The sequence below is a fragment of the Sprattus sprattus genome (assembly GCF_963457725.1).
Source record: "Sprattus sprattus genome assembly, chromosome: 1".
Taxonomy (NCBI): Eukaryota; Metazoa; Chordata; class Actinopteri; order Clupeiformes; family Clupeidae; genus Sprattus; species Sprattus sprattus.
Window position 1 is genome coordinate 70,079,873 of NC_137920.1, and position 127,445 is coordinate 70,207,317.

Genomic DNA, 127,445 nt, shown 5'->3' on the forward strand with positions numbered 1-127,445 from the left:
ATCTCGCCTGAAAACTTGATCAAGAGAATCGTGTCTTTCTCTTTGCACTGCTCGCGGCTATGGCTCTCTCTCTCTTCCTCGCTGAAGGAGAAAGTGGATAGAACGATAGATAGATTTTTTATTAATCCTGAGGGATTTTTTTTTTTCTTTAAAGACCCGGGCCCCCAGCATGTAGGCCTGATATTCACACACACACACACACAGACACACACACACTCCCCTACACATGTTCGAGCAGAATCACACATCATCTGTTACACACATCTTGTTTTAAATTTATTCTGTTTATTATTGACATTTTTTTCTCCCTTAAAGTTAGCCATCACTTTGTATTAACAGGACACATTATGTCCAGTAACAGCATAAAAAAAGGGCCAACATATACTGTAAATCAAACCAACAATATTTATTGATTGATCTTGAAAGTATTTGCCTACAAAAGCGAAATAAGTCATATAGAAAAGGTTTATAGTTTTATTTTTAAACCTGAAAAAAAGTCAGTCAGACAAACCTCTAGCAGCATCGCAGCATCTATTCATACATTTCATAATATGTTTTCTCAAAAATAAATACAGGCAATGCACTATGTCTATAACTCCCATGCCATCAAGAATACCAGGTTCAATGATTTTAAGTGAACTTCATATAAAAAAATTATGTGATAATTGTACACAAAATGGAATTTCACACGCTTGCACAATAGTTAGCCAACCTTACCTAATGGCTTCGGTAAGTAAACAGACCACTCCCTGCAGATTAGCCTATGAAATACTAGACCATTAAATCATTTTCATGATCAGTACCTGAAGGAGTAAGAGGCTTTACTTCCCCATCAAATTTTGCTTTCTATAATGTAAGTAATATAAAAGATGTGTCCTTGATCTAGCAAATGGTTGTTGATATTTGAGCTCAACAGCTAATCACATACTTTCCATTCTCCTGAGACAACTGAGAGAAAACACAGTTATTGCTATTCAGTTAACTTCCGAAGAGGAAATACCAGCTAGTTGAGTAAATTGTTAAGTTAACTTGGACCACAAACATTTACATTTACAGCAGTAGAGAATTTATTTAAGATCATGTTATTGCCATAGCTTAGTTTTGGTTGACAGCTGTGAAGCTTTGCAATATGCAGCACTGACCTGTTCGTGGTAGTTGGTCAGACAGAACAAGGTAAGTAAAACATACTAGACGGATGACACTTACTTTCACTGACAAAAGGCAAGGCCAACTATATAGGAAGAAGAGGGGCAATGAGGCCCACTCTCCGAGGGTAAAGACGTGTTCGATGAGAAACCATGGTTAGCACTGGGCTTCTTAGATTGTCCTGGGGTTCTACAACAGGCTGATGCTCCTTTGGGTCATCCCCTGGAAGGTCTGCTGGCTCCACAAAACGGCCATTTAAAAAGCACAGGTTGTGCAGGAAGATGCATCAGGACGTAACCAATGGGGCAAAGGTACGTGTCTGTACAGACACAATCATTCTTGATAGCAGTTACTATTCCGCATACCTACTCAGAAAGCCCCACAGGTCTCTTGGGTAGTACACTTGGGTAGTCATTTTATGCATATTTCCTTTTCATAAGCATATACACCTTGTCACAGATATATAATGTTATATTTTAGTTACCTCAAGGGCCTTAAAAAGAGCTTCCACTACCTCATCCCAAAGGCCGTATCTATTACACATCGTGCTTTTGCCAGGTGTCTGTCGTATCTGGCCTAAGCATGCTTGCGATAAGGGGGTCATCAAACTGATGGGGGTTAGCAAGGCAAGGAGAGCCCCATCACCAATCGGGCTCTGCCCCACCCATGATCATGCTCCCTCACTACGGTTTCTATAAGGGCAGACACAGTTTTGCATGGCAGATCTCCCAAAAAGAGCCAAACAACAGGAGTATTCAGTCATTTGGCTGCAAATATGCCCCCCTAGTGTCACTCTGAACAAAGGGGACATACTAATTAATATGTACAATACACTAATAAACACATAATCTGAAACACTATTGCATTTCTGCCATCTAAATCCTACACACTGCGCCTTTAAGTCTCCTTCATGTCATGACTATGAAGTAGATCTAAAATTCTTGTTCCACTTGAAAATGTCCACAGAGTCTGGTTTTACAGGTTGTGTTGCATTGCATTCGCCCCTTCATCCAGTCTCTTATGGTTTTGTAAAAGGACAAGCTGTTTTGGTTTTGTTAAAGGACAAGCTCTTGTAATTTGCAATGGTGACTTGAACATTTTATCTTAAAATGTACTCAACATATACTGTGGTTATAAATATGATGTCTGCACTATATTGATGGTTCGATCCTGGCCAATTTGATTTATTTGATTATGGTCAGTTAATGCTTGTAGTCCATGGAATGGAAAAATGTGTCCATGGCATTGCGTATATTGTTAATTATCCCATCTACAGTAGCAGTGCTTTGAATAGCTGGCTTAAACTTGTACAGTGGTGACAACTTCCTGCAAGGCAGTATGTCCAAACTGAGATGGCATCTCACACAAATGATGCGAAATACCTAAATGATGACTGGACCGAGCAGACAATAAGCCATGTGTCTCCCACTGTGTTGGTGTACAGACCGTGTCAGTCATGTGGCAGGCATAGCTCCAGTGAATGGCTCTTATTTTGGTGCCCTGGAACTGAGTGCTCCTGAAGTGAAGATTACGATGTCCTGTTTGTGTTCTTCTGAGGCTGAACGCACTGAATCTATAACTTGGTATAGTACTTATTCATCATCTGCTCCAAGTGTGTGTACCAGCTCTTTAATGGAAACATTACTCAGGCAATACATCCAATGAAATCAGAACAAAGTAATAACTGCAAGCAGCTAACACTTGAAAAACAAAAACAAAATGACAGCAACCACCAGAAGAACCCCAAACATAACCCCCTCCCATTTGGTAACATAGCCCTATTCTGCTGCAACAGTGATATCCGATTATCATATATAATATGTGTCAGCCTTCGTAACTGAAAGCCACAAAAGAGTCCTAACCGAAGGCCTATGTGTTTACGTCAATGTCATTATGGTCAGCAGTGCTTGACTGTAGCATGGACACTCTGACATCACACTCCTCGTTCTCCTCACTGACAGCCACAGCAGCCTTGTGGGTGCTAACGGGGTGCACAATAACCTTTATGTCCATGCTATTCACCGCTGGGGTGTCTTCCCTTTCTTCCTCAGGATTCCCGTGACTGAGCTGTCCATCTGTTGGAGGGACACTTCTGGTCACCTCCCCACTGTTGCCATCACAGGCAGCACCTAATGCCTGTGGTGACTTGTACCCCGACCTTGTTGAAATGTCATCAACAAAGGACTTGCAGTTCAGAATAAGTGGAGGCAGTGGGACACTACGGGCCAGTTCTTCCATGTGCCGGGCAAATTCCTTCGTCTTGAACTGTGTGACCTTGGCCAGCTCTAAGGTCTTGGCTGAGGTGATGATGGGAATCCGTTTGGCGATTTCAAAGGCCTTCTGCAGTTTTTCAGCCCCCTCTGTGCGGAAGAACTCATTGATGGCACGTTCTGTCTTCCTCAGGTGGGAGCTGACCATGCAGAGGCGTATGATGTTCAGTATCGTGATGATTGTGAAGGCGATGAGGCAGACAATTACATAGTACAGTCCTAGGCCACCGTCTGTGTAAGCCACCCGTAATGTGATGGTGTAGTTTGATGTTCCATTTGAGCTTGAAGGCATACATGTGTACCTGCCCCTGTCCTCAAATGTTACTGTGGTAATGTTCAGTATTCCCTGGTCCAATATCAGCCATTTGCCACCTAAATGAATCACACATTTAAATAGTAATATATAAATAGTTATCCATATTAATTACTTTTAAAAATAATTTAAAAAGGTCAGCCAATACCTATAGGCCTACTTACCCCCTTCTTTTTCATCCAGTATATGCCCTTTTGAATTGTACCACAGAATATCGTCGTGGCTTCCAGTTACATTGCATTCAATAAGTGTGCTGCTTCCCTCTTTCACGACTATGTCCCTTAAGGCTGGTAAATCAGCCAGGCCTTTAATGATATGTGGATCTCCTTTTCCTACCATGACAAGAATTACTATGACACAGGTGAAAATGTGCCTGCTGTTACTGTTCAGTTTTGCCATCTCGGTCAAGAGGGGATCTAATCTGTTTCAGGGTGTAAAAAAGTAATGACATTACTTAATGGCAATTCAGTGACTGTAACAAAACACGACAGGTAGTAGCCTAAATGTAAATAAGTCTATTAAGTTCATTTTAAATTCGTACTCACCGAAGTTGTGATTGAAGCCTGCGCGTTGAAAATATAGTGTCCAAGATTAAGATGCAACAGGTGGACTATGTTAATCGCCTAATCATGAATTGCTGTGCAATGAGTGTTTAGCGTAAATATTTACAGACGTATCGTTAGTCTACTAGGATTCGATGCCGATTAATTAAAAAGACATATAAAAATAGTAATTTGTCGTAGTTTGTTCACCTCGCCACAACTGGAAACAGTTTCCTTGTTCAATAGATAGGGGCGGGCTTAGTTGTTGATCCAGTTTATGCGTTATCACGTCCACCCACTGACTGAATGCGTGTCAGGTATCAGACGTCGTTGATCCAGCCCCTAACATAGCCTATTACCTTACCATTACCAGCCTAATGCAGTGGCAAGTGCGGAAGGGAAAGCATTTCAAAGCAGATGTTATGATGAATGTTCAACTCCCTCCTGGAAACGTAAAGTAGGCTATGATTTTAATTGTAAAAGGGCCTAAATGTGTGTCATTTTGCTTGGAGATAAAAATCAAATCCTATTTTTGTCATTTTATTTTCTCTATTATGTCTTCATAGAACTGCCATAACTGAAATGAAATGTCCAACTTGCTCAGGAGATGGCGCCAATGTATCACTGTCTTAGTCTTTTCAATTCAATGTTAAATTTGTATTTATTAGATAAATACATGAAACTGTAATACATAATTTTAGACATTTTGACTCACTTAGTGCAATGATTTGTAGAAGAATATATTTAGAAGAAGTTTGAAATGTGCTGAAAAGTATATCTTAACATGGACTCGTGTCCACTAAATCTTCTGCAAGCAAGTCTTGTTAACTGGCTTGGCAGCATTGCATTCATTTTACTTTCTAAGGTTGCTCAGCCTGTCTCGCCTGTTACCTAATCAGGAGCTAGGAAAAGGAAAATGATTGGGTCTCAACCCAGTGCACCTGGAGTTGTTTGTGGAAAAGATTTGCCTGGGAGGACTTGAGGACTCTTCTTGCTTTGAACTCCCATAACATTTCTGAAGGCCATGAAATAAGTTATCGGTAATAAAGTTAATTAAATAATTTGAAAAAAATCAGGAAAACAGTGTAAACATCTGAAATACCTACACAGCGGAATTGTGTTTTTAAAATACATACCTTCTTTGGCAACACAATTTGGCCTGGGTGATTTTTCACACGAATGCCTGGCACCTATGAACTTTAAAGACACGCCCCCATTTAATGCTTCCATTCCCAAGTTATTTAAGGAATACGTAAGCTCCAGACGTCATACCACCTGACAGAAATCATTCTGAAAATCCTGAGAAGTGATTCTTGACTGTGTTGTAGTACAGCGGTGACAAAATGGCAGAGGCAACGGCTCAGTTTGCTCAGATCACAACATCAGGGCTGAATTCAATCGCATCACTTAGAGATTCTTTAACAGGTGAGTTGTAAAGTAACTCTTATAATTAATGTAGATTTCCTCATTATGGATTTTACTGATCAATGCTCTCTGTTTCACATCAAATGGTAGAGTACCAGTTACGACATTGGAGGTAATTGGAATTGGGAGTTTGATATGCTGACTACTAATTTATGTGTGAACTTTTTTACCAAAGAATAGGAAGCACATATTCTTTTATCAAAACAGATCAGTTAAGGAAAACAACAGTAATCTCTGCAGTCGAGAATTTTTTTGTAATATTTCTGAGATTCTTTTTGTGAAAATGTATTATTATTACACAACCCACTAAGGTTTGAATTGACATGTTTACCAACTGAACATGATAAAATAACTTTACAAGGTTTGAATCTTGCAATGAAACATTTTAATTAACACAAATACCTATTGAGTGAATGATGAAATGTAATGCTTCCTACAAACGCTTCAACTACTATGAACATTTCCATGTTGCCTGTGTAATAAAAAGAATATCACCAAAGTATTTTAATCACTTTTGATGTAGCTGGTTGGAAATGGAACCAGATGAATAAAGAGCTTAAAGTTTCTTTCTTTGTTTCAAACTGACCTAGTTTCTCCATCATTGTAAGGCCTAGCACATGACTTTCATTCCAATGCCTTTGTTGTGTTGGTTGCTTGTATAATTCTGCGACCTGAAACAGGGATTATCCTCACATAGGTTAGCTCTCACATGCAAAACTAGAAACTAGGACTAAAATGGCCTTTTTGGTTACTATGGTCACTGTTGAGTGGCAACAGACATATTTGCACAGATTATTTTATCACACTCCTAATTTCGTTGTATGTAAAGCTATACAACGACAATAAAGACTTTCGATTCAATTAAATGATGTTACTGCAACAGTGAGAACCATAACTACAGAGGACCCTTTCAGTGTAAAGGGCATGTCAGTTTCAACAACACAGGTGCCACAGACTGTAGGCTAAACTTTGGCTCAGAGTCTATAAGCCATGCACTGGTTACCATGTCACTGTCCTGAATCAGCATATCCTGTTTAAGGCAATATCATGATAGTTTACATTCAAAAAAGAGCTGGATTTGATTGGCCATCTGGAAACTGCATACAACCAGTGGAGCCATCACATACGTAAACCTATTAAATGAACCAATGGCCTTCTCTTGTCTTCACAGATGGACCGGACTCTGTGGAAGAGCTAGTCTCCCTTCCATTCCCCATTCAACCTCCATCTCTCTCTGCAGTGCAGGAGCTGGTGTACTGGCGGGAACCCAAGAAGTCGGGCCTAGTGTTTGGTGGCTCTCTGTTTGTGCTTTTTGCTCTGGCCACATGCAGCGCCATCAGTGTCGTGTCCTACGTGCTCCTGGCCATGCTCTGTGTCACTATCACCTTCCGTGTGTATAAGTCCATCATACAGGCTATACAGAAGTCTGATGAGGGTCACCCGTTCAAGTAAGTCAGGAGGAGGATTATCGAAGAACTCAAAGAAGCGGGATGTGACTTGAGCCATGACTTGAGTGCTCTGAATTGTATTAGGCGAGAGTACTGGGCTTATTGACACACACGCACACACACACACACACACACACACACACACACACACACACACACACACACACACATCATATCAGGTTGTGGTCCCTGTAGCATGTGGTCCCCATAGTTGTGTACTTGTAATTCCTATTTGTGTGTAATTCTGTTTTTTTTTTTTATAGAAAACTGATGGCAAGAGACATCACTATTTCACCACAGAAGTTTCGGAAGCATGTGGACTATGCTCTGATCCATGTTAATCGAGGCCTCTTGGAGGCCAGAAGATTGATCCTGGTGGATGATGTGGTGGATTCGATGAAAGTGAGTTTCTCTTGACTATACTATTGTGTTCTTTCTGAAAAAAATTTGAAGGGTGGTGGAAGGAGTTGGAGATTCTTAATATTTAATAGTCAACAAATACGATATACAGGAAGCACATTAAGGACTCACCACGCCACACCACAGTTTATCAATCAAAAATGGATACAGTGACTTGATGAATCTTTCTTGTAAATAGAGAGGCCAAGTTTACTTTATCTTGTGGTGTAGTTGTAAAATCTATTATGCATTGTAACAGAGACTTTCAGGCCACAGTGTGATTATGACTGGGAGAGCAAAAATGCCTGGCAGATGAACAGATGGATTAAAAGAACGGAGCTATAGAAATTACACAAGCTTAGTGATTAGTCCGCTATGTGGGTCGTTCCATTGTGGATTCACTTTCCACACGTGTGTAGGTTTGGCAGTATTTTCCAGGTTTACATGTCATATACTCACTAAAGAACAATGCAAGGACATATTAGCAACCAATTGACTGAATGCATCTAAAAAGGCATTAGATAGTTGCCCACAAACTTGGCTTACAGATGCCAAAATACAGCACAACTGGCACTGATAAAGCTTGCTACCTGATGTATATTGGTGTGATATTTGTGTTTTAAAAACAGTTTGTACATATTTCCTTGGTTTTTGACCCAGGGCACAAAACGGTACATACAAAAACATACCTTTTAACTAGAAAGGCGCAAATACGAGAAGGCCAAATGCCCGTTTCGTATTGCTTAATAAAGTAAAAATAAAATTGTCATGTTACATCCCTTCTCCATGTCTCTTGGAAATCGGCGTGGTAGTTTTTGCATAATCCTGCTAGACAAACAAACAAACAAACCAACAGACGTTAATGAAAACATCACCTCTGAAGCGGAGGTAAAAACAGTAAAAACCTGCATAACATTTAATTTCACCTTAACTTTTTCAGTTGGCTGGTGTTATGTGGCTGTTGACATTTGTGGGAGCTGTCTTCAATGGTATCACTATCTTAATTCTAGGTAAGATGGTAAATGGTAGGCTAAACTCATTTCTTGTTAACTAGTGTTTATGTTCATACAAGTTAATTTCATATTTTACTTTTCCAACAGTGGACATCATTTTCTTCAGCACACCTCTGGTGTACGAGAAATATAAAGTAAGTGTTTGTGTGAATATTACTGCAATACTATGTCATCCTTCAGTCCATTTTCAGTATAGTTTTACCTCATACTCAGTGTATGGTAATTGTTTATTTTTCCCAAACTAGACTCAAATTGATCGTTACATCGAAATTGTTCGTTCTCAAGTTGAAACCAAGCTGGCAAAGTAAGTCTTTCTTTCTTCTTATGTAATTCATCATCCCTTCAGGTGTTATTTTGTAGCTTCACTGTGCAATACAAGAATGTTAGTATATTTTCTAACATACATTGTAAGGCTTAGAAAATACGGTGAACTACTAGCACGAAATGAGAAATTCTTACTGACATTTCCCCCTTATGTCTAAGGTTACAAGATAAACTCCCAGGAGCGGTTAAGCGCAGCAAAGCAGAGTGATCCTCGATTATATCCCAAAGGGCCGATGCTCCTATTGCCAGCTACAAATGCCAGTTTTAGCCCTACTCTGATAGGACCAAAATGTTTTTTAAACTTCTCCTCTACTGCTGTATGTCTTTGCAAATATTGGCAAGGTTGTTGTGCTGTTTTATTTAAACCATATATTTGTCAAACCTTTTGAATCATTACCATTTGGGTTAAATAAATGGGGCACTTTAATGTACACTATGCCTGGTGAGAGTCATATGTATTGTAATGACATTTCATATTTCATTTCACGTTACATTTAACAAGGTATTTCCTGTTTATCAAACCAGTTTCAGGCGAATGCAACCACCTCTCAAAAATCTAATGTTGATATCAAGAATGAAAAAGTCCCCATTGTGCTGTTGCTTGAAAAAGCATCCTCATCATGTTATGTGTTCTCTTACTGCCTTATTGGCCTCATGTCTATGTTAAGGTCTAGCATAAAGCCGTATAGGGAGATGGTATCTATAATTTGCAGTTGCCAACACATTTTTCACTTCCAAACTTGTTTGACTTTGACATCATGAGAAGAAACACACAAATCCAGCTTATAGTGTTCATCTATGCCCAACCGACGTAACAAAATAAATTACCTTGGACTTGAACCTGTGCTGTTCAGGGCAGCCTATATGGCTCGAGGCTGAAGTCTGAAGCCCCTTGCCTTCAAGGGTTTGGAGATGAACAACTATAGTTGCTGGTTAAAAATGATGAACAGGGACAGGTTAAAAATGTGCAAGTTTATGTGTTAAATGTGCCTAATGATAAGTGACTGCTCTTTCTGCCATAAATGTGCACATTTTTTCCATTTTCATCATTTTGAACACAGAAAGTACCCCTACGGGAAGTTTGTGGCAAATTCATAGGATGAATTAGAACTGCAAACAATCACACATCACTTTTTCATGCCATCACCTCAGGGCATAACATCATAGCTGGAGCAGGTAAGGTCATCTAGGTGCAGTAAATGCATGAGTGCAGTTTTTAAGACTACGGGTGCGGTTGTATGGTATGGTGCATGCATATCAAAACAAGGGGCAAGCATTGCTACAAAAATGATATTTATGTTAAAGGCACCCAGTGCAACTTTATGTAAACATTCAATGAAAAATAAACATTCCATTTCTAGTCTTTTTTACACGTAGTAAGTTTCAATAACTCCATACCATTACATATCGACATTCAAGGAGCAAAGATGAGACGTCGTTGTGTGGTGAGAACTGATAGAAAATCGTAAACAACAACAATCGCCGGTGGGGAGAATCCATTTTTCCATTGACTGGAAGCCTGCTTTATTTATTGTAGGTTACAAAAAATAAAGAAAATGGCGGCGATTGTTGTTGTTATCGATTTTCTATCAGTTCTCACCACACAACGACGTCTCATCTTTGCTGCTTGAATGTCGGTATGTAATGGTATGGAGTTATTGAAACTTACTACGTGTAAAAAAGACTAGAAATTGAATGTTTATTTTTAAGCCTCGAAAGTTGCACTGGGTGCCTTTAATGTGTTCAAATTATTTATGTAAATCTGTTCAAATGTATATTCTGTACATTAATCATTTCTAGTGACTGTGCCGAATTAGAATGTCGATTCAGGCACATAAATGTTGGTTGTCTCGTTTATTTTTCCTAAACTAGACACAAATTGATCGTTACATCGAAATTGTTCGTTCTCAAGTATGCTTGTACAAATGGTCTGTTTTATGGTGATTTGGATCAATTAAATGAGGCGAAGAGTTAGAAATGTTTTTTTGCAACAAAATTGTGCACTGATAAAGTCTTCTTTACATCAAGGGCGGAAGATTTTAGTAATTCCGATTCCATTTCGATTCCTTATCGATTCTTATTGGGCAAGGAAAATATGGGTGTACATTGACATGTTTTAAATAACCAAAAAAAACTAAGAATAGGTCAACAAACTCTCAAAGTGGGGTCCAGAGACCCTTTCCTTGAGGGGATAACAAGGGGTCCCAACAAAGAAATCATTAGTTACAGAATGTAGCCTATGCGTGATTTGGTAATGGGTTTCATCATTTTTTTTTTGTAATAAAACATCTAAACTCAAAAATCTCATCAGATGAGGGAGCCTGGAAAAGAATCTTATCAAATAGAGATTCCTCCCTGGTCTAATTTGTGGCAGTTCAGAGGTCCTTGATATATACAAGTTTGAAAACTGCTGTGCTAAATAATATTTGAACATGCCAATTACAGTGCTGTCTTTTGTGTGTAGGCTATTCACCTTGAACTAAAAATAAAACTGGCATAAACAAATAGTGAAAGCTTGTTTACACAATTAAACAAATGGCACTAACACAATAGACTGTTAGAGTTTACCTTCAAATAACAGATGAAGCGCTAACGTTAGCCGCGCTGCTGTTATTTGGAAGAGATTCATTGACGTTATCGTCACTCCGTAGTGCTCAAAAAAAGTGACATTCCTGCAAAGTCATTGCATGCTGTAAGGACAAATGTTTTTGCATAATGGTAGTATTTCCCCCCCTTTGACGAAATAGACACATAAACAAAACAAAGCTGCGCGCGCGTGGTGTCATTGGGCATGCGCAAACAGCACTGACATCGATAGCGGAATCGTAAAGGACTTTGCAGACATTGCAAGTGGCCCTGTGGTCATGTTTTTGCGTGAAATATAACCATAGACATGTATAGGAATCTATACATGTCTATGAATATAACCACACCTTTGAACGCCCCTGCCTAGACACCATGTTGGCTTAAGATTTTTTTTTTACCACAATAATAACATGATTACCAATTTTGAATTACAGAGGAAGTGCAGAGAAAAACTTTAGGCCTACCAGATATCCATATCAAATTTAGCGTACTGTAACGAATACATATGTTTCTCTGTGGCAGAACCTTCAGAAAATGTTGTGGACTTTAATTTCAGCTGGACGAACAAAGATCCAGTTAGGCATGTTTCTTCAAGAAGGGTCCTAAGTCTCCGTCGAGAAAGTCAGGCAATGTATCTTAAAGGCGGACCATGACCCTATACTATGTTGCACTTCTTACAACCATTAACTATTTACTCGACCATTTGCAGTGATGGAATCATTGTACAGCTTCGAGGTGTGATAACTCCATTATAAAAACTGGAGTCCATACAATTCGACTAAATTAAAGGATATTCACCCAGTAAGCTAATAATTTCAAGGGAGTGCATAATGTTCTAGAGGACAATTATAATTATTGAAAACAATAATTGCAAATATACCACTTCAATTGTGCATTAAAATAACTTTGATGAAACTAGTTTAAAACTGCTGAAGAGACCTTCAAAATGGGATTTTCGGACATTTTGGACGAGATTGGTGGGTTTGGACGGTTCCAGTGGATCCACATCACACTATTGTCCATTCCTGGTCTACTTATGGCAAGCCAAAATCAGCTTAACAACTTCGCAGCTGGGATTCCAGGACACCACTGCACAATACCAAACATCTACAACCGCACAAATGATCAGAATATCACTGCGGAAAAACTCAGTACAGATCAACTTCTCCGCGCATTTATTCCAGTCGACAAGAGGTCGTCCAAGTTAACAGAATGCACACGATATGTAGAACCGCAGTGGCATCTAGCAGGTGTGAACATCACTGGAACAAATTTTACTGAGCCTGAGACTGAGACTTGCCAAGATGGATGGACTTACCAAAAGACTGAATTTATCTCCACAATAGTATCAGAGGTAAGTTACTGACACTTGTTGGAAATAGCACATTATCTATTATCATAGTAGTGCTGACTTCATTTGGCTAATTTGGCTTGTTACGATGCGCTGTAACCTACATGATTACATAGTTTAAAGGACGCATATTAACGGCGATTACGATGTATGGACGTAGTGCACTTTCTTCTTCTTCAGTGGGATCTCGTTTGCACCCTCCGCCCTCTGAAGCAGATGACTCAGACCATTTTTATGGGTGGGGTGCTTTTAGGGGCGATAATATTCGGTGGCCTTTCAGACAAGTAAGTCTCCAAAAGCTCTTAAAATTATATAATGAGATTATACAACCCTTAATGTAGCAAGCACTTGGAAGATCATCAAACCAATCTCTACGGTGGGGGTCAGGTTCATTGTTGTGCCCTAAGGTATCCCCAAGGTATTTCCCTGCATTTAGGCTACTGAAGGCTGCTTTCCAGCACTCTTATAACATGCCTTAAACAAATCTGGCATCACACTAACTACCTCTGTTCTTTAACATAACTGTTTTCATCTCTTGCCACCAGGAGCTGTAATTGACACATCACACACCCACCTGCTGAAATGAAAGGCTGAACTGTGACTGATTAACTCTTAGTCACAGGCATTTAAACAAACTATTTAACAACCTCTTAATTTTATGATACTATATCTACTGGCTATATAATTAATAATAATACTGTCCCTTCTGTCCTTCAAAGGTTTGGTCGAAGGGCCTTGCTCATTTGGTCTTATTTCCAGCTGGCAGTGCTGGGAACATTTACAACCTTCGCAACCTCCTATGTGGCCTACTGTGTGTTACGGTTCTTGTCAGGCATGGCAGTGTCTGGGATCATCATCAACGCCGTCTCCCTCAGTAAGTGCCCTGCATCGGTTTAATAGTATGTGCAGACTTCACTTTGCCTGGGAAAGAAATGCAGTGTGTAACAGGTAAAGTTGGTGTGCAGGCTGAGTGGATAAAGTCAGCTAACATGCTAGTGCAACTTAGCTCTGCTACTTCACATTCTTTGTTTGTCAAATAAAAACTTCACGATCACTGAACTACCAAACTTGTGCCAACAGAGGTGGAGTGGGTTCCCATTAAGACACGCACTCTGGTGGGGACATTGTCTTCCTTTTCCTCAACCTTTGGCCAATTGGTCCTGGCAGGCATAGCGAACAGTCTGAAGGACTGGCGAAAGCTGCATGTGGCTGTCTGCTCCCCCTACTTCGTCTTTGCCCTCTACAGCTGGTAAGGCCACAAGGAGTTATTGATCTTTCACTGTTAGTAATCCAGAACAAGGATTGGAAGCTGTTTGAGCACAAATTACTGCATTGGTTTAGGAATAATGAATATTGTATTCACACAGGAAATAGTTTAACTTGCATGAAAAGTGTAGCTGTATTTTAGTAATCCAGTTACTGCAGGATACCAATGTTCCTGTGTGTGTTTATTGTGTTGGTGGAACCCGGAGTCTGCTCGCTGGTTGGTGCTGAATGGCAGATCTGAGGATGCCATCAAACAACTTCACAGAGTGGCAAGAATTAACGGCAAGCCAGAAATGGTGGAAAAGATCAATATGGAGGTTAGTGATTAGATGAATGGAAATTCACGAGAGGATGTATGAACATACGTTTATATAAGTGTGTGTGTCCATGTACAGGATACATACTCAGTTTGTTTAAATGTATATATGCTTGTATGTTGTTAAAAATAGAAAAGTAGATTCAGATAGGTGTATCATTCCACATTGTGTGTGTGTGTGTGTGTGTGTGTGTTCAGTATTTGAAATCCCACATGCACAAAGAGATGGAGTCCAGTAAGACGACCCACACTGCATATGACTTACTACGCACCCCTGTGATGAGAAGAATATCAATATGCCTTGTGGCTGCCTGGTGAGGACTGTGACCGTATTTGCACAGATATAAATGACCTTATCATATGAAAAATGTCATAGAAACCTCTGACCCCTCTTTATCAGGTTTTCAACAAGTTTTGCCTATTATGGGTTGGCCCTGGATTTGCAAAAGTTTGGAAACATCTACGTAATGCAGCTGGTTTTTGGAGTTGTGGATATCCCTGCCAAGCTGATGGCTCTGACGATGCTGAGCTACCTTGGACGGCGTATCACCCAGGCCTCTTGCCTCCTCTTGTCTGCTGTACTCATCTTTGCCAACATTTTCATCTCTAAAGGTTGAAACATAATGGAACGTTTGTCTCTAAAGATGAACCCCTTCAAAACAATGTTAGGTTTGTCAAGAGGTTAATGTGCATTAGAAATTCGTTGACTTATTGCAGTGATACAACGTTTAAACGTAACCTCGTCTTTAGACCTTTTTTAAACATGAAAACTGCAGGAAATATATTCTTAAATCGTCACAGTTTTTTTTAAACAATTTTTCTTGTGACTTTCATGTAGATTCTATGTAATGACTGTATGCATCCTATCAATCTGATTGAAAATGTGTGTTCCGCTACAGAATTCCAGACGGCTCGGACGGTGTTGGCCGTTCTTGGGAAAGGTTTCACCGCTTCCTCTTTCACCTGTGTCTACCTGTTCACTGGGGAACTGTACCCCACTGTCATCAGGTACCATGGCTATCTTTCGTCAGTCTGCTGTGATCACTGTCAGTAGTGACACAGTAATGGGCCTTAGATATAACTGCTGAATATTAAACTTAGTCTTACACGATGAGTGCAGATAATAGCACACGCTTACCTTATGTAGCCTATTTCACACAGCAAGGTTGAAATATTAACTCAAAGGTGAGTCTGTAATTCTAATCCATTACGCTTTTTGTTAGCCCTCTAGCTGTCTGTTCTGTGTATGCGTCCAAAACAACTCTGGTGTCCAATCACAGTCCTTGCTCTATGAATGAGAAACAAACAAAGTGTCTTAGACCAAGCCAATGACTATTCCAGTCAATCAACACAATCAGTTTAGGAGCACAGAATATGTTTTCTCTTATTCTCATTGGCAAGGCAAGTTTATTTATGCAGCACAATTCATACACATTGGTTATTCAAAGTGCTTTACAAATGAGCAGATAAAAGAACATAGAACAGATAATTAAATAAAAAAAAAATACAAATAGAGTGCATTTGATTAGTTCACAAAAAGCATCTGAGAACAGTGGGGGTTTGAGTCTAGATTGTAATCTATTCCTACAGACAGACAGGCATGGGGTTCACCTCCACCATGTCCAGGATAGGTTCCATGGCGGCCCCTGCTGTTCTCATTCTGGATGAGGTGCTGCCTGCCCTGCCCAGCATCGTCTACGGAGGGGCTGCTGTGATTGCTGGAGTTTTTGCCCTCTTCCTACCTGAGACACTCAATCTTCCTCTACCTGAAACTGTAGACGACGTAGAAGAAAAATGGTATTTCCACGTGATGACCATTTTAATCTCTTAATCCAGGGGTTTTCAACTGGTTTTGACCCAAGGACCACCATTCTGACTAGAAAGTAATTTGCGGCATTTTCCGCCTGTAGCGGAAAATTAAAAAATTCAATGGTGAACTGATCAACATAGACTCATGTCACAGACCCCCTTCAATGCCGTCACGGACCACCAGGGGTCCATGGACCCCCTGTTGAAAACCCCTGTCTTAATCTACGGCCTTGTTTATCGACTAAATTGATGTAGACTTAATATCAAACATATTGATAACTACTTGATGACTGACTTTTACATAGATAACATATCTCTATACATCATAAATGAAAGGTATAATTACAATACATATAACTCCATAAAAATAAGCAGAATAAACTGATCCTTTTCTCTACATTTTGATGTAGGTCAAAAAAGCTGCACCTACAGAAACAGATTGAAAAGGAGAGTGTGGCCCTACAAGACATGAAAGAGGGAGGAGAAGAATGTGAAGACGGGAAAACTTCTGGACTTAATGCTTTATGAATTCTGGCATATGTACATTAACATATTGACTGATATAAGTTTAATGGAAAGGAATCAGTGCATATGCTTGCAGGTGTCCTTCACCCATAGGGTAATGTATAAACATACCATTGCCTCTGGAAAAGATAGAAAGAAAGCAATTGTTCTTGGATTAAAATGTTGCATGGGCTTTACTGATAATCTACTCTGCCTTCCAAAGCCTGAACTACAAGGAAGTAATTTATTGGAACTGAACTCACCATTCCTTTTTTAACGTTGGCTTAGATGAAATAACTGACTGACAGGGTAGATCACCACTGACATTTCTCATCAACCTTTTGTAAACAGTGATTTTATGATTTTTGAATCCAGTATATTATTATATATGTCATTAGTAACTAGATTTGAGTAAATGTTGTTACAGGTTTAATAATAATAAGTCAAAAGTCATGTAGGTCTGTATCGTATCCTGTTGCTGGAATAAAAATGTATGTTCTTCCAGTTTACATACTTTCTTTTAATGTTCTTAAACTATCAGAATGTGATATTAACACACCCTGGCTTTCTATCTTTCACAGAACCAAAATTGCATCAGTTATTTAATGGTTTCTTTAATGACCAATGGGCAGCAATCGTAGTAGTTCGATAGATATGCTATGACCTGCAGTGTTTCCAACCTTTACAAGAGTTTACAAAGCACTTATAGTCTACAGTTTTCTATAACAGGAATACGTTCCAGTGTGCCTGCTGGGAGACTAACACCATTGTATGTTTTGTTTTGAACACATTGAAACTGGACAAGTGCAAGTGTTTTTCCGAACTAGCAAGTGTTTTTCCGAACATTTTTTACGAAAGCCTCCATTGTCGTAATGTCATCAGACTGTCGCAGATGGCGCTGTGTTGCTTAGTCACTTCATATCTGCTTGCAGCATGTATTTATACTGTCGCTATTGTAACTTACTTTTACTGTTCCCAAATTGACACTTCTATCAGTTTTTGTGACTTGAACAAGACCAAGCATGAAGTAAGTAGAAACTTAAATACAAGCCCAGCTTCAGAAACAGAAAATACCACGTGAGTTTTGTGTAGATAACACAATGCACAGGATTTCCTGTTTATCAAACCAGTTTCAGGCAAATGCAACCACCTCTCACAACCCAATGTTGATATCTATTATGATATTTATTATGAAAAAGTACCTGTTGTGCTGTTGCTTGAAAAGCATCCTCATGTTATGTGTTCTATTACTGCCATATTGGCCTCATGTCAATGTAAGGGTCTAGCATAAAGCCGCAAAGGGAGATGGTATGAATCATCACTTGCAGTTGCCAATCATTTTTTCACTGCCAAACTTGTTTGACTTTGACATCATGAGGAACACACTTATCCAGCTAATAGTGTTCATCCATGCCCAACTGACTAACTAAATAAAAGACCTTGGACTTAAACCTGTGCTCTTCAGGACAGCCTATGGCTCGAGGCTGAAGTCTGAAGCCCCTTGCCTTCAAGGGTTTGGAGATGAAAAACTATAAGTCCCGGTTAAAAATAATGAGCAGGGGCAGGTACAAAATGTGCAAGTTAATGTGTCGCCTAATGATAGGTAACTGCTCTGTCTGCCATAAATGCTTTTTTCCCCATTTTGAACATTTTGAACACAGAAACTACTCCTTCAGGAAGTTTGTGGCAAATTGATAAGATGAATGCAAACAATCACTTTTTCATGCCATCACCTTTTTACCTCAGGTCACAAAATCATAACTGCAGCAGGTTAGGTAATTTAGGTGCAGTAAGTGCAGGACCTGTTAAGTTATTAAGCCTGCACTGTGTTGTATGGTGCATGCATCTTAAAACCAAGGAGCAAGCATTGCTACAAAAATTATATAAATGTAAATCTGTTTAAATATTAAGTTAATTGGGCTCAAAGTCTGGCAAGGTTGTTTATGCAATAGACTACTGATAGGACATTGGGGGGAGGTGTTTGTGTCCATGTCTGTGGTCTGTGTGTGTGTGGCTTCCCATGGAGACACCTTTGAGCTTCCCCTCGCCTCCCTCTGGCTAGTTGTCCTGCATTCTACACTTTTAACATTCACACTCACATTCACCAAGACACTTTTACATCGAGTCTCAAAGAGGGTTCATTGATCAGTTATGACATTGCACCACCGTTCTGTCAGCTGCCTTGATTCTGCCATCTCTGTAGGTGCTTTTATGGACACACGCTGCAGCAGCATACACAGTGTTATGCTGTCTAAGAGGAACATAATCTAAGGGCTCAGTTTTTCTCAAATAAATGTGTGAGGAGTTTCCACTAAATAAAAAAGGCACACTAAGAGGGCCTGCTTTCAACACTCCTGGTAAGAACACCCTTGATATCTGCATTTAAGGGTGACATTTTGGGGGAAAAGTTAAGAGGTCAAAGCTTCAGTGGTTTCAAAAGCAAAACAATGGTGCCCAGAAATCTTGCACCGACAGGCATTCACATGTTAAACAGAAGAAAAGTAACAGCAAAAAACATCTAATGGCACACATATTCACATGAAGGTGATCTGGACACTGATCTTTGACTGTGCCCGTACTTTCACACTAGACATAATGAGAGTGCTGACAGTTACATGGCACAACATCAGTTTCCATATTCATCTTGTTATTAACATTAACATCCAAACATCCAGATATTATTATTCTAGACGTGGCTGAAGTCTGTGCTGTACAAATAATAAATGATCAGACATACAAGAATGATGTGGTATAAACAACAATATTACATTTTCCATCTCATTGTTGTACAACCCATTTGTTTTAACCTATAGTCATGTTGAGCATCAGTGGAGCAGAACTTTGTCATTGTTTAAGCCATGACAAGTATTTTTCAGGATTGTTTAACAAATGTTTAACTTGAGCGTGCAAAAGATCCACTAATGTTTTTTGTAATGGTGACTTCCCATGGTGTAGGATGAGATTCCTTGCTCTGTGTGTGTGTGTGTGTCTGTCAGACTGCATGTACAAAAAAATGATTGTATGGCTATGATGCTCATATAATCAATTATGTTTTGCCAATTATTTAGATCCCACTTTAATATTGATAAATGGCATTAATAAATTAATATTGATAAAAATCAATAATAACCTGTTGATCTTCAAGGAGTCTCATTTTGTATTTTGCTTTATTTTGCTTCAGCCATTTAAAAGGAATTATGAGGGTTTTCTTGGAGCAAGTGGCATGACTGTTATTATGACTGATTCTCTTATATTTTTGCAGTGTGCTTAATGCTTACAATGCCTTATAACTATCCATAACATAAGTCTCAGTGCATTTTTAAGTTAGAAACATTCACTCAGACAGATTACGCTTTTGCCAGGATAAGAACTCATTTGGACACTATTTACCTGACAGTCCTTTGTCATTTACTCATGCCTCATAATGGCCTTTCCCGATTTTGTGTTGTGGACCTCTGAAGGAAATATGTTCCTACGAACCTTAAATATGCTGACTTGAAATACGTACAAAAATGAATAGTAGTTTGAAAGGGTATCAGCACAGTGATATCCTGGGCTCAGGGCTTTGTTGCCAGAAGATGGCAGCAAAAGTCTGTCACGGAGGGCAAACAACAGGTAGTCGAGTCAGCAAGTTCGTCAACAGTAATGGGGTATGATGGAGAATAAAGACGGGTTAAAAGTCACTCCTTACTAATAAAATGGTCATGAAAATGTTAAACATGTGAGGTGATGAGTTCGCTTGTACAAATGGTCTGTTTCATGGTGATTTGGATGAATCAATTAAATGAGGTGAAGAGTTAGAAATGTTTTTGGCAACAAAATTGTGCACTGATAAAGTCAGGGGTGAGAAATGTAATAAGACTAAGGAAATGAAAACTGACAAAAAAGGTGAAACATACACACACAAGACCAACGGATAGGACACACACACACACACACACACACACACACACACACACACACACACACACACACACACACACACACACACACAAACACACACACACACACACACACACACACACACACACACACACACACACACACAAACACACACACACACACACACACACACACACACACACACACTCACACACACACACACACACACAGGGACAAAATAAGCCAGTAGACAATGACATCAAAAGATACACTGAGAAAGAGTCAAAATCTCGTAGGCCCACCATTAAAGATTTCTTCACTAAAATATATGAACAGCATAGACTAATTTGTAGACTACAGTCAAAGCCCCGAAGTCGGTTTGTCGGTGGATTATTATGTCAGTGGGTTCTGAGCGCTTATTTGTCCAGCACAAGCGCTTTATAGAAATTCCACTGAGGGATTTAAGTTTTTTTTTTTTTTACCACAATAATAACATGATTACCGATTTTTAATTACAGAGGAAGTGCAGAGAAAAAACTTAAGGCCTACCAGATATCCATAAAAAATGAATAAATACGTTTCTCTGTGGAACAACCTTCAGAAAATGTTGTGGACTTTAATAACAGCTGGACGTAAAAAGATCCAGTTAGGCATGTTTCTTCAAGAAGGGAATACTGAGTCCTAAATCTCCGCCGAGAAAGCTAGGCAATGCATCCTCAAAGTCGACCATGACCCTATACTGTGTTGCGCTTCTAACAACCATTAACCCTTGCAATGATCATTTGCAGTGATGGAATCATTGATCAGCTTCCAGGTGTGACAACCCCATTATAAAAACTGGAGTCCATACAATACGACTTAATTAAAGGATCTTCGCCCAATAAGCAAATCATTTCAAGGGAGTGCATAATGTTCTGCAGGACGAATTGAATTATTGAAAACAATAATTCCAAGTACACCGCTTTAATGGTGTATTACTGTAATTACTAGTGTTTACTTTGATGAAACAAGTTTCCAATTGCTGCAGAGACCTTCAAAATGGGATTTTCGGATATTTTGGACGAGATTGGTGGGTTTGGACTGTTCCAGTGGCTTCACGTCATATTATTGTCCATTCCTGGTCTTATGACAAGCCACAATCTGTTTAACAACTTCGCAGGCGGGATTCCAGGACACCACTGCACAATACCAAACATCTACAACCGCACAAATTATCTGAATATCACTGCGGAAAAACTCAGTACAGATCAACTTCTTCGCGCATTTATTCCAGTCGACAAGAGGTCGTCCAAGTTTACAAAATGCACAAGATATGTAGAACCGCATAGGCCGTAAGGTGAACACGGTTTTCGTTTCAGCCCGTTCCACTCACTGGCATCTACACAATCTTTAGCTTATAAAAAAGAACGAGTCGTGGTTAGTTACCAAAAAAAAGTTCGTCGCTGATTTTCCAGTCGATTGTCTATATGGCTTTGTTTTATGCAGAACTAGAGACTTCAGAGCGTAATAAGATTTTTGTCGGGAGCCGTGCCACGGTTCGACACGTGATCATGCTACACCAATGAGAAGGCTGCATTTGTCAACAGAATGGAAAAATGGCGGCTCCCGTGTGGTTAGAAACATCGTTAAAGATAGAGGAAAACATCCGAACATCCTCAAAAGTGGGCTAAATTAATTCTAATTAGTGCTGTATAGATAGCCGCGTCCAAGAATAACAATGAGGCAAATATACGATAATGTTATTTTTATGTTAAGTTATTTACATCAAGTTTGACATACGTGGGAATACCCATTACTGAAGATCTTACATGGACTGTGAACACCCACCGAAGAAATCAAGGCAAAGACTGTACTTCCTACATCAGCTGAGGAAGTTCAGCACCATCAGCTGTGTGTCCTGACAGCATCACTTGGTATGGGAACTGTACAGCCTGTGACTGCAGCACCGAATCATCAGAGCATCTCTCCATATTCTGCAGGAGACCTGCAAGAGAAGACCTACCTACCAGCGCCCAAGGTATTGTAAAGGATTCCTAACATCCTGACCATGGACTTTTCAAAACACTGAGGTCAGGCAAACGTCTCTGCTGCTACAAGACCAGAACAGAGAGACTGAGGAGCAGCTTCTTTCCTCAAGCATTCCTTATCCTAAACACACACAATGACTATAAAACATCAATTACACCTTTTTTCACACACTGCTCTTTAAACTCCCTCTTGCTATTTATGAAAAATATTTCTTGATCTTTCTTTCTCCACACTTGCACAGAAAAAAACAGTAGTATTTTTATGTATGTGACAAATAAACCTCCATGTATCAATAAAAGGCAGTAATTGTAAATACCAATGACCATCTGTTTGTTCATTCATTAATTCATTCATTCTTCCACAAATGAAAACAACACTAATGAACCATAAAAACACTCTTCATGAAACATGAAATATGATAAATAAAACTGTACAAAACTGAATAAGAAATAACAGATTAGGGACACTCAGTCCTCACTGTTAGTGTCAGTGTCAGGACAGTTATCTTCCAGTTCCTACAGCAACGACATAGGTCAACTACATGCAACACAATCCTGCAGAAAAACATCTGTCTGTCTCACAGGCACCTTTGCAGCCACAGTGTATCACATGCAAAACAGTGTCAGGGGCTGGATTTCTAGTCATCCAGGTGACGTGAAGTTCCCATCCTCTATTTGCCAACCATATCCAGCAGTTGATGGAGCACTTATATTATGTTTGAGACAGGACCTCATTATTGCAGCCTGGTAGTTTGCCCTTTTGCAGTGCTGATGGAGGGCATCAGTGGTAGGGGGAATGGATAATTCTGGCAAGGCTGATGATGTCATACAGAAAGCCTTGAACCTAGCTTTATTTACATTATCAGCAGCCGACTGATCATATAAGTGGCATACATACTGGCAAAGAAATGCAAATGTTGACTGCTCCAAGTTTAAGTTAGTACCTAAACTTTTAAAAGCCTTTAGGTACTCATCTTTCTTACATGCAACAGAAAATGTCTTTCTTTTTCCTTTGCCATAAAAGGCACTTGTGGAGTCACACCCATAGAATGTTTGAATTCCGATCAAGGCTGAACACACACTGGTTCCAAGAGCTGATGACACCTTGGTAATGTCAATGATACATGTCCTGTTGCCAGTCCCTGTGAAAACATATAAAGTGCATGGCAAATCTGTCTGCACACTTACAGCAATGACTGCCACATCTGTAGATGCCAGACAGTGTAGCGGGTTAAAACGGAAACAGGGTTCACCTTACAGCCTATATGAGGATGTGCATGTGTGTGAGTGTGAGTGTGCACACACTGGGCACCTTCACGAGGCTTCTCTCCAGTCTTCTCTTCCACACACACACACACACAAACAGAGTTGAAGACCTTGTAAATGTTTTCCCACATAGTATGTTTTTGCATATGAAAATGCCAGTGAAAATGCCTTTACATATTGTAAACATATAAAAGGTCAGGCACATTTATGTGGACCTTCCCTGCCATGTACTATCAGGTGACGTTTTAAAGACCCAGCTTGTTTAGAAGTTTTTCCACATGGCATGAGTATCAACATATGTATTTGAGAAGGGCAAACTTCACACATCAGAATTCAAGCATTTAAGTGGCTTTTCTTCACTGTGCAACCGCTGATGGCATTTCAGACTTGATGTCCTAGTGCAGTGTTTCTCAACCACTGGGCCGTTGCACTTATCATCCTTATTACTACTGTATTTTGTTCTGTGTCTTATTGATATAATGTATTTAACCCTTATTTAATGTTAATCACAATTACAAACGAGGGTCTGTCAGGGCTTACAATTAGGTGTGAGTGCTCCAGATCAATGAGGAAAAGTCAACCCCCTCGCTGGATTTCTAAAGTTGGGATGATTATTGTATTTCTGTAAGTGTGTGTGTGGGAGAGAGAGAATCTGGGAGTGGAGCTGTAATGTTATAGGGGAATGAGGGTTTATTGTTGTGAATGAAATCTCACCTGTGAGTGTGTGTGTGCGTGTGTAGGCTATGTGTCGATGTGGAGTGAAATGTGTGTGTAGCCTACTGTATGTGGGGTGTGTGTGTTTGTATGTGGAGTGTGTGTGTGGTTGTTGCCACCTTAAGTTTTTGCCCATTTTCTTAAATCCATAGTGTCAAAGTTAGTTAAACTCGCAGGCAAACATAGTTTTTGCAGGGGCAGTGAACCAGCTCAAGGATCACCTTTGGAGCTGGTGGAAGTGACATCCAGAGTCATAATTCTTGTCTTTGTTCATCTGTCAGACGATGTCATCATTTCTTTGTGATTTCTAAGAAATGCTCATGAGTTCTTACAATGTTGCATGGAATTGCTTGTGTATCATCTAAGCCTATGATTTCTCATAGTTAAGATCACCTCAGCTGACGTAGGAAGTACAGTCTTTGCCTTGATTTCTTCGGTGGGTATTCCCATGTATGTCAAACTTGATGTAAATGACTTAACATAAAAATAACATCATCGTATATTTGCCTCATTGTTATTCTTGGACGCGGCTATCTATACAGCACTAATTAGAATTAATTTAGCCCACTTTTGAGGATGTTCGGATGTTTTCCTCTATCTTTAACGATGTTTCTAACCACACGGGAGCCGCCATTTTTCCATTCTGTTGACAAATGCAGCCTTCTCATTGGTGTAGCATGATCACGTGTCGAACCGTGGCACGGCTCCCGACAAAAATCTTATTACGCTCTGAAGTCTCTAGTTCTGCATAAAACAAAGCCATATAGACAATCGACTGGAAAATCAGCGACGAACTTTTTTTTGGTAACTAACCACGACTCGTTCTTTTTTATAAGCTAAAGATTGTGTAGATGCCAGTGAGTGGAACGGGCTGAAACGAAAACCGTGTTCACCTTACGGCCTATTACGACCGATTTCAAGTCCTTTTTAGCGTTCGGGAAACGCCATGAACAGCATAGACTAATTTGTAGACTACAGTCAAAGCCCTGAAGTCGGTTTGTTGGTGGATTATTGTGACACATTATAATTATTATGACTATTTTACCACAATAATGACATGATTACCGATTTTTAATTACAGAGGAAGTGCAGAGAAAAACTTTAGGCCTATATCCATAAAAAAATAATAAATAAGTTTCTCTGTGGCACAACCTTCAGAAAATGTTGTGGACTTTAATAACAGCTGGACGTAAAAAGATCCAGTTAGGCATGTTTCTTCAAGAAGGGAATACTGAGTCCTAAATCTCCGCCGAGAAAGGTGTGCAATGCATCCTCAAAGTTGTCTGGGAATTCCCCGCCCCTTCACTGCATTTCATTTGCTCAGTTAAATCAAATTGGCCGGAGAAGAGGGACGGGACTTCCCAGACTATCCTCAAAGCGGACCATGACCCTATACTGTGTTGCGCTTCTAACAACCATTAACCCTTGCATTGATCATTTGCAGTGATGGAATCATTGTTCAGCTTCGAGGTGTGACAACCCTATTATAAAAACTGGAGTCCATACAATACGACTAAATTAAAGGATCTTCGCCCAATAAGCAAATCATTTCAAGGGAGTGCATAATGTTCTGCAGGACGAATTGAATTATTGAAAACAATAATTCCAAGTACACCGCTTTAATGGTGTATTACTGTAATTACTAGTATTTACTTTGATGAAACAAGTTTCCAATTGCTGCAGAGACCTTCAAAATGGGATTTTCGGATATTTTGGACGAGATTGGTGGGTTTGGACTGTTCCAGTGGCTTCACGTCACATTATTGTCCTTTCCTGCTCTTATGGCAAGCCAAAATCTATTTAACAACTTCGCAGGCGGGATTCCAGGACACCACTGCACAATACCAAACATCTACAACCGCACAAATGATCTGAATATCACTGCGGAAAAACTCAGTACAGACCAACTTCTTCGCGCATTTATTCCAGTCGACAAGAGGTCGTCCAAGTTTACAAAATGCACAAGATATGTAGAACCGCAGTGGCATCTAGCAGGTGTGAACATCACTGGAACAAATTTAACTGAGCCTGAGACGGAGACTTGCCAAGATGGATGGACTTACCAAAAGACTGAATTTGTCTCCACAATCGTATCAGAGGTAAGTTACTGACACTTGTTGGAAATAGCACATTAGCAATTATCATAGTAGTGCTGACTTTATTTGGCTTATTAGGCCTGTTACGATGCGCTGTAACCTACATGATTACATAGTTTAAAGGAAGCACATTAACGGAGATTACCATGTATAGACGTAGTGCACTTGTTTTCTTCTTCAGTGGGATCTGGTTTGCACCCTGCAACCTCTGAAGCAGATGACTCAGACCATTTATATGGGTGGGGTGCTTTCAGGTGCAATCATATTCGGGGGCCTATCAGACAAGTAAGTCTCCAAAAGCTCTTAAAATTATATAATGAGATTTAACTCAATACTAGAATTAGTGTAGCAAGCACTTTGAAAGATCATCAAACCAATCTCTTCGGTGGGGGTCAGGTTCATTGTTGTGCCCTAAGGTATTTCTCTGCATTTAGGCTACTGAAGGCTGCTTTCCACCGCTCTTATAAAATACTTTATAAGAAAAAATCTGACATCACACTAACCACCTCTGTTCTCCCTTAACATAACTGTTTTCATCTCTTGCCACCAGGAGCTGTAATTGACACATCACACACACACCTGCTGAAAAAAGGCTGAACTGTGACTGATTAACTCTTACTCACAGGCATTTAAACAAATAATTTAACAACCTCTTAATTATATGATACTATATTTAATGGCTATATAATTAATATAATTATAAATGATATCATAATACTGTCTCTTCTGTCCTTCAAAGGTTTGGTCGAAGGGCCTTGCTCATTTGGTCTTATTTCCAGCTTGCAGTGCTAGGAACATTTACAACCTTCGCAACCTCCTATGTGGCCTACTGTGTGTTACGGTTCTTGTCAGGCATGGCAGTGTCTGGGATCATGCTCAACGCAGTCTCCCTCCGTAAGTGTCCTGCATCGGTTTTATACCAGTATGTGCAGACTTCACTTTGCCTGGGAAAGAAATGCAGTGTGTAACAGGTAAAGCCGGTGTGCAGGCTGAGTGGGTGAAGTCAGCTAACATGCCAGTGCAACCTAACTCTGCTACTTCACATTCTTTGTCTGTCAAATAAAAACTTCACTGATCACTGAACTACCAAACTTGTGCCAACAGAGATGGAGTGGATTCCCACTAAGGCACGTACTCTGGTGGGGACACTTTATTCCTTTTGCTCTTCCTTTGGCCAAATGGTACTGGCAGGCGTAGCGTACAGTCTGAAGGACTGGCGAAAGCTGCATGTGGCTGTCTGCTCCCCCTACTTCATCTTTGCCCTCTACAGCTGGTAAGGCCACAAGGAGTTATTGATCTTTCGCTGTAAGCATTCCACAACAAGGATTGGAGGCTGTTTGAGCAAAAATGACTGCATCGGTTTATAAATAATGAATATTATATTCAAACAGGAAATAGTTTAACTTGCATGAAAAGTGTAGCTGTATTTTAGTAATCCAGCTACTGCAGGATACCAATGTTCCTGTGTGTGTTTATTGTGTTGGTGGATACCGGAGTCTGCTCGCTGGTTGGTGCTGAATGGCAGATCTGAGGATGCCATCAAACAAATTCACAGAGTGGCAAGAATTAACGGCAAGCCAGAAATGGTGGAAAAGATCAATATGGAGGTTAGTGATTAGATGAATGGAAATTCACGAGAGGATGTATGAACATACGTTTATATAAGTGTGTGTGTCCATGTACAGGATACATACTCAGTATGTATGTATGTATGTATGTATGTATGTATGTATGTATGTATGTATGTATGTATGTATGTATGTATGTATGTATGTATGTATGTATGTATGTATGTATGTATGTATGTATGTATGTATGTATGTATGTATGTATGTATGTATGTATGTATGTATGTATGTATGTATTTATGTATGTATGTATGTATGTATGTATGTATGTATGTATGTATGTATGTATGTATGTATGTATGTATGTATGTATGTAAATATGTATGTATGTAATAGAAAAGTAGATTCAGACAGGTATCATTCCACATTGTGTGTTTGTGTGTGTGTGTGTGTTTAGTATTTGGAATCCCACATGCACAAAGACATGGAGTCCAGTAAGACGACCCACACTGCATATGACTTACTACGCACCCCTGTGATGAGAAGAATATCAATATGCCTTGTGGCTGTCTGGTGAGGACTGTGACCATATTTTTACAGATATTAATGACCTTATTATAAGAAAAATGTCACAGAATACTCTGACACATCTTTGTCAGGTTTTCAACAAGTTTTGCCTATTATGGGTTGGCCCTGGATTTGCAAAAGTTTGGAAACATCTACGTAATGCAGTTGATATTTGGAGTTGTGGATATCCCTGCCAAGCTGATGGCTCTGACGATGCTGAGCTACCTTGGACGGCGTATCACCCAGGCCTCTTGCCTCCTCATCTCTGCTGTACTCATCTTTGCCAACATTTTCATCTCTAAAGGTTGAAACATAATGGAACATTTGTCTCTAAAGATGAACCCCTTCAAAACAATATTAGTTTTGTCAAGAGGTTAATGTACATTAGAAATCAGTTGACTTATTGCATTGATACAACGTATAATTGTAACCTAGTCTTTAGACCTTTTTTAAACATGAAAACCGCAGGAAATATATTCTTAAATCGTCACTTTTTTTGTTTGTTTTTTTTTTTACAATTTTTGTTGTGACTATCATGTAGATTCTATGTAATGACTGTATGCATCCTATCAATCTTATTGAAAATGTGTGGTCCACCACAGAATTCCAGACGGCTCGGACAGTGTTGGCCGTTCTTGGGAAAGGTTTCGCCTCTTCCTCTTTCACCTGTGTCTACCTGTTCACTGGGGAACTATACCCCACTGTCCTCAGGTACCATGGCTATCTTACATCAGTCTGCTGTGATCACTGTCAGTAGTTACACATTAATGGGCCTTAGATATAACAACTGAATATAAAACTTAGTGTTACATGATGAGGTCAGATAATTGCTTACTTTATACAGCCTATTTCACACAGCAAGGTTGAAATATTAACTCAAAGGTGAGTCTGTAATTCTAAACCTGTATGCTTCTTGTCAAATTCAGCAAATTGCTCCTTGCAGCCCTCTAGCTGTCTGTTCTGTGTATGCGTCCAAAACAACTCTGGTGTCCAAACACAGTCCTTGCTCTATGAATGGGAAACAATCAAAGTGGCTCAGACCAAGCCAGTGACTATTCCAGTCAATCAACACAATCAGTTTAGGAGCACAGAATATGTTTTCTCTTATTCTCATTGGCAAGGCAAGTTTATTTATGCAGCACAATTCATACACATTGGTTATTCAAAGTGCTTTACAAATAAGCAGATAAAAGAACATAGAACAGATAATTGAATACAAAAATAAATACAAATAGAGTGCATTTGATTAGTTAACAAAAAGCATCTGAGAACAGTGGGGTTTTAAGTCTAGATTGTAATCTATTCTTACAGACAGACAGGCATGGGGTTCACCTCCACCATGACCAGGATAGGTTCCATGGCGGCCCCTGCTGTTCTCATTCTGGATGAGGTGCTGCCTGCCCTGCCCAGCATCGTCTACGGAGGGGCTGCTGTGATTGCTGGAGTTTTTGCCCTCTTCCTACCTGAGACACTCAATGTTCCTCTACCTGAAACTGTAGACGACGTAGAAGAAAAATGGTATTTCCACGTGATGACCACTTTAATCTCTTAATCCAGGGGTTTTCAACTGGTTTTGACCCAGGGACCACCATTCTGACTAGAAAGTAATTTGCGGCTTATTCCGCCTGTAGCACTCAGTGTAATCTAGAAATGTGTTGAAATTACAAAGCAAATTTATAAAAATTTAAAAATTCAATGGTGAACTGATCAACATAGACTCATGTCACAGACCCCCTCCAATGCCGTCACGGACCACCAGGGGTCCATGGACCCCCTGTTGAAAACCCCTGTCTTAATCTACGGCCTTGTTAATCAACTAAATTGATGTAGACTTAATATCAATAATGATGACTGACTTTTACATAGATAACGTATCTCTATACATCATAAATGAAAAGAATAATTAGAATACATATAACTCCATAAAAATAAGCAGAATGAACTGATCCTTTTCTCTACATTTTGATGTAGGTCAAAAAAGCCGCACCTACAGAAACAGATTGAAAAGGAGAGTGTGGCCCTACAAGACATGAAAGAGGGAGGAGAAGAATGTGAAGACGGGAAAACCTCTGGACTTAATGCTTTATGAATTCTGGCATATGTACATTAACATATTGACTGATATATGTTTAATGGAAAGGAATCAGTGCATATGCTTGCAGGTGTCCTTCACCCATAGGCTAATGTATAAACATACCATTGCCTCTGGAAAAAGATAGAAAGAAAGCAATTGTTCTTGGATTAAAATGTTGCATGGGCTTTACTGATAATCTACTCCCCCTTCCAAAGCCTGAACTACAAGGAAGTCATTTCATTGAACTAAACTCACCATTCCTTTTTTAACGTTGGCTTGGATGAAATAACTTTAACAGACTGACAGCGTAGATCACCACTGACATTTCTCATCAACCTTTTGTAAACATTGATTTTATGATTTTTGAATCCAGTTTATTATTATCCATGTCATTTGCATGCCTTAGTAACTGGATTTGAGTTAATGTTCTTACAGGTTTAATAATAATAAGTCAAAAGTCATGTAGGTCTGTATCGTATCCTGTTGCTGGAATAAAAATGTGTGTTCTTCTAGTTTACATACTTTCTTTTAATGTTCTTAAACTATCAGAATGTGATATTAACACACCATGGCTTTCTATCTTTCACAGAACCAAAATTGCATCAGTTATTTAATGGTTTCTTTAATGAACAGTGAGCAGCAATCGTAGTAGTTCGATAGATATGCTATGACCTCAGGGGCGGTTCTAGCAAATTGGAGGCCCTGGGCAAAGAACAATGTTGAGGGCCCCCCCCCCCCCCCCCAAAAAAAAAAAATAGTTTTAATGTTATGTGGAACTGACATTTATTGTGAGTATATGACTTTAACAATTAAACCGTTGTAAATTACTTTAATTATGAGGTTTTGAGTGCAGTGTTTAAGTAGTGTAACTTTTTTTATTTCTTAATCAAAACAATGTTACTTGTTACATTTGATTAATGCTTTATAGTTCTGTTTCTGAATGTTTTCAACTGAAACTTCCAAATTTGTAGAGGTCCTGTTTTAACCATTTCAATTCTCTCTCTCTATCTGTTAATTTGTCACGCCATAGGGGTCTTCACTAATCACTGTATGTCCACCATTGATGTAGGCTACTCACATTGTTGACATCACCGCTGTCGTTATCAGCCAGCTGTGCTTGAGCTGTGTTCATGACCATGGCAGTATCATGCGTGTCGTCGTCAGTGCGGGTGTGACAGTGTCTCAGATATGGGCAGCTGTGGTACATGATGGCTCACCGTTTGTAGAAGCAAAGCAGGCAGAGCTAGTTGGTGTCGCTACAAGCTGTCTGCTGCTGCTGCTAGCAATCGCTAAACTTGGCTTAGCCGCACTTGAAACATCAGATGAACTCGACACATTATCAGATATTTCTTCCACTTCCACGGACGAATTCCTTGATAGGAAATTGTGTGTTACCTTAGGTAATTTCTCCCTGAACTTCTCATCCTGCCCTTTCCTCTTTCTTTTCTCGCTGCCACTTAAAAGACGTTTCACGCTTAACTTTGCGACCATACACGTCACCACACGAAAAATTGTTAATGACAGAAAAGACACGTGACCTGGAATAATTTGTTCCATGAGGGAATTAAGATACATTTTAAGCTGATACTGAAAAGAAAATAATCGTTTTTCATGCTTATTATGAATTGTCATTATTTTGCAATGCCAAGTGATTTATTTTAATTAGCAAAAAAAATTAAAAATCGGAAATACGACGAGGCCCCCCTGGTGGCCGAGGCCCTGGGCAACTGCCCGGTTTGCCCGTTCGTCCGGTCCGCCCCTGTATGACCTGCAGTGTTTCCAACCTTTACAAGAGTTTACAAAGCCCTTATAGTCTACAGTATTCTATAACAGGAATACGTTCCATTGTGCCTGCTGGGAGACTTACACCATTGTATGTTGTGTTTTGAACACATTGAAACTGGACAAGTGCACGTGTTTTTCCGAACTAGCAAGTGTTTTTCCGAACACGTTTTTCGCCCACTGCCCAGCAAAAACAAATATACTTCCTGCGATGGCCTAATGATGACGAAAGCCTCCATTTTCGGAATGTCATCAGACTGTCGCATATGGCATTGTGTTGCTTAGTCACTTCTTATCAGCTTGCAGCATGTATGTGTTTACTGTCGCTATTCTAAGTTACTGTTCCCAAATTGACACTTTTATCTCATGTTTCATCTCAGGCCTCATGTCAATGTAAGGGTCTAGCATAAAGCCGCAAAGGGAGATGGTATGAATCATCACTTGCAGTTGCCAATCATTTTTTCACTGCCAAACTTGTTTGACTTTGACATCATAAGGAACACACTTATCCAGCTAATAGTGTTCATCCATGCCCAACTGACTAACTAAATAAAAGACCTTGGACTTGAACCTGTGCTCTTCAGGACAGCCTATGGCTCGAGGCTGAAGTCTGAAGCCCCTTGCCTTCAAGGGTTTGGAGATGAACAACTATAAGTCCTGGTTAAAAATAATGAGCAGGGGCAGGTACAAAATGTGCAAGTTAATGTGTCGCCTAATGATAGGTAACTGCTCTGTCTGCCATAAATGCTTTTTTTCCCCCATTTTGAACATTTCGAACACAGAAAGTAATCCTTTGGGAAGTTTGTGGCAAATTGATAAGATGAATTGGAACTGCAAACAATCACTTTTTCATGCCCTCACCTTTTTACCTCAGGCCACAAAATTATAACTGCAGTAGGTAAGGTCATTTAGGTGCAGTAAGTGCAGGACCTGTTAAGTTATTAAGCCTGCACTGTATTGTATGGAGCATGCATCTTAAAACCAAGGAGCAAGCATTGCTACAAAAATGTAAATATAAATGTAAATCTGTTTAAATATTTAGTTAATTTGGCTCAAAGTCTGGCAAGGTTGTTTATGCAGTAGACTGCTGATGGGATATTGGGGGGAGGTGTGTGTGTGTGTGTGTGTGTGTGTGTGTGTGTGTGTGTGTGTGTGTGTGTGTGTGTGTGTGTGTGTGTGTGTGTGTGTGTGTGTGTGTGTGTGTGTGTGTGTGTGTGTGTGTGTGTGGCATCCCATGGAGACACCTTTGAGCTTCCCCTCGCCTCCCTCTGGCTAGTTGTCCTGCATTTTACACTTTGAACATTCACACTCACATTCACCAAGACACTTTTACATCGAGTCTCAAAGACGGGTTCATTGATCAGTTATGACATTGCACCACCGTTCTGTCAGCTGCCTTGATTCTGCCATCTCTGTAGGTGCTTTTATGGACACACACTGCAGCAGCATACACAGTGTTATGCTGTCTAAGAGGGATATAATTTAAGGGCTCATTTTTTCTCAAATAAATGTGTGAGGAGGATCTCCACTAAATAAAAAAGTCACACTCAGAGGGCCTGCTTTCAACACTCCTGGTAAGAAAACCCTTGATATCTTCATTTAAGGGTGACATTTTGGGGGGAAAGTTAGAGGTCACAGCTACAGTGGTTTCAAAAGCAAAACAATGGTGCCCAGAAATCTTGCACTGACAGGCATGCACATGATAAACAGAAGAAGAGTAACACCACTCTCAGAAAAACATCTAATGGCACACATATTCACATGAAGGTGATCTGGACACTGATCTTTGACTGCCAGTACTTTCACACTAGACATAATGAAAGTGCTGACAGCTGTTAGCTGGCACAACATCAGTTTCCATATTCATCTTGGTATTAACATTAACATCCAAACATTGTTTAACCAGATATTATTATTCTTTGCGTGTGTCTTGATTTATTTGAATGGTCTTACACAACAGCAAGCACATACATAACATTATTACAGAACCCTGCGGCTGAAAATTAATTTTAAAGGTGGAATTTTCTATTCTTGTGCATTCATGAAAACAAATAAACAGAAACCTGTCTACTGTTCTCACAGTATTAAAATAATGAGCTGTGGCTTTTATCTTTCTTGGGATACACAAATAAATCAGTTGTCATGACGTGTAACAATGATTTTAGACGTGGCTGAAGTCTGTGCTGTACAAATAATAAATGATCAGACATACAAGAATGATGTCGTATAAACAACAATATTACATTTTCCATCTCATTGTTGTACAACCCATTTGTTTTAACCTATAGTCATGTTGAGCATCAGTGGAGCAGAACTTTGTCATTGTTTAAGCCATGACAAGTATTTTTCAGGATTGTTTAACAAATGTTTAACTTGAGCGTGCAAAAGATCCACTAATGTTTTTTGTAATGGCGACATCCCTTGGTGTAGGATGAGATTCCTCGCTCTGTGTGTGTGTGTGTGTCTGTCAGACTGCATGTACAAAAAAATGATTGTATGGCTATGATGCTCATATAATCAATTATGTTTTGCCAATTATTTGGATCCCACTTTAATATTGATAAATGGCATTAATAAATGAATATTGATAATAATCAATAATAACCTGTTGATCTTCAAGGAGTCTCATTTTGTGTTTTGCTTTCTCACCTAACAATTTACATTTTTAGTCAATTAGGTAAAGGAATTAGGAGGGTTTTCTTGGAGCAAGTGGCATGACTGTTATTATGACTGATTCTCTTATATTTTTGCAGTGTGCATAATGCTTACGATGCCTTATAACTATCCATAACATAAGTCTCAGTGCATTTTTAAGTCAGAAACAGATCACTCAGACAGAATACGCTTTTGCCAGGAAAAGAACTCATTTGGACACTATTTACCTGACAGTCCTTTGTCATTTATTCATGCCTCATAATGGCCATTTCCAATGTTGTGTTGTGGACCTCTAAAGAAAATATGTTCATACAAACCTTAAATATGCTAACCTGAAATACGTACAAAAATGAATAGTTGTTTGAAAGGGTATCAGCACAGTGATCTCCTGGGCTCAGGGCTTCGTTGCCAGAAGATGGCAGCAAAAGTCTGTCACGGAGGGCAAACAACAGGCAGTCGACTTTGAGAGTCAGCGAGTTCGTCAACAGCAACGGGGTAAGATGGAGAATAAAGATGGGTTAAAAGTCACTCCTTATGAAATTTTGATTTTATTTTATTCGGATCCCCATTAGCTGATACCGAAGACACCAGCTACTCTTCCTGGGGTCCACACAAGAAAACAACGTACCAAACAACAGATAAAAAAAGGAAAAGCATATAACAAAGAAGAAATCAACATACAAACACCAGATTAAAATAGGAAAAAAGGATAAATGAGTAGATAAATAAAAAATGGTCATGAAGATGTTAAACATGTGAAGTGATGAGTATGCTTGTACAAATGGTCTGTTTTATGGTGATTTGGATGAATCAATGAAATGAGGTGAAGAGTTAGAATTTTTTTTTGGCAACAAAATTGTGCACTGATAAAGTCAGGGGTGAAAATGTAATAAGACTAAGGAAATGAAAACTGACAAAAAAGGTGAAACATACACACACAAGACCACGGATAGGACACACAAACACACACACACACACGCGCGCGCGCGCAAACACACACACACACACACACACACACACACACACACACACACACACACACACGGACAAAATAAGTAAGTAGACAAAGACATCAAAGGATACACTGAGAAAGAGTCAAAATCTCGTAGGCCCACCATTTAAGATTTCTTCCCCAAAATATATGAACAGCATAGACTCATTTGTAGACTACAGTCAAAGCCCCGAAGTCGGTTTGTCGGTGGATTATTATGTCAGTGGGTTCTGAGCGCTTATTTGTCCAGCACAAGCGCTTTATAGAAATTCCACTGAGGGATTTAAGTTTTTCTTTTTTTTTTGACCACAATAATAACATGATTACCGATTTTTAATTACAGAGGAAGTGCAGAGAAAAACTTTAGGCCTACCAGATATCCATAAAAAATGAACAAATAAGTTTCTCTGTGGCACAACCTTCAGAAAATGTTGTGGACTTTAATAACAGCTGGACGTAAAAAGATCCAGTTAGGCATGTTTCTTCAAGAAGGGAATACTGAGTCCTAAATCTCCGCCGAGAAGGTAGGCAATGCATCCTCAAAGCGGACCATGACCCTATACTGTGTTGCGCTTCTAACAACCATTAACCCTTGCATTGATCATTTGCAGTGATGGAATCATTGTTCAGCTTCGAGGTGTGACAACCCCATTATAAAAACTGGAGTCCATACAATACGACTTAATTAAAGGATCTTCGCCCAATAAGCAAATCATTTCAAGGGAGTGCATTATGTTCTGCAGGACACATTGAATAATTGAAGACAATAATTCAAAGTACACCGCTTTAATGGTGTATTAATTACTAGTAATTACTTTGATGAAACAAGTTTCCAATTGCTGCAGAGACCTTCAAAATGGGATTTTCGGATATTTTGGACGAGATTGGTGGGTTTGGACGGTTCCAGTGGCTTCACGTCACATTATTGTCCATTCCTGGTCTACTTATGGCAAGCCAAAATCTGCTTAACAACTTCGCTGGCGGGATTCCAGGACACCACTGCACAATACCAAACATCTACAACCGCACAAATGATCTGAATATCACTGCGGAAAAACTCAGTACAGATCAACTTCTTCGCGCATTTATTCCAGTCGACAAGAGGTCGTCCAAGTTTACAAAATGCACAAGATATGTAGAACCGCAGTGGCATCTAGCAGGTGTGAACATCACTGGAACAAATTTAACTGAGCCTGAGACGGAGACTTGCCAAGATGGATGGACTTACCAAAAGACTGAATTTGTCTCCACAATCGTATCAGAGGTAAGTTACTGACACTTGTTGGAAATAGCACATTAGCAATTATCATAGTAGTGCTGACTTAATTTGGCTAATTAGGCTTGTTACGATGCGCTGTAACCCACATGATTACATAGTTTAAAGGAAGCACATTAACGGAGATTACCATGTATTGACGTAGTGCACTTTCTTCTTCTTCAGTGGGATCTGGTTTGCACCCTGCAACCTCTGAAGCAGATGACTCAGACCATTTATATGGGTGGGGTGCTTTCAGGTGCAATCATATTCGGGGGCCTATCAGACAAGTAAGTCTCCAAAAGCTCTTAAAATTATATAATGAGATTTTACTCATTACTAGAATTAGTGTAGCAAGCACTTTGAAAGATCATCAAACCAATCTCTTCGGTGGGGGTCAGGTTCATTGTTGTCCCCCTGAGGTAATCCCTAAGGTATTTCACTGCATTTAGGCTACTGAAGGCTTCTTTCCACCGCTCTTATAAAATACTTTTTAAGAAAAAATCTGGCATCACACTAACCACCTCTGTTCTCCCTTAACATAACTGTTTTCATCTCTTGCCACCAGGAGCTGTAATTGACACATCACACACACACCTGCTGAAATGAAAGGCTGAACTGTGACTGATTAACTCTTAGTCACAGGCATTTAAACAAACTATTTAACAACCTCTTAGTTATATGATACTATATCTAATGGCTATATAATTAATATAATTATAAATAATATCATAATACTGTCTCTTCTGTCCTTCAAAGGTTTGGTCGAAGGGCCTTGCTCATTTGGTCTTATTTCCAGCTTGCAGTGCTGGGAACATTTACAACCTTCGCAACCTCCTATGTGGCCTACTGTGTGTTACGGTTCTTGTCAGGCATGGCAGTGTCTGGCATCATCCTCAACGCAGTCTCCCTCAGTAAGTGACTTGCTTCGGTTTTATACCAGTATGTGCAGACTTCACTTTGCCTGGGAAAGAAATGCAGTGTGTAACGGATAAAGCCGGTGTGCAGGCTGAGTGAGTGAAGTCTGCTAACATGCCAGAGCAACCTAGCTCTGCTACTTCACATCATTTGTCTGTCAAATAAAAACTTCACTGAACACTGAACTATCAAACATGTGCCAACAGAGGTGGAGTGGATTCCCACTAAGACACGCACTCTGGTGGGGACACTGTCTTCCTTTTTCTTTACCTTTGGCCAAATGATCCTGGCAGGCGTAGCGTACAGTCTGAAGGACTGGCGAAAGCTGCATGTGGCTGTCTGCTCCCCCTACTTCATCTTTGCCCTCTACAGCTGGTAAGGCCACAAGGAGTTATTGATCTTTCGCTGTAAGCATTCCACAACAAGGATTGGAAGCTGTTTGAGCTAAAATGACTGCATCAGTTTATAAATAATTAATATTATATTCACACAGGAAATGGTTTACTAGCATGAAAAGTGCAGCTGTATTTAAGTAATCCAGTTACTGCAGGATGCCAATATTCCCTTGGTCTGTTTGTTGTGTTGGTGGTACTCGGAGTCTGCTCGCTGGTTGGTGCTGAATGGCAGATCTGAGGATGCCATCAAACAAATTCACAGAGTGGCAAGAATTAACGGCAAGCCAGAAATGGTGGAAAAGATCAATATGGAGGTTAGTGATTAGATGAATGGAAATTCACGAGAGGATGTATGAACATACGTTTATATAAGTGTGTGTGTCCATGTACAGGATAAATACTCAGTATGTTTATATGTGTATGTATAGTTAAAAATAGAAAAGTAGATTCAGACAGGTGTATCATTCCACATTGTGTGTGTGTGTGTGTGTGTGTGTGTGTGTGTGTGTGTGTGTTCAGTATTTGAAATCCCACATGCACAAAGAGATGGAGTCCAGTAAGTCCACCCACACTGCATATGACTTACTACGCACCCCTGTGATGAGAAGAATATCATTATGCCTTGTGGCTGTCTGGTGAGAACTGTGACCATATTTGCATATTTGCTATAAATTACCTTATCATAAGAAAAATGTCACAGAATACTCTGACCCCTCTTTGTCAGGTTTTCAACAAGTTTTGCCTATTATGGGTTGGCCATGGATTTGCAAAAGTTTGGAAACATCTACGTGATGCAGTTGATATTTGGAGCAGTGGACTTCCCTGCCAAGCTTATGGCTCTGGCGATGCTGAGCTACCTTGGACGGCGTATCACCCAGGCCTCTTGCCTCCTCATCTCTGCTGTACTCATCTTTGCCAACATTTTCATCTCTAAAGGTTGAAACATAATGTTACTTTTGTCTCTCAAGATGATCCCCTGCAAACCAATATTAGTTTTGTCAAGAGGTTAATGTGCATTAGAAATCAGTTGAGTTATTTTAGTGATACAACATATAGTCATAAGCTAGTCTTTATGCATTCTTAAACATGAAAACAACAGGAAATATATTGTTGTGACTTTCATGTAGATTCTTTGTAATGACTGTTTGCATCCAATCAAGATTGAAAATGTGTGTTCCACTACAGAATTCCAGACGGCTCGGACAGTGTTGGCCGTTCTTGGGAAAGGTTTCACCTCTTCCTCTTTCACCTGTGTCTACCTGTTCACTGGGGAACTGTACCCCACTGTCCTCAGGTACCATGGCTATCTTTCGTCAGTCTGCTGTGATCACTGTCAGTAGTGACACAGTAATGGGCCTTAGATATAACAACTGAATATAAAACTTAGTGTTACATGATGAGTTCAGATAATTGCTTACTTTATACAGCCTATTTCACACAGCAAGGTTGAAATAGTTACTCAAAGGTGAGTCTGTAATTCTAATCCATTATGCTTCTTGTCAAATTCAGCAAATTGCTCCTTGCAGCCCTCTAGCTGTCAGTTCTGTGTATGCGTCCAAAACAACTCTGGTGTCCATTCACAGTCCTTGCTCTATGAATGGGAAACAAACAAAGTGGCTCAGACCAAGCCAATGACTATTCCAGTCAATCAACACAATCAGTTTAGGAGCACAGAATGCCACAGAGTGTACTCTCTTATTCTCATTGGCAAGGCTAGTTTATTTATGCAGCACTATTCATACACATTGGTTTTTCAAAGTGCTTTACAATGAGCAGATAACAGAACATAGAGGAATTAATTAAGTAAATAAAAATAGAGTGCATTTGATTAGTTAACAAAAAGCATCTGAGAACAGTAGGGTTTTAAGTCTAGATTGTAATCTATTCCTACAGACAGACAGGCATGGGGTTCACCTCCACCATGTCCAGGATAGGTTCCATGGCGGCCCCTGCTGTTCTCATTCTGGATGAGGTGCTGCCTGCCCTGCCCAGCATCGTCTACGGAGGGGCTGCTGTGATTGCTGGAGTTTTTGCCCTCTTCCTACCTGAGACACTCAATGTTCCTCTACCTGAAACTGTAGACGACGTAGAAGAAAAATGGTAATTTCTAATTACTGTATTTCCATGTGATGACCACTTTAATCTCGTAATCTAGGGCCTTGTTAATGGACCAAATTGATGTAGACTTAATATCAAATATATTGATAACTACTTGATGACTGACTTTTACATAGATAACGTATCTCTGTACATCATAAATGAAAAGTATAAATAGAAAACATATAACCCCATCAAAATAAACAGAATAAACAGATCATTTTCTCTACACTTTGATGTAGGTCAAAAAAGCCGCACCTACAGAAACAGATTGAAAAGGAGAGTGTGGCCCTACAAGACATGAAAGAGGGAGGAGAAGATTGTGAAGACGGGAAAACCTCTGGACTTAATGCTTTATGAATTCTGGCATATGTTCATTAACATATTGACTGATATAAGTTTAATGGAAAGGAATCAGTGCATATGCTTGCAGGTGTCCTTCACCCATAGGCTAATGTATAAACATACCATTGCCTCTGGAAAAGATAGAAAGAAAGCAATTGTTCTTGGATTAAAATGTTACATGGGCTTTACTGATAATCTAATATGCCTTCCAAAGCCTGAACTACAAGGAAGTTGTTTAATGGGACTAAACTCACCATTCCTTTTATAACGTTGGCTTGGATGAAATAACTTTAACAGACTGACAGCGTAGATCACCACTGACATTTCTCATCAACCTTTTGTAAACAGTGATTTTATGATTTTTGAATCCAGTTTATTATTATCTATGTCATTTGCATGCCTTAGTAACTGGATTTGAGTAAATGTTGTTACAGGTTTAATAATAAGTCAAAAGTCATGTAGGCCTGTATCGTATCCTGTTGCTGGAATAAAAATGTATGTTCTTCCAGTTTACATACTTTCTTTTAATGTTCTTAAACAATCAGAATGTATTATCCTGAGTGACATCACACTTTGGCTTTCTATATTTCACAGAACAAAAATTGCACCAGTAATTGAATGGTTTCTTTAATGACCAGTTGGCAGCAATCTTTACAGATTCGATAGTTTGATAGAAATGTTATGACTTGCGGAGTTGAGGTGTCCCAACCTTTACATATTTTTGTAAGAGTTTACAAAGCTCTTATAGTCTATTCTATCACAGGAATACAACAGGCCTTTTAATTTCTCCTGCGTTCCATTGCTCATGCTGGGAGACTAACACCATTGTTTGTTGTGTTTTGAACACATTGAAACTGGACAAGTGCAAGTGTTTTTCCGATAGCAAGTGTTTTTCCGAACATATTTTTATTTTCGCCCACTGCCCAGCAAAAACAAATATACCTCCTGCGATGGCCTAATGATGATGAAAGCCTCCATTGTCGAAATGTCATCAGACTGTCGCAGATGGCGCTGTGTTGCTTAGTCACTTCTTATGTGCTTGCAGCATGTGTTTACTGTCGCTATTGTAACTTACTGTTACTGGCAAATTGACACCTTTTTCAGTTTTTGTGACTTGAACAAGATGCCGATTAGGTCAATGGCATAAAATGTGTGCAAAATGTAAAAGTCGTTTGATTGGCTAATCAAAATGATTAGAAGGTGTAACTATGATCCGTTTTCCATTAGATGAAAGAGCAGAGGCTACAGATTCTAGCCCTTCCCCTGTGGGAAGCCGCTGAACAGGTAAGACTGGTGAAAGGTTTTTTAACTCAAAACATCACCGCAATTTTCATATTCAAGCTGAAGTTGCCCTGTAACTCGCATCGTCCAGAATATTGAAAGGTAAGTAGCCTAGCCTATAACATTTCCGCGTTCAAAACTATATTTAATTTGGAATGAGCTAGGTCAAAGAGACAGTTGTCAGTAGCCTATGTATTCACCAACTCATTGACAGCCTCTCAAGTTCAAACGTTAAATCACTGCATATTCAGGGTTGTTTTTGTTAAGAAGAAAAGAAAAAAACGATGTAATTCGCCGAATAACACAGACCTTGTATTAATAGATTCTAGGATTAGATGTGAATGGTTCCCTACTTGTGTTTAATGTTTGATAAGGCGCTTTCCTCACCTTTGGACGCAAGGTGAGGCTTATGTCTCTTGTTAAGTACTTTGTGTCCAACATGTTTGACTCTTCACTCATCAAATGTGGCAGAAGCTATGGTCTATGTGGTATCTCAGATTTATTGAATGAGCGTAGGCTACATTACTCTACAACAGATCACTATTTCGTAGCGTATGTTTCATGCTCTGCTGGGTACATTTATTTCACTCCTACCATTGTTACTAGATGACCACGATCCTGAATAAAGGTAGGCCTAACTGTGCAGTGAGTGACTGAGCACATTTTATGCCCAATAGATGTCTTTGAAAATCAGTGACTCCACTTCACCACCTGTTCCTAAACCTCGTGCACGGTATAAACGTAAAGGCGGTCTTCGACAGACATCCCAAGACAGGTGAGGGAATAATAATGTGTTATACAATATAAAAGACAGTAATTTTTTTAGATTAACTAATTTGATATCTATCTGATCTGTCTTGTTTTAATAGTGATTCTGTGTGGTACGATTCAGGAGCAACATCAACACAAGATGTGTCCAATGAGGGTAAATAGGCCTATATTCATGATATGATCAGGATGTTTAAATTTCAGATATAAATTAAACAAGCAAAATCAAGAATAACCAATGTCACAAACCTGCTGTGATCAAAAGTTTAATCCGTACAATAGATAAAACCTGAATAACTGGTTTTGTATCACTGTCAAAGATGAGAGAACCCGTATCTTTTTTTTCTTTAATGGTTTACTGAAGCATAGCGTAAATGCTTGGAATTTAAGATCCAATATATAACCCTTTGTTACTGTTGATTGGCTCGAATCATTTCAGAACAGAGTTGTAAAAGAAACTTTAAATCGTTGAGCAGGGAATGATGACCCACTCACTGTCCTCTCCATTGATGTGCCTGATGACCTGCCTGTCAGTCAGAACCAACCCCAACTTCCAGAGGACTCAATCCAGAGCGCCGGGGTAACTCCAACCTCAGCCCAGAGCGCCGGGGTAACTCCAACCTCAACCCAGAGCGCCGGGGTAACTCCAACCTCCGCCCAGAGCGCCGGGGCAACTCTAACCTCAGTCCAGAGCGCTGGGGTAACTTCAACCTCAGCCCAGAGCGCTGCCCTAACCTCACCAACATGTTCACCCTCGCTCGCACTCAGTCCTCTCAGGGCTGCTGAGCCTGAACCTATGGCAGTGTCGGACTCCTCCAATGACGAGGAGATACCGAAGACCCCAGACTCCCCGAAATCAGAAGAGGAGCTCATCGGCAGGGATGCAGGAGAGCCCAACGCCTCCCCTGGCCCAGATGGGTGAGTTTTGTGTGTGTACAATTGAGTGACAAATGTAGGGCAAATGTGTTTTTTAGTTATACTCTGGAAAATATGTTAAATTCCTTGTGCTTTTGGTTGGGGACTTCCCACAGCGACCAAACCTCTCACTGTCATATGCAAGAACTCATAACCAACAACCCAGCCTGTGCATTATAACACATCAATGTGCACTACCACCACCTTACCGATATTTACCTATATTTAACAACAACATTTATCTGTTAGATTCAATTGACAGGGCTCCATTCATTGTAAGTAATAAGAAACTATTCGAATCATTCATTTGGTTTCCCACTTCCAGATCTGATGGCAGGTTTATCTTTGGGGTGGCCCAACAGGGAAGCTTGAAGCAAGCAGAAACTCAAATACAAGCCCAGCTTCAGAAACAGAAAATACCACGGTGAGTTTTGTCTAGGTAACACAATGCACAGGACTCTTAAACACCCTTTATGTGCATGCAGTTTGTGCTTAACAGCACACACAGAGAACACCTCGTTTATCGTAGCGTTTCCTAGATATTCTTTTCAATTTCCTTGCATCGTTCTTTTCATCTGGTAGGGCGGCCACTATTCGGGTGAGCAGAAAGAAGCAAGGCCCCGCTGGGTTACCAAGAGGAGCCCATCCAACAGAGACCCGACTCACAGGGGGTGCTGTGTCTCGGTCCAGCTGGCTGGACGTATGGAAGGGACGAAGGTAACTATACCGACATGACAAACAAACAATTAAAAAGCTTAGCTGAAAATGCTACATGCTGAATTTAATATTGAATTCACTTTGCCTACATTATGAAACAACACTGACATTCATAATAGAACAACATAGTTCATGAGAGAAATGTGCAGTCCAGCCATGATCATCTGTACTACTGTACAGCTATTTGAAAAAATCCGGTTTTCTTATCAGTGATTGAATGTCTCCTAATTTTTTAAAGGCATACTGTGGTATGGGCAACTCTGGATGGACAGGTTATGTCATTGTGGAAAAAACGCACTGTGAGTACGGGAAATACTCCAGAACTATTCCTGTTATGTCTTATTTTCCTCTCTAGTTTCTCGGAACTTGTTTGTAATTTCTTCTTCTTGCAATGGCCTTAGGATATTATGACTCAGTCTAATACCATTCATTTTCCCCTGTATTACAGGATAAGTTTACAGAGAATGTGTTTCACGTGACGAGTATCACCAACGTTAGTAAGCAAGGTAGTGGTCGCTTCTCCATCCACTTTGGCAAGAAGCGCTTTGAATTCATGGCACACAACGAAGGTGGGCTGTTAACATTTGTTTTTTTTTTGTCTTTGTTTTCAACATGACCTCTGACCTCCATTAACACGCTTCCTCACTGTCGTCTTCTGTCCACAGTTGTACAGGAGGGCTGGGTCACTTCTCTCCTGGCCACTCGTGGAACAGAGACCCTGCCCCCACCTGAGCATCACAGCTCTCTGATAATGAAGGATCCGCGCAGCAAGGTGTATGCTGCCATCTGTGGCCACCACCTGTGGCTCTACAACAAGAAAGAGGTCTGAACGGATACAGAGCCCCTGGGATGTTTAATAGAGTATAGATGTTATACATACAGTAGTAGTATTACTCTAATACGTGTGTATTACCGAGATAAATATGACTGTGTGATAAATTGAGCAGGTGTACTGTATGGAAAGGGAGCTAGCTGAAGGGGGAATGTTTGCTTGCAATCTGCAGTCTAGAAAAACTGTACTTTAGGGTCATGGTGTGCTTGATTGCTTTTCCTAACAAGCTAATCTGTGGGTCTTATTGCAGTGTATGAGAGTCAGTTGCATTCTTCTTTATTGAATACACTTAACCTTTTTTATGGTTGAACTGTAAGATTCAAGCTGACAATAATTTTCCTCCAGAACCCCTGTAGTGTAATATAAGGTTTAGGTTCATGAGGTGAACTCACCCAGAAAGATGTCATATGGTCATTGTGGTATGTCTTGAGAGTGAATTGGTGTTCTTATTGTTGTATGTTCCTCTTAGGACTTTACCTTGGGGATAGGGATGACCTGTGTATCCATGAATGTCGCCTCAGTCAAACAGACAGGTCGCCATGGGTTCAGTCTTATCACTCCATATAAGGCTTTCAAGTGAGAACCTTTTGTCTTCATGTTACCATGATATTTTATCGATCAGTTTCACCAAAGAGCATTGCTTAAAAGTGTTTGCCAAAAGGACAGGGTGTGGAGCCCATTCTTTTCTTAGACCTTGAGAAGTTTTACTAAGGTTTTTTCACAACCCAAAGGGTACATTTTTATTTCTGCTTCTCCGCCCTTTTATATGTCATCTACATACAGTATACTGTATACTGTCTGATAAGCTTTCACTGCGTTTTTGTCACCTCAGTTTCTCAGCCGATTCGTCTCGGGAGCTGGGAGTGTGGTTCAGCTGCTTGAACCAGGGCATCCTCAGTGCCCTGTCCTGCAGTGAGGTGGCTCAGCGCCTGTGGGCCAGCCCCTGGAACAAAGTCTGTGGAGACTGTGGCAGTGCCAACCCAGAATGGGCTTCTATCAACCTGCTGCTGGTCATCTGTGAAGGCTGTGCTGGTGAGAGCAAAATGAGCTTGGCAAACAGCTCTGACCACGGTCAATTGGTTTGAACTGGACACGTTTTTATAGTCATATTGTCAGTGAAAATATTGCCTCATATACTTTTTCTGTTTTCTATGAAGGCCAGCACAGAGCCCTGGGAGCAAACAAGTCCAAAGTACGCAGTCTGAAGCTTGACAGTAAGGTGTGGACAGAACCGCTAATAAAGGTGAGATTGTGTCTAGATGTTCATCAGACGTAGTGATCTGTAGTAAAAAAGACCTTTATTATGAGTGAGGGATCTAAATCCACTTGGGATAGCAAGAGCAAGAACTAAAAACCGGTGGTTTTGAAATGTGAGACTCATATCTGTGATCAACCAGAAACATTGTTTGCCAACACTCCCTCCTCTCGTCTCAGCTCTTTGTAGCATGTGGAAACAAGGCAGCCAATGAGGTTTGGGGTTACAACATACCTGCGGCAGAGCAGATTCTACCAGACGCAACTCCTGTTGAAAGAGAAGCTTTCATCAGAGCCAAATACATCAAAGGCCTTTACAGAAGATCTCACCCACTGGCATCTAACAGAAGTCTCCTCGAAGAGGTGACAAAGCCAAATGAATGAGACCTAACGTTTTCTATTGTTTTGGAAAATCTCAAAATGAACAGAAATGATGACTATGATGATGACTATGTTACAGTGCATGTGGGCCAACATTTAAAGGTAAAAGAAATCTTAATTGCTTTGTGCCTACAGAGACTTTGCCAGGTGGTGTGTGGGCCAGATGTGACAGAGACTCTCTCGCTGATCTGCTCTGGGGCAAGGGTGCTGTGCAGGACGGGCGACGGACCTGTCGCACTGGCAGAGCAGGCTGGCCAAGCCTTACAAGTGGAACTCCTGAGACACAACGAATTCTTGGGTATGTGAAAGCTGAGCGTTGGAACACAGGGTGGCGCCTGTCTCAGACACAATCAGCTCTTGAAATGACCTGTCAAGAGATACCAGTACCACTTCTCAATAGCAAAAAGGGTGTTTGCATTGTTTCACCATTAAGTTGTTGTTGTTCCGAAGTGTTGTTGTAAGTCAAATATGTCTTTGACTTGTTTACAGAGGCTCCCACCTTTGACCAGTTACCGACCTCAAAAGACAATCCAGGTAAGTCTTTCTGATCTTAAAAAAACATTAATCACCTCGCCAACATATCTCACAGAAATGATGTTAGCGCAATGATCTGTCCTCAGCTAAATAAGTTAATGCTAAATTATGCTAAGAGGTTAAAACTGTTATTTAATAAATACAAGTTCTGTGGAGTCTTTATTTTATTCTAAGAGATTCATCAAAGTGTTTCCAAATGAAATGGTTCCACTAATATTTACATAAAGCTAATAAGTGAAGTGGTTCTTCATTGGGGCATTCCAAGTACGTGGTTAAGTGACAAACCTGGGTAAATTAGCTCAGAGTAAGTGGTAAACCTTCTACTAGAAGAGTCCAATGGCTTAATTCTCATAGCAAAACGTCATAGAGCTCTTCTGTAAGGAGGTTTACCACTTAATCTGAATGAATTTGCCCAGGTTTGTCACTAAGCCAAACACTTGGAATAACCCCAGTTCGTGAGAAAGTCTGTGTAATGCCTTACATCCCCTTACAACTCTGGGCTTTTGGAACAGGGCTGGAAGAGCTGCATGGGAAGCTGGAGGATGAGCGCTTCCTGTTCTCTCAGGAAAATCAATCAGCAGCTTGTGACGTCTTAGACCTGAGGGAGGTCATTGCTGTATATGATCGGTCTGAGGGGTGAGTACGTCACAAATGTGGTCCTCTTGCTGACTATGCTGCCTCTTCCTCTTGCTCACTATGCTGCCTCTTCCTCTTCCTCTTGCTCACTATGTTGCCTCTTCGGGCACATTCAGTTCAGTTCAGTTCAATCCAGTTCAATTCTGTCAGTCAGGGTATTGTGTTCTCTGCAGTCATTTTGCTCACACTAGGAATAAGGGAAGTGTCTAAGTGGAATACACATGTTTCTTCACAGGTCAACTTATGAGTTTGATGTGTTGACACTGACAGATAAGCTTATTTGTAACGCAAACACACAGGACGTTCTCCTCACCCACCTACTTTACATACTAAAGGTACAGTACACTTTGTCCGTGTTTATACAATATTGATCATTCTTTCGTTTCAAAGGAAAAATTATGCCATAATCTATACCACAATGCCATTCTCAGGTGGTACTCCCAACCAGTGTAGAGGATGTGGAGGTGACTGGGCTCGTTGCAGCATCAAGGGTATCGGTGCTGGAGGGTCATGGCCTCCAGCACACGGATGCCTGGGTGGCCCTTAGGCCCGGAGAAGTTCTGGTGTTTCCCACGGACCCTCTGAAAACCAAGGAGAGGCTCGCGCTGTCAACAGACCAACGCCACAGTACGCTTCTGCCCCCCCTATCAGCCCATCCAACAAACGTTTACGCAAATCCAGAACTGAATTTAAGAGACGGCATACACACAAATCTCTACCAAGACAGGAGTGGTCATTGTGTTGTGCTGCTATAGAAAGTCAACATGTGCACAGCTTTTCTGTATTCTCCTGTGTCAGGCGAACGGCCCTGTGTCATTAATCTCCCTTGCCTTTCTCTGCAGACCTTAATTCCACTGACAACACAATCGAGATGGTTCTTGGGGAGAGGTTAGTTCTGCTGCCACAGATGGTTGCACAGTTGTCACAGTTATTGCCATCTAATGAAAACAAATCATGGCTTTTCCTGTGGTGAACTTCCAAAGGGCTTTGATCATGGGGAGTCTCTAACGGCCCTTTCCCCTATTTTACAGGACTGTCACAGTGCAGTTTATGAAACAGAGTAGCTGCACCAGCTGGTATACTCTCCTGCAAAAGGCTGTCTCATCTGCTCCGAGAGCGAGCCAAAGCCAGCCTCCACTCACCCCGTCTCACACAGCTTGTGACACAGTTCCCCCATCCATCGAGAGGTGCATCTCCCACATCACAAAGCACGGTGTGTATCAATACCTCAGCAGAGGGTAACAATTTACGTAACATCATCCGCATCCAATGCACCATAGTAACATCACTAGGGAGCAAACGATGTGACGTCAAAAGCCCACATACACTCTGAGTAATGTCATAGAAGTCTCATTTGTGATCTTGATTATTTCCCCATCGTTTCATATCCATTTGTTATTCCATGAATCAATTGTTGAATGTTTTTGGGTACATTTAGGTATGCAGTCCAGAAGCAGTCCCATAAATATGTACTTGATGGCTTTAGTGAGATGGCTGTCTTCATGTTCCCAGGTCTGAAGGTGGAGGGCCTATACAGACGCTGTGGCATCGCTTCTAAGGTCAGTGGGCTGGTGAAGGCTCTGATTGCCTCTCCTGGCACGGCTGAGCTGGAGACAGACGAGCAGGCCGTTCTGGACACTGGCAGCGCTCTCAAACAGTTGATCCGTGTGCTGGAGCTCATCCCCCAGACAAATAAAGACCAGTGGGTCAAAGCAGCAGGTAACACAAGAGAACCCTTTGGGTGTGGGATGCTGGAATGCCGTGCAGAACACAGGATTGTGTGTGTGTGTGTGTGTGTGTATGGTTCAAGATTTCAGTGTAATGAAAATAACACATTTCAGGTTGAGTCATCATAAACAGCTGTACCTCATACAGAAATGTGTCTGAGGGTACATACGATGTGTCCTATGATGTATAATGACATTCAGATGTGAAATGCTTCTGTGGTAAATAATCATTTTTAACTGCTTGCGCAAAATTCGTATCTAATTAATTCAGCCAATTTACATCCCTTATCGCCTCTATGGAACCATTTGTAGCCCTGTTTCGCCTGACATGTAGCTCTGGATAACTCATTGTGAATGTGTTAGCGGAGTGTAGTAGCCACACTGGCGCTAATGCTCTGATGTGTGTCTGTGTGCCTGTAGCTGAACCTCATGAGGCCCTTAGGCTACGGTCCTACAACAAGCTGGTGAAGCAGCTTCACTCGGAGAACAGGGTCACTCTGGAGGCTCTGTGTGGACACCTCTATCTGTATGTCTGAAAACATTCTTCCACAACATTGGTACAAAGCTAGCTACAAATTTACAATAACACCTTCCCAGGTGACCTGCTGAACTAATATACGTATATGAATTAACCTAGATGGTTAGCTACATAGCTTTGATGTACACAAACACATGCAATTCTTTTAAAACCACTCTTGGTGTAAAGGAGCAGTCATAAACACTTAACACAGTTGAGTTAGATTTAACACTTATATTTGTTGGTAACTAGATTGAATGAGCAGCCCACATGACTGCATGTCTCTATTTGCTTTGGCAGGGTTCAAATGAACAGCCAGGAAAACCGGATGACGGCACAGAATCTGGCCCTGGTATTTGTTCCCACACTCTTCCAGGAGCTGGCAATGAGTACGGATATGGTGCGGCTGACGCGAGAACTCATCATACACCACGCCCTCGTCTTCCAGGTGAGTTAATTTTGCCACAGAAACAGTGACCATTGCTGAGCAACTGTTAACGAAAAGATTAATGCATCTGATACTGCTAGGCAACAATCTCTCTTGTGGCCTCCGGTCAAATTCCTTCTTCACTGCAGGGATGAGCCTGCTGGCAAAGCTATGTAGCTAACCATCTAGGTTAGTTCATATATATTAGTTCAGCAGGTCACCTGGGAAGGTGTTATTGAAAATCTGTAGCTAGCTTTGTACCAATGTTGTGGAGGAAAGTTTCAGACATACAGATAGAGGATGACAATTGATCTGTCTCCATTGGCAGAAATAGCATTTGCAACATTAGATCACCAAATGGGTTTATGGTATATGATGATTGTCTAGAACGCTGATGTTGAGGGAACACGCTGATGCTTCAATCTGCAGAGCAATGGTGAAGAGCCTGCAGAGGAGAGGAGTGAGGAGCCGGCAGAGGAGGAGAGGAGTGAGCAGCGGGAAGAAGAGGAAGAGGAAATCATCACCGTCTTCTGAAACGTGATGACCTCATGCGTCCTCGTGAATCATCGCCGAAGCACTTTTTCCTCCAACAGAAGGACAGCATTTTTTTTTTTTTAAATGAAGGATTCAAAGACTTGAAAATGCTGACAAACTCACATGAAGTTATATTGTCCCCGATTTTTATTGTTACGGAGATTCAAATATATGCATGTCAGATACCTCACACATGCAGCTTAGAGCCGAGATCTGTAAGGGTTTGTTGTGTTACCTGTGTACTGACTTATATACTGGCACATTACTTAAGGCTTAAATAAAGGACTTTTATGGGTAAGCCCTTTATACTTGATTACATGAAGTTGAGGAAAGAAAACACTACAACTTAATGTGGTTATAATTTTAGTTTTTTGAAGACTTAAAAAAAAAAAAAGAGAAACATTTCGTACTGAAAAACAGCACCATGCAAATCATATTTGAAGTAGAAATTACACAATCAGAAAGAGAAAAAGTATTCCTCTGATTAGCAATGTTGAAGACAGCAATAATTATATTAGGAAAATGACCGGCATACACTTCGTTGACACAAAACAGGATTTGTACTATACACATTTCTTTGAGATTCAAATCTCTTTGTTTGCCCATGATGACGTTCAGCGGCAATCTTCAGTACTTTGGTCTTTTCACTGAGACCCTGTGGAGAAAGAAATATGAGGTCACAGAAAATCACAAACACAAGAAGACAAAACAACTAAACCTAACAATTCAATGCCAGTGGGAAACAGTGCACAATGCAAGGTGAAGGTTCTAAAGTTGAGTCATTACTTTCCGCAAACAATTAAAATGACAGGATTAACCTGTTAAACACTAAGTACTGGGATGGTGCAACACCACAGCTTCAGCACAATGTGACCTCATTTACTTGCTGCTGACAGATGAACTTCAGAGAAACCACACACTAGTTTGTTTCTGATGGGTTCACAGTGTCCCTGTCCAAATGTCTGACTGACTCTAACTGTGAAGTTCATCTATAGCAGGAAAAACACAACCAATCTTGACTGCTCTTACCCGTCAGCCTCCGATTTCTTCCTCTTTTCAATGATCTGAGAAATGAAAAGAATTAAAGTTTAATTCAATTTTATTTATATAGTGTGCCAAAACAGTAATAAATTGTCTCAATGCGCTTTAAGTGTGACTCAGGGTGGAACTGGCATAGCCAGATAGCAGGCGTAATGTAACAATCTGTTGGTCAGATGAGATACTCACAGCACTGATCTTTTTCCACTGGCGATCCAGCTCGGCTTTTTCGTTGGTCTCTTTGAAGCGACGAGTCTTCCTGCCCTCAGACATCTTGATGCCATATTGAAAAGCAGCCCTGAAGGACAGTACAAATATATAACATATAAAATACAGACAGTCTGAAAGTAAAAACTAAAAACAAAAGCTGAAAACCAAATATATACAAGAATTGTGACAAGTGTGTCCCTGTGTGTAGTGTGTGTTATATATACCACATACTTGGGCAGGGCTTCTTTGTTGTTCATATAGTCACTGTACTCTTCTTGTGTGTCAAAGTCCCAGCGACCAAGAGGGCCCTTCTTGTTACCCTTTGTAGACAAAAACAGAACTTAAATCAGCAAACAACAGTGAGGACTTTCAGAAATACATTTCACAAAGTTAATAAAAAAGTAAAGTAGTTGAGAGGGATTCATTCAGTGTTCCCAGTATAATAATGATACTGTTGCCTGTTGATGATGATGACTATATGTTATTGCACACAAACCTGGTCCATTTTGCTGTAGTCCACTTCCTCATCACTGTCCACAGCCAAGTCGTCCATTCTGAGAGGTCAAACCATATACATTCATACCAGTCAAACGCTGATTGATGTGCCGTCATGTGCAATGTTAAAAACAACAAAAAGGGACGGGTCAGCTGAGAAGCACTCACGTGGCTGGGTAGCACTCGGCGTAGCTGTTCGACGTGCCAAAGAAGTCGCCAAGACTCTTCTTTTCTTGTCTTGTTCCAGCAGTACAATGCAGTTAAGGGCTTATCACAACAGCTCCAGGACAAAAAAACACAAGTAGGGCACATGCCAAAAATAGAGCACATCAGGGTTTCAAACAATACATTCTGCCTGCCTGACCCAAGTTCATTTAGGTTACAACAGGTCATGCAGCCTTCAAAAGACAGACACAAGTAAAACTGGTTACTCAGGTGGGAGCCGTCAGGTATGGCGTCAGCTACAGATTATGTTGGGAGGGTGATACAAGATATGAGCAAATGGTACTTGTTCCAAACCACAGACATTAATGGCCACTCCACTCACGCGATGTAGATCCGGCACATATTCAACAACCGCGCACAGTACAGGCAGCTGTGCGCAAGAAACAAAACATGGGGAGAGGCAGAGAATGGCACCTGCTTGAAGACAACTAAGCAGCAGGCGCTCAACGCAGCCATCACGCACAAGAGAGTTTCTGCTTGGCGAGCGCAGGGGGGCACTTCTCTATGGTGCAGTAATAATAATAATAATAATAATAATAATAATCTAATAAAGGATATATCTCCGGGCCCGGCCACCCGGGGCCTGCAGCACCTGCAAACTTCTCATTGATCAGCTTGATCTGGTCCTTCAGTGCTTCAGGACCTGTGTGAATTAGCACAGAGAGACAGAGATATAATGTACCCAACTACACTGTGGTGGTACACTGGAATAAATGCAATCATGCACATACAGTCACACACAGACAGTCACAGACACACACACATAAAAACAAAACATGAACTACAATAAAACAAATTGACAAAAAAGAATTACCTTTCTCAATATCGATAATCTGAGGAAAGAAATTGATGGACATATTCTGTTAGATGTTTTGGAGAGGTGTATAGGAAAGTATGTGTATTTTTATTTACAATTAACTCATACATGAGACAACTATGGCAAGTGAACCATGGGTTCCCACTTCAAATTCAAATGTATTTATTTTTCTGGTGGAAAATAAATCAAAAACAATGGAGAATATTAGGGAGGGAAAGAGGGAATTATTTATCCAGTTTAGAGGTTCGAAAAGGCTACTTAGAAATATCGATACACATGATTTTCCTTATGGGTACATATATTCAGCTTCAAAGCAGTTTGGCACATTTCGCTACATAAATACCAATAGTCACCTTTTATCAAATATATGTAAAGGCCCAAGAACTTTTAGTTCAAATTCACTGTAACAGACCACCTGAAATACTTATATAGTCCCTGGCGGCCTCTGCTGGTCAAAAATAGCCCAACCCAAGAAAATGTGGCACAAGAAGGGTGAACATTGATAAGCTACAGTAACTGATGTAGTGCAGGATAATGCATGGCAAGCCCTTTATTTCTACCCCAATCACCCAAAACATCACTGGAAATTTCATGTGTAAAATTTCTGCTGACCCTCATATCATATCCAGATGACCCATATTCTTAACTATGTGCTGTTCATGCAGCCGTAAAGTAACACATAAATGGTTTGTTTGAAGTGTCTCCTGCATGCCTTATTATTGTGCTTGCACCTGAGGTCTCGAAATGGAGGTTAAATGTGGGGAAAAGTTATTTAAAAAAAATGAAATGGGTACATCTTCAATTTCGACATTTTTTGCGACATTATTTATACAACTGATTGTGCCCTGCTTTGTGGGGATTTAAACTTTTGTTTTGCCATGTGTCGCACGTTTGATTTTCATTATTTTTTAACAAATCTAGGGTCATTTTTCATCTTTACAGGCCAGTTTCTGCCAGATTAAACCAGCTATGGCCTTGAGGCCATTTTCGGGTGCCTGACGACAAAAATCCTTATGAAAAACGACAAACTGAGCAGAACTTTGTAGACCAAGTACATTTTCCCATGAGCAAAATGATAGGCTCACAACATTTCTAAGTGGTCACTTTGAACCCCGGCACTTTCGCTACAATTTAGGGGCAAATAAAAACTAAAACTGGTTGAATTGACATGGAATAGCCCACATCCAACACTGCACTTGTTTCTTCCTCATGCTCACCTCATGCTCATGTTCATCATCATCCGCTAGAGGTTTCTCAAAGTAACTGTGCCGTCTTTTCTCCTCCTCTCTGTCCCTCTCTCGCTCCCTCTCGCGTTCTCTCTCCTTCTCTCTCTCCCGGTGGCGCTCCTTCTCTTTCTCGCGGTTAACCTTTGAGGTGGACGGAGCGTAGTCTCCAATGTCGTCGAATATACTGCGGGACAATTTGGTTACAGTAGAAGCGTTAACTCCTGGAGATTACTTGAAAAAGGAGAAAATAAGGGAAACAGATTTTTTTTTTTTTTACAACTTTCAGCACATTGTTTGACAAAAATAAATAAATGACATACGTCAGGTCTGCTTCAGGACCAGGAGCCTTCTTTTCATCAAGCTTTCCTGAAAAAGAAACAAATATTATATCCATGACCTGATGATCAACCTATCCTGCATTCCTTCATCAACACATGCTGCTCTGCCAGTGCTCCAAAGACTCACCCCCCTTCTCTTTCTTCTTCATCTTCTTGTTCCGTGTGCCCTGCCTCAGGTAGGACAGGATCTGGGTCAGTTTACTGATGACGATGTCATTGGTGGTGAGGGTGGTCTGGGCCTGGGGGAGAGAACGCCTCAACATGAGCTTTGTTTCATCGCTGAAGGCACCTGATGTCTTCTTAGCAGGGTTGTACTCACCTCCATGGTGGGGCAGTCGGCTTTGCTGCGGATGAGGGTGGTGGGAATGTCCGTGTCCGCGTACTCATCCTCCAGGTCGACCACGTAGGCCATGCGCCCTGGCAGAAAGAGTTCGTTCCTCTCATACTGTCTGCCTTTCATCAGGATGCGGTACATGTTTCTTCCTGTGGGATTAAAAGTGAAATAGTATAATAGTGGGAACAGGTGTTTTTTTTTTAGCTGTGTCGGAGCACACAGTTATCAAAAACCACTCAACTTATATGACAAGGTGCTGTGTTACAGGACGCTATGTGGTTGTCTATCTTCACCCTTCAGAGGTGAATCATTTGTCCTAACCTACAGACACTTACCAAGGCGAGTCTTAAATTCGATTTTCTCCTCAGGTACTTCATCTTTTCTGTGGACACAAAAGACATTTTTCTCTTCACACATGAAAATACAAATAGAGTATTGGCGTGTCTTGCACAGAGAATCAGAGTTAACCCCTGTAAAAAAGTGCCATACTTACTTGACTTCTTTCTGCACTTTTTCCATCATGTCCTCTTCTTCCCTCTCCTTGCTAGTGATCTCAGCTCGAACCTGAGAGTGGACAAACCAAAAAACAGAGCTTCAGAAAGATAAAAGCACACAGAAAAACAATTCCGCATAACCTGTCAATTTCCAACCCCCGGCTGTTTTCAGCACTTATTTCAGAAACTGACCTTCTGCAACAGGGCAAAATCCAACCCTTTCACCAAGTGAGTATGCTCCATGTCACCACCCAAGAACTTGGACTCCTGGATCAACTGACGCCTCTTCTCTGCAGCCGATTTATCCCTGGTAATCAATGTATCAAAGTGGACACAAGTCAGCATTTATGACAACGGATTGCAACAGATTGATGAACATCCCACAAACATAATCTCACAAATATAATTTGTTAAATGTAGCATGAAGATCCATATGTAGCACAGCACAACAGGAATGCACTGAATAACTAGGCCAACATTATGATTTGTTACATAAAAGACCCATTGTTGTATCCATTATCACCCCACTCCTTATGAACATGTTCTCCCTATGTGTACTTGACTTGTGTAAGCTACTGGATGTCCTAAAATTTCCCTCTGGATTTATAGAGTATCAATCTAAAAAGGCACCAGGGCTCAGAGGAACACCTGTCCCTAAGTGAAACTGGGTTGCGTATTATTCGGATCACAAAATGGTACAATATCCGCATCATATGGCGTCATACAGGAAGTGTAACGTACTTTCAGGCATTTGTAGGGGTACAGAGAGCTAGTATAACCTAACCCTAATCCTAAGAAATCCTAAGAAAAAGTTGATTCTGACACTTAGGATTTGTTTTTTTATCCGATATATCCGCAACTGTGAAACTGCCAGGCTCAGGAGCTTGGGTGCATAGCAGGAGCCACTCACGCTTCTGCCGTGGGCCCCACCGCTCTGTAGTTGGCCGTGGTGCTGATGAGTTCAGTCTCCTCGTAATCCTTGTTGACGCCATCTCGTCTCTCACGAGCTCTGTCACGGTATTTCTCAGCAAGCTCACGCTCCCTCTCAATCTCTTGCTGCCTCAACTTGGCATAGTAACTGAAACGGAGGGTAAAAAAATGATCAGATATCGATGTAAGACTGGAAAAAAAGAACGTTATGCAAATGGCTATATTACTTTGATAAAACAAGGCTCTTAGGTTAACAGAGCCAATCTCAAAAACCGAACCTTTTCTTTTTCCTCCTACGTGCAGCAGGGTCCTCCTCTTCATTATACTCCCGTGGCATTCTGGAAAAAGACACCAAGTTAAGTCACACTTTCGCTCCCCTGACATTCATGACTGAACGCTAGTAGCACATGTGTGTATCCACATAGTCAAACTCACTCATGTGCTCTTGATTTTGAAGGTGGAGCTGAGGAGGGGGTAGCTCGAGGGGTCATCAAAAGCTTTCTGAAGTCTTCATTGGTCAGCTTAGATCTATGAGTCAAAGCAGGATGACTTGTTATTGTCACAGTATGGAAAACATTTCCATCATGGTCAGTATACATTTCTACAATTATTTGGTAAATAAACATTATGGTACTGTAAATGCAACTCTCCAATACGCCAAGCTCAAGTCGAGACTCACAATACCGTTTAGGACACCACAAAAAAAAGCCATTTAGACCATTATCCTCTAATCCCGGCACCACCACGTAAACGACACAAGAATAAATGGTCACTGGATTCTATTTACAAACAAACATTCATACTCACTGATTTGCTGACCGAGGATCCTCCACCTCATGACCGTCTGGTGCGAGGGGATTCGAGTATAGCTCAGCTACAGAAAGAATAACATTTATGGTTTTAGAGGGTTTCTTTTTCTCTAGACATGAAGTGTACTGTAAGTGGAATGACTCCAGACAGGCATAACAGGCTTCTCATATTAACATAATTAGCTTTATGACAACGGGGTTAATAAGATAAGGTTCAATAAATCAATACATGTTTTTTTGGGGGGGGTAAAAACTTGACAGTTCCTCATAAATGTTTTTTCTAGATAACAAGATATGCCCTGTCATGAATGAGCAGTTATACGTGTCTACAACCAACCTTGAAATACAAACAACAAACCCCAGAAATGGCTACAAAACATTAGCATAAGTGTAAGTTTCGTGGAGCTAGCTAGTTTAAAAACATTAGCTAAACAACCTCATTGAGATCAACGTACCCACATACTGGCTAGAGGCTACAATAATACATGTGCCGATTGTAATTGATGTGTAGATTGAGATAATGGTAATATCAACAAAACATATTGTGTAAATATAGGTCACGTTAGTATGCGACCCAGACAGCTAACATGCATATGCTAGCAGGTTTCTTAAAGCTGAAACAAAACGTTACTTACTCTCTGGCATTTTGAGGATTTAGTGCACCAAATGTGAGATTAATTGGAGTATTTCAGACAGTCTTCTGCAACATGTACTTTGTTTTAAAAGAGGAAAGAGGGAGATATATGCGCGCACACGGATGTTTAACGTTAGCTCTAGCTGCACTAGATACTCCGTTGTAGTGTGAAATCCGGAAGTTTCCTTCTTCATGTGATCTTTCAGGGATGGTGAAAGAAAGGCCCGTTCTGCAAATGCTGCCACCTACTAGCCTGGAGTATAATCGTCTAGGTTGGCGTTAATCGAAAAAGAACTTGAGAGAGCACCCTTGTATTGCCCGTGCTCACAGTCACACAGCTAATCTAAATTGCGTGCGTAAAGGCCAGAATCGTCATTCCTAAATATGTTGCGTTCAATGAACAGTACATTTATATTGCATCGCCTGTCCAAGGGAATTCTGAAATAGATGTGGGATTATTTTTATAAAATTGAATCTTTCCTTTCATGTGTTGCACACTGTATGAGGTAAGAGTGGTCTCTTGGTATGTAAGCTACAGTATGCATTCTTGTGGAGTGACCAACCAACTCAGAGTGCCCTCTACAGAGATGAATGATTATGTGTCATCCCTTGTCTTTTAACAATACTATCGAGCTGTATTCCACTCACATCCAAAGTCTCTGGCACTTAACTGGTTAATCACTCCGGTCCAATCAGGGCTCAGATACACATACGCGTTTTTGTAAAAACGGGACGCGAGCAAATGCATTGATTCCTATGGTACGGCGCGTTTAAAGCGTGCGCCCCTTCTCCACCACGCGTTGCGTCTTTGAAGCGTTTTTTTAGGTGCGCTTAAAAGTTGAACTATTCTCAACTTTCCAGCGCAAGGCAGGGAAGCGCTAGCCTGGTGACACCAGCCTACGTATTTCCGCCTGAATTGATTTCAAGCTGGTAACGGCCAGGCTAGGGAAGCGCACCGCTTCTGTTTTGGCCGCCGCACTTTGCCAAGGCGTTACTGAAGCGTCTCTGCCTGAAAAAAGACGCGTATGTGTATCTAAGCCCTCACTCATTTTGCATCTGGTTCACCCATAGACATGTATAGATGTCTATGGGTTCACCAGCCGAGGCTTCAACATCAACATGTTAAAGGCACCCAGTGCAACTTTATGTAAACATTCAATGAAAAATAAACATTCAATTTCTAGTCTTTTTTACACGTAGTACGTTTCAATAACTCCATACCATTACATATCGACATTCAAGGAGCAAAGATGAGACGTCGTTGTGTGGTGAGAACTGATAGAAAATCGTAAACAACAACAATCGCCGGTGGGGAGAGGCCATTTTTCCATTGACTGGAATCCTGCTTTATTTATTGTAGGTAACAAAAAATAAAGAAAATGGCGGCGATTGTTGTTGTTATCGATTTTCTATCAGTTCTCACCACACAACGAGATCTTATCTTTGCTCCTTGAATGTCGATATGTAATCGTATGGAGTTATTGAAACTTACTATGTGTAAAAAAGACTAGAAATTGAATGTTTATTTTTAAGCCTCGAAAGTTGCACTGGGTGCCTTTAATGGGCGTGATTATTCAGATGATCTAAACCCTACCTAGCTCAGCAGGTACCCACTGAAAAGACCAAAAGTCCAGGGGAAATTCATATGAACACATTTGTTTGTTTGTTTGTTTACAGAAAATTATAGACTTGTTTTCTGCTCTGTGTTAAGTTTAGAACAACACCATAGGCCGCAAGGTGAACCAAAAGTCTGTACGAGCAGCGAGACACATTTTCCTTTCCCCTCAGACTTTCACACCAGTAGATGGGGGTAATGTTCCTAAACCCAGTAAGCTTGACACCAATGAAAGAAAGCAAAGAAAAACGACGAGCCAATCAGACAGGGGCGCGCGGAAATAAACAGGAAAACTTTGACGGTCCGTCTGAACTAGGTTATTGGTAAGACATACGTTCATAAATGAATTAGCTGTTGATGGGTGTATTTGTAATAGACTTGCTTATTTTCCAGCACAGACTTAGTTGTGCGTTTTGTCCTGTTATTGTATTCGAGTTGTATTATTTTGCGGGATCATTTCACGGCTTTCTGCAGCTTAGAGGCAAGACAGTAACGTTAAACTATGGCAAGCTAACCTTACATTATCAAATGTGTCTAGTTCATTATTAAAGAGATTTTTCCATTCTTAACCGTCTTACGCTAGGGAAGTATGGCGTCTTCACATCCAGTTAGAACATCTGAAAAAGAAAATAGCCTGCTCGAGAAAGGTAAGTTATTGACCATTATTTACTGTTTATGGTTTTGACAAAGCAACGCCTAAACATCTTTCTTGCTCAAATCCAACACGCTATTTTCTTTCAAGTTCTTAAAGCATTCCCCTCAGCCGATTTAACGGAAGATGACCTCATCCAAAATCCTCAGTTCTGTAAACTTCTGGCCAAACTGTCATCACATGTGGACAGCACTGGTCTCACTAAGTCTCTTCAGAAAGAACTGAAAAAGGCATAGTACTTTCTTCTAAATAATCAATAAACCAACGATATGTTCAGCATTTGTTCATGTCAAATACTCTATTTAAGGGAAATCTGCATGCACATTATAACTGTTACTTATGGTGGTTTCATTTAGAAGTAGCCTGTAGGGTTCACTTTTGATGTTATATCCGATTAGCCCTTCCAATTATTTCAGTGTTGTTAAGATAAAATGAATGTTGAAACAATTGATGTGTACAAATTCCAGGCGGATGAGGAGCTTCAGACTGAGACAAAAAAGTGGATGAGGCCTATGATTATTCATCAGTTACTGGAGGAGATTGTTCAGGAGTACATCATTGGAAAGTACCAATCCACTGTTACGCCAGATGATGACAAGGTACACACTGATCAGGGGTGGACGTTCACATCTCTTAAGGGTTGATGTGACTGTTGGCATTTATAGCCTGGCAGCAGAACAACTGATACAACTAAATTATTGACCAATCTTTGATTTCAGTCAACTGATTAGTTGTGTCAGTGGTGTGTTTTGTGTTTTGTTTACAGAACTCTTATCACTCACAGAGATTTTATTATTCTCTCAAACCATATGCTTGAGTGATGGCTGGGTACGAGAATGAAACGAGAAGTCTGCCATATTTCAATTTCGTTGTGTTCTGTAGTTGACTGAGCATATGTGAAGGTACAGTATGAATTGTGTCTTTGCAGTTTTACGGAACACTAGAGCAGTGTTTATTGGCTGCCAAATGTGACGTGCAGTTGCATCTGAGTGAAGGCCCGTCCTCTGTCCTAGGGATCTCTTCAAAACACGTACAGAGAATAATGCCTTCAGAGCAGGTAGGTCCATGACATACAATATTGACTTTGTATGGTATGTAACCAGTAAACATGAATACGATTTACTTTGTCTTCATGGAGGAACAGTAGCTTATCAAGAAGATTAGTGAATTAGTAGTAAGCCTCTGAGTTCAGACAATTTATGTATCTGAAGAGAAGTGAAGGGGCCTCTTTCCGATATGCTTTCAGCTCTTCACAATTAAACTGCTCCCTCATTTGCCTATTGCCTACATACTTTACTCGGATGTAATTTCAGGTTGTTTTCTTTTTTAAAGGATGTACAAGATATGGAAGAAAGACTGCCTAAGGAGCTGGAGAAACATCTCAAAAGGAAGGCTTTTAGCATCCTAAGCTATATTCAGCCAGAGTCAGGTGCATTGTTTAACTCTGACTCTCAGGATATTCTGTAGCACTTGTTGGAACTGATGTATATATATGTTTGGTTTACTTATTTCAAAACCATTCCCCCTGTTTGAAAAGTTGCAATGTATTTTTTTTTTATGTTAATTTCTCTTAATGTTTAGAGAAATAAACATAAAAAAAAAATACATTGCAACTTTTCAAACAGGGGGAATGGTTTTGAAATAAGTAAACCAAACTTCACATCAGTTTATAGTTGTTAAAGTTGAGGCTGTGCTTAATCTCTTTTTGTTTTGTTTTGTGTGTTTATTCCGTTCAGAGAAAGACAGTGATGGTCTAAAGTTGGAGAAGTTCAACCATCTCCCTCAACTGCTGAAGGAGGAGAGGAACAGAATTGAGCACCTAAGAGAAGAAAACGCAGAGATGGCCTTTAAATTGACGCGGCAAACTCACAGTTATCTCAATGTATGTCAGGCTAATGGCCAAAACATTTGAACATGATTTAGTTAGGGTATTTTACTGCTATATTGCCCTCCTCTCTATCAACATAAAAGAACATTATGGCATGTTTGTAGTAATGTAGTGCAGATCACATGATGCAGAAGTTCGTTTATTGACACATCTTTTAATGACGGCCACAGTGCTTTAAAATTATGTGTTTGAGTCCACGTTAATGTTAGCTTTTGTGTATGAGCAGACCGGGCTCATTATATCAAACTCGCGGGTGCAATTGATTGATTCACGTCAATATGAACTCAATGAATGATATCACCATGACTCACTAGTGGTGGAAAATTAATATGAAAGTATTTGTTTGGTGAATTAGCGCGTTCTCTCCAAACAATCGCGGGTGAGAATGGGATATTCTCTCCATACATTTGTGTTCATTTGAGCGTCCTTATAAGTTATAAAGAGGGTTTGTAAAGGAGTTCATGTCTTCGGACCTCTTCTGTTATGTTTGTTCATAATCCACAAGAAAAGGCTTGTGAGACGGTCTGCAGGCTATTCATGATTTAAAACAATTCTGGGTCTAAAAAAGACTGTAGTATGCTATGAAACCGGAAACATGAGACTCATGAAAGGCTGTGGTTAGCAGGCCAATCACAGTCTTTGCGAGCTGCGTGGGGCCGGAGTGTCTTTGTTGGATAGTCAGAAATTCTGGGGGACACACTTAAGCACGTAAGGGGGGTTATTTAACTGCGCAAGGGGCTCTTGTGAATCTTACGTGCTTACGCGTTGCGTCTAAAACTGAGTATAATCCGGCCTTTAGGCTGCTGGATCACAGGTGTTTGTGATGGCAAATGTCAAACACTGTGAACTGGAAATCAATGTGATGTGACTGTATATTCTGATTGTGTAACAGCCCTGCTAGTCATCACTTAACTCTGACATCTCACAGTATTTTGTTACGCAGCAACTATCTATCTCTTGTGCAAGATATTGTGATTGTGCAAGATATTGTGCAAGATATTGTTATTGAGGATAGTACATATGTCCTCAGTTTTATTATTGAGAGTCACTGATGTTTTGGCTGCTATCCCAGGACCTGCTGGAGCACATGAGGCTTCTACAGACTTTGCTTCTGGAGAACAGATTAAAAGTTCAGACAAAGTTAGACCGGAAGAAGCTGGAATACCTTGAAGACAAATGTAAGCTTGGAGTACAGAAGATAAGGTTTGTTTTTTTATTATTGATCAATTATTGGTTTTGCATTGAAGTGTACTTATTATGCTGTGATTGATAACATCCTATCTTTACTAAATGATTGATTGTCCCTGCTTTAGGGTTGAGTTGTTGGATATACAGCTGGACACATACACACCTAGCAAAATATCTACACATAAAAAAATCAGGTGGGTTCCAAAGCACTTAAGTGACCTTAGTTTTGAAATGATTGTCCAATTCTCTGTTTTGTTTAGTAACTGCAGCTTTTTTAATAATATTACAGTGGATCCTGTATAGGATGGTAATACAACAAAGGCATAGAGGGTGTGTTTTTTATTTTCACTTATTTAACTGGTTTTGTCTTCTCATCATCCTGCATAGAGAACAGCTGGAAACAGAGTTGACGGCCACTCAGAAAGAGAAGCAGGCGGTTGAAAACAAACTTGCTTCGTATGACATGTTTGGTCAAGAGTTCAAGGACCTGGTGGAGGAATTTGCTCGTCTTCAGGTTGAAATTGAAGCCAAGAAGTTAGCCGTGGATACATTGACTAAACCAGAGGTTCAATGATGTCAGTCGTGGTCCAAATTCTGCACAATTTTCTTTTTTTTGTGTGCTACTGGATTCATTTGTACAAATGTTTGTGATTACTACCATACAATACTATTAAATAATAAAACTTAGAACTTAATTCTGTATGAATAAAACAGACACCTTGGATGTACAGATTTGTATAATTTATTAAAAGATTAAATAAAAACAAATGTAGAACAAGAATGCAAAACAACTAAAATTTCACACCACTGTTCAAAAAAGTAGGTCAATAAACAAGAGGGAGAAAGGAGAAGACGTTAGTGTTTGTTTAGACCTAATGAGTGCAGAATGCATTATTTACAGTCTTTCACATTCTTGTTGGGTGACTTGCCACTCCTGGCGCAAAAAATTCAAGCAGCTTGGCTTTGTTTTCCAGGTCTGGGGATTGAGCTGGCCATGACAGGGTACTGATCTGGTAGTCCTTCATCCACACCTTCACTGACCTGTCTGTGTGGCAGGGAGCATTTCCTACTGGAAAAAACACTTCACTTGAATTTTTGCGCCAGGAGGGCGTAAAGTCACCCAAAGGCAAAGTGAAAGACAGGTGGAGAGCATGCCATGACGCATGAAAGCTGTGATTGTAAATCAAGGTTATTCCACCAAATATTGATTTCTGAACTCTTCCTAAGTTAAAACATTAGTATTGTGCCATTTAAAATTAATATGATCTTTTTTTTGTTATTTGGACCAGTTGTCATTTTTCTGCAAATAAATGCTCTAAATGACAATATTTGTATTTCAAATTTGTAGTTTATAGATTAAAACAATACTGTTAATTTTACTCCAACACATACCAATACAAAGTTAAACTAGAGAAACTGATCATTTTGAAGTGGTTTCTTATTTTTTTTTTCTCCAGAGCTGTATATTTTTTGAGTTCGTCATGTTAATCCACTGATGGATTTAAAATGGTTCAAGTCGGTCTTTTCTACTACAAGCCATCAGAGGACGTTGACGGAAGATGGATTTCACATAGCCTTCAGGTTATGGATCATTCACTAAACTGAATTTCTCCGACTATTTTTTTTTAATCTTGTCTAATTTCTTCCTGACACTCATGAGATATAATTGGCTGTTGGTCAGCTACGTCATTGGTACTGGACCGTGTTTAGAGAAGCATCATGGCCGCCGCCGTTGTGAGGGGAATTGGCTCTAACCTTGCCAGGAACCTTCGTGAAATTCGCGTACATTTGTGTCAGACGTCCGGGTCCAGTCAGGGAGCCAGGTACTGTCCTGAAATTGTTATCACTGTGTGATAATGTAATGTGTAAAGTTATTTTTTATATGTAGCCAGCCATCCCGCTAGTTGTTAGCAGATTGAAGCACGTCCCCTTAAAGGTTTCAGGTCGGTCAATAATTTGCTGCTGTTAGAGTGTGTGACATAAATACAGCAATTGCTTTAGGTAATGCAATCAGAAGTGGCTACTTTTATAAGCTTCTTGACGTTTGTGTGAATATTTGGTTGCTAATGTAAGTTGTCTTCAATATAGCTAACTGGCTAATGCTTCAGTTGCGATGACTTATTGCAATGAATTAACGTTATTTGGGTTAGGAAGCATCATTTGCGGACATTGACATTTATTGGACCTTATGGGTTTCAGAGATTTTGTGGAGCAACACTATGTGACCCTCAAGAAGGCAAATCCGGACTTTCCCATTCTGATCAGAGAGTGTTCGGGTGTTCAACCCAGGCTGTGGGCACGCTACGGTGAGACCATGTTACAACTAGTCTTTCTGAAAGTCTGTGTCTAGCCTGTACCCTTAGTATTTTTGTTATATTTGTTGGCCATTGACCTTTCCCCTTGGCCCATCTTTTGCAGGTTTCGGCAAAGAAAATAGTGTTGCTCTTGACAACATGAACGCTGACCAAGTGGCAAAGGCAATTGAAACAGCTGCTAATGCAAAACCATAACAGTCGCCAGTTTGCATTGGAAGACGCCTGTGTCTCTCTGTCTCGTTGTGAAATGTGTATTGTGAGCTCTTAGATGTAATTAAAGTGGAAATAAATCTATTTAAATATAGAGTTATCAGCGCGCTTCTTCTGATTCCTCCCTATATGTATAATATCTTCCATAATAATCAATAATTCATTTGAACATGGATTTCACTCGCAGTTTTGATTTGCTGCTGGTTATTTGCAGCTGCTGCATGGCGGCTATGGTAAGATATGTCACTCTGTGGCTTAGTGTTTCAACTTTGAAGTTTGCCTAGGATTTGTTAAAATTATTAAAACAATGGGAGATTTGGAAGAATGGGAGATGGGTGTTTTAAAAAATAAATAATAATAATTATCAATAATAAAGGTAAATCACAGGCAGTCCCATTTTTTTTTATAAACCTGTCCTTTTTTCAGCAGTGTTTCCTCCATGGTCTCTGTATCTATACAAGTCATAATCTAAGTATAATCTATAGTAAGATATTAACACAGCCACAACTGTTTTTTTTTATAAACCTGTCCTTTTTTCAGCAGTGTTCCTCCATGGTCTCTGTATCTATACAAGTCATAATCTAAGTATAATCTATAGTAAGATATTAACACAGCCACGACTGTTTTTCTGTCACTATTTTGTTCTCACAGTGAAAAAAAAAGCTGGTTTTCAGGACTTCTTCTAAAAGTTCATTGTAAAGAATATGGTGATGTTGTACCTTTGCACAATACCACCCCAAAAAATCTCTGGTATGCCCAAATACCCTTTGTCTCCTCACAACCTTACTTTGCAAGCACCCTGATTAGTAGGTCTGCATAGTTATGGTTTGTCCTGTGCAATTTATTTAGAATGTAATGAGGCAGCTTGGATGATGCACAGTGTGCAGGGGCTCCTAGTTTTAGGTGTATGGGTGTCTTTGGGAACTTGGGAATGTGTTGGGGAACCACATAACCTATCTAGAAGTAGCACACTGTCCGCTTCAAAGATGGAAATTATGACATAAAAATGATAGGGAAATTTGCTATGATGTTCATGTTTACTCTTACGTGGAGTAAGCCATGAATCCGATATAATACATTTTTGTTGCCACTGATTTTTCAAATCTGTAGCCATTTCATAGGAAAGTATTATAGATAAGGTGAAGAGGAAGGTGAAAAGAGTAGTAGTAGTATTTAGGGGTGATGTATTTGGTCCTTGTGGAATGCTGAAAGTCGCATCCTGGGTGCATCAGTCCATAAACAAATTTAAAAAAAGAAAAAGAACATTTGGGTTGACCTCAAAGTCTCAGTGATCATCTTATCACAAAACAATATTCAAAAGAACAAGGTAAACATTCAAACAAAAACTCCTGTATGGAGAGGAAGGAAAAAAATTAAAGATTGATCTCCCCTGGGTAACGAATCTAAATGTTGAGTCTGTGAAACTTGGGTACTTATTTCCACATTAGCGTACAAGGAGAAATATATCCAATGAGGCGGTATAATCCACACAATTGTCTGTTTTTTTCAGGAATTCTGGAGACAGAGAATAATCTGTCTCTGCCTCTGTCTACCTCTATTCATTCCCCTCCCACTGATTCCCAAAATCAGGAAGTTGTAAGGATCACTGTTGAGTCCAACTGCCTTTAATGTAAGAAGGCCATTGTCTGTTTTACTCCCTGTTTTGCAGTTTCCCCCCTATGAAAGGTAGCCATGTTGCAGCATATGTTCTCATTCCAACTAAGGGGGAGTATTCCGGTGGGAAAGTGACGTCAATGCATACCCTCTCTACCTTCTTCCCAGGACATAAGTGCTTAGGAACATACTGTGCTTCATAGTGCCTCAGCAACGTGCATCAAGGCTCAGTAGCTCTGGCAGGCCTAGACTTAACAAGCATTGGAATTATTACCTGCAGATTGGCAATTTCTGCGTTTGCCTACCCAATAAGTTTGCAGGCAACAACTTGTTTATCTTCACTATTCCTCCTCCACTGGCTGGGCTGATGGAAGATACATGTGGTTATATGGTGTCCAAACCACCAAGGTCTTCCCCAGTGATATGCAGGTTGACGTGCACTGCAGAAATCAATTGTATATAATTTATTATATTTATACTTTATTGGACAAATGCCTTGGCCATCTCTGATACAATAGCTTTGGCATCCAGAGTCTTGACCATATTTAGTACACAGTGGCAGTGGGACTGGAAAATTCTCTTGTATGTTCTCCGCCAGGTCAGATGATGGGGCCAATTGTCCCAGTTATTGCTATTGTTAAATCTAACTCACATTGCGGTGTGTGGTAACTGGCCTCTTGCCACCATTGTTGCAGCTTTTCCATGTGGCCTGTAACCTTGTGGAGAGATGCAAAGGTGTGTCATTAAGTTTCTCAGGGATCATCACATAAAATAAGACAGGAATTTTCACATTTTACATGTATACAATACACACAATTTGCTTAAATGCAGGATAGAATATGTAAGAGTCTGGTGTTAAAAGGAGACAGGGCACCAAGTCACTGCAATAGTTTTGCACTATATCATTCAGTTTACTACTTTATTTTACTAAATGGCATCTAATAAATAATCATTAACACCTTTTTACCATGAACACATATTTGGGTCAGACTCTAGACATCAAATACATATGCTGTGTACCCTTCACAGACAATAGTAGGTTAAAATATATGCAGGGGGCTACTGTTAATCTTTAATTGTTATAGCCTCCCTCTTATTGAAACTGAAATGCCTCTCCACACATCCTATAAAACTGCTTCAGTGACTCAGGGTGGTGAAATACAAAGTGGAAGCACTACACAAATCTGGGTCATAGACGATTATTTGAATTCCATAGCACAAGAAGCTCACTGTGAAGACAACAGCAACATCTACAGACTTGGAGAAGAGTTGTACAGTGTACAGTACAGTTTTTATATGACTTTTCTGTCTGGTAAACAGAGGGGTAGTTTGAAAAATAACTTTAATGGGGCTCAAAGACAATCCCTTTATGAGCAGCATTCATAAATCAATGCAAATAACATTTGCCTTTCCTTTCTAAGAACTTGACTGATTCACCATGGGGCCCTGTCAGAACCCACATTTTTACAGGGTGATGTCACATTCAGCTCCTGGTTCACTGGAGGACGTGAGAAGTAAGGCAAAGACTGTATTTTTCTGACTCCTAACACAAAACAGATTCTTGATGTTAAACCATTCCCCGAGCCTCCTGCCAATGTAACACAAACATTCATGAATAGCACTGACCGCAATCTTTCAGAATTCTTTCTCGTAGCCGTTAACCAGAGGCAGAACTACTTTGGCCTGTGGCTCTTATCAACGGTCTCTGCCGAAAGTTAATGGTGTATCTGTGAGCACTTTATAGGGCATCTGCGAGCCGGGAACAAATGACAAATCAAGTGTCTTCTTCCCTCTAGAACAGGCTGTGTTCATTGTTGGAGTTATTGCCTGTCTAATGGTTTCTCCTTTTGGGTGACTAGCTATTTAAAAGGGGCTATGTATACAACTGAACTACATATACCCCTCAATATTAAGTGTTAGGTGCTTGGGTATATTTTGTAGATATCTGCCTTGAGGATTAACTTCTCTGTGGTAATATCCTCAGTTGCCTTTCCATATATTATATTAGAAGGTTAAGTTCAGGCCTACTTCCTAATTTGTTGAATCTCTCTTTTTTTAAGGGGACAGTCCTACAGAGAAAAGAGCGTCATACTTTATTCAGATGGTCCCCTTTAGATTATGTACAGATGCTCAGATTATAAACAAACTATCTGTTAAACAGTTTCTGTTCTAAACAGTTAAAAAGACTGAACATGAATTCCAACAAACCATCTGAGAAGTCGCTGGAAGCGGACAATCCAAATAAAATGTTATATTCTGAAAATAGTTTTTGTGTGATACAGACTGAGACCTTTAACGTCTTCAATTTTACATTCATTCAATTTCTCTTGAATGTACCATAGTCTGTGTGTTGTACTGATGGCATTGCACACAACTGTGACCTCTTTTAAACCATCCCTGTGAAAGTAATTACATTTAATGCAGCACAAAGCATCAAGTGAATGTTCATGGAAAACATATAAATGCCAAAGTAAACATGGGGCCAGCTTGAAATGTTTTGGCTGAACATAAAGATCATACTTTTCTTCTTGGAGAGGATATCACTCAGTTCAAATCATGTGGCATTTGCCACAGTCCTTCAGGTTTATACAATTCTGCACTAATATAAATACAGAGCCTTTCAGAGTTGGAATGCCATGCTGGCACTGAATAGGAATAGAAGGAAGACAGGTTTTTTTCAATGGTGGTTTGAGTGAAGGTCACTTCTCTTCACCTCTTACAGCTTGACCAGACCTGGCCTGTTGCATATTGTTCTGATTTCCTAAATGAAAGGGATAGCTGTAGCACAGGGTATTCCACCAGGATAATGGAAAGAAGTCAGTTTTTGGACACATTTCATTTCATACAGTTAGAGTATGTCTAACCCCATTGCGTATTACACTACTGCATTATGGCTAGCTGTTAGGAATAGTGGTAGTCCACGTTTTAAAACTGATCCTGAAGAATCTTTGTTGTATGTTGTCTTACATAAAGGGCACTCAAATTCCAATTTTACTTCAGTCACCTGAAGTCTCTCATAAACGTCTCCCTTCTACGATAGTATGTTCTTTTGTAAGTTAACGCTATGTGGCACTGAACAAATGTAAAAACAAACAAAAATACAGATGATTAAAACGTGGACAGCATATACTTTCTTCTTGTAATATATCAGGAGTAAAAAAGTAAAAACTATGCTAGTAGCCTAGTAGTTACTGAACCAGATGTGTGATCCGCACGCAAAGGCAAAGAGTTCTTGTTTAAAACGAGGGGTGGTTCCAACCAGCGTCTTATTTCAGGACGATGGGATGCGTCCAACCGGGCGGAGTTTACGCGACCGTCTTGGAAAATGTACAATACGAGTAATCTGTGTGTAGCACTCAGCAATCATCCAAATTGTAGCTGTAGTCCGAGTGTGTGCTGTGCCCCTATTGCAAAATAGAATAGAAATGACCAAAATCATAGAATTGTAGGGCATTTGAAAAAAACAGGGGTTCGTTGGAGAGCTTCAAACAGCCAAAGCTTTTCTCTTTCCATGCGGTGCGTGTAGTCAACGCTCCATAACTGCGTACAAGAGTCATGTTGGTTGGGTTTGCCAATATTTTTATCATTGACGGCTCTGAGATGAATGAATACTAATCTTGAAGTTGCCGTGCCAGCTCAAGATCACCCGTAGCCTGTTTGCACAGTTAATAGGTCTAGTAGCCTACGTGGATGAGACATGGCTAGGCTGGCACGGACTGGTCTTTTTTTGGTACATTTATTAAGCTTTAGCTGCGCGTCCTGGGACTGGGTAAGACCAAACCAGGTGGAGAGCGAATCCATTCAGTTCCAGGGTTCTGCCGCATATAAAGCGAAGCAACCTCCACATATTATTTTCATTCTAACGGATGACCAGGGATTTCATGACATAGGCTACCATGATTCGGACATCCACACGCCAACACTGGACAAGCTTGCCAAGGAGGGAGTTAAACTGGAGAACTATTACGTTCAACCTCTATGTACACCGTCACGCAGTCAGCTGATCACTGGCAGGTAAGTCGACTATTTAAGAAAAACATTGTCTGGTTGATATAAGTAAGATTACTGAGAGAGGCTGTTCACGAAGAATAACTTAAAATAGTATAAGTTATCCATGTTATATATATATATATATAATAGTGCAGTGGACATATTAGTGGGTTATACATAACTGTATAGGTCACTGCAGTGAAGCCTACTACAGTTCTGTCATCATCAACGAATGTCATATCGGTAGGGCTATCACACTGTTGTAGCCCACACTGTGAAAGATATAGCACTTCGTCTGAATTTAACTTAAATACTTTGAATTTAATACATCTAAACGTTACACACTGTCATGCTGCCAATATCTGGCAGACATAGATATGAACGCACATCTCAATCATTCTCTCTCTTTCTTTTACACACACACACACACACGCACACGTACACGCGCACACACACACACACACACACACACACACACACACACACACACACACACACACACACAGAGAGGGAGAGAGAGAGACAGAGAGAGAGAGAGAGAGAGAGACACAGAGAGAGAGAGAGACTCACAAACACACACACACATCCTATTTCGTATGCTTCTCTCAGAGAGGGGAAGCAAATTCCACAGACAAAAAATGCCACTGCATCATTTAGAGGTGTGAGTAATATGCAGGAAAAAGTCTGGCAACATAGGCCTCAATTACGCAACGTTACTTCCACAAAACTTCAAAATACCACAGCATTAAAATCGGTGTGCTGTATGGGAAATGGAGAAGTGACTTAAACAATTAGCGGAGTAGTGGTCCTCTCCTTCTTCAGCCATGGTAGGAGACTGCAGGGAGAATCTTTCAGAAGTGTTTGTATAGGTTGAAGTTGGCAAACAGGAGAAAACAAAGAGAACCAGAGACTGGTATAGTTTGCTCTGACACCATAGAATTGTAAAACCGAGGTGGAGGGTGTGGTGATATTTGAGAGCCAGGGAAGAATAAACAAAACCAAATGACAAAGGCTGTGGGAAGGAAAGTAAGTGGTTCAGATGTAGTTGTTTTTTTGGCAACATCAGTTTGTTGGCGTGCAACTCTGCAGAATTGATAGATAGAAAGATAGATGGATACTTTTGATCCCGAGGGCAATTAAGGAAATTGACGTTGTGTAGAGAATGCACAGCTGCTACTGTCCAGCTGTGCAGTGATCATAACACAACGACATTGTGTGCATGTGTGTGCATGTGTAAGAGTTGTTTGTGCATATCTCTTTATTTTTTAGCTCTCTAGCTGTCTCTCCTTCTGTCCATCCATTGGAAGTAGAAGAAGGCCTTATTTAGCTATAGAATAAGCTGTGGGAGTGTAAGAGTGAAAGAGTTGATTTTTGTTCACCTCCATTGGGAGACTCCTAATACATAAATAACCTTTACACAACACAAAACACACAGACTTCAATTTGACACGAGGATAATTTAAAAGGTGAGAGAATTAAAGACATCAAGTCAGCGGAAAGCTGATTAATCTACTTGATGTAATTTACCGGTGTTAACATCGACAGTCCATTAACTGTAATGCACATTGAACAAGCTCTTGCAACAGACACAAGAACGATGTGTGGCATGTTACGAGACTAATAATAATAATGGATTTTATTTGTATTGCACACTTTAAAATACAAAGATTTCTCAAGGTGCTTAACATGGTGTAGACAATCACAACAACAATAATACAAAGTAATAGAAGTGCTAATGAAGTGCAGAAGATAGGATAATATAGAATACTTGAAAAAAAACTAGCACATGTTCTTCTTCTTGTCCAGGTACCAGATCCACACAGGCCTCCAGCACTCCATCATCCGGCCCCGCCAACCCAACTGCTTGCCCTCGCACATGGCCACCCTGCCTCAGCGCCTGCAGGAGGCTGGCTATGCCACCCACATGGTTGGCAAGTGGCACCTGGGCTTCTATAAGAAAGACTGTCTGCCCACTCGCCGCGGCTTCCACAGCTTCCTCGGCTCGTTGACGGGCAGCGTGGACTACTACTCGTACAGCTCTTGCGACGGGAAGTCCCTGTGTGGCTACGACCTTCACGAGGGCGAGTCGGTGGCCTGGGGACAGAAAGGGAAGTACTCCACCCATCTCTACACGCAGCGGGTGCGGAAGATCCTCGCCACGCACGACCCGTCCAGCCAGCCGCTCTTCCTCTTTGTCTCCCTCCAGGCGGTCCACACGCCCCTGAAGCCTCCCAAGGAGTACATCTACCCGTACCGCGGCATGGGCAATGTGGCGCGCAGGAAATACGCCGCGATGGTGTCCATCGTAGATGAAGCGGTGCACAACATCACCTATGCCCTGAGGAAATACGGCTACTACAAAAACAGCGTGCTCATTTTCTCCACTGACAACGGTGCCCAGCCCTTCACTGGAGGCAGCAACTGGCCCCTGCGGGGCAGGAAAGGTACCTACTGGGAGGGGGGCATTAGAGGGGTGGGATTTGTGCACAGCCCTCTGCTGCGACACCGGCGGAGGGTAAGCAAGGCGCTCCTGCATATCACAGACTGGTTCCCCACGCTGGTCGGACTTGCCAGGGGGAATATATCTCAGGACCAGGGGCTGGACGGATACGATGTCTGGCCGGTGATCAGTGAGGGTAAAGAGTCTCCGCGGCTGGAGATCCTGCACAATATCGACCCGCTGACCCGCCAGGGCAAGAGGTCGTCCTCGAGGAAAGGCGACCATGTCTGGGACACGGCTGTGCAGGCAGCCATCCGAGTCGGAGACTGGAAGCTGCTCACTGGGGACCCCGGCCATGGTGACTGGGTCCCGCCTCAGGTGCTGGCCCACTTCCCAGGTAACTGGTGGAATCTAGAGCGAAGCACCGGACACCAGGGCCAGTCAGTCTGGCTCTACAACATAACGGGCGACCCATGCGAACGCCACAACCTGGCCATGCAGCGGCCTGATGTGGTGGAGAAGCTCATGGCAAGGTTGGCATATCATAACCACACCTCTGTACCTGTGCAGTACCCACCAGATGACCCACGGGCAAACCCCGACCAGAATGGGGGGGCCTGGGGTCCTTGGATTAGGAATGAGGAAGATAAGAAAGCCATCAGCGGGGTCTACTATAAGATAGGCAAGAACCGCAAGAAGAAGAAGTGTAGGCTCTGCAGACTTAAAAACTTCTTCAAGAGGCAGAACAAATGGGTCCTGTCCAACAGAATGTAGCACTGATGTTGTTGCTCTTTCAATGCCTGAATCTTTCAGTGCCCAGCCCTGCCCTCTGAGCCTAAGTGTCTCGCATTTTAGCATTTGCTAAGAGGTGGACGCAAGAGCTTGAACTCTGTTTACATCTGACATTACAACTTTGTGTTTTTTTCATGTGCATCCTGGGTTATATTTGACCTTTCTAGTCTGATAAGGTCCTGGTCCTTTTTAAATCCACTGGTCTCAGAACTCCTCCACATACAAAACCTTGTCTACCTGACCTGCATGGCAGTTTTACAATTATTTCAGGCATTCCCCATGTGGTCATCACATCTCATGGAACATGCAAGAACAATAGAGAACCCTCATTGTTTATATATCAAATTCTTAACTCCTCATTCTAATTATCAGTGCATGTCTTAACATTTCTGAACGACATAATGCTGTACAGCATTGCAAAACAAATACACTGGAACTTGCCTTGAGCATGTCAGATTCTCTCTTTGATCTTTGAGTTAAAAATGTGTTCTAACAGTATTAAAACAGTCTCAGAAATGCCTTATCACAAAACATTGCCTGAATATTCTGTTGTTTTGACATCTGAATGAGCTTGTCCCTCTCCCATCCAATTCCAAAACTTCTTAACCTCTATGACTATATGACTTAAGGAGTCTGCTGCATTCCAATTTCCAAGGAAAAGTATTGAATTGTTGTTGTATGTTGGATAAGTATGTTTGAAAAAAACCTTGGCCAAGCTGGAAAGACCTTTTCACACACAAAAAATGAAAAGGACTGCTGCAGTAACAGATCTTACACCGGTTTCATCCCAGATTCTGAATTATTTAAGCCTGGATATTGTAGTTCAATTCACCTTGTAGATGCCCACTGTTGTGTTTAAATGGAGACAATAAACAGCCTGAATGCTTTTATCTCTACAGAATCGGTATACCCACCACATGTTAGGGCTAGGATAAGGGTTTGCAAATTTGTAAAAAAAATAAATAAAAAGGGCACGGTGACCTTTATTGAAAGGCTCTTGGTGGCAATTTGTCACCATGACATGGCATTTATTTCCGCCTGGAAGTGGAGCACTGAGCCGAACCTTTCAGACAACAGGTCTCCTCTGCTGGCATTTTGTGACAGGCGGTGAAGCACCAGATGTACTCTCCTCTGTGGGTTTAGGTCTCAGCTTGACAAAGGAGTGAGGGGGTGAGGGAGGGCTATGGAACTCCACTGTGTGTGGTGAAGTGATAAGGCTGTTGGAAAAAGGCACTTATTCACTGGCTCAGAATGGGACAGACTCCAGTAGAGGACCCTATGGAAGAACTCAATGACAGAAAACAGCAGGAGGAGATGTGCTCAAGTACTCATTTATCTTTTTAAAAGATATACAAGCTGATTTGGGACTTTCAGAGAATGAATGATCTATTCAACATCCCGATTGAATCCAAACATCCCATTCCATTGTTTCTTCATTATGATAGTTTAGGTGAGTGACTCAGTTTAAATATCCTCATGGCACGGTCATGCTGTTATTATTACTTGAAAATAAAGTTTTCAAAAATGTTATCAGTTTGACATGTTTGTTTAAAAATGTCTTGACCCGGTTTAATTTCCCATTCAGTGTAGTCTTAGGAAGCATATCCCATTTCTCCTCTCTACAGCATCAGTGGATGGAAGAACCTCATTTAATCCTGTTATTTATGCAGATAGACAGAAGACTGGGCTCTTTTTTTTTGGTATTGACTTGCATGCTTATATGGTATCTGAAAGGCATCACAGAGAAACATGTACTTGTTACAGATCAAGTCATCCCTGAGGCCTCGAATAATGAATTCAAAACGTAATTCAGCATGCAGTAACAAGATTGAGAGGATAAACAAATTGGCAGGATTATTTTACTTTCCCCACACAGTTATTTGATACAGAGGTAAAGACATAAGGCCTCTACTCTGCATTTGCAATATTAATCAGTGCAATTGTATAATGCTTGCAGTATGTCTATGCAAGTTAATGTTTTCACTTTGAAAGCTTTTTTAGACCTTTATTCCAATGGCATGTGTTTTTTCTACAGTCCTGCTCAAGCGGGTTGGCTAAAGGCTACTCTCAGTGTCACTAAGTGTCAGGGGAAGTCTGGTCTGTGATCAATAAGAGGCATGTGTATGCACTTTCAGGTGCCACTACAAAATGACCTGACCCAGACCTTTGGCTATCTTGCACCTGGGTGAAAAGGTATCTTCCTGTCATCTTAAGTTTCAACATGCACCAGTCATTGAAGGAAAGTGAAAGGTCTGTGTTGTGAGCCCTAAACGCCCACAGGGGGAGACTGCACGGAGTACAGGCAGTGGTAGGAGGAGAATGATAATCCTGATCTCTACTGTCAGATAAAGATGAAAGGCACAGACACGCCGAGGCCAAGAGCTTGCCGGGTCCTGGAGGAGATTTTGGCATTCAGTGGGCATCCACTAAACACATGTGATAAAATCCAGAGTGCTCTGCTAAGCCGTTTGATCTGATTTACCACAGGGGTATTGCTTGACGCTGTGAAAATTGGTAGACAATGCATCTGGTTATGAGTGAGCTACTAAAAGCTGACGAGCCTAAACAATAACATCAACACAGTAATGCTAAGAAACTCTAGCAGACTCTAAAGAAATGCTATAGATGACTCACGGAATGCCCTAGCATCGAGAAATAGGATGGCATATATCATCAGGAGGAGACATTATACTGTCTATTGCTGAAGCCAGATGATCTTTTCCATGACCAATTGCTCTTACTCTCTTAGTCCAAGACATAAACATATATAGACACACAACCACATAAACTCATGCCAACACACAGGCCAGCTGTGCTTAGATGATGACTCACACCTCAGTGTTGCCATGGAGATTTGGGAATTTGTCGGGGAGAGGTATGAGGGAAGACTTGCAGAAACTAAAGCAAAATCCACAAATGTTAGCGCAGATGAGACAAACATTGATAGTTATCTGCTCTATTTTTAGCCAGAGATTGAGAGCCCTTTGATGTGTCATTTGACTGTTGAAGACCAGATGTTTTCATGTCTGGCCAGCTCTGTCTCAAAATCATTATGTGAATATCTTTACTCCCATGTCTTCGATCATGTTAAACACAGCTGATATGTAGTGACTGTCATACCACAAGCCAGCACAGGGAGTCACTAATCTTCTGCTTTTTTTAAATTCCTGCACAACCCCACGCTATTTAAAAACCTTGCTAAACTGCCTTGTCTATGTCATTAGGATAAAAGAAGACACCTTAACGGCCCTTTTGCCCCTCAATTCATCCACATGAGGTAAATTGGCCACTGAATTTTGTGTCAAAAAGGAACATTCCTACAGAGGTTCTACACAAGTCATTAATTGTATTAGAGGATGACATCCATAAAACCTGTGGTGTCTTGGCAACATGATTCCTGAAGAATCTAAATACCCACAAGCCTCTGAATACCCTCCCCTCCCACCTTTCAGCTCACTGATAAGTTCACCTTTTGATGACCTCCACCATCATTACTAGCGGCTGTTCCGACATAGTGTTCAACAAATTCCCTTCCAGATTTGACAGCTGATGGAAGGCTATAATAGGGAATTGCTGCACGCTATTCCTGTACAGTCATTTCATGTATTCCATACAGATGTTCACCGCCTCTATATTTTCCCCAGATTAAACGTTTGTGTTAATTATACACAGAACCTTCCCTACCGTGCACTACTCTTCTGTTTATGGACATACATTCTCGGTTTCACCCTTTCTCTCTCACTGTCCTTCTCACACACAACTCTTTCCTTCTTTTTTCTACCACATGCTTCGCCTCAGGAGGGTCTCTGACGAGTCGCTGGAGCGTGACTGACTGAAGGGCATGCTTTCTCTTCAACAGCCATCGGTAGTGTCCACAAAGACAGCAAGCACACAGCAGCAAGGGTTAAATATGACGGGAGAAAACAAAGTTCAGGGCTGTCTTGTCTGTCCCGGAGGGATTCTTGTCTTTACACCCTCTGCCCTCCCCTACACCAGATGCCTGTCGGAACTAAGATTCCCCTGGGATTCACAAAACAAAAGGGCGTCTTATCATCAGATCTAGAAAAAGTACTCGCACACATAACCACCTTGCTATACAAAAGCTAATAAAATGACCAGTCACGGACAGGAACATTCTACTGATAATAGCAGGCTAATAAGCATGAAATTGGTTTAGACTTTCCAATTGAAGGATTCTTTTTCTTTGTTGGGAGAGTTGATATATTGCAGTTAGGAAAACATTCTTTTACAGAAAAGGAAGGCCGTGAAATCAAACAAAGTCATGGAAACATGAAAGCACCTGATCTCTTGGAGGAGTTCTTGCCCCTGTGTATGTGATTGTGTGTGTGTGTGTGTGTGTGTGTGTGTGTGTGTGTGTGTGTGTGTGTGTGTGTGTGTGTGTCGCACGCACGCACGCACGCACGCACGCACGCACGCACGCACACACATTATCCACAGTGTATCAGCACATCCCTTTGTGGTAGCCAGCACGCCTGGTCCTGTGCATTTGGCAAGGAGGGGGATGCAGTTGCCTTGACAACGGCACTGTGTATTCAGAGAAGCTGTTCAGCACAGGGATTGGAGGAAAGGAGAGAGAGCGGGCGGGCGGGCTGAACACTGTAGCAAACCTGTCACCCAGCATCTACCCTTCACATCCTGTCTGCAGATCAGGAAAGTGATAGAGGAAACGTTTTCTCCTCAAAGCCAGCCTTCATCTGAGTGTTTTCACATTTCGTTGTTCACAGCAAAAACAGTTAAAAAAGCACACTTGCAAACAACAAAGCGAAGGACAAACAGACAGATAACAAGACCCGCCATCCATCTCTGAGATCTACCATGGCTGTCATCACCTGTACCCGATTTACTGAGGACTTCCAGCTCTTTGAGGAACTTGGCAAGTAAGTTATCGGTTTTGTTCATTCAAAATGTAGATTAGTTTGTGCTTGTTTCACACCCGGTGAGTTTGACTTGACTGAAACAAATAACTGAAGTGAATGAGTATGTTAAGTGAACTACTGTATGCCGTAAAGTATGTAATATATACTGTCTTAAGACGTGTACAAAATGAACTGAGGTAAAGGAGTATGTAACTGAACTAATGTAGGCTGTAAAGTATGTAATATGCTGATGTAAGAAAGAGTAAGAGATAGGTAAAGAGACAAGAACAGCCAGTGAGCTCAAATTAAGTTGTCGAAAGCTGGAGGCAAGACATGACTGTTATCATGGGCACTTGAAGCTGAAGTGCAAACAGGTGCTGTTGGCATATTAGAGAGGCCGTCCGTTTAGGAACTCCCACATGTTGAACTCACTAAACCCTCAAGTACCGTGGTCTGATATACTCTCACCTCTAGATGGCAGGGTTAAAAGCATGTTCAGATGAGTCTTTGCAATGACAGAAGCCCTTTTCTTTGTATGTGTGCATTAAGCAGCTGGCTTGTTCTGATTAGACCAGAGATTCACCCTTATTGAATGGTGGTTAAACGATAGTGAGTTGTTTTTGATATCTTGTCACTTGTCTCAACTGATTTACAAGCATTGTTTTAATTTAAATTTTTTATTTTTTTAAAGCTAAAAGCTAGAAAAAATGTGTAGCCGAAAAGCTAAAAAATATATATGCTGTTCTGCATGATGTAAGTATGAGTGGTAATGTACGTATGAATTCTTGAAATCAAGAAAACGTCACAACGTCCGATAATCGTACAGGTCTTTTAATAAGTGCAGTGTTGCGAAATGCACAGTATGAAAAGTCTGAGAATGTGGCCACTCTAGCCCTTAGCAACACTTGGAATTATTATGGGATGGGCTAATGGTGAGTAGAGAACGTTCTATCCTGAGTGCTTGTAACACCTACGATGAGAGAGAGGGTCCACAGGCCCTGGTGGCCCACCTGCCCACATCCATACTCCCACTCACAGCATGGCTCATACAACGCACACGCACACGCACACACACACGCACACACACACACACACACACAGAAACACACACAAAGAAACACACACAGAGACACACACACAAACACTACCCGTTAGTACAACCTGCCCAGTCCAAGTTGCTTACATAATTTGATTTGAAGGCAGATATCCAATACCTCATCAACGAAAAAAATTCTAATTCAATATAATCTTTGCCGCGGTGTTGTGTCATCGCTTCAATCTAAACAATCATACACTTCAAGTTCACCACAAGTTCACCAATCCCTTGAACATGTCCTAGACATTCTGATTCAGGGTTATACAATGAAATAAACCCGCTTACTACCCCTGCATTTGCAGTGACTACACTTTAGAGTGTGATGACAGACACGAGAGGCAACTACATAAGGCAGCCTTCCTCCGATTGGGGTGGATTACATAACCAACAATCTGTTCTTGTGTCATTTTGCCATTAACGAAAGAAAAGTCAGCTGCGTAACTCAATAGAAGTGTTTGGTGAGAGCCAGGGGAACTAACAGGGAGGGGTAGGACTGTGCATAATTGAGTTTGTGAAGAATTACTGTAAATGTCTTCTGCAACCCAGTGCACTTTTCCATTCCCTTAAACCTACTCACTGAACAGGACACAATGGCTTGGGATTATTATTTATGTGACTTTGGAAAATCAGTGCATTCTCTAAGTACAATATTTCGTCAGCTTTACATAAAAAAGGCCATCTGACAATAAAACAGACAGCATGTGGACGGGATTTCTCTGGTTTCTGACAGTGTGACTGCATGTGGGACAATGCAAAAGTGTCCCAAAATGTCTTAAACACCTTAATATGTCTTTAATTTTGGGCATAAAGCCAGTGTTTGGCGTTCAAACCTGATGGTGTCAACCCTTTGCAAGTTTTCAGTATGTTTTTTGTTATTTTTCTGGCTTTTAAAGGCATTGCCAGTAGGTAGATAAAATGTATCAAGACAAATAACTTGAATTTTCTTTTAGTTTTTTACAATAAAATGTGCCTTTATTGCACCTCTGACAGTGTTTCTAGATGACATGTGTCTTTTTAAATAACCTATCCTCTTTTTTACTACTTGTTGGTACTAGCAGTGTTAGTAATACCCCTTAACAAAACTGCTTAACTGTTCCACAGGGGAGCTTTTTCAGTGGTGCGCAGATGCCTAAAAGTCCTCACAGGACAGGAGTATGCTGCCAAGATAATCAACACCAAGAAGCTCTCTGCCAGAGGTAAGTGCAAGCCCTGTCATCAAATATATCCTCCCCTTAAATAAATGGTGTGCCACCTCAAAAAGCAGTTCGGGAATCACATTCACTTCCATACTTTCAGTACACTTCATTAAAACATCTAGCAGGCGCTTTTATCGAAAGGGACTTACAAGCATTTACACTGATGGCATACTGCACATCAGGAGCAATTAGGGGTTCAGTGTCTTGCTCAAGGACGCTTCGACAGGAAATCGAGTCAAGCAACCTTCTGATTACTAAACGACTTCTCTACCTCCTGTACCACTGTCGCCCCATTAAGCGACATGCATGTCCCTACTAAAGGTCCAGGGACATATCTCCTAATTCTGTGCACTATTCGGTGTTGTAGAGCTTAGAGTTCCAGTGCTCTTGGGTGGACTGTTCTCAGAGTGGCCATATGAGAAGGGCTCATATTTCTTTCAGGAGAGATTTTTTCCTCTTCCTCGTAAGTAATGAAAAATACAGTAAAAGCACAGCACTGCCACAGATATTTATTTTATTATGTTTCCACTTAGCCATAGCCACTAACTAAAAGTCTGTAAAATATCCAAACTATAGGAATATGCCATCTAGCATCTGACCGCCAGTATACAATCAAAGGTTCTGGGGTGCTGGTCTCCTGTTGAGGCTGTTGGGCTTGTACTTTCTCCTTGGTTTGCAAGTGCTATTAAAGAGCAGATAGCACATGAAAGACATACTAAAAGTGTGGAAGACATACTAAAAGACACACATAATTCAACAGTCTTGTAACCTTTTAGTTGATACAGAGATGTTAAGAGTATGGCTACCACTCCCAAAATGTAACTGTGTTCTTTCATGTATGAAATTCAAATAATGTCTGAATTGTCTTTGTTTTTGAGTCATCTTGAGTCCTACCACCCTATAAACAGATCATAGCGAAGCTTCTGAAAAGGTTATGGAAAGCATACACATGGCCACTTTTGCAAATGTGCTTCAACATTTTGGTTTTAGCCTACATGCTTTATTTCAGTGCTTTCATACTGTTGGTAAACCTAAAGCATCCTACTCTTGAACCCCAGTCATAATTCACATCAGCACAAAGCATTATGGGGTGAGACTACTTACAGTCATCATTCACATCAGCACAAAGAAGAATTGCAACACCCTTGCATGCTACAGTATGTAAAAACTGTACCTTAAGATAACAGCTTCAAATTAATTTTTGATTGGACACGGACAATGTAATAGGGAGATTGACATAGGCTAACTGGGGATCAGACTGGGTGTCCCGTTGGGCCGTGCACTGTGTAGTTTTCACGGGGGCAATGATGAAAACTTGTGAGAACTTGGTGAGTTATGGCATTTAGTATTTGGGATGCATTTTGGCAGTGGTAGCAAATAGTTTCAACTGAAACTAGTTTCAATATGGGTATCTTGGCAGAAGTTTGGCTGCCAGCTATCGAGGCGACATTAGCAAACTTGCTATAACACTCTTGGACGTCAGCAGGCTACTGATACCAAGTGCTCTTAGCATTTGTTGCTGTCTAGCCATGTTGGCTAGCTAGCCACCGAAGTTTGCATCAGTTTGTATCAGGGGTAAACCAAATTTTGAAAGGTTGGCCAGCTGTCTTTGACCATTAGCGTCTCCCAACATTCCTAGCTAGAGGTTTGTTGTTTTAATTCACTTCTTTGGAATGCTTGTGCAGACACGGATCAGTAACTGAGCAGTAACTAAGCTAGTACTTGGTTAATGAAACCACAGGTGAGTGACGTGTTCAGTTAACCTCAAATGCTTCCAGACATTCACTAGTGCATCTGACTCCATGGCCCTTTGAGTTCTCACCAGTCATCAGTAGGAAGGTCACCATTTCATTCAGCCAGAGAGCCTCATGTTCAGTGTTCGAGTGGTCGTCCCTCCAAAATCCTTGAAACCTTTGAGAAATGAAAATGGATGCTTACATGTACTTACTTGCGGTGGCAAGGGATTGATATTCAAATGGGACAGCCATCTGGGAAAAAATATATTTTTTAAGAAATCCCATTTCCAGTACATCTAATAAATTCCATCTCAACACATCATCAAAGACCATCCAGGCGTCTGAGCCATTGCAGCATATTTGATGTTTTGGTGAGTGACAATAGCCCAGACAAAAAGTATGTTTAAGGCAGTCTGGAAGGTCAACAGTCTGAGAAATGTGTGCTTTGCACCTCTTCCGACTGCGACAAATGTAATGTGTAATGACTGGATGGTGGGATGTTGTGAAAAGTACATATTGCCGAATCATAATGGATATCTACTCAAAATACCAGGCTGTCTTATTATCACATTGGCTGAAAGTACACTCAGAGCAACTGTGTGAATTTTCTAATTAGCTTACTTGCAGACAGCATTTATTTGAACCGGGTCTCATTGCAACAACCAGAACAAATCTTTAAGGCTAAAGAAACCTTGCCTTGAAAAGGCCAAAATAAGATCAGATATAGAATTAGATATTCCCACGATTATAATGAACACAATAAGAACCATTAGAACAGTTCCAGACCACAAATGAATGTAATGTATGGGGATTGGCTTAGCCAGGTTACAACAGATCAATAATAAGTATTTAAGTAATTAAATGAACCTCTATAATGCTGTAACTACATTACTTGGTGTATGTTAATGTAATGTAATGTTTGGATATTCTGAAATAAATAGTTTATTCATATTTCAGAAATCACTGCATAAATATTCAAACAATTCAAGAATTCATGTTTTATAAGTGTTTATTATTATGTTTTGTTGTATTTACTTATTGGTAGGCTTTTAGATAACAAACAAATGGAATTAGCAAAGGGACATTCGAAAATTTGGTTTTGAACAGATGTCTTTTCAGGACTACAGTGTGGTTATTTTGACCCTAAGAAAAAAAAAAAAGTCAGCTTGTCAGTGAACATGAGTCATAGAACCCTATGGATTCTCCAGCAGCCTTCCTGGACTTGAAGCATGCCCATTACCAGCCACAGAAACATGCAGTACAACAACCTCAAGGCCATCACCAGAGCACAGACAATGAAGAAGGGGTGGTGAGTTCAGGAAAGTGTGGATCCACCCATTCACAAAGCTCCGGAAGTTACATCAGTAGCTACTGAGTCTGCTTAAAGCTCCATCATCCAATCTCCACTCACATCAATCTCACATCAAGTCATTCACCGCTTACAGCAATTGAAACAAGTCCTTACCACATGCCTGATTAGGGATGCCAGACCAGTGCCATCGAAAAACTCATTTAGCCCATTTAGACACCCACCATGTATGTGTTTCCTAGTGTTTTACATACCATTAAGTCTGACAACACTTTGACTAACCCCTCAAGCCCACACATCTATTGGGTTGAGTCCCACATCTCGGATTAAACATCCTGGTGATGATTGAAAATTAGTCATATTCATTATGTAATCTGGATGTCTAATCCTTGCTTTGAGCCCGAACACTGTCTTAATTGAGCTTAAAAAAAAACTTGTTTGGACTTCACAAGTAAGATTTCATTGTATTCCCATTCCAGCAACAGACCCCACCCTCCTTTGGAAATACTTAAAGTAGATGCAGGGCAACCTCATAAAATGTTACAAAGTAGTCATAATGGAGATTTGGCTGCCAGGGATGCAGTTGGCTTACCATTGGTACTAGCTGGCAAAACAAGGAAATGGCAGAATAAGCTGTCGTATTGGCCTGACATTTTCGATCATTTTGGGGGGGGGTTGGGTGGTTGGGAACTGTGAACTGTTGTGGAGAAAAGGGCAACTTCCTTGCAATTTCACAATCAGAAGACAAGAGGCTGGATGTGTAGATCTGAAGTTTACTGTAGTCTCTAAGCCACAATAGAAGATGGTCCATGGATGAGCTCCAAGTATGAATCGCTGGTCAGTAATTTATTTAAAGGAACCTAGTTCCTCCCACTTTCTTTTGTTTGGCTGTTCCTTATGGCTGATTAGAACCAACTCCGTCCTCTAACGTTTACTGAATCAGAACTTGTAACGTGTTTGGCACCTCTCCCATTTCCCATCTTCTCCCACATCCTGGCCGTCCACCTCTCAGCAGTCAGACAGTTTGAGCGAGGCTATTCATACCTCAATGAGTTAATCCACGTCCACCAGACACAAACATATTACTGCACAGCCCTTTACGTAAGGTAAATTAAAAAAACACGTGTTTTATTTTGCGTAAATGGATGGAAACAGCAGCACCTCCAAAAAAATGAGTGGCATGCCACTCGTTCTTGTTAGGTTCTTCTTATTTCTTTATGGAAAATGTTCTAGTCAACACTCTCTATCCCCACATCTTTCATATAAGGGTCCTTAATGTGGCCATAATTATTCAACGACTAGATGCATTAAGAATTCACATGCTCCGAAACAGCTGGTCTCTTAGTGATAAGGTTTGAGACATCCACTTTCTCTTCCAAGCTGGACTTGGCTTTATAGTCCGTTAAAGGGAAGCTGAGAAGCAGTGACTCAAAGAGGTGTTTACTCAGAGAGATGAGGAGTCTGGAACAGGCCCGAAGCTGCTGGAGACGCAAGTCCTCCCACTCTGTTCTCACATGAAGAGCTGTATGGGGCAGTGGCCCTGCAATGGTGGTGGATGTCTCGGGATCTAGGACACTCAGGACTGAAGGGTCTTTGGAGAGGTTTGCGTGGGTAAGCTTACTCACCTTCGGAAAAGGGTACAGTTGAAAGCAAGGGGCACCGCACAAAGAGAACAACCAGTTATGCAGTGAGGGTGAAACGACAGGTCACTAAATGCAGAGGCTGGGCTTAGACAGAGGCTGGGAGAACAATCTGAGTCGTAAAGATTAGGTAACATAACATCACACAAAAGTAGTAAGTTGATAAATGGAGAACTGACCGAGGGGCTGGTGTAGGGTGACACTGAATGAGCTAGGGACTAGACTTCTGCAAACCTGAATCATGGGAGGAGTCCTCTGTATCCAACACCTTCTCATTCCCAACTCGTCAGAATATGAAGCTTGGTCAGTGGGAATAGCGTCAAAAAGTGACGCTAAAACCACCTTTTAGCATCATTTTTCGACATCGAGGTTGTTTAATTGATTCCTATTAAGCTTCATTTTTGGACGTGCAAGGGCAATACTGTATCATTGATATTGCAAATCGCAGGAGATGCAGTTGCGTTGTATGTTTTCATATTTTGGTCATATCATTGTTTCCCTGTTAAGTAAATGTAAATGCTGGCCGTGTAAGTAATTGTTGGCTTTTCCAAAGCCATGTGTAGTTGTGCATGCAAATAACTGTTCAATCACAGCAGCTTTACCCCAAGCACAATTTTACTCGTATACACCAAGATACGCGTCTTTCATATATCATAAAAAAAATTTGTTTCACACACAGTCTATGCAGCTTAATATGTCTTGTTCCCTCATTCATGCCTTTGTGTCATTGATGTAAGAGTTATCTGATAGAGATATGGGACACATAGTCCATGTTGAAATGATACGATATGGCTTTGTTTGTGCTTTATTGACTGTATAGAGTGCCACTGGTCTGTGGCCTGTGGCTCCTGCTCTTGGCATGTGTGTGTTGGATACCGGCAGATTGGACGGGTGATTTTGTTTGGTCTTCTGTGAGAGTGTGTGTGTGTGTGTGTGTGTGTGTGCGCGTTTGGGTATGTTAAGTCATGTCAGAGGGCACTGAGGGCTGCACTGAGTGTGTAGGAAATCTCAGACAGCACCCTACTGTGCTGCGAATGACAGCGATGCTTCCTCAGAGAGGCCAAAAAAACTCAGCCAGTCTGTTGGGGATTTCTGTTCAACTCTAAGTCCTGGCAGATCATACCACTCCCCATGTGTGTGTGTGTGTTTATACATTTTGGATAAATCTAAACGTGCATATCAAAGAAGAAGACAGGGCTATCTCTAGCTCTAAATCCCTGCTAGCCTTTCAGGCAGGCATTCTTCAGATGTTGGTTCCCCGAAAATTAATTAGACTAAAAAAGACAATGTTTTATGTGCCAAGGTAGATATGTTCAAGAAAGCAATAAAGCAACATTTATTAAACAGGCACAGACTGCATCTCTTCCACTTTGTGGTGGTCTGGTCATCTACCTCTGTTCTTATTGGCTACACACGTCAGTGATTTTGTGGATAAAGGTGTGATTGAACTTCAGTTAAATCTCAATCCATGTTGTTGTGCGAAGACTGCGAAGAGACGTTTGTCTGTTATGTATTCAAAACCATATCGATCTAAGCTTTTTTTTAATGCACTATTTAGCGTGGAATGCTGGTGTGGCAGAGGACTGGCATTATACCCAACCTGAGTTGTCCTTGTTTAATTCACACATAGCCTACATTTCCTAGAGGACAAGCAGCGGTTTTACACTCTCTTAGAAAAACAGATTATTTTGGCAATATAGCATGAATACAATGTGATGGATCATGATAATTGTGTAAATAAACTGTGTGGAAGGATTGCCATTTTATCAAGGATGATTATCAATCGTCAAGGATTGACATCTAATCTTGAGAGAATCGAGACACATAAACACGCCCCTTTTTTGGACACTTTGTGTTGACAGTGTACATTTGCAGTGAGTGCATCCCATTGGTAGTTGGGCATGCATGTGACTGATCTGCTCTAATCCAGTTGGCTCATTGGTCCCCTACCAGACAACACTGAGCATGCTGCCTCATCCATGTGAAATATATGCCCCATAGATGTATTCTTTCTGTCCATATGATTTTGTGCAGAAGTATTCCAGTTTACAGGCACTTTGAAATATGTGGATACATTGTGTCAAATATATTACTTGTTTGTTATGAACTTGGCCAAGAAATGTACGCTTACAGGTTTCAGTGGACAGGGCTGGGGAGAAACGACCTACCTGCTGCATAAGTAAATTATGAAATAAATGGAATTGTAATCCGTAACAATTAGAATATAAGTATACAATACTTTTGTAATTTTTTAACAGGGTAACTAGTTATCTGTTGCCTATTACATTTCAAAAGTAACCTTCCCAACCTTGTCATTGGATGCGGGTATTCATTTAAAAACATATGACTTTTCTTGTAACTGGTATATTATAATTAAAGAAAGCTCTCACTTTTACGACTTAAAAGGCTTACATTCTTCCTATTCCATGGGTAACAATGATAACATCTTGGGTTGACTCAGGTGTGACAATTAATGAGATTTCTCATCAAGGTTGCTTTTTTTCATATATTACTCCTTTTTGCATTGAGAGAGCATAAGTCCTTAAGCTTCTAGCTTCATATCCGATACTCCAGTCCTACTTAAACAGCCTATGCTTGAAGCTTGCATATGATTTTTAACAGAATTATCGTTTTGATCAAGATGAACATTGTCATCACCCTGTTCCTGATTGGTTGTTTTTGCCTCCATGATATAATACAGGGTGATGACCTCAAAGGCACAGAGTTGGTCATATCTTACATACAGTATTTACCCATGCCTTGAATTTTAAGTGGTTTCGTTTTGTAATTGGATTTCCAGTGTTCCTACAGTTGAATTTATTCAAGGCTAAAATATGATATATTTCATGTTTCATTTGTATTTCATTCTTTTCCAACCCACTGACGATGCCCTCCCCCTCCCCTATATCTTATAATTCTATTCCTGGTGTGTTCTGCACGGTTGCCTAGCAACACCATTCTCAAAGTTCACTGCATGTCTTTGCTTATATGTTACATTGTGAACAAAGTACAGTGTAAAGAGATGGATGGAGTACAGATTTATTATCACATTAAATGCTGATATGACAGTTGGGGGGGGGTCCAGATATCATCTCCATCTCTGGTGGTTGATAATGGTAGCGGGCCCTAGCAAACAGCAGCAAGTGGATATGAGAGAAAAATTAGACTTCACCTGCAACTGCATATTAAACATTATTCTGTTTGTACATAAAACAGAGTATGGAAGCTTTGTTTGGCTGTTAAGCAAAGCACCAGCAGTAACACCTCCAAATGTTGCATGTCTCTGACTTGCCATCTGCGAGTTCGCAGAAATAAATGGAGAAAGAAAACACCGGAGGGAATAGGTGGACATTTTCTTTTTTCCTCTGGCTGATTTTGGGGAGCTTGTTAAAAGTGAACTCTGACACTGTCTGAGGGCAGGCAGTAAACGAGGGAGGGTGGAGGTGAGGTGAGATGTGTGTGTGTGTGTGTGTGTGTGTGTGTGTGTGTGTGGGGCAATGTTTACCGCCTCTCCTACTCCCTCGCTCTCATTACAGGCCTTCATAGTGTTAGGGCGAGTGACCTCCAGGCTTACGAAAACTCCTCAATCAATGCTCTGCCCCAAATTACAATGTCCACCATGATTAACAGCCCCCTTAAGTCCCACCATCCTAATTATGCTCTCAGAACAGTTTTCACAAGGCTTCATGCCACAGCCATCATAGGTGCAATCATTTTATTTAGGCTCTGCTGCAGGTCGTGTTTTAAAGATTAATGGTAAAAAAAATTCCTGACATGAGAAGAAGTGCATGTAGTTTGTATTGTACCATTGAAAGAAGGTGAAGGGACATTTTTGGTGCGGTTGAATCTAATGTATCAAATGAGTGATGCAGAATGCGGCACACTAAACACACTTAACTCGTGTGTGTATCATCCTTGGTATTATAACAGTAGCTGAAATACTTGTATCAGGTCATGGCCAAGGTCAAGGTCATGGTCAAGGTCATGTCATAGGTCAGTCTCTAGAGGACAAATGTGTGGAGAATAGAAGCATTGAATTGAATCTAACTCCTTTTTCGTTTCAGATCATCAGAAGTTGGATCGAGAGGCCAGGATCTGCCGGTTATTGAAACACCCCAATATAGGTGAGTTACCATAGCGATGAGGTAGGGGCTAATCATCCGCTTCTACAACCCCTTGTCTCATATGTCCTCTGTTAGAGGTCTAGAAAGTCTGTTAACCCGGTATGTGTGTGTGTTCATTATCAGTTTTGTGCTGTAACTTTGTTTTTGAAACAGCCTTCTTCTTGACCAAAGTGAGACCTTTAACCCTACTTAGCATTTTATGTGCATCAGTGGTACAAGGATACCTAACAAGTGTGAAATATTGTTTTCATGTATGCTTAAATAACTTTAAGGAAATGAAGTAGCGTTTGAGACATTCATCAGTGTACTTAGCATGACCTTCTTACATGAAGGACTCTGAAGGAAACAATAGTTATTCATGTTACAGGCATGCATTTAAATGCTATAGTTAAAGCTTTATTAATGTTAAGTGATGCATTTCATTGAGTTCATTATTTAACCGTAATCCAAAAGCATACATTACATTCACTCTGTAGCTCTGAAAAACGGAACCTATTAAGACCTTTAAAGTGTAGAAGTGGTGTGGGGGAAACTAGGAAGGCTAGGAAGTAAATGCTGGGTGTCGTAAAGAGTTTGTCCAGGAGCGGGGTGTGTAATATACTGATTAACAGGCTGTGGGGCACTTTTCTTAGCCCACTGCGTACTTAATAATGCAGATCCCTCGGTAGCACAGACAAGATTGTTGCATTATTAATCCAAGAAATCCACACTCTTTTCTCTGTGGAGGGAAACCTGTCTCTGCTGATCTTTGCCCAAACAAGGGTTACATTAAGAGTGTTGAAATGGGTCGAGAAAGAGTCTGAGATCTGTTCACACTTACTTACTTTTCGGTAAGGAAGAAAAAAAGTTGTTGAACAGAGAAATAGCTGCATGTGACTACCATAAGAAGAGGGACAACTGTTAAAATGTTTGCCTGTATGTTATGTTCACATAAATATCTAGTATGGGAACTACTTTTAGTTAAAGTTATAGGAACTACTTTTCTTTATGTGATACCATTGATGTAGTAATGAGCGTGCATTGATACTCTGAACTAGGGCAGAAGATTCGTGTTTGTAACGTGTAGAGAAATCCAGTAAAGGCATCGTTAACTTTACTCCGGTGTTTTATTTAATATATGTTGTGCAAGTGCAAATACACAACACTGTATGAGTTTTTCCTCTCTTGGTTTGTGCATAGGACAGGAATATGGTCACAAGCTACTTATGTAAAGGCTCTGCCCTTTGGCTGTGTGCACACTTGAGGATTACATAATCTGTCAAGGGTCTCCCTGCTAATAGAGATATATTACCTATGGGGTTTCAGAATATACATATCAGATGTATCAGACGCATATTTGCCATAGGTCTGTTTTACTATGCTATAAATCCAAGTTCCCGGGGGGAGGGACGCTTCAGTCACAGAGGTGTAATACAGTGTTTTGCAATACAAATGTACGTCCCCTTGAAAGTAGGGTTCCAAATCCAAAAAGGATAACCAGCTTACCCTCTTTAGTAACCACATAAGATGCAAACAGCTAAACTTTATTGCAGCACTGTCAAAAGAAAAACAGTTTTTATTGGGAACTGCTTATCTTGAAGCCCCTTTGATGAATTGAATCCACAGACATGTTTAGATACAAACAAGATTTCCTTTTATTTACTTACTTTTTATTTACTCTTAACAGTGGTCTGTCTACAAATTGGTAATAGGCAGTATTGGCAATGGCTTTGTGCCATTCTGGAATTATCTAGATTTACCTTTACCTTTTATTTCGAAACAGTGCAAAGGAAAGAGTTGCTGTCAGTGTATACTGTAAGTCAGTGTTATGAATCCGTGCAGGTATTTGTGACATATCAGGAAAACTGTGAAAGGCTGTTGCTTCCACAATTTTGACTGCTCTGGTGGTAGTCTATTGCTTTTATGGAAATCAATGGCAGCATATGAAAGACTCTGTCCCAGACAGTGTAATCAAACATTTTCAGTCCCCTGGCTGATCAATATTTGTTTGTTTTTCTTATTTGATGATAGTGATACAGTGCAGGCGTTAATCACTGACTGCGCTGGTGTGATTTGTAGCAGCAGAGTTAAAATGAGGCCTCATTAGCCTATGGGTATGTGTGTCTGATGAAGTAATGTTAGCACTCCCTTGATCATTTATCAGCTGAAGGTGTTGTCCGTTACCGGCAATTAGAACATTCTCGCCTCTCTGATGTCGAGTCCCTAGCTGTCAGGTTTCAACTGGGCTTTAATGGAGTCACACAGACTCGCACACAGGCCTTTCCCTGCAGATTAAGTGACACCAACATTTGTTTTATTGACTAAGGAGAACATGAGGCATCAGTAAAGTTGCTTTTATTCAAGAATGGCATTCTGGTCTTAAAAAGACAAGCCCGAAGGTCATTAGTCTGGTGGTTCATGCCTCTAATCTGCTGTATCATTGTGTGGGTCTGCATCCCTCTCTAAGGTTTTTCTTCACAGCCTTGCGACAGGGAGTTTGCTAACTCCATTTGTTTCCTGGCACATTCTGTAAAAGGCGTTCTCTCTCAGAAGCAACTGTTGGTGTTTAAATTGTCAAATGGCCAGAGTCCACCCACGCCGATCTAGGAGATGCGGACCAACATGGCGGATGAGCTCAGGGTCCCGCTGGCACAGGTGCGAGGTCCAAGGGGCATGGTGCCAGTTTTTTTGCGTTTCATTTGGCGTACAGCATGCCAATGAGGCTAGCACCCAGCAGTTTGTGCCAATAAGGTTGGCACCCAGCAGTTGGTGATCAAAGCAAAGCTCGTGCTTTGAATTGTTTGGCTAAAAATGACACAATCCTGTTCTTCTCAAGACATTCAGATACAGGATTTTTCATATAATTGCTTGCTCTAAGTCTGGCTGGCTAATGCATAGCAACAGAAAGGCTTTTAATAGATCAGGAACCAAAGTCTTCTCTAATGTGTATCATATAAACACTTTATTTAGTCTTTGTTCACAATAGGAAAAGTAGACACTTGCAAATTAACTCCACATATTCATAGCACACCCAAGGAAGTACATAAGGAACATAAACGGTACGGTAAAAACTGATACATAGATGCATGATATTGCCCATTACAAGACACTTCCGAAGAATGGATTTGTGGGCTAAGCAATTGTAACCACAGCAACATCATTAACAGCGTCGTCGTTTATGTTAAGTATGATAAAAGAGAAAGAAGGCTTTTATTTTTCTGAGCCAGTGGACAGTCTTGTTAGGTTTCCTCCGGTAGGAGGTAACCTATTGTTATTGTAGGCTTTCTTATTATTATGTTGCTGCAATGGGAGTCAATGGCAGCCCATAGAACCATATGGTAACTTTTTGTGAAATTTGGCACACTCATTAAGGACAGTCCCTTCTTCATTCACACCCATTTTCATGGCTCTCATTAGACCACTCTAGCGCCACCAACAGGTCAAAGTTGGACTTTTGTAACACACACAACTTTTGAACCGTGTGACCGATTTTTTTACCCCGAAAAATGAGGTACCAATGGATTCCCTAGATCAAGACGAATTCAACACACCCTATGGCGTCAATTTCCGGTTATATAGATTTTCCGCTATTTCCGGTTTTATCAAAAACCTTTGAAAGCCTTCTCCTCCTACAATTTTTGGCAAATCTTCTTCAAAATCACCAGAGATGATCTTTAGACCTAGCCTCACAAAAGTTATGGAAAGAATTTTGATCCTCACAACCGTTGGTCCGGTACAGCCACTCAAATTCAGCAGAAAAGTCACTGCTTGTCATTGCCCAGAGTCACTGCTTGTGCATGTGTGTTTGCATGTATGGGATCTCTTTGTTGATAGACAAACATGAGTGCGTTACTGTAGATCTCCTCACATTGTCGGCGGGTGTCTGTGGACTGCTGCTTGAGATGAGCTGAAGGCGCCGCGTGTGGGGTTGACTGTACTTCCCCGCTGACTATTGATGCAGTCGAGAGCAGCCACTCAGACGTGAAAGAAAGACTGTCATGTTGCGTGCAGTCACAAAAGGAATAAACACATGCAGACAGGCTGGCTATTCAGAGGGAGACAGACTCCTGGAGATAGATATTGACAGGCTGGAAGCTTGTCAGACACTGCTTTGCATTAATTGAAAAGCATTTGGAGCAACACATGCTTGAGACTGTTGAAATGTATCAACACGCGATTGTGATGCTTAAATCTTAATCTAAAAACAGTTTCATTGCAAATGACAAAAGATTGTCATGGATTTGCATCATTATTTGATTGGATAAGTGGGACACCAAAGTATGTGTTGATGTATTACCTTTATTGATTTTTCATTAAATGCGATGTATATGGGCCATTCTACCGAATTGGTGCAAAGTCAGGTCGGAAATATTTTGATTTTTTTTATGTTTTATTCCCAAAACTTTGTCCGTATGTATATTGTACCATATCTAAAGTACACTTATCTAGTAAAAGAACAGTCAATTTTTATATTGTATTTTCAGAATGTGTTGGAATGTTTTTCCTCTTCCAAAAATTGTCACTACCGAAACATCACATTTACTATAGTAAAAAAGTATTATTATTGACCTGTTCAGATTGTGTTTCCTTCCCTTCTCTGAAGAGTATTTTTACAAATATTTCTTGAAGGTTTTCACAATGAAATCCATAAAAATGAATTTTTTATCAAATTTTCAAGTTCAATTTATACAATTCATCAAAATCTAAGTGCAATATTTCTTTGTAAAATGCAAAATACTGATCATATTGATTCCAGAGTTGTTAATTGATGAAATTGAACATACATTAATCCAATCAGTATCATAACATTTTAGTTGATTACTCAATATACTTAATTTTTTACAAAACATCCTGTTTTTCGGTAGTGCTGCACTGTTTCGGTAGTGACATCCAGTGTTTCGGTAGTGACTGCACTGTTGGATGGATGTTCATTTCTCTCCCAAAATCTTCCAAAAGGTGCTCTGGACCGCCCTTTAGTCCACACAACACATTTATTTAAAAATTATGGGATTGAACTACTTACCATTTCATTTTGTCACTACTGAAATCATCAGGTCACTACCATATGTTTCGGTAGTGACTGTTTCGGTAGTGACAATTCTAGCTAACTTTAAGCATAAATAAAGAATTCTAACAAGCACACGGCATGCAAACACATCTTTGAAGAGGTGAACACACATACAAACATAAGATTTTCCATGAAACCCCAAAAGGTTTACTTAATTGAAGAAAACATGCGTTTCGGTAGTGACAATTCTTAAGGTTACACGTCGATTTTCAGACTTTGGAACACATTTATATAAAAACTATGGGATTTAGCTACTTACCATTCAACCATGAGGGTCAGAGATGCAGTGTCACTGCATGGTCAAAAATGCAGAGTCGTGGCTAAAACACAGGCTCAGCCAATGGACTAAAACTCTTGTGTTTCGGTAGTGACATGAAAACTAGGGACATGATTTTTTGAGTATAGAAAATTGATTTAAAAATTAAACCCACAATAAATCTAAATATTCCAAGTTCTGTTTCAACCCAATCATAAAGATCTTTGAAATTAAATCATTGAAAAAAATCTAAAAAAATTGAAAAGTGTTATTTACAGGCATTGAAATTTAGATATCAGGGTTGGGGACAGCTACTTCTCAATAGAAAGTACCCTATAAATGATGATTTTGTATATATTTAGCTTATCACTATCTCATGAAATGCATTGGGTTTATATAGACCATAACATTTTCTAATTAAATATCTATGCCTAAATACCTAATTGTTTTGTAAATAGTTTTTATTGTTGAGGGACTGCATATTACACGAATTCGGTAGAATGGCCCATATACAGTAGTTTGTATAGTTTTACAAAAAACATTTTTTTTATGTAATAGTAGATTGTAATGACACTCCCCTTTGCCTGTGTCTAATATTCACAGACAACATTTCTACACAACATGGAGCCCTTTCCATTCTACATGAAGGGTTCTTTGGCCTGCAGCAATATTCCGTGGGTTTAAAGCTGTTGAGGACGAGGGATTCATTGTGCTACGTGTGTCTATTGTTTTGTTTCATTTTTTTGCGAGGTTTAAGGTCAAGAGGAAGTTAGCAAAGGTGATTTTGCAGATCTAATTGCTGTGAGAAACACATAGAGAGAATAATGGTCTGAAACTAGCTCTGGCAGTTTTATGTAATTTTTTGCACTGGTTGCTATGCATTGGATTTGGCAAGTTGGTGCTATCTAAACAGCAGCCTTTCCTCTTGTTCTCTCCAATCTCAGCACCCACACACAGACATGCATGAGTCCTCTTTCCCTTCCTCCCTCTCCCTCCACCCCCTCCCTCTCTCTCTCTCTCTCTCTCTCTCTGAGTGCACACACACACCCACACACACACTTGCATACAGCGCATCATAACACTTTGCATGGCGGGAAGAGGGAAGGGGGTGGATAGTTGTGGGCTAAATTGTGCAAAGGATTATCTATTCTTTTGCACACTGATACTGTGAGGACATGGCACAGGTCTCTCCACATTCATAAACACAACTAGTTGTTTGTACAGTGGTTGATAGTGATGTCTGGAACTTAACAAAGTGACCATCTCTAGTTGCTCTTTTATGAAGTGCTTGTCGGCATGTAAAAGTGTTTTATGATCCTTTACTTTAATAATCACTATAAATACCCTACACCCTCTGCACCCCCCCCCCCCCCCCCCCCTCCTTGTCTTTTCAGTGCGTCTCCATGACAGCATCTCAGAGGAGGGACACCATTATCTGATATTTGACCTGTGAGTTTTAATGTCTTGCAACATACATTTAAAAATGCCATATGTCTGTTGAGATGGGCTGCATACATTATTCAGAATTTTGGAAAAATTAGGGGGAAAAAACCCTGGAAGAATTGATATCTGTATACGTGTCTTGAAACTTGCATGCAGGTGTAATGAAAAAGATAAATAGATTTAAAGCAAATCCAGTCAGGCAGAATTAGAGAGCGTTCCTGCTGAACACATTTGCACTCTGCCACTTTTCATTACTGAACCTCCAGAATAAACTTTGATCACAAATGTCTTTCACCATCGAAGTGATTTGGCATTTATTAGTTGCCTCTCATTTCCAAAAGTTATTATTTCTGCTTCTGTGTGAAAAAAAACCTTTCATGTTGACAAAGGCATTTCCAGGCTCAGATGAAAAACAACACAGAGATGAAAGTAATCAGACAGACAGACAGACAGACAGACAGACAGACAGACAGACAGACAGACAGACAGACAAAGAACACTCTGTCTAGGGCCCCCAATACTAATACTTGGCAAACCCAGGCGGTAAACCCCGAAACCTTACAGACCCTTCATGGACAAGGCTACCCACCTTACCTCCAACATATCAGTCAGGGACAGCGACAAACTGGCCATGAACTGAGATTAAACTGACGGACATGAGTCATGATGTCTGTGTCATGTTCAGGTTGAGTGACACCTGTGCTTGTTCACCAGAGTGACAGGTGGGGAGCTCTTTGAGGACATAGTTGCACGGGAGTACTACAGCGAAGCGGACGCAAGGTAAGAGGAAAAAGACTAATGTTCTCCTGTGATCATCACACAACTGCTATGCACAACTGGCCCTAAGGGTAGCAATGGGGCATTTTTGGCTGCCGAGGTGTCCCCAAATATTTCTGAAGCTAAAGAGGACTCACAGCTGGAATAGCCTGATTCACTTGCTTCCTTACACTATGTTACTTATCTCAAGGGAAAAGTTTTACTGTGAATTAAGTGTTGGGTGGATTAAAATCAATCCAGCACCCTTGTGTGTATGTATAATTGGTCTCAGTGTGTGTGTAACAAACCAGGCCAGACATGATTGTGAGAGATCATTACAGCACACAAAATTAATATAGAGACTCATCTTCTCAACTTGTGCTTCAAACAAGTGTTATATTGATCATGAAACAAGCTTTAAAGAACGGTTCAAAGAAATGGTCAGAAGAAACAAATACTGTGTAAACACAGAAAGGGAGAATTAAACTGATTAAGCATCTAATCAATAGCTAATCAACCATCTAGCAAAGCACTCTTTAGAGGCTTTGCAGGATATGCCAATCAAATAAACCTGAAACAGACTCATTGAAACCTGCAGTTAAAGTATCAGAAGCATGCTAAGATATGCAGCACTGTTTATGTTTCAACAATTTGCACAGTTGAAGGCACACAGCACCTGGTCATGAGGGGATAATTACGTGGCCGTGAGCTCATCAACTACACTCTTCAGCCCACTGTTTGCACTGTTTACAACTTGCACAGGTCAAAATATTATGCATCACAACGAGTAAGACAAAAGCTACTTGCTACTTATTCAGCATCAATTCACTTTTGAGGCTGTGGAGGACCTCAGCCTTCAAATACCTCTGGAGAAGTGAAGGGAAGGGCAAGGATAGGCATCGGCCCCTGGTCACTCCTCCGATACCCTGGCAGATTTCCAAAACAAGATAATGAGTGATGATTTCAGATGGGAGTAGCCACCCCCCCACCAGACCAAGACCAATCGCTGGATCGACTAACAAAGATGTGTCTTCTCTGCCCCTTAGCTTCTGTACGCCACTGACTGTCATGGAGATGAACAGCACTTACTATCAGTTAATTAGCATCTTACAGATTTACCACCCAAGGTGCACACTTTCATCTGACACGGAGTTCCCGTCACACTGAATCGCAGCCTCAGATTACGAATCCCAGTCCAGAGTAGCACCGGTGGCTGTAGTGATAAAAACAACGAGGCGCGTCTGATCAGTGCTAATTGTCAGTTGTGTATCATTGTCAGTTAGTCAGTCAGTCAGTCAGTCAAGTCTCTCTAATGGTGTTATTGTGTCCCCATTCAGTCACTGTATTCAGCAGATCCTAGAGGCCGTGTTGCACTGTCATCAGATGGGTGTGGTTCACAGAGACCTTAAGGTAAATATGAATTATTCAAAACTCAGAAAACATAAGTTGTCGTTCTGTATCTTGAAGACATTTCATTCAGCGTTAAACAAGTAGGTGTGTCACCTTTGATGCCACTATAGTGGACCAATACTACAAAAACATGGAATACACCACGAAAAGGTATCACAGTACATACCGGACATATTTTATCTCTATTTGGAATCCACTCTGGAGGACCAAACTGATAGTGATAGAGCACTTGTTGCCAGGATTGTAGGCAATTACTGTATGACAAGACTGGACATTATGGGGCTTTTAAAATATGGTTTTAACTGTCTCTGTCCCTGGTGCTGTGTTACTGCGGCTCACAGGATTCTCAGCACCAGGCGATGAGAGGATAATTACATGGCCATGAGCTCATCAACTACACTCTTCAGCCCACTGTGCCTCCCCCCCCACCCCCCCCCCCCCCCAACCCCCAACCTCGCCGGGGAAAGTCACAATACTGTGTAATATCCAGTCTGGTATTGTTACTCACACCAATTCCGGCTGCTTCAGCCCTGATGGCGTGGCCGCGTACGGTGGCCGTACTCTGGGGACGTGGCGACCACCTCGCTGAAATATGGGTGATAATTACACAGCGGTTAGAGTGTGGTTCAGCGCACGAGTGCGCGTGGGCTGCAGATGGATCCGCTCCTGCCAATACTCCCCCGCGTTCCCCTGCCTGCAACGCAGCCTCCGGGGCCGAGGCAGAGCGGAGAGTAAGCTCAGCCTGCAGGAGAGATCGCCTCCACCTCCCCAATGCCATCATTAATGGCACTGAGCATTATGGAGGTGATGCAACGTGCAATTTGAGATGGTGGAGAAAATAGAGGAGCGTGTTGGTATCTGTGGAAGGCACAGGTCCAAAGAAATTGGAATGGAGTGACTCACTTGCACCGGTGATTAGTGTTGGATTTTAATTCCCATTTATTAAGTCTCATAGGGTTCACTTGACATGTAATGAGTTAGATGACCATTCTAGACCTATGGTTTAAAATCAGTTAACTTTTTCTGGATGCAAAAATGTTTTCTTCTGTGCAACACGCTTTTAATCTGCTGTCAATTCATATGTTATTTTTTGGGCAATAATGTTTTTCTGATATTATGTTTTGAATATTAATCTTACGTTAACCAAAGCTAAAGTTTGCAAACATTAATATTATTGTGCTTAGTTGATAAGTAATCACAATATGCTTATTATGTGATACCAAAACGTTGATCTTTTCTGTACCTCTGTGTATTCCACCCCCTCAACCCCTGAATACATAAACATTCACAGCTTGCACTATCTAACACGCTACTCTTCTAACTGCTTAAACATACAGTGCACACTGTCAGCTCTCTACTGTCTTATTTTTGTCAAACACACACACACACACACACACACACACACACACACACACACACACACACACACACACACACACACACACACACACACACACACACACACACTCACACACACACACACACACACACACACACAGAGAGAGAGAGAGAGAGAGAGAGAGAGACAGAAAGATCCATATTTCATTCAGTACAATTTCATAAATTGAAGCTGATATAGACAAGGGTGAGATTGGAAGCTAAGGCTGATGTATGAACCCTCTGTGTGTGTGTGTGTGTGTGTTTATGCGTTTGTGTGTTGGGGGGATGGGCAACAAGTCATCTAAAGCAATGCCGAATGAAAGGAGAGTCGTAGGCTTTTTTTCATTTGTTCATTTTATCTGTGTGAGACGGAGGAGGCTGTGTGGGTGGAAGGATCTGCAGAGCTGTGAACTGCTGCAGTGACATTAACTCTCAACTCCATTCATTGACAAGCGCAGCCATTAAGCATGTCTGCATATGAGCCTCTCTCTCTCTCTCTCTCTCTACCTCTCTCTCTCTCTATCAATGTCCTCATCTTCTCTCCCCTCTCCGCTATGCCCCTGTCCGCTCTCTACAGCCCGAGAATCTCCTCCTTGCCTCGAAGTCCAAAGGAGCGGCGGTGAAGCTGGCTGACTTTGGCCTGGCCATCGAAGTGGAGGGAGAACAGCAGGCGTGGTTTGGTAATGACTTCCATTCACTGTGCGCCGATAGTGTTCATTACAGGTTCACTGTATTAGTTACACTTGTTTGTTCACCTATAAGTGAATAATATATATCTGACATTTAACAAGTTTTATTAATTGGTGTTCACAAAAAAACAGCTTAACCCCAGTATTGTTTTTTGGTTATGATGCAACAGCCAGAGGTGTGTATAAAATACACCTGATCACGACCACTGATGGACAGGGATGTTTACCTAGGAGATGAAATGAATTCACTGGTGTAATAAAAAAAATGTGTAGGTAGATTAATGCTGAAAAACAGAGTGGGAGGCTGGGAGAGATAATGGGTTTAAGAGAGAGAGCGAGAGAGAGAGAGAAAGAGAATTGTCTCCCCAGTTCCCGGTCTCTCTCCCCAAGAGTCTGATGTGTAGACAGCCCTCACAAAAGAGCAGTTACAAGACTACCTCTTAGAAAAGGGTTTCAATCAGACCTCAGCCCTCACTTTCCCGCCAACAAAAGTGTTATTGACTTAAAGATAAACAAACAAAAAGACATTGATTACTGGACAGAAGTCGCCAAATCCCAGAACAAAGTCAAGACGTGTCTGTCCCTGGGCAGATAAGCAGCCAGCAGCAGCACAGGGACTGTTCTCAGACCAGGAGGAACACTGACCAAGTGTGCAGGCTGCGCTCTTGGCCACAGAGTTGGGTAGGCTACAGACAACCTGGCTGCCCAGAGAGGACTGGCTGTGTTTCCACTGTGGTCAATGTAAAAAACACATAGAGCTGAATGAAATAAATCATCCACTGAATATATTTGGTTGAAATATTTCCCAAAAAAAGGAGGAAAAGGAACAGATTTGAGGAAGGAATGCTGCCGACACATGCTTAACTGTCTGACTACTATTTTTACTGCTTCTATGACTGCTACTACTACTGCTACTGCTACTGCTACTGCTACTGCTACTGCTACTGCTACTGCTACTGCTACTATTACTGCTACTACAACTGCTAATATTACTGCTACTGCTACTGCTACTATTACTGCTACTACTACTGCTACTGCTACTGCTACTTCTGCTACAACTTCTATTACTGCTACTACTACTGCTACTGCTGATACTACTAGTACTGCTAGTACTACTGCTACTGCAACTGCTACTGCTACTATTACTGCTACTACTCCTGCTACTACTGCTACTACTACTACTGATACTACTACTAATAATAACAATAATGATAATGATGAAATATTATATAATAATGATAATGAAATAATGATGACTTATGATGAAGATGAAGATGATTTTACTTTGTATGTGTTTTTGCAATGACAACACTGTGCATATGACATTCATGCCAGCAGAGCTTGTTAAACAGAGTGATGGGAGAAGGCTAGCTGGTAGCGTCTTGTTTTATTTATGGAACCAATTTCAAAGTTGAAATAGAAATGTCACCACTGCTCCATCCAGACTCATTATCTCAGATGCCACACACACACACACACACACACACACACACACACACACACACACACACACACACACACACACACACACACACACACACACACACACACACACACACACACACACACACACACACACACACGCTCCATCCAGACTCATTATCTCAGATGCCTGCTGAGGTTCCCCCTCTGGATGGAGCAGAGGCAGATTTTTCTTTCCTCCGTCTCTGTTCAAACAAACTGACAAGTCACCTTCTAATTCCTGTTGTCAGGCCCAAAAGGTCATAAAGGTTATAAATTATGGTTGACCCTCAAACCATATGAATAGGGATGATGGGCTTCGCTGTAAGTTTTTTTGTAATGTTTTTTCAAGAAAGATTTGTCTTACTTCGACATGTCATGTATTGTTTTTATTTTTAGTAGATATTAGGAAGTATACTTAACTCCAAAATGGATCAGTAATCGACTCCATTTAGGATTTTCTATTTACTGTTTTGTGTCGTGTCCTGATCTGTCTGGAGGTCTGGCGTTCTATCAGGGGTCAACTGGACCGGTGCCTGGATTTTGTTCTTTCCCCATCCATACGACCCACAGTAACCCCGACTTCTCTTGCACAGCCCACACTCTAAGACCTTCTTAGCAACACCAGACAGCTACAACAAACGTTGATTCTTCTGCAGAGTCCATTAACTGAAATGAGGAAATGTAGATGTTCTTGCACTCTAATGTTGATGCTATCAAGCACAGAGCCATTAGTCAGTGAGAAGCTTGGGTATATTGCTCTGTGGGTTTTTTTTTTTATACCAATGTTAAAAGGGATAATTAGGGATCTTTGCAGTCTGTATGAGTGACCCTTTAGTCTATAATGAGAGATTTTGAATGAAAACCTACTTCCATTTTTGAGTAAAAAGCAATTTGTGATAGCTTGTGGTTTTGCTTTGTAAGATAGTGAGATAAATGAAGCAGGATTATTATACTAGGGCTTGGCTGAATTTCCTATTGTAACATGTTCTTTGGGTTTATAAAACCTGAAAAGTAGCCTGGTGAAAGACAAAAAAACTGTTTACGTTCATATTGTATGTTGACATTGTATCTCGGCTTTTCACATAACAAAGACCAGTGGGAAGACGTGAGTGTATCTGTGTATGGCTGTAGGCTTTGCTGGGACACCTGGATACCTGTCTCCTGAGGTCCTGAGGAAAGATCCGTACGGCAAGGCTGTGGACCTGTGGGCATGCGGTGAGTGCTTTGCCCCGCTGTTCGTTAGTTTAGAAGTTTGTTGAAACTGGGAAGTCTAATTTACTTCATCTTTGAACTTCTTTCTCTGTGGCCATATATATTTAAGAGGAGCATGTGAGTCTCAACTGAAATTATCTGTTTTTTCTTATTATGTTTGCCCTGTATTCCTCAGTAAGTAGGAAAGCACCATACTGGATCAGACTAAAGCAGCATGATTTTAGACTGGAGGCGGTACTTGTGACAGTACAGTATATACCTTAAAGGGGATGAAAGGTCTTTGGGAAACATTCTGACAGTATACTTAAGGGGATATACCTTTAAGGGGATGAAAGGTCTTTGGTAAACATTGTCAACAAATTGGGCTCTTCTTGTAAGGTGCACGCTCTGTGTTAACTCAAGAGCACGACGTGCTAAAGTTGTCAGCAAGGTTTCTGTGTTCACGGGCATTGAGTTCATCTGAGTCATTTCTGCAGACTCTCTCACCCTATTTTTGCTTCTGTGTGGTGGGCAGAATGTCGACTCCCACAGTTAAAGGTACACATCTTCACTCTTCCAGGTGTCATTTTGTACATCCTCCTCGTCGGCTACCCCCCCTTCTGGGATGAAGACCAGCACAGGCTGTATCAGCAGATCAAAGCTGGCGCCTATGATGTCAGTAAAGGACCATTGAATCTCTGAATGAATGTATTCATTATGCATGAAATATCAGTGTTACGCAATACGCCATTGTCTTTTCACACAGAAGGAGAGCCTGTAGAGTAGACATTGCATGTGAAATGTATTCACAGCACATCCAGACTCACTTGACATTCAACTAAAAGCTAATACCATGAAATCAGTGGAAGCTTTGTGGTGATCAGTGTATTCTTGGAATTTCAAAATGTGTTTACATTTCAAGAAAGAATACAGTGCAAATAAGAAAACTTTATTCATCTATTATGCTGCTTGATAACGTTCTTTTTTTTTTTTAAATCAAGTTTTCAATTTTTGAACTATTTAGCAGTGTAAATCCCTAAAATCCTCTGAATATTATCAATCATTTTGAGACAACTTCAATATTAAGACTTTATTGACTGTGACTGTTTTAAATATATATCTTGTGCATGTGGTTTTTACCATCTAAATTTTAAAAATATATCCCTCTGCTTTCATTTATTAATTATTTTTCATTATTAATTATCTTTCCTCCTGTACAGTTCCCATCACCCGAATGGGACACTGTAACCCCTGAAGCGAAGGATCTTATTAACAAGATGTTAACCATCAACCCTGCCAAGCGCATCACTGCTTCAGAGGTCCTGAAACATCCGTGGATCTCAGTAAGTACTCCCCTGTCAATGCCTGCAGACTGGAACGACATCAACAGCATTCCTCTTGAGTTTGTTTCCAGTTCAGCTGTGCTCGTCTTTATAGATCCACCAGTTGTGGTCATAAAATGTCCATCTCCACAGCATAAATTTGAATTCAGGATTTCTCTCTAACTAGTGACAACCATTTGACAAATGTAAACCATGCAAGTAAGTAGTAACTGTAACAAGTTGAATGATACAAGAAACATCACCACAGAAGTTAAACAAAGACTGACCCCAAACAGTCTGACCTCTCATTCAGATATTTAATCAGGTGTATTTGACGATGGTATGAATTGTTCGTCTGACACATTCTAATGTTTAGTCTAGAAGCGGTGATTTTTAGTAGTGCGGTTATCTCTTGACTGAGGATGAGCTCTTGAGGAGGGGATCCTGATCCTGATCCTGATTGTGATCCTGTGTGTGTGTGTGTGTGTGTGTGTGTGTGTGTGTGTGTGTGTGTGTGTGTGTGTGTGTTGTGTGTCTGTGTCTGTGTCTGTGTCTGTCTGTGTGTGTGTGTGTGTGTGTGTGTGTGTGTGTGTGTGTGTGCGCGTGTGTGTGTGTGTGTGTGTGTGTGTGTGTGCGTCTGTGTGTGTGTGTGTGTGTGTGTGTGTGTGTGTGTGTGTGTGTGTGTGTGTGTGTGTGTGTGTGCGTGTGTGTGTGTGTGTGTGTGTGTGTGTATGTGTGTGTTGTGTGTCTGTGTGTGTGTGTGTGTGTGTGTGTGTGTGTGTGTGTGTGTGTGTGTGTGTGTGTGTGTGTGTGTGTCTGTGTGTGTGTGTCCCTGCTCCTCAGCACCGCTCCACAGTGGCCTCCTGCATGCACAGACAGGAGACCGTGGAATGCCTGAAGAAGTTCAACGCTCGCCGGAAGCTGAAGGTAAACAGAACACGGCGCAGCGTCAACGCCAGCCGTGGGAACCGGTGGGGTGTACATAACCACACCCTGTTTTACAACATGATCGCACAGAACAGACATGTGAAAAGGCTCCTTCACATAAACCATACACACATTAGGGTTGACAAGCACACTATTCATGTATTGCTATTTCACCTAACTCTGCGCGAGGATTTGCGCAAGGATTTTAGCCAGAGGTGAAACCCTTTCTCGGAGTGAGAGATTGAGCCCTGGGGCCCGAGGTTTTGGTTCATCAGAGTAAGCAGAGAGCAGGGTTCCTTCCACTGATGTGATCCTTCGGTGTTGTCTACCGGTGCAATGTTTTGGCTTTGCAGGTATTCATCATTCTTATGTAGTTCATCAAAACAGACGTGAACAGTGGAAATGTCCTGATGCAACATGACATGTCTACATGGCAAAGCAGAGGGAAAATGAAACCTGACAGTAGTAGACAGTATATTGTGACTTAATTTGTAACATATTAAACATCATTCGTGTCATTCTTTAAAACTGGAAAAGGCTTTAACACCTAGGTGGACACACAGCATGGGGGTTCATGACCTACTTGTGTCTCACTCTTCCCGTGTCCGCTAGAGTCTTGAAACTTTCCACTCAATGAAAGACCGTTAATGACCATCGGTCCAGATCATATCACCAGACCATCAGTGACTGGAGCAGCTCATATCTCATGTGATGTGATGCGGAGCGATATAGTGGTTCAGGTAGAGTAGTCGTTCAGCAATCGGAAGGTTGCTAGTTCGATCCCGACTCCTTCCTCATCAAGTATCCTTGAGCAAGACATTGAACAATCACTCCCGATGTGCAGGTTGGCACCTTAGACGGTACCTATAAAATAGGGGATATTGTTGAATCCCCAGAAAGGACTGTATAGCTGATTGAATGAATAGGTTACAATCGCCACAGGTCTGTCCGGTTAGAACATGAACGGATGCCAAAGTTTCAATGATGACTGGTTTGTCTGCCATTGTTGTGTGAATGGGTAGATGTCTGAGGCATTGATCTGTAAAGCGCTTTGAGTGCTCTATGAGTAGAAAAGAGCAATATATACATGCAGTCCAATTACCATGAGAAGTGACCTGAGGGTTGTGTGGAGCTAAGTAGAGAGATTTAGTAAATCAGTCTTCCCTTCCTTTGACACCTGACACCTCTGCTCAGTAGCTCTTTATCCGCATAACCTGAAATGAATCCAAATGCTTCCAACCTCAACAGAGGTCATATTGCAGGGATCAGTTTTGAATTGAAAGTGCCTCCTCTCCGTCGTCACACCTGCACCTCACTGCTCAGCACGTCTCTGCATCTACTTTAATACACTCTCTCTTTTCTCTCACTCTCTCATTGTTGTCCCAGAAAAATCATTTCGAGAGAAACATGAAAGATTCGAAAAGGGACATAGAAACAGACACACACACACACACACACACATACACACACACACACACACACAGTCACACACACAGTCACACACACACACACACACACACACACACACACACACACACACACACACACACACACACACACACACACACACACACACACACACACACTATTCTTAACTCCTTCATAATATGAATTGTTCTATCCTTTCATCCAGGGTGCTATTCTCACCACGATGTTGGCTACCCGCAATTTTTCAGGTAAGTCTCTTACTCAAAAACAGTGTTGTCCTTGACAGTCGGTACTTACAGTACTTTTCCCAGTCTGCTGCTAATTCTGCTTAATGAGATCCCTTCAAAGAACTCACATATCTTTCTCAACACTCTCAATCCCATGACTACAGTCATCAGTTCCATAGGTACTGTTCCCCACCCTCCTATGACACATTTCTCACTCCTCTGGTCATTCTGTTGTGTGTCAAGTGTTTTGCGGGTAATGAAATTGAGTCTCTCCGGACGTGTGTTGGACAAAGGTGCTTATTAAAATGCGAGTTGAGTTTTAATTTCAGATTGTCTCAGCCATCTACCCTGTGCGCTCTCTCCCTCCCTCCTTCCTTCCCTCTCTCTTTTTTTCTCTCTCTCTCTCTCTCTCTCTCTCTCTCTCTCTCTCACCCTCCCTCCCTCTCTCCCTCTCTCTCTCTCTCCCCCCTTCTCTCTCTTGTGACTGAATGCTTTCAGTGGCGCTTGCCACGGAATTCACCACTGCCGGGGTGCAGCATATGGTGCTCCCCACATCCTCTCGTGTTGCTGGGACTGGAAATGTTTTCTGTGGCTGTGGAACTGACACCCTGCTTAGACTTGCCGTTGGTGGCGTAGCTTCGACTCACAGGAGCCAAGCAGGAGTCTCCGTGCCAAATGCTGTTTGGCCTATCAATCTCTATCTGGAACCAGGCCAGTGCTATGTCAGCCTGACTGGTTTCTACAAGTGAAGATACTATGCTTGTATAGTAAGCATTGGGAATGACTGAGGTAACTTAGTTGGAACATCTAAGTCCATATAGTTGGCTTGCCTGTAGTATAGCCATCTGACATAAAAGTGAGATGGGATTATTTAGACAGTGACATTAATAAACAAACACACTCAGCAACACTCATAAACACCCTCGCTATCTCAAGCTCTGCTTTCACTCATGAACTCTCTCTCTCTCTGCAGCTCTCTCTCTCTCTCTCTCTCAAGCAAACTCAGAGTCTATCTATTTCACACACACACACACACACACACACACACACACACACACACACACACACACACACACACACACACACACACACACACACACACACACACACACACACACATACAACCACACACACACATAACCACACACACACACACACACACACACAACCACACACACACACACACATAACCACACACACACACACACACACACACACACACACACAACCACACACACACTGCCAGGGAATTCTGGATGGAAACCAAGTTCTCAAAGCTGTGACCCCTCTACTATCTGTCTTTGGTTCAGCCACCTCATCACCACCCATGGGCTTCGTCATTCATCCTTTTCCCTCTACTGTCTGTCTATCTTTACCTCCCCGGAGTGGCAGAAGAAGCCACTGCAGATAGATTGATGGCCAGATCACTGCTACAGTCTATTTATACAGCCTCTTTAAAAAAAACACTTGCAGCACTTTGATTCTCATTGTCCTGCCTCTGCCTTTTATAATGTCAACTCTCTTTGCCAGGTCTGTTTAGTCTACTTGCACGGAGGATAGAAATAGTTTATCCCTCAGTTGTGTTGCTTCTGTGCGAGTTTTAAGGGTAAACCAGGTTATCATTCCGTAGTACCTAATTAGAGATGGGACCAGCAGATTGCAATCTTCAGAGAGTCGTCCTGCTGTAGCCAGTCCAGGGAAACCCCCTCTAGCATAGCAGCCGCGCTTCCCAGCAACAGAGGGCGATGGGGTCACAAGGCCAGGGGGGCTGTGGATCAGACTACACCCCTGCCTCTGACAGGCCAGAGTACATGTAGCATATGCCAGAGCAGGGCTAAAATTAGCGGACATGTCGATGCGCGTAAAAAAAAGGAGGGGAAACGCCCTGGCGGCATGACTTTCTCTGGGTGGGCGTAAGATAAACACCTACGCGACACTGGCGGGTGAAAGTCAATAAGAGGGACTTCGATGAATACTGGGCAGAGGAATGGCGCTTTGGTCACCGACACAGTTTAGGCGCTGAAGGACTTACCCAGGAATGCATCTGTGCTGGTCTCCTATCTCAAGTGCTCCTATATCAGGGACCCCTCCCATCTACTCAATCCCAGTCTGCTAAACTGGACTAGATCCTCCAGGCCACAGGGCCGTCAAAAGACTGACTTTACATTTCAAATTGACTGAATGATTGGAAAATGTTCACCCCTTTAGGAGTTTTGGATTGACCTCTGGAGTCTCGTCAAAAGACTATGTGACTGTGAAAGACCTGTGTGCGGGCTGGGACACACACCGAACTTTTTTTTTACCTTTGGCGTTAGATCCTCGTTTATTTTTCTTCTTTTGGCTGTCAGTGCGCGGTTTGAATTTAGCCCGAGTTCCAGTTGGACGGAGGACGCCCTGCCATGCCCTTTGCCCTTCACTTCTGGGCCTTCGTGCCCTTCTTGATTGCTCTCGCGCTCTTTTTCTTTGTTTCCCTGGCAGGAGGCAAGACCTCGGCCGGCAAGAAGACGGATGGTGTGAAGGTAGGGATGGGTGTGACACTCACAGATCAAGAGACGTGAGGGCTTTTAATGGCCAGCTGTTCAGTGACCATGGAGATTCACACAGACAGGCAGACACTTTATTGTTTTCTGCTCACATTCTTTATGTCTTAGTCGTTTCCTAATATATTTTCAGAGATAAGTATTTTAAAACCTGTAGGCTGTAGTTTTTAATTTCTAGTTTATTGTCAAACTTGTGTATAAACTGTTTAAAGACTGCCATCATGACGACCAGCCAAAATAGGTTGCAGAAATAGTGACCAGGTCCAAGTTTCCCCGAAGACTTAACGCTGCTATGATCATCATAACTAAACAAGAAAGAGTTTGTTTAGAATGATAATCTATCTACCTTTAAGTGAAGGTTGGAGCACTAAAATACCCTCAGAAAACCATGGCTCATGTGTACATTTGTGATCAGTGTAGAGGTTCACTGAGCGGGGTGGCTGTGCTGCTACCATGCCATATGTCTTCCACAGTTGGCTCAGTTATCCTGATGGATGGCTCCTCAGAATGTGCTGTCTGGGCCTCATGTCTTAACTGTAGCTTTGACGTTGTGCGTTGTGTTGTGTGCAGATGAACATGGGCTGCATGTAGGAGAGCATTACCCCCCCCTCCCCCCCCCCCCCCCCCCCCGTTTACGCTTCCTGCTGCATGCAATGACATTTATATCACACCGACACAGCGACATCGACAGATCTGATTTATCCACTGTTTAAAACTGTTCCTTAAATGGTTTTACCACATGCAGCGTGGAAAGATCTTAGCCACCTGAAACGTCAAAAAACGTCATATTTGAAAGACATTATTTTAGTGTGTGTGTGTGTGTGTGTACATATACATGTGTGTGTTTATGTGTTCTTTTCGGTGTGTGTGTGTCTGGGTGGGGGATGATTGTGTGCATGCATGTTTGTGTGTATGAGTGTGCGTTTGCATCGGTGATTGCTTGCTTGCGTGTATGTGTGTGTGTGTGTGTGTGTGTGTGTGTGCGTGCATGTATGTGGGTGCATGTGTGTGTGTGTGTGTGCGTGCATGTGTGTGTGTGTGTGTGTGTGCTTGCATGTGTGTGTGTGTCAGCACCTTACTCGCATGGCTGCTGATGTCCCCATGTGTCAGCTGAGTAAAGGGCACGGGGCTGGATGGTGGATTAGTCAGAAATGCTACCGGACCCCGAGTAGTGGACACACACTCTCCCTCTCCCCTTATCAAAGGCATTCCTAGGCACTGCCTACAGCTATGACACCTTCATCCAAAAACAAGGCGATGCCAGGACCACCACTGCCTGCTGGGACACACACACTCACACACCCACAGACACCGAAACAACCCAAACGTGCCCCACACACACACATTGACGCCTAGCATGGAGGTCTTGCTAGACTCCCTCTACCACGCGCTGGCCTCCGTCTCCATCGCATTCCGTGTGTTCCTGTTTAACCTCCTCTCGTTTCTCTTCCAGAAAAGGAAGTCCAGTTCCAGTGTCCAGCTGATGGTGAGTCTGATATCCGCCCCCCCCCTCCCCATCCTCCTGGGTGACCCTCTCCGCCGTGCTGTCCCCACTGTCGCACTCCTTTCCATCTAACGGAAAGTGACTCTAAACTAAGTAGCATTAGTTTTGAAAAACAAACAAACAAACGTACTAATCAGCCAACCGACTGAGCGACTGACCGGTCAGTGGGTCGAATGAACAAACTCATGCCGTCATTTCAAATGGAGCTGGACTTTCTTTTTGGCGTCGTGGACATCCCATCTCTAATGTTTGCCAAATGCTGCTGCTTTGTTTTGGTTCTGTGTGCACTAACACAGGGGGGTCACGAAAGGGACCAGACATCGCTCCTGATGTGGGTGTCTCTGCTCTCCCCCCCCCCCTCAGACTGATGTGTTTGCCCTCTCTAACAACCCCCCACCCCCCTCCCCAAATAACACAAGGGATTGTTTTCTTTTGAAGGCACAGGAGAGAAGATTTTGGGAGCGGTTTGTCTTAACACTTCAGATTTGGTGCTTCTGCTCGGCTCTCGCTTTCGGAGAGTGTAGAACAAACACAACACACCCGCACGCACACACTCACACACACACACACACACACACACACACACACACACACACACACACACATACACACACACACACAGACTTCGTACTATTCTCTTGAAACTCTGAAATGGTTTGTGTGTCATTTCCAGGAATCATCAGAAAGCACTAACACCACCATTGAGGATGAGGACACTCGAGGTAAAGTCATATTTTTTTCTTCTGTAGCTGCCTGTGCTAGTCTTGGAGGATGAGCATGTACATGGATTAAGACGTAAAAATGCACACCATCTGCATTACAGAACCATGATGCTGTAGTTTCTGTGTCTTCTTTTGAAGAAACGTTTGGCAAAAAATTCTACTAGCCACAGTGCTACTCAAAAGCTGTTGTGGCTTGTCTTTCAGTGAACAGGAAAGGGACAGTTAATAAAGTTATAAATACACCTTTCAGCAGCACAGCAGAGTTAAAAATAGCTTTGTTCTCTTACCGACGTTTCAGTGTGACATTCCACAACACAAGTGTTATGTATCAGGCTCCTTAGATAAGTATTGTGCCTGTACTGTAAAAGTGTTATGGATTACGCTCCTTAGATAAGTATTGTGCCTGTACTGTAAAAGTGTTATGGATTACGCTCCTTAGATTAGTATTGTGCCTGTACTGTAAAAGTGTTATGGATTACGCTCCTTAGATTAGTATTGTGCCTGTACTGTAAAAGTGTTATGGATTACGCTCCTTAGATTAGTATTGTGCCTGTACTGTAAAAGTGTTATGGATTACGCTCCTTAGATTAGTATTGTGCCTGTACTGTAAAAGTGTTATGGATTACGCTCCTTAGATTAGTATTGTGCCTGTACTGTAAAAGTCTTATGGACTAGGCTCCTTAGATTAGTTTTGTGCCTGTGCTGTACAACTTTAGTCAGAGCCTTTACCTTTACATGAAATAGGTAGCTCAGTTCTTTTTTCTTTGACTGTCTGTAAAGTGTTAAATGAATGGACATGAGTCACACTGTTAGGTAAGAGTTTTTTGGGGGATGTGGCATTGTCGTTGCCCATGCAATCCAGGTCTTGCATTCTTGGTTAGATAACTCTGTGGAAATAGCTTGCTTACAGACACTCTCCAATTTCTTTTTTAACCATTGTGCTTCTAAGAAAACCACGCAAGTGTTGACAGTCAACGATCGCCCCTCTATTTTGCCATTTACTTGCTGCAACCCAGCGAATTCTCCTTCAGTCAATGTGTGTTATAATACACGCATTTGATCTATTTCTGAATAGCACTGGAAAATGGCGCAGTAAGTTCTGAAGCGAGGGGAGGGAGGACTCAGAGAGATGGTGTGTGTGTGTGTGTGTGTGTATGTGTGTATGTGTGTGTGTGTGTGTGTGGGAAGATGAGCGTGGGGGTGGGAGAGACTACGGTGGTCGTGGTGTTTGGAGGTGTTATGGCTCACAGAGGAGTAAATCAGGAGGAGTAAAAAAAAAAAAAATACAGAAACGGGAGGTGGGTTGGGGGAGGGGCGATGAGGGCAAGACTGAAGGAGGAAGTGGCAGAAGAGAAAAAGGAAAGGACTGAATCAACCTTGTTTTATTGTGATGGAGGAGATAAAGGCCGCTGCTGCATAGTGTGAAATCCTGCTTTGCCGTCGTGGCGTGGTGTGACGTGTGGTTCTCACTCATTGTGATTCAATGTAATTGAGGGGGAAGAGTCGGTGGAGAGGAGTGGAGTTGGAGGACGAGGCCCCGGGAAAAAGCTGCCCTCGGCTGCTTGTGGAAGGCCTGACCTTGCTTCTTCAACTTCTCCATAAAAGCAGGCATGGGTGGGAGGAGAGCTCTCTTCCTGCTGGCACTGTCAGTTCAGCGTGTGGGCAGAGAGCGGCCCACGCACTCTCAGTACACCGCACCGCACAATGCTTCTATCTCTCTCTCTCTCTCTCTTTCTCTCTATTTTTTCTCTTTCTCTCTTTCCCTCCCTCTTTGTTTCTCTCTCTCCTCTACCTCCCTCTCTATTACACACACACACACACACACACACACACACACACACACACACACACAGACACACACACACACACACACACACACAGACACACACACACACACACCCACAAGCTGTTAGCACACAACCACATAGTCTCTCACAGCCACAATATGTCCGCATGTGTGAAGGTATGACTCAAGTGCAGTTAAACTCCCATGCACTTGTTCAGGTACCTCGGTAGCCATATGAAGGTAATGTGCGGTTTCGTGCAGTTAAATGTCATTTGATGGAATCCAGCACGTCGGTTCAAAAGCTGAATAAATGGCTGTTAGGAGCCTCTGCATGGCTAATCTAATAAGTGCTCCAGGATACGTCTGCGTGCAATATTCAAAAGCTAATGAATTTCACTGCAGTAGCATTTGTCATTGTCATAGTTTAGTTCTCACCAGTGGAGTATTGTGTGTGTGTGTGTGTGTGTGTGTGTGTGTGTGTGTGTGTGTGTGTGTTCCAGTGAGGAAACAGGAGATCATCAAGGTGACAGAGCAGCTCATCGAGGCCATCAGCAACGGTGACTTTGAGAGCTACACGTAAGTGGAAAAGGCTTGATTTTGTTCTTTTCAGTGATAGATCCCCACCACCATCTACCGTCATGGTTTTTAACTCATTTCTGTTCTTGACTGACATGCAATTGCACGAATAACTTCTTTCTAACTCTTATAGCCCGCCTCTTTTTTTTGCACTTGTGCTTGAGTCAGTCAGCTTGGGGGACACATTCCCACTAATGGAGGCAAAGTCTGATTTAATGGTCCTTGGATCTGGGCAATTTACATTTCAATTGGATTGCAAAGGAAACACCCAGTGGAGGGGGACTCCTCAGTGCTCTTGAGAAAACCTCTTAACGTCTTGCATACCTTTACGTAAGGCCCAAGAATATTCCACTCAGTGGAAGAGGGAGACATCTTAAGTGTGATTTAGGGCCCCTCTGGAGGACTGAGTGAACGGGGGGGGGGGGGGGGGACATGCCTCTCCAAGCCCTGCTGCTTATGCCATTTAGCCGTTCAGCACGAAGGCTGTCATAGCCGTCAGTCATCTGGTAATATGCCGTGTGGTGATTTGTGACGCTAGCCTGTCGTGTTGAAATATCCCCAGTAAGAATGGTGTAGGGAAAAAACATGGACATACATACATACTCGAGCCTAATGAGCCTTATCGGATTTGCATCTGGCTTTTGAGTTTGTATGTCCACACATTTCGACACAATACCTGATTTCTCACTTTGGTCCTTATAGTCCATGAGCCAGGGGGGTTGATCGGTATCATCGGGGGGACAAATGCTATCATTGTTTTTTGGCAAGGTATACACCCCTAGTACTAGAAAATTACCCCAGTTATCTGCTTGCCAGGGCACAGTTTGTAACCAGCTGCATCCCTGCAGTTGATTGACAGTGGGTTATGATGAGGCAGAGTTCCCCCGCTTTCTGCCACCTTCAAAGTCTTTTTGTTTCAGAAATGAGAGGACAGAGGACTCTCTGAGTCTCATGGTTCTGGCAGCAGCAGCCAGACATGTTCTTTTAAAGTGCACTGATGTGAGCATTCAAGCTGGGAAAAAAAGCTGGTTGCTGCTATATTTCAGGGAGTGTAGCTCGCAAGAACCATTCTTGGCTCTTTTTGCCAGCGAATTATTCAGTGTGTGAAGAAGGTTTTCAGCAGGGATTAAGTATAACAGCTGAATATCAAAAATAAAATAAAGTGACAAAATTTGTGTCATACGCACCGTGCAGACTTAAACGTTGCTGTTACCATGGAAGCATATTTAAGACTTAAAGGCTCTGTTAAGGAACTCTCTCCCCTCAAAAAAGTTTCTTCAAAAGTGCCTTGATGTAGAACTGACCGTCCGTATGTTGCCAGGACAGTTCATTGCCACAGACTTTTCTAATCTAACCATTGAGGGTTTTTTTCTGCTGGCACAAGCAAATAAAAGTACATTCGTTAGTCGGGTGAAGGTGTGGGAGAGGATTGAAATCCTTCTCTGTTTTCAAAAAAAGCCCTTTTGCCCTGCGGGTTTGGCTTACATTTGGGTGTGCACTTTAGGTTAAGTCAGAGGTGGTCCTGTCACAGACTTGGCCTTGTAGTGAAATCTGAGGTGGAAACGTAGCCCTCTACCTCAGGGCCACTGGATCCCATGACACACACACACACACACTCACACACTCACACACACACTGGATCCCATGACACAAGACAACATCTGAGTGTGAGTGTGACTGTGAGTGTGAGTGTCACTGTAAGTGTAAGTGTGTGATAGTGTGTGTTAGTGTGTGTGTGTGTGTGTGTGTGTGTGTGTCTGGAGATGTGTGTGTGTGTGTGTGTGCATGTGTGTGTGTGTGTGTGTGTGAGGGTGTGTATGTGTGTGTGTGTGTGTGTGTGTGTGTGTGTGTGTGTGTGTGTGTGTGTGTGTGTGTGTGTGTGTGTGTGTGTGTGTGTGTGTGTGTGAGGGTGTGATTGAGTGTCTGTCTCTGAACATGTGCTTATTTGGAAGTACAGTCATTGTGCTACATGTTCTTTCCTCTGGAAAGAATCTCAGGGTTCTTTTTTACAGCCAGCCAAGCTCAGTCTTGACCATGGAAAATTCTATTCAGTCACGGCTCCTAAAATATTACATGAGCTACACTTGCACTCTTCCCTCCATGCCTCTGAGAGACTCTGCTCTGAAGATAACAAACTTCTGTCATCACCCCTAAAACACTCACTCATACAGTCTCTGCCTTGTTTGCCTTTTGACGGTGAAGATCTTGATGATGTTCCTATGCTTTCATGTCACCTCACATTGCTGCCAGCTGTGCCTGTGTAACAGTGAGCACATACAGTCATGGACAAAAATATTGTCCGGCCCTTTTTTGAGTTTTATGTGGAATAAAGTCAGATTTGGCATCATTTCTCAGATTTGTTTGTGTTTTTCCAATGCATACTAAGTAAATGAACATGTGAATACAAAAGCATTTGTAATTGCAACACTTTTCTGGGAGTAGTGGTGCATTATCTGACAGAAGTGTAGGGGTGCCAATATTTTTGTCCATGACTGTATATGCAAATGTGACATCATTAGGGAAACTGCTGTGGACTTACGGTACGTTACCACGCTGGATGTTGCACAGTGAACCTGAAGTCCTCTGTGTGATCTCTACTCTGTCACTCTTATACTTTCCTCTTCTGCTGTCCTGTAGGAAGATGTGCGATCCCAGTGTTACTGCCTTTGAGCCGGAGGCTCTGGGAAACCTGGTGGAGGGCCTGGACTTCCACCGCTTCTACTTTGAGAACTGTAAGCCTCCCTTCCCCCCCCCCCCCCACACAGAATCACATTAATGCCACTGAGCTGAAATATATTCCATTACGCGCTGTGCTTATCTTTGTTCATATTGTGAAGCCTTCCCTGTCCTTGTCGTGAGTCTCGAGACGCTGATGTGGGGAAATCTGATTTTCTCAAATCCTTAGATCTCAGATACAGTAAAAAAAAAAAAAAAAGGCTTGCAGAACTGGGAGAGGCAAAATGAAGGCTGAACCCGAGTTACCGTAGGCCTCATTAGTGTGAGCGCAGACAGCAGACATTTGTCTCGTTTGGCCAGCCGTTCATTGGCTCATTGTCTCAGTCTCATTGTCTCATTAATTAGAAGTGATGTTTGAACTCTGCCTCTGTTCCTTTCCCGCTCTCTGTTATCTGCTCTTTCCTCAGGAAGTGAGGGGCAGACATAATAGGACCTACAGGGACTGCTGGGGGTGGTGGTCGTTAGGGGTGGTCGTTAGGGGGCTATAATCTTATTGATCATGACAGATATCGCAGGAATTTGCATCGGCGAGATCCTGGCACAATATCAGGAATAGAAAGCACTGTAAATGACTTGTCATAATGCTCGTCGGATTATGGAGTAGTAATTATTGTATAGTGCGAAATACACATCATACATATCAATACACATCAATCTTATTGAGCTGCTGCGTTCAAATTCACAATCTTAAGCCAAGTGATAACGGCATAATAACCAGCATTGTTCTTTTTTTGGCAGTGTGGTCCAAGAACAGCAAACCAGTCCACACCACCATCCTCAACCCACACATCCATCTGATTGGGGAGGAGGCCGCCTGCATCGCCTATATACGCATCACCCAGTACATCGACACCAACGGTATGCCACGCACCGCCCAGTCTGAGGAGACACGCATCTGGCACCGCCGGGATGGCAAGTGGCAGATCGTCCACTTCCACCGTTCAGGGGCACCTTCTGCCATCACCAAGTAAGCAGACGAGGTGAGAAGCTCCGGAGCACTGATATCACTCCTGAGATGACAACATGGCGCCATCTGGTGGCAAGGAGCTGGAAATGCTATCAAATAAATATTTCAAAGCAGTTTTTCTTGCACTGTAATTGCAACTATGTACCTCTCACTAATGCTATATTTTTTCCCTCTCCCCCCCCCCCCCCTCTCGCTCATCTCTCTATCTCTTGCTCTCTCTTTCTCTCTGTCGCTCTCTCTTTCTCTCTGTCTCTCCTTCGGTCTCTGTTGACATTAGCCTTGTTGTTGGAGGGCCTGAATGAGCCATGACTTTCATGACGCTGCTGATTTGCTGGCTGTGTGTGTGGACCCCCGGAGAGAGGATCCCACCTCCCTGAGACACAAGCCTGCACCCCACCCCCACCCCCACCCCCACCTCATCCACGTATCGCATCTCTCCTGTCTGGCATACGTTTACACATCGCTACAACTCCAACATCCTCAGCTCAGCTATCACCCCAATACACCCCATCTGTCTACGTTTAGCTGCCTCAGTTAAAGTATGTCTTTTTTTTTTCATTAGTTTTCATGGTAGAGATTTGATGAGCTGAAATGGATCAGACAAGCTTTTCTAGATGTTAACCTCCATTTAAAAAGCGGATTCATCAGTTGTGGTCTTTCAGAGAGCTGAGTTCAAATGCTGTCTCCTAAATGCAGAAACATGGTGCAACATTTTGTAACTGAAAGCAAATAACTCCTCAATATGAAAAAAAAACTTTGATATTATCAGTATTACTGCCGGTAGGCTACAGCTTTCTTCAGGCTAAATATTGTATGAACAGGCTTTCAAGTGAATGGTTTAACTAACTTTATAAGTATCCGATGAAATTAGACAAAAATAAAATTGAATGTATTTTTTGAATTTTACTATGAAGTTGTTTTATACTATGACTAACCCCTTGATATGATCTTTTAATAAGTTAATACAAATCTTTTCATGGAGCAACTTCTATTGACGCGAAACCACAATATTTATTCTTGGGTCGTTTTCCTGCAACTCTATACCAACAGACTGTCTAAACAGCCTAAAAAAAAAAGCAGAATTGTTCTCAGAATAATAGAAGCCCTCTCGATTTACCTCAGCCCTTATCTCCATAGCGGTTCAGAAAGCATCAAGGTTCATAACTGGATGTGGTATACATGTGGGTCTAAGTCATGACACTTTGTTTTAGATCTTCCAGTTCACACAGTCTGTGAGCTCTTCCGCACAGGAAAAATAGCGCTCTTGCTGAAAGAAAAGAAGGTTAAAGAGCCTGGCGGAGGTTAAAGGGAACATGACACCAGATCCACATTTAACTTCCTGAGTTCCGCACTACTCCTGGGTGATCTGCAATAAAGTAGTGCTTTTATTCAGAGGGTGTTTCAGTCGATTCAGTCTTTTCAGACGTAGACTCACTCTTGGTACGGTGGTTGAAATGACATTGCCTATTGCCTACTCGTTGCCTTGTGTGGTAATTGTGGTTCCATGAGTCTGTATTTCCACTATATTGGTTGACATTGTGTTTGCAGTACCACAGTATATTGCATGGATGTGAAACATAAGGGCCACACCCTAGAATCTCACTCTCTTGGTTGTGGACAGTAGAAAATGTAGAAGTTCACCAGGACCTGAGAAATATAATGTTTTTCTTTTATTTTCTCAGATTATATGAGTAAAGCAAGGAAACCACTGGAAATGTTTTGTCTTGAATTCCTTGTAGATTGTACAATGAGTTGCAGAATTGAATTATTGTCCCTTCACTAAAAATAAGCTAGATATTTGAAATGCAACTTGTGGGATTGAGATAACTTGGGACACATGTACTTGACACTTTTCATGCAATGGTTTATCAATGAATGTCTTAGCTGATCGTTAGAAACAATTGCAATCAATGAAACATAAAGCAAAAGACGAATAAGGAACCTGGCGCCACTCTTTAAGACTTGAAGTAAAGATTGTATATGTGCTTTTTTTTTTTTTTTATCTTCATGGTGAAAATAGCTTCTGCCTCTGTAATATTAGAGCTTCCAGCAAAAAAGGTCTCTGTGTTCACATTTCTTTTTGTATGTGTTGCAGAGTTGGAAATAGTAGGTACTTCCTCTAAGACTAAGGTACCTCCTGTACTTCAAGAACATGGTATAGAACACACATTTTGATATTTTACTCAAATAAGTACTGTAAGATTTTTTCGTTGTTATTGAGGCATGCAATTTGTATGTACTGAAGTTGATCTTGTAGTGTAGGCTAACATTGTGTGTGCGTGTGTGTGCATGTGTGTCTGTGCGAGTGTGTGTGGTTTTATTTCAATTAGTTAAAACTTTGTAGATAAAACAGCTAATATACTGTATAGGCGTAGTCTTATATGGATATTTTGTGATGCATTTTGTGATAGACTTATGACCTGAAAGTAAGATTTTCTGTATAATTTATTTAATTGATTCTTTAATTGAACATAAAGCAAAAGTATGTGATAAAAATCTCAATGGGGCCAGTTTATATGGATTCAAAGACAACCCGTCGTTCAGCTACAAGCTTTAGAAACTAGCTCTTGCTTGAATCCAGTGAACAAATACATGCTGAAGTGTGAGTGGCAAAAACTTAGACTGAGAGAGTTTATTGCATCAAACATAGGATCCTTCCGTGCCAACTCACCTAGAGGTTCCAACATGACCCCCTCAGTTTTTCGACAATTTTGTATCATGTAAACCCAAACTGCAGGTATTGGCACAGGCCCAACACCAGAAGGTATAAATAATTGGAACGCAAATGTTCCCTCTTGCACCGTTTAAAGCGTGGTGTAGCAGTTTTTGGACACCGAGGATATCAGGACGACATTTTCTACACAGAATGACCCCCAGCGGTACAATCTGAATCTGAGAGCAGATTTATCTTCAACAATTACAAAGATAATGATATGTGAATTTGGGGTTTCATGCAATCTGAATTCGTTTTTGTTAATGTTGGTATGCATTGTATTAATGCATACCCTGTGGTGAGGGTCTAAAATGATTAAAAAAAAAATGCTCCTAGTCTTGTGTAAATACAAAGGGTGAAATGTCAGTGTTGGGTCTGATTTTTGGCCTGTGCCCATGTCTGGAGTACAGGTATAAATAATAAACATTTGGAGAAAAACTGCGGGGGTGATGTGGGAAATGTTTCAGATTTGAGGTGATTTGGCTTTGTAATGCCCACATAGGCTTACGTGTCTGTAACCTGCTCTGTCCGTGTACACAACTGCTCCATCGTAGGACCAGAACACATACCAAAACATCTCACCACAAGATGAATGATGTCATTACAACCCTAAATGCCTATCTGTGTGTGTGTTTGTGTGAGTGTATGTGTTTGTGTGTGGGACGGTGTGTGTGTGTGTGCTTGAGAGGAAGTTGGACACAGTGACTTTGCAATTGTCGCTTTTTATTTGTATTGAAAAAATATGGCAAAAAAAGCAATTTGATTGATTTTGTGTGCGGGAGAATGTACAGTCCCTCACCGGGGATCACACCTCACACTCTGTACACTGGATACTCCTCCTCCTTACTTACCAAATCTGAATCTGGGCATGCCCCCCCCCATACCCACACCCACCCAAACCCCATCCCTCACACTCCGCCCCTGCTTAGCTTTCACAAATGTGTGACAGATTGTTGTAGAAAATCTAGTTGGTGTAGCTTCTGTTTGTATTTGTCATATTAGGAATAAACATATAATTGAAAGATGTTTTTTTTGCCTGCTATATGAGCTGTAAACTTTGATATACTGTACAGAAAAAAAGCACTTCTCTGTATGTGAAGGATTTCTGAGATAACAAATAATTCCTGAATGTGTGACTCTCTCCTCAGGTTCTAGTGATGTGTCATTTGATACACTGCATGACAAGATACTGCCTATGGCTCTCGGTATTAACCTGAAAATCTATATGGTTAATGTGCTGGTGTCCTACTGTGTTATGTTTGTGCTAGATGTATCGTATATAATAGGACTCTCCTCTTCCTCTTTATCAGTGAGATGATTTCCTTTCTTCTGAGTTAGGGATCCGTTCAGGGCTTCGGGAACGATTACTTTGGATTTGTTGACTCAACTTTTCTCAGTTGAATTTGATTGACTTTTGTCACAATTGAAAGTAGATCTTTTTTTTGTTGTTATTTTCACTGCAATTTCAGTCCTACTCCCTGTGTAGAGAGTTACACCAGAACAGCTTGTGATATATGTCCCTGGATTGGTTAAGAGCGCAAATCAGTTTCAATAAAAGGTGGTTAAAACTCAAAGCACCAATTGTTATCGGTTTATTTTACACACACACACATGGACGGATTATGAAACCATGGAATCTTAGTCCTTGATTCATTTTTAAACCTGGCACTGCTCCCCTTCACAATTAGTGACGAGCAGAGTCAGAAATAGCCGTGGCGCGACATAAACATTACTCGAGTAGGCTAATGGGGCATCTCCTGATTTTTGCAAGAGATGAGCCTCTATAAACTGTTCAAAAAAATGTTTTATGATGATGTAAGGAATCTCACTTGTCCTAGTTAAGGCCTACCAGTATAACATATATAAAGGAGCATACAGTGAAGTGTTATATGATTGAGGGGCTCTATTCAGAGAGATCAGGGATGGATAACAACATAATGGGGTCTTTATGAAGCATGACTTTCCAGAAATGCAACATTAACAGCACATTTGTGTGTGTGTGTGTGTGTGTGTGTGTGTGTGTGTGTTGGGGGGGGTGGGGGCACTTAGAAAGAGCTTCCAATGCTATTGTTTTGCACTTGCTTGCCCACATTGCATGGAGTACTTAGCCCTTCTTAAGTCCTATAGATAAACTGAGGGGATAAACACTCACTTGAAAAAGGTATCATGACGGTTTCTTTGTTGTGACATCTTCAGAGTAAATGTCTAGGCTCTTCCTTCAGTTTTTCAGTAAGACTTTTGGGGATCTGTTATTGACATGAATGACTTAAGCCTAAAAAACACCGGCTCTGCCACGGCGCCGCGTGTCATTTAATTTGACTATGCCACAAGAAATGCAAAGTTAATAACAGCGACTTCACACAGAGGCTCTGGCTTAGGGCCCCTCTGAGCTCATGGGCCCCTCCACACACACACACATACACAATCGTACCCCTCAAAGGGTTAACAGGTACATTTGCGTCAATGCTCTGTTTCCTGTTAGGTACTGGAAGTTCAACCAAACTGACCAACCTGACCTACTTATAAAAACAAACCTCCACCATCATAGAGAAACAGGAATGAGTCCTAGAGCTTCATAGTGAGGAAATGAAAACACCCTCACCCTGAATAGACCAGAAACAGAGCAAGGGTTGTGGAAGCCTGTCCCGTGAGTGAGTCAAGATGCTAATGCATTGGGAAGAGACTCAATATTGGCATTGCTCTTAAAAGCAAATCATTTTTTTTCTGTTAATAATAAATTATTTACTGTCGTTTAGAACTGTAAAGTTGACATCACATGCCACTCTTGAGATTTTTTAATGAATGTGGACATATTTGAAGTTATACATATGCATGTTATTGTAAACCTGCTTGTGTTGTCAGAGTGGTTAGCACGTTTCATAAACCATGTGATCTATCTCTATAAATAGCCGAGCTACTCTGCTACGTACATAGCAGAAACCACAAGACCTATATCTATGTACAGCACAGAACTTTCCATAAAGCAACCATTCTGACTATGACTGACACTTAAGTTGAAGTTAGGTCTTGAATAATTTGCCCATGTTACACACACTTTTGCTATAAAAGCATTGTGAGGTGTTTGCTACTTGCCTGATGGTTGTCTGGGGAACTGAAAGCCCTATTCCTCAGGAACCACACACACCCAGAAGTGAGAAAGCTATGAATGCGAAACCAAGAGAGGTTGTGGGGAACGGGCGACATAAGTATACACTGACCCTATCAGCAGAGATTAAACAATCCTGCAATCTATTGACCATTTCTACACTGTTCTAAGAAATAAAAAACCCTCCTGTTGTTTGGTCCACTTTTTGTAACTGAGCATGGTGCATCTTTCAACCTCATGCACATACAGTGACTGTTATAAACATGCATGTAAATATAAACATGCAGCACGTTCAGTCTGATACTCTAATAGCTAATAGCCTGCCCAGCTAGCCCCAGTAAACCACAATGTGTCTATTTCTGTGTGCAGCAGAGAGATCAACCTCACTGCTTTGAATGCCTCTTGAGCAGCCAGGGAGGAGATGTGTGTAAAAATGTCATCAAACACATGTTTTGCTCGTCCCTTTGGTAAAAGAAGTATCAATATTATGAAATAGTTTGTCTTGAACTTTTCACCACCACCACCACCACCACCATCATCCTCATTGTCATTGTCAGTATCATCTTTGTGATCTGTCTGCATTCTTATAGGTGGTTTCTGCGGCTGGCCAGGGGATGTAACTTATTTCCTGAGAAGAACTCAGACAGTGAGAACACCAGATCAGAGGAGTCCATTTCAAGCTTTTTGGTCACAGCAAGGTGTGAGTCCAACTGCTGGCTCTGGCATGCTTTTTCTCAAAGCATCAAGGCTCGTCACAACCTGGGTCTGCTCTCCAGTATGGATCGCATACCTCCATCTGTGCGTTAATCATGGTATGATATACTACGTGCCTTCACTTGGCTCGTAATGGAACATGAAGATTAGTCATGTCTGGTTTTACTTACCTCTCTCTTTTTCCACTGCAGTTCTCGCAGAGAAGTCCAGCATAGTCAAATGTGATGTAGGAGACAGAGTCCACCTTCATTCCAACATCACTTTGATGCCAGAGGACGATGTGAGGTGGTCTGTTAATAACACAGAGTTGGTCAAAAAAGGAATGGAAAACAGAAAGTATCAGGTTTCTGATGAGGGGGGTCTGATTATATGCTGTGTGCACAAAAGTGATCCTGGGTTATATAAAGTTGAAATATTCAAGAGTTCAGGAGAAGCAAAAATC

The 127,445-nt window shown here is 41.3% G+C and overlaps 11 protein-coding genes across 11 annotated transcripts; 9 read left to right on the forward strand and 2 right to left on the reverse strand.

Moving 5' to 3' along the window:
- Positions 1-3,015: 3,015 nt before the first annotated feature.
- On the reverse strand, positions 3,016-4,128 carry LOC308379670 (microfibrillar-associated protein 3-like; the record flags this gene model as incomplete). The annotated part of the gene is made up of 2 exons (XM_080856905.1): positions 3,016-3,788; positions 3,894-4,128. 2 exons carry the CDS (start codon positions 4,126-4,128, stop codon positions 3,016-3,018), a joined length of 1,008 nt encoding a protein of 335 aa, XP_080713031.1.
- Positions 4,129-5,614: 1,486 nt separating this feature from the next.
- LOC308383033 (reticulon-3-B-like) lies at positions 5,615-9,088 on the forward strand (the record flags this gene model as incomplete). The annotated part of the gene is made up of 7 exons (XM_080860618.1): positions 5,615-5,696; positions 6,868-7,144; positions 7,408-7,546; positions 8,484-8,553; positions 8,644-8,690; positions 8,802-8,860; positions 9,040-9,088. The coding sequence occupies 7 exons, from the start codon at positions 5,615-5,617 to the stop codon at positions 9,086-9,088; spliced, it is 723 nt and encodes a 240-aa protein (XP_080716744.1).
- A 3,324-nt stretch (positions 9,089-12,412) lies between these two features.
- On the forward strand, positions 12,413-16,736 carry LOC308371423 (solute carrier family 22 member 6-A-like; the record flags this gene model as incomplete). The annotated part of the gene is made up of 10 exons (XM_080846313.1): positions 12,413-12,820; positions 12,998-13,101; positions 13,537-13,691; positions 13,898-14,066; positions 14,226-14,400; positions 14,598-14,713; positions 14,800-15,011; positions 15,299-15,407; positions 15,990-16,196; positions 16,619-16,736. The coding sequence occupies 10 exons, from the start codon at positions 12,413-12,415 to the stop codon at positions 16,734-16,736; spliced, it is 1,773 nt and encodes a 590-aa protein (XP_080702439.1).
- A 4,896-nt stretch (positions 16,737-21,632) lies between these two features.
- On the forward strand, positions 21,633-30,921 carry LOC308371431 (solute carrier family 22 member 6-like; the record flags this gene model as incomplete). The annotated part of the gene is made up of 11 exons (XM_080846327.1): positions 21,633-21,736; positions 26,391-26,700; positions 26,879-26,982; positions 27,437-27,591; positions 27,802-27,970; positions 28,130-28,304; positions 28,723-28,838; positions 28,925-29,136; positions 29,435-29,543; positions 30,144-30,350; positions 30,804-30,921. 11 exons carry the CDS (start codon positions 21,633-21,635, stop codon positions 30,919-30,921), a joined length of 1,779 nt encoding a protein of 592 aa, XP_080702453.1.
- Positions 30,922-37,190: 6,269 nt separating this feature from the next.
- On the forward strand, positions 37,191-41,359 carry LOC308377690 (solute carrier family 22 member 6-like; the record flags this gene model as incomplete). Its single annotated transcript, XM_080854427.1, has 10 exons — positions 37,191-37,598; positions 37,776-37,879; positions 38,349-38,503; positions 38,714-38,882; positions 39,093-39,216; positions 39,422-39,537; positions 39,627-39,838; positions 40,088-40,196; positions 40,796-41,002; positions 41,242-41,359. 10 exons carry the CDS (start codon positions 37,191-37,193, stop codon positions 41,357-41,359), a joined length of 1,722 nt encoding a protein of 573 aa, XP_080710553.1.
- Positions 41,360-44,189: 2,830 nt separating this feature from the next.
- LOC308371439 (arf-GAP with Rho-GAP domain, ANK repeat and PH domain-containing protein 1) lies at positions 44,190-51,488 on the forward strand (the record flags this gene model as incomplete). The annotated part of the gene is made up of 21 exons (XM_080846338.1): positions 44,190-44,311; positions 44,634-44,732; positions 44,891-45,025; positions 45,264-45,324; positions 45,474-45,594; positions 45,691-45,848; positions 46,327-46,433; positions 46,690-46,889; positions 47,015-47,100; positions 47,292-47,474; positions 47,628-47,790; positions 47,982-48,026; positions 48,539-48,662; positions 48,898-48,997; positions 49,094-49,289; positions 49,505-49,550; positions 49,694-49,875; positions 50,175-50,381; positions 50,810-50,915; positions 51,207-51,354; positions 51,483-51,488. 21 exons carry the CDS (start codon positions 44,190-44,192, stop codon positions 51,486-51,488), a joined length of 2,595 nt encoding a protein of 864 aa, XP_080702464.1.
- Positions 51,489-52,097: 609 nt separating this feature from the next.
- Positions 52,098-59,563, reverse strand: ik (IK cytokine). Its single transcript, XM_080851957.1, has 20 exons — positions 59,419-59,563; positions 58,782-58,848; positions 58,410-58,502; positions 58,253-58,312; positions 57,955-58,122; positions 57,237-57,351; positions 57,044-57,114; positions 56,886-56,932; positions 56,536-56,699; positions 56,344-56,455; positions 56,199-56,244; positions 55,870-56,062; positions 54,650-54,668; positions 54,394-54,478; positions 53,779-53,859; positions 53,612-53,669; positions 53,347-53,435; positions 53,095-53,203; positions 52,897-52,931; positions 52,098-52,522 (listed from the first exon to the last, which is right to left on the reverse strand). Exons 1-20 carry the CDS (start codon positions 59,426-59,428, stop codon positions 52,495-52,497), a joined length of 1,650 nt encoding a protein of 549 aa, XP_080708083.1. The 5' UTR covers positions 59,429-59,563; the 3' UTR covers positions 52,098-52,494.
- A 2,058-nt stretch (positions 59,564-61,621) lies between these two features.
- haus4 (HAUS augmin-like complex, subunit 4) lies at positions 61,622-65,334 on the forward strand (the record flags this gene model as incomplete). The annotated part of the gene is made up of 9 exons (XM_080846350.1): positions 61,622-61,679; positions 61,775-61,914; positions 62,152-62,283; positions 62,613-62,741; positions 63,017-63,113; positions 63,421-63,566; positions 64,645-64,775; positions 64,886-64,954; positions 65,148-65,334. 9 exons carry the CDS (start codon positions 61,622-61,624, stop codon positions 65,332-65,334), a joined length of 1,089 nt encoding a protein of 362 aa, XP_080702476.1.
- Positions 65,335-66,455: 1,121 nt separating this feature from the next.
- ndufa2 (NADH:ubiquinone oxidoreductase subunit A2) lies at positions 66,456-67,379 on the forward strand. Its single transcript, XM_080836194.1, has 3 exons — positions 66,456-66,583; positions 66,960-67,066; positions 67,179-67,379. The coding sequence occupies exons 1-3, from the start codon at positions 66,480-66,482 to the stop codon at positions 67,268-67,270; spliced, it is 303 nt and encodes a 100-aa protein (XP_080692320.1). The 5' UTR covers positions 66,456-66,479; the 3' UTR covers positions 67,271-67,379.
- Positions 67,380-72,596: 5,217 nt separating this feature from the next.
- Positions 72,597-76,103, forward strand: arsib (arylsulfatase family, member Ib; the record flags this gene model as incomplete). Its single annotated transcript, XM_080831986.1, has 2 exons — positions 72,597-72,913; positions 74,696-76,103. 2 exons carry the CDS (start codon positions 72,597-72,599, stop codon positions 76,101-76,103), a joined length of 1,725 nt encoding a protein of 574 aa, XP_080688112.1.
- Positions 76,104-80,957: 4,854 nt separating this feature from the next.
- camk2a (calcium/calmodulin-dependent protein kinase II alpha) lies at positions 80,958-121,582 on the forward strand (the record flags this gene model as incomplete). Its single annotated transcript, XM_080847874.1, has 19 exons — positions 80,958-81,019; positions 83,196-83,290; positions 92,040-92,099; positions 98,797-98,851; positions 99,560-99,625; positions 100,939-101,011; positions 102,969-103,071; positions 105,676-105,759; positions 106,316-106,410; positions 106,956-107,078; positions 107,901-107,984; positions 109,618-109,660; positions 112,118-112,158; positions 113,633-113,665; positions 114,357-114,405; positions 116,692-116,767; positions 119,405-119,499; positions 120,242-120,483; positions 120,748-121,582. 18 exons carry the CDS (start codon positions 80,958-80,960, stop codon positions 120,472-120,474), a joined length of 1,470 nt encoding a protein of 489 aa, XP_080704000.1. The 3' UTR covers positions 120,475-120,483; positions 120,748-121,582.
- Between the last annotated feature and the right edge of the window lie 5,863 nt (positions 121,583-127,445).

Coding starts and splice junctions, on each gene's coding strand:
- ndufa2 (XM_080836194.1), top strand. CDS start 66,480: ATGGCCGCCGCCGTTGTGAGGGGAATTGGCTCTAACCTTGCCAGGAAC. Junction 66,584..66,959: donor GGGTCCAGTCAGGGAGCCAG/GTACTGTCCTGA, acceptor TATGGGTTTCAG/AGATTTTGTGGAGCAACACT. Junction 67,067..67,178: donor CAGGCTGTGGGCACGCTACG/GTGAGACCATGT, acceptor CATCTTTTGCAG/GTTTCGGCAAAGAAAATAGT.
- ik (XM_080851957.1), bottom strand. Junction 58,313..58,409: donor TCAAAATCAAGAGCACATGA/GTGAGTTTGACT, acceptor GTCTTTTTCCAG/AATGCCACGGGAGTATAATG. Junction 56,933..57,043: donor AAAGTGCAGAAAGAAGTCAA/GTAAGTATGGCA, acceptor TTGTGTCCACAG/AAAAGATGAAGTACCTGAGG.